This window comes from Thamnophis sirtalis, unplaced genomic scaffold, assembly GCF_051295495.1.
Source record: "Thamnophis sirtalis isolate CommonGarterSnake01/CBP01778 unplaced genomic scaffold, rThaSir2_p1.2 scaffold_5, whole genome shotgun sequence".
NCBI lineage: Eukaryota > Metazoa > Chordata > Lepidosauria > Squamata > Natricidae > Thamnophis > Thamnophis sirtalis.
The window spans coordinates 50,612,543-50,720,438 of record NW_028261385.1 but is presented as its reverse complement, the minus strand read 5'-3'; the positions used below and the strand labels follow the sequence as shown (position 1 = coordinate 50,720,438).

General features: G+C 38.6%; 2 protein-coding genes across 7 annotated transcripts; both read right to left on the bottom strand.

Annotated features, from left to right (window-relative positions):
• Window positions 1-1,094: 1,094 nt before the first annotated feature.
• On the bottom strand, window positions 1,095-8,249 carry SRP19 (signal recognition particle 19). The gene is made up of 5 exons (XM_014055974.2): window positions 8,096-8,249; window positions 5,810-5,885; window positions 4,970-5,041; window positions 1,757-1,868; window positions 1,095-1,600 (listed from the first exon to the last, which is right to left on the bottom strand). Exons 1-5 carry the CDS (start codon window positions 8,134-8,136, stop codon window positions 1,467-1,469), a joined length of 435 nt encoding a protein of 144 aa, XP_013911449.2. The 5' UTR covers window positions 8,137-8,249; the 3' UTR covers window positions 1,095-1,466.
• An 11,479-nt stretch (window positions 8,250-19,728) lies between these two features.
• APC (APC regulator of Wnt signaling pathway) lies at window positions 19,729-105,050 on the bottom strand. Of its 6 annotated transcripts, none has more exons than XM_087715806.1 (17): window positions 104,643-105,050; window positions 102,902-102,948; window positions 67,074-67,226; window positions 61,803-61,887; window positions 58,612-58,813; window positions 57,117-57,225; window positions 56,686-56,799; window positions 54,526-54,609; window positions 49,394-49,498; window positions 43,044-43,142; window positions 36,978-37,356; window positions 34,872-34,967; window positions 33,401-33,540; window positions 32,718-32,795; window positions 31,548-31,664; window positions 30,055-30,269; window positions 19,729-29,359 (listed from the first exon to the last, which is right to left on the bottom strand). In XM_087715806.1, the coding sequence occupies exons 3-17, from the start codon at window positions 67,206-67,208 to the stop codon at window positions 22,828-22,830; spliced, it is 8,490 nt and encodes a 2,829-aa protein (XP_087571932.1). In that variant the 5' UTR covers window positions 67,209-67,226; window positions 102,902-102,948; window positions 104,643-105,050; the 3' UTR covers window positions 19,729-22,827. The 6 variants fall into 6 exon arrangements, with proteins under 6 accessions (XP_087571932.1, XP_087571935.1, XP_087571934.1 ...); XM_087715809.1 differs by having other exon boundaries at window positions 56,686-56,787; XM_087715808.1 differs by having other exon boundaries at window positions 104,651-105,050.
• Window positions 105,051-107,896: the final 2,846 nt, after the last annotated feature.

Sequence of the window (107,896 nt, the reverse complement as noted above, 5' to 3'; positions counted from 1 at the left end):
AAACTATTTGTGCTACATATATTTCTTTATTAAGTTCCTTCTGGAAAAATCCACATCATGCTTGCAATCATCTGGAAAGTAAAGATAGTAGATAAAAGTGTGCAAGTCAAACCAGGCCAGGTGGGAAGTTTCCCATTTGGAACTGCACTAATTAATTTGCATGGGAGTAAGAAAACATCAACATATTATCTAGGGAAGAGGTTTATACACTTGGCCTTTTATTGCTTTTGTAATTTTATGCCCTTGGGATAACTTCAGTGTAAGGGAATATTATTGAATAGCTAAAGTTGATACAGAAAGATTTAGAGAATGATGTAAATTAAAATTGAAGTCAGCATCATAAGAGTAAGTCTCCTTCGTTCATTAATTGCTGATGCAAATATCTTCAATTTTAAGCCACAGAAATAAGTCTTAACTGTCATCCCACTAAACTAAACTGAGGAAGTGCTGAAGCCAAAAATATATGATTTTACAGTTTTGAGTTTGGTGAAAGATAAATCACTACTGTACTTTTCACATGAAGAAAGCAATAATCCTGTCAAATTCTATAAATTTCCACCATATATTGTCATTATAGATAGAATGTCATAGATTCCTGTATTTTCCCATATATTATCTATATTAACTACATAAAATATTGATGGTACAATAATTATTTAGAAATGCTGATCATCTTGACTAATGTAATGCTATGATAATTTTTTAAAAAGTGTAAATAACAGTAAAAACTAAACAGAATCCAATTTTTTAAAAACATATTATAATTATTATACATACAGTGCTGAACCAAACCTGGGTCTATGGACTTTCAACTATTGTTATCAATGTTTTCTTTTTAAAATATTTTAGACATTCTTAGATATTTTGGCACTTAAAAAGAAAAAAAAAGTTCAACTATGTTAATTTAAATAAAAATTATTCCATTGGACATCTATAGAAAATATATTGATATAAACAGTAGTTTATAAGTACTTTCTCTGCAATTCCCCATGAAATACAGATGTTGTAATTCTCCCAGGCGTGGCAGTTTATTGACCTCCATCAAAAAAATGATATAACTGGAAACAGTTTAGCAATTAAAACAGTTTAAACAGTTTAATTCAAACATGTTTATTGTAATAAAGAAATTGTTCCAGAAGCCCAAGATCACAGTGATAATGTATTTTCATTGTACAATTATCAAATGAAAATGTGTCCAAGGCAAAAACAAACAGCTTTGCACTCATTTGTACATATAGTTCAATACATTAAAACATTCTTTTCTCATATGTTTTAGATACTAGAAAAGGATTTTCTGTTCCCAAATGGTTCAACCATAATTTTATGTAAAATGAAACTCATTCTAATTCAAAAACTATCACAAAATAGCTTTGCATGTTTTCATTGGTCTGTCCAACTGTCATTTGAAGTCATTATTCTTCTGTAACCATATTCAACTGAACATATAGTATTAGTCCATGTCATATTCATTTCTTCTTTTTTCCTTTATTTTTTTTGCCACCTTCTCCTTGCTGTAGACTTGGGTCACTGCCTCCCATTTTCTGTGTTCTTGTTTTCAGTTTGGGAATTGTTTCTGCTGCATATAACATCACTGCCTTACCTAAATAAACAGAGAGAAAAGAACAAGAAAATAATTTATTAAGAAGAGGGTAACCAAGAATTATCCATCATTTGCACTTCATAATGAGCAGTTTAGCTTCCATCTATAAATGAATAAAAGGAACAAATCAAACTTGTGCATATTTATAAAACTCACGTGTTGGAAACTGAGGCTGACATAGATTACCATCATCCTGCTTCAGCTGAATGCGAACTCTACCCCTATATTGTGCATCACGGTTCCATTCCCTGGAATACATTTTGTTTTTCTAGTACATGGAGAAAAAGTTCAGAACATTACAAGCAAGCATAAATAAAATTGACACTTATAATTATAAATCTACTTTGGGAGCAAGAATCATCCAACAGTCCTAATAGTTACACAGGAATAACTAATATAGGGCTGAACTGTTTAATAGTCAAAGGTATTACCTTAGTAATTCAAAGGAAAGCTGTGTAAGAAAGATTACTTGACCCCATGAAACAATTGTAAAGTTACAGCTGCGTGAAAAAGTCCTGCATGCTTTACGGTTTATGACATTTTTTTGGATAGGCCATTGATTTTATGATATTTTATGCTAACTGCTATGCAAATATCATTATATTTAAATAAATACTGGTGGTTTTTAAGTGAAAAGCATAAGCTTTTTGCAATTTGGTGCTGTTTGGATGGGGATTATGAATTTTCTTGCATGCTTACAATGATTATGAAAACAGATTAACTGATGCATACCCAGTGGCATACATGTTGCAATTACTAAGGCCAATGCTAGTGTTTTGTTAACATTTTTATTGTTCGTGGCCCTGAAAAGGACCATTTAGGTTACCAAACATGGTTACTAATATGAAATTGGCCAGCCCTTATTGCTTATCACCAGGCGGCATCGCTTCGGCATAGACTGTATAAGTCTTTGCACGTGATCTTTGGTGACAATGTGGTGCCAGGCTGCAATAATGAATGCAAAGAGCTCCTGCTTGGTCTTCAGATGCTTCTTGCTTATTTTATAACCAGTCTTGGCCCACAAGTTCTCAATTGGGTTCAAATCCGGGCTCTGAGCTGGCTAATCCAGGAGTAGAACACCATGCTTCTTCATCCACTGCTGGACGGACTTGGCTCAATGACAAGGAGCAGTCATCCTGGAAGTAAAAGTCCTTCTCTACAAGTTGCTGAGCTGAAGGAAGCATGGTCTTTTCCAGAACTTCAACATACTGCTTGGAATTCATGATTCCCTGTACGATTTGTATCCGACCAATACCAGAAGCAGCGACACAGCCCCAGATCATCACATGAAATGGATGCTTCAGAGATAGATTTCAGCTGGAAACCTTCCGACATACTTATTGCACTGATTCCCAGTCAAGTAGAAATTGCTCTCGTCACTGAAGATGACCTTGGGCCACTGTTCTTTGGTCCACTTGGCATACTTCTTGGCCCACACACATCGCCGAGAGCGGTGAGCATCTGTGAGCAATGGTTTACTTTGAGCCCTGCAGCCTTTGAGTCCTCTGGCAAGCAATCTGCGACGCACTGTCCTTGTGCACACTTTTACATCACGTTTACCCCAAATTCTTGTAATCTGAGGTGAGATGAGCTTCCTGTCAGCCATCAAAATGTGTTGCAGAGGCCGATCTTTCCATTTTGTCCACTGTCTTGGTCTTCCAGAGCAGAACCTGTCATCAACTGAACCAGTTATTTGGTATTTTTCAACCACTCTGCTCACTGTGGTGCAATGGCATTTCGCTCTCTTGGCTATTTCTGTACAGGAGTAACCCTCTTCATGAAGCACAATGATGCGATGTTGCTGCTCAGTACTGGTGAAAGCAAAGGCCTTCATCCTTGCCCACAACCAGAGCTAAATTAAATTTCTCAATGCTTTTCATGCCTATTTATAGTCAGAGAGTATGACAACATTGATTGGCTCATAGATTTAGTATCTGTGCATTTTGATTGGTCAACCAAAGCTCGCTGCTGATTGGCTACTTTCGATTCTAACATTCTCAAAAATTCAAGTTGTGTTTGTTTTTGCACACAAACTCACTCAAAACCTTAAAAAGACTTTGGTTATATTAATAAAAATTATGCATCTCAATACGACTACAGAAATTTTCATCAAAGTACTAATACTATATTATACTAATATTGGCTTAAAATGCATTTCTTTTTAGAGGGGCTGTCCCCACTAGTGTTGACTGACAATTTCCCTTCCCCCTGGAAACAAGCAATTGATCACAAGCTAAGCTCTTATGAGCTTTCACCATTATTCTTAATGTTCCTAGGCTTTGAGCAAGCAAAGCAAGTAGTAATCAATAGAATGAGGGACATGGAGTTCCAAGAAGAATTAAATAGGTTGCCTCTCCACAGTAGGGACAGAATCAAACAGGGTGTGTGGGAATCGGCAAGATATCTAAATGATCTGATCTCTCCAAAACAAAGAATAGCTTTCTTCAGAGCCAGATTTAACATTCTTCCTTCAGCACTCCTCCAGGGCAGGTATAAGAGAACACCTATAGCCGAACGCGTTTGTATATGTGGTAAAGGAGAAGTGGAAGATAATTCACATGTACTATTACACTGCGAGCTATACAGAGCTTGTAGGTCTGCATATATTCTCCCCTTATTAGAGAGATTGCCAGGGAGGGCAGACAATTTTTATCTAGGCTTTCTCCTCCAGGATACTAACCCGGTTACCACGTATGCAGTGGCAAAGTTCTGTGCTGCTGCAATGTCCATAAGAAAAAAATTGGCTACAGTATAGCACCATCTTGTACCAATTATCTGGACATACCTTTAACAATCTTTGGACCATAATGTTATTATCCACTTTTAATGTAAATACTTTTAATTATATTTTAATGTTAGTATTTTTAATATAGTGTAAAGACAAATGTATATTGCTGGTCTTTGACCGTAATAAAGATCTTTCTTACTTACTTACTTACTTACTTACTTACTTACTTACTTACATGGTTTCTATGAGTGAAAAGTTGATTAAACATGTAAATACAGGGTAAAACTGTAAGTGTGCAGGACTTTTTCACACAGCTGTATACTATTAGTTTTTTTTAAATGTATGCCAAGGATTACACTTTAAAGAGGGATTTCCTAGCTTAATTATTATAGTATGCCAGCATAAACATTTTAGATTTATATCTCTCTCATGTTGTTAATGCTCTATTGGAAGAATGTGTTCTGTAATCCTCAACCTCTTTCCATTTATTATGGTGTCCTCTGCTTCTCTACTCTAAGGAAGGGAGGTTGTCACAATATTGCTTCCGTGAGTTTGACTCTTCTTACTCCTTCCCCCTTTATCACCAAATATGGAATTATAGTTTTACATAAGTGTACAGTAGGAAATAACAAAAAAATTACCTCCAAAAGCACATTAAGACCAACTGCTGCACAAACATCTTGAATTTCTGTAGATGTAGGATTTTCAATAGCCTGCCCAAAAAAAAAACCCGAGATTTTTTAGCATCTATGATTTCTTGTCACCAATTAAGCTGTTATATATGAATCAATTATCAGCTAATAGTATAATAATTTGGAGCCTTCCCCATTTTATTGCAATAGCATTAAAATGATTGTGTGCATCTTACATATTTATAGGAAAAAGAAAAAAAAAACCTAAAATATATTGAGGAACAATTGATTGAAACAACAAAAATTAATAAGAATTAATGGAAATATTTGGAGACATATGATATAGCTCATATAATGTATAGATATAAATTAATGTGAGTGTGCACAGCTTTAAATTTTGCAAGCCATATGCCAACTTTAAAAATTGGCACTGACTGCCCTTGCCAATTTGTTACCTGATACCAAAACAAAACAAAAAAAGAAAAATGTTTATGTAACAAAAATGTTACAGTTAAACCATGAAGTAATTATAGCTTGGAACTGAACTTTTTAATGTTCCTATAAAAATAAATTATGTAAGTCCTTTAATAATTACATTAAAACAACCAAGTCTTTTTATACATGCAAGACATAAATATGTGGTGGCCAAACTAACATTGTGGGTTAATGAATATATACAATAAGAAAGCTTCATTTAAAGGAAATACAAATACTACATCTTAATTTCTGATTAAGACTCCATCCATGAAATAGCCCAATATGTAAATCACACAAATATTTTATTTTACAAAGTTTTCAAATTATATTTTTGATGCACAGATTTTCCTTCCTCCCATCATCCACAATTACTTTGTCAAGAGGTATTCTTCTTCCTTCTGCTATTGTCTTCTTGTTATTTATGTAGGCTGGATATATACAGATAAACCTAAGGCAAGAAATAAGAATTGAAAGCTTGATAGGATACATAAAATAATATTTATTTATTCACATTCAAATATTCTTCCAAATATGGCATATGCAGAAATCCGCTATGGCTAAGAACTGTATGAGTGAAAGGGCTTATTTTTATATTTTTAAAGTTTACTAGGCAACCTACAATGGGTCATTTCAAAGACACTGCCTAACCTAAACAGAAAACTAGGGGCAAAAAAGCAATGGGAGTAGAGGCAACTTCTGATTTCTAGCCGGCCTGATAGTAGAACAAGTCGGCCTGGGTATCAAATGACTAAGATGGGATCAGCCTTAAGAATAGGTCAAGAAAATCCTGCTAGTGTTGTTACCTAGTCTGGTAAGGAAACATTCAGAAACTAAATTGAAAGAAACTTGGAGAGCAAATATAAAACCTGAACTACAAGTATTTTCTATTATTTCAAAATAAAAACATTTATTGATTTATATCCTATCTTTATTTTTTTTTAATAAACAACTCAAGGCAAGAAGTATATCTAATACTCTGTCCTACCCTACTTCTTTTAAGGTAAGAAATTAAGCTGAATTCTATGCATGAGCAATACCGCACTGAATGTTTGAGAAAAGAACAACTAAAACATTGATAGGAAGATTATGAAATTGAATGGCTAATTTGCTATCTTGTCTCCAACATTTTAACTAGATTTAATACAGTTGCTTATCACAACTGCAGATGTAACCCAGTTTTTTGTAGGGATAATTTCTCTTCCCTCATACACCAGCCTTCAACTGGTGGGCTAGAACCACAGTTAGACACCGCATGGGTTACAAGAGCAGCATTACCACCAACCAAGGATATGACTAAAGAGAAGAGGCTCCCAAAATATGTGGCCATCTGCAGGGAGGGCATGAATGGGCACCTCCAGGAAAAGCACCTACAAAGGGGACATGGATATCCCACCATCATGGCAGTGTCATACAAATTATGTAAACCCATAACTAACGCAATTTATATAATCAGACATTTATATGACACACAATGAGACAAGTGACCTCAGGCGTCTTATGAATTGTGCGCTGCATTGTGCGCTGTCAAAAAAAAATGGATCCCAGAAACTTAGATAATGGATTGTCTGTTAACTCACATAATTCATTATTCAAGCAAAGTAGGATGTTTGCTTTATAAACACTTAATCAGTTAGAAGGCTTAAGATTTTGGACCAGGAGCTGAGCAACAAGGGTGTAGTCCACCCCTCGGGCAAGAAATTCAGCGGGTGACTATGGGCCAGTTGGGTTGTTGTTGGGAGGAAAAAAGCAGAAAAGAGTTCTTTGTGCTCTTTATACTCTTGAAGAAAAAGGGGAATGAATGAATGCCTGGAAAAACTCTATTGTAGCCATTATTTCTCCACCCTTCCTGCTACAGTTATGAAAAACAGTGAGGGGAAATACAGGTAGTCCTCAACTTACAACTGTCCATTTAGTAACCATTCAAAGTTACAATGGTACTGAAAAAAAGTGACTCATGACAGCTTTTCACACTTATGACCATTGCAACATCTTCACGGTCACGTGATCAAAAGTCAGATGCTTGGCAACCGATTCGTATTTATGACAGCTGCAGTGTCCTCTCTCTCTCTCTCTCTCTGTGTGTGTTTGTGTGTGTGTGTGTGTGTGTGTGTGTGTGTTTGTTTGTTTGTTTGTCAGGGGATCAGCTTTTGCGATCTTTTGATAAGCAAAGTCAAGGAGAAGCCAAACTCACATTGTAAAATGGGGCAAACTCACTTAACAAGCGTCTCACTTAGCAACATATATTTTGGGCTCAAGTGTGGTCATAACTCGAGGACTATCTGTCAGAGCAGGGACCACGAAACGAAGCCCCTCCGCGCGCAAAGCCAACGGGCTCCTTTATGGAAGCCACCGGATCGCCCCCGTCGAGTTGCGCAGAGCCGACCCCAAGGGAAACGGGGCAGCCACCACGGTCGCCGCCGCCCTGCAGCAGAGGTCCCTCTCCCCCTCCCCCGCCCTCTCTCTCTGAGGTTCGGCCACTCTCTCGGCCGCCGCGCCCGACCTCTCCCCAAAGCCGCCCGAGCCGAGGGGAAACCTGCGCACTCCCGGTTTAAATTAAAGCCCAGTCCGTACAACGCGCGAATCGAGAGCAATTTGCCGACTCGCGGCTCCCGCGCACCCTGGTAGAGAGCCCCGGCGCGGTTTCCCTTCCCACGTTACCGAGATTTATCGGAGGGTAAAGAGGGGGCAGCCCAAGCCATGGCCTCCGCATCGGCAGGCGGCAGCGGCTTTTTGTGACTCAGCCATTCACCGATCACGGCGAATCGAGGACCGGAAGCGGAGAAAGCCAAACCAGCTGCCCCGCCTTTGCGTAGCGATATCGTTCGATCTCACTGGCTAGTGGAAGTGTCGCTCATGGATAAACCGGACTCTAAAACAGCCAGGGACTCTCTTCGCTATCGCGAGAGTTCCTGTCAGGTTGGGTGACGCATGTACGATAGAGATGGGAAATCGAACTGCGGGCGGAAGTCCCTGATTTTACCTCCTGGCCGGGCGGGTGACGTAGAAAACCACAAAGATGTTTCAAGATTATATAGAGTGGGAGGCATGAAAAGCTTCGGGGTAGTGATGCAGTTTCCATGCTGGCGTTGTTGCACGTAACGGATTCTTCCTTCCTTCCTTCCTTCCTTCCTTCCTTCCTTCCTTCCTTCCTTCCTTCCTTCCTTCCTTCCTTCCTTCCTTTCTTTCTTTCTTTCTTTCTTTCCTCCCTCCCTCCCTCCCTCCCTCCCTCCCTTCCTTCCTTCTCAGGATTCTATCTCTTCTACAGACCCAAAGGATGATGAAAGAACTTGATAAATGTCTGAATCTAGACATGAAAAGCAATGACAGCCATGGGAGAAAATTCAGAATCCATGCTTGTATAAGAGTAAAAAAACATAAATTAGTAATTTAAACAGAGAAGAAAACTTACTGAAATCACACTGGCTGTAGAGTTCTCCTCTGTGCTGAGCATGTAACATTGATGACTTTGACCCCCCTGACATGAAAGGTTGCTCATCTTTCCCAGTTTGGTGCTCTCCAGTTACATATCAGAGACTGTGGGAACTGGAGTTGAGATTGGAGAAATGTTTCCTAGTGTTGAAAGTTAAAACCCACCCCTTTCCTAGAGAAATGAAATATTTTAGGAAATATTAAAAAGGCAGAATATTTCTTCTAAAAAGAAAAGTAGAAACTCAAGAGAGGCAGAAACTCAGCGACCCCCACCTTTGTCAATTGGCCATTAAAGCCCTGACCAAGTCTATTCTACATAACAAAGGTAGGATTATCCCTCTAAGGATCTCACCACATGGCACTTGGGAAGAAGCAATGCTGAACCAAACTTGGACTCAAAACACAGCCTACAGAGTTGCTCCTGCATGGCACCATGGCTGACAGACAATCAGAATACATGCTCAAGTTCAAAGCTCAAAGAAGGCATAAAACCATGGACTTTCAATATCGCTGCCTTTTTTTTCTTTGTCACCCGAACATCTTGAGGCATGTGATCACCTTTTTCCCCCAGGACCTCAAACCAAGTGGTCCTGTCCACCATTAAAATCATCTTTCCAAGTGGCCTCTATGTTTCCAGTGTCTTTCTCCCACTTGGAAATGAATCCAGAAGGACATTTCTTCCAACACTAGCTATGAAGGTTTCAGCAGCAGTAGGAAGTGAGGAAGATTGTATAGGATTGCTTAATTCAAAACGACACAATCTTTGGAAGCTCAATTGTTCATTCCTGAGTTGGTCCTGCTTTTCTATTCCAAAACCTTATTACATAAAATGGATAAAATTGAAAAGATTTTCAGGTGGCTTGAGGAGTTGGTGGATGTTCCCATACCTCCTGCTTTATTACACAAGGTAAGCATGAGGTGAGGTACAAATTCGCCATTCCCCTCTCTACACATTTCTGTCATAATTGGTGGATAGTTTTCGGACAGCTGGTAACATACTGAAACTGGGAGGATAGCAAAGCCAGAAGAGGGTTTAAACATTGCCACTGTTAGCTGTTTAACACTGGCAACATTGGCAAATAGGTCCCTTCAGCAAGAAAAAATAGTTACTGGATTATTTACACATCTATCCAAGTTCTACTGTCTGTATTCTGGGTTTATTTTTCCTCTCATATTATATGTTGGTGTGTTGATCTACTTCAGATGGTGGAGATATACACTATAGAAAGATCTTTTTATACAAATATGTAAATGATATATGCAAAATTACTGCAAAATTCAAAGTTCCCCTCAAATGCCTTATTAATCAATTTGGCTTCTGGTAGGTGCTTGGGAATTTCACTGACAATCTGGGCAAGATTTGCTTGAGAGCAGGGTCCCCCCACTGGTAGGAGAAAGTATCTCAGATCCTTGACAAAATCCAGTCTGAGCAAGTTCTGTCTGCCAGCCAGTCCCAGTTAGCTCCTTAGTTCTTGAGGACCTCCAGGGGATAGAGGCAAACTTGAACACTTTAGACGACAATTAAGATAACAGAGGTACATGCATAAGTTTAGGCCTATTCAGTGGTAATGAGTAGCAAAATGTGCTTCTGTCTTACTGCATCAGGTAGTTGTCCAATGAACCTGTTCCAGGTTGCCAACTGCCTTTTGAGTATGATTTCTGTTCTGACCCCCCATGTTCCACACCAAAGCACACTCGTTCCACACCAAAGCACACTCCGAGCCAGAGATAAATTACAGCATTTAATTAACAGACAAACATGTCCTTGACAGCAACCCAACACAGACAAGCTTGGGCAGCAATAAACACAGATAAGGCTTGGCAGCAATCCAGCCTGCCAAGCTCCTACAAAGTTCTCCAACATTCAATTCTGTGTTGACTTCTGCATAGAGGGGCATGTGCACAAGTAGCTTTTTATAGTCTGGAGAGGAGCCTAATGACCACCAGCTGAGCACAATTACCTCCTGTAATTGTGTAATTGTTCCTGACGCCTAGTAGCACTTCAATGGCGTGCATCCAGGAACAACTCACTACTGGCCTCTGGCTCACTCTCCCTTGTCTCCTCCCCGCTGGTCCAAGGCTCAGGTGCCTCCTGGTGGCCAACCAGCCTCTCTGCGCCCTGCTTGGAGTCGGAACCCTGTCCAGGGTTCTCCACATCCTCCAGAGCTGACTCATAGAGCCCCTCGCTGTCGGAGTCTGCTGGCAGCTCCAACGGCTCCTGCTGGGCCACAACAGATTTCTTTGTTCAACACTTTGCTGGCAAAGTCGGTTAAACCTAGTCTAATCTGGACTGTAATCAGGGTGAGGCTTTGCAGTGTGATTTAGAGCACCATCTTGCGAAGGACCGGGAGGCCCTTCGGATAGTCACTCACGCCCTCGTCACCTCCAGACTGGATTACTGTAACACGCTCTACATGGGGCTGCCCTTGAAGAGTGTTCAAAGACTTCAGTTAGTCCAGAATGCAGCCACGCGAGCGATTGTGGGTGCACCTAGGTACACCCACGTTACACCTATCCTCCGCGAGCTGCACTGGCTTCCCATTGGTCTCCGAACACGCTTCAAAGTGCTAGTTGTTACTTTTAAAGCCCTACATGGCATCGGACCTGGCTACCTGAGAGACCACCTCCTGCCAAGTACCTCCCTAAGACCGATTAGATCGCACAGACTAGGCCTTCTCCGGATCCCATCTGCCAGCCAATGTCGGCTGGTGACACCCCGGGGGAGGTCCTTCTCTGTTGCAGCTCCGGCCCTCTGGAACGAGTTCCCCATTGAGATCCGGACCCTTACTACCCTTTCGGCCTTCCGCAAAGCGACTAAGACCTGGCTGTTCCGGCAGGCCTGGGGCTGTTGAGTTGTCCAGTCCCACTTCAGGTTTGTGACTGTTGTGCAATTTTAAACTGTTGTTTTATTTATTTTTTATATCCCCCTCCCCCCTTTTACTGTAAGCCGCCCTGAGTCTCTTTGAGAGTGGGCGGCATACAAAATTTAATAAATAAATAAATCTGACTTGTAATTTCATTTGGCATTTTACCTTTTGACAGGGGTCTCTCAGGGACATCTTTATCTGTGACTAGATTTTTGTCCTTCCTGGCTTCTTTGGTCAGCTGGGGAAATATTAATTCCCTCCATTGAAGTGGTGGCTGTAGGGAAGAGATCAGTGTAGTAGCTTTGGTCCTGCAAGCGTTGACATCAACATGAGTCAGTTTGATCTTGATACTATCAATATGCTGATTAACTCCTAGTCCACATTGGGCCTCTAAGCCATGCTAGAGATGCTTTTGAAGTCGTCTCCTGATGCCTTGAGACTATATGGGTCTTGCTGGGAAAGGAATGAACCCTAGCAAGAAAGAGCTTTGGTTTGTACATCCCTTTATACCCCCTGCTTTCTCAGTTTGGCATGCTTATCAGTGATGACATATCACACCTGTCATATGCACTGGCTTCCTATTATATTGGATCCTACAATATAGTGTCATTTTCGGTAGCTTCTAATGAAGTTTTTCTTAATTAAGTTTGAATGATGATTTTTAAAAAATTATTTAAAGATATAAGACATGGGATTTTTTTATCTCTGTCTTAAGACAAAATACTGTATAAAGAAAGATTTTTTACTTGGTTTAAAGTGCGTGTGTGTGTCTGTCTATATGTATACTTCATAATATTTCATATTTGAAATATTAGAGAAGCTGTTACTGAAAAGGTTTGTACTTGTCTTGATGATGGGTAAAAGTCGTTTCTTTATTTTTTCCTTATTCTTTATTTTTTATATTTTTCTCCCTTTGTCTTTCTCTTTATGCACTTTTCACTTTTTTTATGTTTCTCCTAATTTGTATTCATGTTTTAACTTTGTATGTTTAAACTTCAATAAAAATTATCTTAGTAACAGATTTTTATTTTTTTACAATTCAAAGCCGTAGTCCTATAGAAAAAGGTGGAAATATGAATAACAATGCTGCCAACAATAAAACAACAATTAAGAAGAAGAAAAAAGCAAATCTGAGAAACATTGGAGGGAGGGTTCTGGGTCATAGAGGATCTTGGAGACCTTTAAAATAGAGAATGTCTTACAGCCAAAGATTTGATAATTGAGTCATCATTTTCTGTAAATCCTCTGTGCAATAACTATGTCATGCCAGATGTGGAAAATAGGCCTGTGTTGGACTAAAAAAGAGGAACTTTCTTTATTTAAGAAGGGATTAAAAATAGAGAAAGAAGAGGTTGAAGATGTCATTTTGTCTCTCTCAGGCATGAATATGGTGGCTAAAAACTGTTTATTTTATATATTTGTTTGATTTATTTAAGGTGGCTGTTTATTGATAGTGCATATGATTATTTCAATTTATAATCAAATAATGGCTGCTAATAACAGAATTGAGGAGCTGAAGAATTGCCTCAGTATTTCTATCACAAGATCATCTGGGGAAAAAATTAATTCGGTATATTACAACTGCATTGAATTACGGTACGGATTGCAACACCTGCTTCAAATAAGGAAAAATGGCATAATGCACAAGCTATCACATATTCGCTTTCAGCTCTTGCATTGTCAAGTTCATATAATGATTTGGTGGATATTGTGTAGCTTCCTAATTAATGTGGAATTTGATGATTAGAATGAAAGCTATTCTTAAGGGCTTTCATGTCATTCCTATCTAGGCCTTTGAAGATGAATGCATCTGCTCCTTACTAAAGATCAGGAAACTGTAAGACAAACATGTGGGAGAAACTTGTGAGCAGGAAGAGATTAATGCCTGCCAAGTTAAATCTAATCCAAAGACAAATGATAAAAAAAATACACATGAGCAGGTGGCAGGAAAAAACAAACCAGAATTATTTGATTTATTCATTTCATCTTCTCTGAAACATACTCAAATGGCTTAGTTGCAAGCATTAACAGCAGAATTCCCTCTCGAGTAGGAACAGCCCTCAGTATCTGTATTTTAACAAACACAATTAGCTTCTTGGTTCTGGTTAACAGAGTAAGGAAGTAGGACATCAAATACTAAGAAATGGGTGTACAGTATTTCCATCAGAAGATTTTATTCTGTATAATCTTAATATTATCTTATAATGTATAAAACTACTTCAAGTTAAAAAAAATGAGGCAGTGTGTCAGAGACTCATGGTACCATCTAATTAAAGCATCATAATCAAAGGAGCTCTACTCACTCAGTTTCTGCCCCTGGTTTTATATACTACTACCAGGAGTGTGGGTAAAAAACGTCTTCGGAGAGCTGTCCTCAATCTTTTGGACACCCGGGACCAGTTCCATGAAGAAAGATTTTTCTGTGAACTGGAGGGGGCGTGGTTTTGCATGCTGCCTGAATCCCAGGAATGGGGCTTTGCATGTTTGCGTGGACTGGTTGCTGGCAAGCTGTGGACCATTGCTGGTCCACGGACCGGGAATTGGCGACCCCTGCTTTAGGACAATGTAGATACCAGAAAACTTACATGAGTTTGTTGAACTTTGCAAGACTGGGCCAGTTGCAAGCTGAGAAATAGTAGGACTAATTTAAAAACCTAAGCCTAGCAATGCTCGAGGCAATTATATTATCACTGCTGAAGTTATTAATAATAATCTGGAATGGTGGACTCCTTTTTTAGCATTTCTGTTTACTTTTATAAACAAAGCGTATATTCTATGTGAATGGGACTTGGCCATTATAGGGTCCATTTATTATTATTTTTTAAAGGTAATTAAATACAATTTAATTTTAAATACAAGCTGTACATTTTATATTCAATCTCTTTGTAATAAATTTACAGACTAGGTCAATTCAGTATGTATATATATATATATATATATATATATATATATATATATATATATATATATATATATATATATACACACACACACACACACACACACATACATACACACACACACACACACACACACACACATATATATATGCTGAGGAACAGGGAAGGCTTTAGAGCTGGCCATTTGATTATAGAATAATTTTCATTTTCATTTTGTTCTAACTTTATCACTACTAGCTGAAAACTATATTGTGAAGTCTGGATCTGCATCATATGACATATGATTTTAGGTTTACATTTGATTTTATTTCTAAATCTAGGTTGTGGTGCAAACCTTAACTGTCTCCTGTTGATAGATGGATGCTTCTGTTAGTGAGCAATCTTTATGAGAATTCAAGATAAAAAGTTCAATGCAAGTTTGATGTAGTGGTTAAGGCACTAGGCTAGAAAGCAAGAGAGTTCAAGTCCTGCCTTAGTCAAGAAAGCCAGCTGGGTGATCTTGGATCAGTCATCATCTCTCAGCTCAATTCACTTCACAGGGTTGTTGTAGGAAAAATAGGAGGAAGATGTATTGGATATGTTCACTACCTTGAGTTATTTGTAAAAATTAAGGCTAGATATAAACAAACATCACATCAGTGGTGTGTTCCACTGGTTTGGCCCGGTTCGGCCGAACCAGTAGTGGTTTGGCGACCTAGGTCACTGGAACCGGCAGCGATCCAGGCCTGCCACACCCCCAAACCAGTTCCCCAGTCGGCACCATTGGTGCCACCATCTTGTTTTTCATTTCTGCGCATGCACAGAACAATTTAAATTGCACTGCACATGTGCGCATAGTGCGCATCAAGCACAAGCATGCACATGAAGTGCACACACAAAGCACACACACGAGCGCACCGGCAGTAGTGCCAGCCGGAAGCCACCCCTGCACCAGATCTATTCTTAACGACAGGACTGTATCCTGTCACCTTTGTTACTTAACTTACATATCAATTTTGTAGTGACCAAGTTAAATATCTTTGCATACTATCTTCTGAAAGTGGTTGACAAACACAATGTGATAAATTTGTATATGGATGATGCAGTATCATAATCATATAAAATTGGTTTGGGATGAATGTGTTTGCTCTGCCATGAATTATAAGGAAAAAACTGCTGAACAGAAGTTCTAAAATTAAGATCTTGGTATTTGTCAAACATCACAGAGTCTATGCCTGACAGTTGAATGAGCACCTGATTGAACAAGTTAAAATCTTAATATATTTGTGAATAGTTTTCAGTTCTTTGGTAACGATAGGGCACACTGGGATTATATTGTTCAAAATGCCTCAAAATTGGCATTAGTCTGCCATCTTTTTATTACTCTAGAACATTATTTATATTAGCTCCCTTAAAGCATTTTTCAGCAAAAGATCATGTGTACCCTTTATTTGGTTTCCATATAGGCTGATAAAGCTATTTAGCCCCATTAAAGAGAGTACGATTTCCATTTCTAAGGACTATTTTTTCAAGTGGTACAAAGTATGCTATGTGGTCTTTCATAAAACTGATGTGATTAGAGTGGCTATTAGTAAATGGTTGTGCAGGATTTTTTGTGGTTGAAATCAGTTTTTCCCAGCATACACAGGTATTCTGATACTCATTATAATTTTTGAATCAATTTAGGAGACTAATTCGTTGGACGTTGCAGTTACAGCTTTTCATAAAATACATTACTGATGATGGATTATAAACAAGCTGTGTCAGGCCTTTAAGCAACACATTACACATATATAAGTCAATTATCTTTATCAGCTATCCCTAGAGGGTTTTTTAAAGGAATATTTTTTAAACTAACAAAATATCTAAATCATATTTCCATCCCTAAATTTAGGATAGCACTAAACCCCAGTATGTTACAATATACTTTACACAGCTATCCTTGAAGGTGGTTTAGGAAAATCCCTTTAAGATTCTGTTCTTGTAGGAAGTAAGATTGAAAATACAGTCCATGTGTTGTGTCATTGCCCATTTTATAGATACACAAGGTTGCATTTTATCATTTTCTTATTAAACTTCTGAGACATTTAGATCTATTTTACATATCGCTGACAGTTGCTATTTGTCAGCCAATATGATTGTTTCTTTGAATGTTGCCAAATTTTGCTTTGTGTGTAAAACTTTTTATTGACAAATAAGAAATTCATTTTGCAAATTTCATTTTTATTTTAAGATAATTTTTTGTAACTGACCATAAAGGATGAACACTGAAAATAACTTTGAGCATTTTTGCGGTCTGACAGCATGTAATACTCTGGGGAGTTAATTGTATAATAGGATGTTTTTGTGTACTGTTATTTTGTTATGGTTATGACATATTTATCTTTGTTTGCTGCCAAGAGTCTTCTGTGGTTGAGATGTATATTTGATTAATAAGTAAATCAGTGGCCCACTGGAATCAATCAATCCAGTTAAGCAGTAGATATGCTTTCTGACATGCATCAGACCTATTTCAATTATCCCTAATCCAGTTAATTATCTGACAAATTTTAGCTGATCCAGATAAAACCCTTCACTGATCCTAGTCAGCTTTAGTTGAAAATATTAACTTTTTCATTAGTATATGCTTATGTACACTATATTTTTCAAAATGTATCCATTACAATTACATACACACACATATGTATATATGTATACATATACATAAACCTACTGTATGTACACACACACATTGTGCGCATGACTTACAGGTGAAACTCGAAAAATTAGAATATCGTGCAAAAGTTCGTTTATTTCAGTAATGCAACTTAAAAAGGTGAAACTAATATATGAGATAAGACTCATTAGATGCAAAGCAAGATAGTTCAAGCCGTGATTTGTCATAATTGTGATGATTATGGCATACAGCTCATGAAAACCCCAAATCCACTATCTCAGAAAATTAGAATATTAGATGCAATCAATAAAACAAGGATTGTACATAGAACAATATCGGACCTCTGAAAAGTATAAGCATGCATATGTACTCAGTACCTGGTTTGGGCTCCTTTTGCAGCAATTACTGCATCTCATTTGGAAACCAACGTCCCAGAGTATGGAGGAAGAATGGAGAGGCCAATCAAGCACAGTAATCCGTCATTGAACCACTTTTTGGTGCTTTTGGCAAAAGTTGCTCTCATCAGAAAAGAGGACTTTGGACTAAGGAGCAACAGGACTTTGGACCACTGTGCTTCATTAAGACCAGGGTCAACGCAGCCGTCTACCAGGAGATTTTGGAGCACGTCATGCTTCCTTCCGCAGACGAGCTTTATGGGGATGCTGACTTCATTTTCCAGCTGCCCACACTGCTAAAAGCACCAAAACCTGGTTCAATGATTGTGGGATTACTGTGCTTGATTGGCCAGCAAACTCGCCTGACCTGAACCCCGTAGAAAATCTATAGGGCATTGCCAAGAGAAAGATGAGAGACATGAGACTGAACAATGCAGAAGAGCTGAAGGCCGCTATTGAAGCATCCTGGTCTTCCATAACACCTCAGTAGTGCGCCAGGCTGATAGCTTCCATGCCACACCGTATTGAGGCAGTTAATTGCTGCAAAAGGAGCCCAAACCAGGTACTGAGTACATATGCATGCTTATACTTTTCAGAGGTCCGATATTGTTCTATGTACAATCCTTGTTTTATTGATTGCATCTAATATTCTAATTTTCTGAGATAGTGGATTTGGGGTTTTCATGAGCTGTATGCCATAATCATCACAATTATGACAAATCACGGCTTGAACTATCTTGCTTTGCATGTACTGAGTCTTATCTCATATATTAGTTTCACCTTTTAAGTTGCATTACTGAAATAAATGAACTTTTGCACGATATTCTAATTTTTCGAGTTTCACCTGTATATCTGAGACCAACTTTTAGCAAAGCTCTTATATTGCTATATGAGTAAAATAAATTGGATCACTTTTTTAATTACATCTATTGCAATAATTCCATGGGCATCTTTATATTGCTTATCTTCTGAGAAAATATCTGTGAGAAATTGGTCCTTAGAAACAGAAAGCAGCTGACTACATAGGCAAATACTCATAGTTTAACACTGTTTCCAAAACAAACTGTTAAGAAAAGGACAGGAGGTGCTTAATAGTAAACCATTGTTCCCTTGCGTTTCCCAACACATTTGAATGTTGCCATATAATCTAACAGTTGATCAGTACTGAAAAATACACAAGCACCTGGTGCTAGCATAGTCAGTAAAGCTGATCTACATATACAATACCTTTAAGACATACGTTAATATTTTAATGAAGCACAAAAAGTCCCATTTAAATTAAATCATGCTTTAGTCTCACTGAAATAAGTGGGCAAGTTAATCATAGTTCTATCCTAGCCATTTCATAGAAACATAGAAAACTGAGAACAGAAAAAGGCCTAGTGGTTCTGCCCTTTGTTTTTTTAATTTTTAAAATTTTTGTCAGGTGATGGACATGTTCATCCCAAGGATGTTTAAACTCAGTTACTGATGACTGATCCACTACCTCTGCTGGAAATTGGTTCCAAGCTTCTATGCAGCAGGGGTGGGATTCAGCCGGTTTGGACTGGTTCGGGCAAACTGATAGTTCCAGCAATCAGTTGGCCCCGCCCAACTGCCCCTGCGTTAGTCTGTCCTATATTTCCTTTGTTTGAAGCCCAGCTGATAGGCATGGCAGAGCAGATTGCTGTGCCTCAGCTGTTTTATTCACTGGGGCTGCAGTAGAAGGTAAGTTTTACAGCTGTTTTCAAACAGTGCACACGTGTGAAGCATGTGCCTGGTGTGTGCGCATGCAAAGCGCACACTCAGTGAGCCAGTTGTTACACCAGTTGAATCCCACCACTAATGTGAATTAATGCTTTCTAACATTGCTTTTGAATTTCCCTTCTGTCAGTTTGAGGTTACACCCCCATGTTCTTTATTTTAGATTAATATTGAAAATATTGCCTTCTAGAATTTCCATGTAATGCATGGTGAATTCATTCATATTTTCTTCTGTATGTTTATATATTTAATATATTGGAAATGAAAGTGCTTCATGTCAATAAAAAACAGACACAATAATACATGCACGTTTTCTGGAACATTTTGTTAAAAAGATGCACTTGGTTTGTCAAATAATTTGTTTATTTCAGTGTGAGAATTAAATTACAAAAGAAAAGCTCTTGTCTTATACATCAACTCACAATTAAGGAAGTGGAGAAAATTAGTACAATTCTCATTAGCAAAACTGCAGAAAGAAGCCAAAAAGCTTTAAATGAATCTGTCAACTTTTTAAAAAAACGTTGTCTTAATTTCTTGACTTGGTTCTATCCATACTGCACGGCGCATCACTTTTACAAGTTAGTGATTAATTTCAGTAGAAGCAAAATAGCAGTAATCAGCAAGTACAAATATGACAACATTAGTGACCTCCAGATGCTAAATTAAAATTTAATAGTCAGCAAAGACAGGGGTACATGATGGGCTTTTCCTGTTATGTTTTCCTATTGTCTTTATACAACAAGTGATTTAAAGATAAATTGAGATGAACCATACTGCGTACTGATCCTGTTTATTGATCCACATAAGATGCCTCACAAAAAGTACATTGAAACATATACATTAATCCATCACAAAGATTATATATATGATAAGCAGGCCTTGTGTTCACATAAGATATTCTACCAATATGGTATGCCAATAAATATGCCCTGTTAAAAGGCAAAAAGTACAAGAAATAAATATGTATAATCTTTTTGACGGAGAATCAGTAATGGGGAATTACGGTACATCTATTCTTTTATCATACTTGAATTTAAATTAGTTATTTTTGTGGTCTTAGTAATGTTAGGATTAGTATTATTGGGCTAAATGCCAACCTATGTGTGTGCATTTTTTAAAAAACAAGTGGAATAGAGGCTGCATCATAAGATACAATTATGTAATGCTAAACCAACTTACTGTTACAAGGCCTAGATTGCTGTCTCCTCTTCCAGTATAACCATGACTTTAGAAGCTCTTATTTCTGTTTTAGGCTAAGCCACCGTACATAACCTGATACTCGTTAGGTACTTTGGACTTCATCAATCCTTGTTACTATGATCAATGGCAAATGGCTGCAGGAGCTGTAGTTCCAAATGCCCAAGAAAAATCCCTAGAATTCCTACCATGGCTAGTGTATCATTATGTCAAGGCCTAGACAAGTTGCAATTAATCTCAACTATCCTTAATATAAAAATACTTTAAATCATTAGTTTGCAACATTGGTTTTTTTTTTTTTTTTGCTAACCTTAATAACAGCAATAACAATTTAAGGCTTTATGCAGTGATTTAAAGTTGGGCACTGTAAAACCTTAAATTGTTTAACTTTTCTTTTCCCCCACATTTTTATCATGTGTAAGAAGAGAAAATAGAGAGAAATAAGTAGAAGGGATATTTGTGACCATTTCTCAGATCTAGTTTCCCGTTTTGTGTGAATTTGGCCATCAATCACTTGAAAATGTTGCTGTCAATCTAGCTTAATACAGAGGTTATTATCTGGTCTGAAAAAGTAAAACTGGTACTAGAATAGTTGTTGTAGCATCCATACATTTTAAGCATTGATTTCATTTGCAGATTAAACTGGATTATCTGAGAACATCGGTAAACAGATATTGAACTTGTCAAATAATCATGAACAGGATTGTAATGACGAAAATCTGCTTGAGATACACATTTGACTTGCTTACTACTGTTTTAATTAACAATGTGCACACACATGTTGCTATTTCTGCATAGAGGCACTTAGTAGAGTACTTCTGTTGTAAACAGTCCACGGAAGGTCTCTAAAGTAAAATATATGTAAATACCAAGTTGGTTTGTCCAGAGCAGTTTAATATACAAATCTTATTTTCTACAAGACACTAAAATTTAGTACATTAGTTTCTAGTGCATTAACCAAATGAAAAAAAAATTTTTAAACAATTTTCATTCTCAATACTTACCATGTTGTATTTGTATATTGAAAGCACTGTAGGCTGTGCAATAGGAAATTTATGCCTTCGGGCATACGTATGGAAGTACTTTTTTTAGCCTCTTTTCTTAACTGGAGGAACCAACAAACATTTCAGCTGAAAACACTAATGCTATATCCTAAAGCTGCAGCTGATACATAAAAACAGCTATTAGAAATTGGAAGAAAACCAGTGTGCGACTGTATTAGGCAGTGGATATAACACAGACCCATTCAAATTTGTAAGAATGTTTCCACTGACTTCAGTAGAATAATTATTGTTCCCAACACGCTTTTTGAGGAAATGCATAATACAAAAAGGATTTCTTAAACATATTAAAATTAAACATTGATTGTTATGTACTGCAAAAGTAACACACAACAAAATGTACATACAGCAATAATTTATTCTGTCATTTAATTTTGTTGAGACTTCACCTGTGCCTCATTAATAAAAGAGCAGCCATCTTACCTCAAATACCAGAATATACAACAAGTTACAGCATAGCAAAAATCCTATCTACTGTCAGTTAAAATCTAGTTCTGGTAAAATAATTTTGTTCAAGGTTTACACATACACATATGTCCTTTTTTCTTTTTTGCAGAGCACAAAAACCAAAATGTATTCATCTCACTATAACTATGCACATTATGTGACCACAGAAATGTTAATTATCATTTCAGAAAATGAACCATCAGTTCTATCCATGCAGGAATAAAAGGCTTGTTCAGCAGAAACCATATTACTGTGAATTTCACAGCCACATGATTAATTAAAAGGTTAGTGGCTTCACAAATACTAAGGTGGAGGGTTTTTCTTTTTTGGCATAAATACCAATTTTTCCCTGAAGTTATTTAGCCATTTTGCAACTCTAGAAGTGAGTGATATATTAATAGAATTATTTATTTTAATCTGTTTTTCATCTTTCTAAATTCCCCCAACCCATCAAAACAATTATAAAGGTATGGGATGTTAATTAAATATATGTAAAATATACTGTACAAATATAATTATTTTAGCAATTTTATTGCTAAATTATCAATTGGGAATCCCTCAAATATTAGTGAAGACAAAGAATATTATATATGGCTTCCAGAACAAGAACCCTCTACAAGAATCAAACCTATTTACAAAAAAAAGAGGGGCTAACCACAATTTTGCTGCTTTATTTTTTAAAAATCCACATAAATCAATACATTGTTAATTTTCCATTAAACAGAAGTCACCAGATAAGACCCTGAATGGCGTTTAGGGCTTTGTGCACCATTCGAATCTGTACTTTCAGTCTTTGAGTCTCGTTTTTTTGTACTGTTAGTTGCTGGTGTTGGTATCTGCGATGGTCGAACAGAACTGTTATCTATACTACTTTTTCTGGGGCTTGGATTATAGTTAAAAGGCGTCACACGTGCTGCAACAGCACCACTTGGTGAGCTGTGTTTACTTGAGCTGCTAGAACTAAATGGTGTGCGCTCAGTCAGAGTGTTTTCACTAGTCTCTGGGGCAGCTGTAGAGCTGCTTAGAACAATTTTAGTTTCAGTTCCTTTCTTGTCTGGACCATCAGATTGGGTAAATGAATTCAATCGCGTTTCTAAACCCATGGTGCGAATAGGAACATTTCCATGAAGATCTTTTGAATCTTTATTATTTATGCTACTTTTCTCTGAACCACTGTCAATAATGGGGGGACTATTTCCTGTTGGAGATTTTCCAGACCTTGGATTATTAATAGGACAGTCCTCAATCCTCACCCATACATCCTCTGTTTTAGAGACCGCAGGGGCCATCTGATAAATTAGAGTTTTTGAATCAGCACCATTGGTGGGACTGGGTGACATATTCTGAGGAGGACTTGTCATTATTTGAGGAATTTCATTTTCCTTTATTTTTCTCCAAGTCCCTTTGGTTGGTGCTTGATTTTCTTTACCTTGTTTGAGTCCAGAAAAAGAAGTTACATGTTGCTTTTCATCCTCACTTTTTGCCTTTTCACTGGATTCTGAAGAAGCTGAAAGAATTGAGGAAGAACTTCCTGTCCTTCGCCAAGTACTTACACGAGGAAGTGATGAAGAATGTTTACTGTGTTCACGCTTCCATGTTCCTGATCTGTTAATTGGCAATCTGGATGGACTCTCAGAATGAGATCGAGTTATGTCATGCCGTTTTGTTGGCCTCCCATCACTGTATTCTAAAGATGGACTCAGGTTAGGAGGTAATTTTCTCCAGCCACTGGCTTGGATGGCTGAGTGAGCAGATAAAGACATGTCAGGAAGCGATGGACTTAAAACTGGAGTCTGTGTTTGGGACTGGGTTGGAGAGTCTGGTCTAGAAGGTGACAAAGATTCAAAGGAGACAGACTCTTCTAATTTCCTTCTTAAAGTAGGACTTGGGGTTTCTTTAATAAAAGTTGACTGACGTACTAAAACAGGTCTCTCTGATCGGTCAGATTCACTCCCACTTGATTTGGTTGATGACATTCTAGATAACTCAGTCTTTTTATTTGATCCACTGATATTAGAATTTTGATTTAATCCTTTTGAGGCAGATTCACTTCTAGGAATTCCACTGGTACTTTTAGGCAATCCTGTTTGTTTCGCTACAGTTTGCTGGTTCATTTGTCTGCCTGGTGATGTGTATGCCATTCTTCCTGAACCTGATGACTTATTGGAAGCTGTACTTGGCGATGCTGTTCTTGGCAGCTGGGAAAGCTTATTGGGAGGACTTATGCCATTTCTACCTGGTGAAATTGAGTTTCTGCCAGGAGACTGCAGTGGCCTGCTTAATGGTTGCTGTTGTGGTCTAGAGGGTGTAGAGTCTCTAGATCCTGATCTAGAAGGCCCTTTACTTGAAATAACCTGTTGAGATGGCTGTCTAGATATAGGGCTTGGGTCAGATTTCATAGACGGTTTGACAACTCTTGGAGAGCTAGTAGAACTTTGGCTTTCATTAGGACTTTTGGATGCTGCATTCTTAAGTTGTGGTCCTTTTTTAGAAACTGGACTTGTACTTGAAGAACTATTTCGAACTCCAGGAATATGAATCATTGTTCTTCCTCGGGAAATAGAGGGCATATTTGTTTGCAAGGGCTGTTTTAAATGACTTGTAAGTTCAGAATTAGAACGAGCTTTACCTGTAATCATGCTTTTATAAACTTTCTTTCCTCCTTTAATTCCTTTACTTTCACACTCATTTTTCTTATTTTCCAGTGTACTCTTATCTCCTGGTTTAATAATTCTTGGACCCTTATTACAAGTAAAAGGTTTTTCTTCTTGATCTGGTGTAAGATGAAATGGTGATCCTAAGGAAATTCCTGATTTTAATGAAAGGATTGAATCTGAATCTGAGGAAGCTTGTCTAGATAGTGATGCTGCTGCAGCAGCTTGATGTAAACAGCTAACTATAGAATTTGCACCTTCTTGAATAGCTTTCCAATCAAAGTTCTCTGAATCGGGTGAGAAACCGTTCTCTGAATCAGGCCTTTGTATATCTTTCAAATCTAATGTGAGATTTTCTGCTAAAATGCCTCCAGTGTTTCTAGAACTAAATTTTTCATTATCCCCCTTTGACCTTGATGGCTTTTTCTTTTTAGGCATGGCTGAACTAATACATTCCTGCAAAAGATCATCTTCTGAATCAATACTAAGAGAACTAAGGGAGCTGTTCCTTGAAAAGCATACAGGTGTATCTTCCACATGAAATGATTTAGGAGCATATCCAGAAACTGGTGCTCTAGTTGGCTCTATGTGTTTCTCAGGTGGTTCTATCTGTTCTACAGGTTCACTTTCTTTGCTATTGTTGTTTTCCTGATCAATATCACTGAGAGAACTGAGAGAGGAATTACGAGAGAAACAAACAGGTGTATTTTCTATTGCAAAATTCTGCGTTTTTTCATCTGTAGATGTAATGTCTTTGGCTGATGGACAAAAAGAGGTCTGATTTTGCCCCAAAGGTTTGGGGTGATTTCTTCCAGTTGAAGAGTGCTTTTGGCCAGCTTGTGGTATAGTGACTGATTGCTGATTTGAACTATATTCTGTATTGGAGTTGGCTTCAATTTCATTGTTTTTCCCCTTTCTCAGTTCTGCCTTTTCTTTTGAAAGATCTACATCATCATCAAATTCCAAGGAACTCAAAGAGTCATTTCGAGAAAAACAATATGGGGTTCCTTCAATTGGAGTGTAGTGGTGGGGAGAATCAAATGCAAAGTTTCCTCTTGTACGCTCTTCATTATTTGGAAGTTTATCATTACAATCTTTTGAATTATTTTCAAGAGTCTGCTTCTTTGTCTCTTTATTCTCATTATTTCTTTCACTGCTAAAATTATTTTTTGATTCTACATTTTTTCTTAAGCGTGCTCTGTACTCATTGCTTTGTGGCATAGGCTTTACTGGTGACGTTGGTTTCTTTTTCTCTATTTCTAGTTGATTTTTAGTATTTGAGGATGGTGTAGACACTAGCTGGATCTGATCCATTATCTTTTTCACTCTGAAAGGTTTGTGACTTTTCCCTTTTGGCATAGCAGAATTAATACATTCTGCAAGAATATCATCACCTTCCTCTGTTTTGTCATCATTCAACCCAACAGTTGAGCTGCTTTTTCCCCTTTGAGCATCTTCCGTATTTCTTCCTTCTGTGGGAATTGTATCCCTCTTTTCAATTTCAGCTGATTCAATTCCTGAAACAGCAATCCCTGTACTGGCCAGTTCATTTGGAGGTGATTCTATTGTTAGATCACTCAGAGATGTAGCTGTTGAAAAATTTATTGGTGTTCCCTCAACACAATAAACACGTGGCATGTCATCACCAGGGGTAAATGTAACATGCTTTTGGGAATGTAATCTGCTCTGAGAAGGAAGAAGTTTATATACAGGCAAATGGCTTGGCTTTCTGGCTACAGGTGGAGGTATTTTAGAAGCAGTTACCTGCGAAGGCTTTTTGGCTTTACGTGAAGACTTAGTTGGCATAGCAGAAATAATACACTCCTCCAATATTTCAATATCATCTTCATCTGAATCATCTAGAATATCTTTCTCTATTTCAGTGGATTCTTTTGTATCTTTTTCTATATTATCCTTTGTATCATTTGATTGTTCAAGTTCTGCTTCATTTACATGATCATTTTCATGCACAGGAGGCATTATTCTCAATTCCACATCTTTCTGTATAAACGGTTCATCAAGACTTAAAGCACTCAGACTTGATGAACAAGAAAATCCATCTGGTGTACTTTCTGTTGCAAAGTGTAACAAAGTGTCAGCATCTTGCATTACCTGCACCCTTTGAACAGCTGTATTTACAGCTGTTTGTTTTGGTCCAGATTCTCTCTTTTCAGTGTTGGATACTTTTGCTTTGGCTGCTTCTCTCTTTACTTGGGGCACTTGGGTAGGTGGTGGAGTTTTACTCCTGCTGGGTGGCATTGTCTGCCCAGGACTATCTGGAAGATCACTTGGGCTTATTATACCACTTATCATCCCACTACATGGCTCACTTTGAACAGAGCTAGCAATTGAACGGCTCTCAAAACTATCCAAGGAACTCACAGAGGTACATCTGCTAAACATGAGCGGAGTCTCCTGTAAATAATGTTCTGGTGGGCTCTTGGGAGTTTGGGCACCACTTTTTGAAGGAGACTTGGCACCCGAAGAAAACTCAACAGCTTTATGTCTTGCTGAATCAGAGGAAGAAACAGTGGAAGTCTGAAGTCTATTTGATTTTGTTCTAAGATGCTGGGAAGCTAATGAGGTTTCATTAGTTGTTACTGCTGTTGACAGATTCCCACTGTTTTCTTTCATTCCAACTATCTTCAGAAAGTTATCAGTATCAGCTACCCGTGTGGAATGATCACGTCCTGTTTCATCTTCAGCTGATGATAAAGATGACAGAGAGCTACATCTTGAAAAACATATTGGTGTATCTTCTACACAGTAAGTTTGTATTGTTTCCTGGTTAATGGAGGATGCTTTGCAGGATGTAGGCTTCTGAGTATGATTTGCCCTATTCTGAGCAGAATTTGGATGAAGTTGGTTATGTTTTTTGGATGCAGCAGATGATGATGTATTTCCACTGCTTGACGAAATATGATCTGTTTTAGTACTCTGTACCGATGGAGTTTTTGAAAATGAAAAAGATGGTTTCTGTGCAGGAGGAACCTCTGTTGAATATCGAAGACTGTAATCAATTGGCTGATCCACATGGTGCGCCTCTTCATTGTATTTTATGCTGTAATTAGTTGGATGATCTTCTTCCTCATGCTGTTCCTCTTCAGAATAATGCTCACTATAATTTGTAGGCTTATCAGTCTCATAATCATCCACCTGACACAAGGACTGATTGACTTTGGGATTTATTCCATGATTACATCCTACTTTGTTTTGTTCTGAATTACTGGATTCTCTTGATCTGAAAGGAGAGACACATTCTGGCTGTCCAAAAGCTGATTGATAACTTAGGTGTTTATTATCACCACTCTCAGGATATACAGGATATGCTCCACTTTGACTTCTGGACTGCCTTTGCTCATTCTGCTTTATTTCTTCTTCTATTTCATGCTTAGGTCTTGCCCATCTTTCATTCTGAGATGGGCTCTGCCTTCCAGAATTCAATTGTTCATCAGAATATTTCAAACTATAGTTTATTGGAGTATCCAGTTCCCCATCATTATCGTCCATGTGATTAGCACTGTGTATTTTATGAGCTAAATCAGCAGGATACTGTCCATAACTGCAAAATTTACTTTCTTCGTCTTCAGAATAAGATTCTATAGGCTTCATTTGTCCTCTTTTACCATACCCATCACTGCTACTGACACTGTTTAAACTATCATTAGAAGCTCTTTTATACTCTACTTTTGAATATGGTACAGAACATGCCCTGTTCTCAGATTTTGGAAAGTTATAACTACTTGTGTGTGAGTGAGCAGTAGAAGTTCTTCTTAAAGCATTTCTGTCTTCCGACAAACTGTGAATTTCTGTTATAGATCCACTGCTTCTTTCATCTTGTGATATGTGCATATTTGCTGTTTCCTCCATTGCTTTTGAAATCTGGGTAGCAGCAGTAGAAATTTGTATTCCTATTCGTTTAGAAGAGTTGCCAGAATTTTCTGCTGTGTTATGGTAGCTGTTCAATCCCACTGCACGGTCCCTATCTAAACTCCGTTCTTTTTCAGAACGAGAATTCTCTGTATTTCCTCTGCTTGATGAGGAGGAGCCAGGCAATACTGTAGTATTTAAATATGGTGAAAGTACAGTCACATTTCCACTGTTAAAGTTTTCTGATCTGCACACTCCATCTTCATGGCGATTACCATCCAAAACATACTCACTGTAAAGATTCTGTTTATGTCTTTGTTTATTGCGGTGAGATGTTTTGGGACTTAAATTATCAATGTTGTCAAAAGTCTCAGATAATTGTTGAGCATCTAATTCTGCTTCCAGTGCTTTTTGCTTTCTGACATGAAGAGATGGCAAGCTTGAACCTGGAGACATAATATTAGCATCTTTGTATTTTGCAGGTCTGTTTGCCATTAAATTTCTTAGAGCTGCAGCACTCCCCATGGCTATCATTTTGTGCTTCGAATGTATGAGATTTTTGAGCATACTGACTGCTCCCAAGTCCCATAACGCTTCCTGGTCCTTTGCATTCCGTGCAGACAGGTTCCACAAAGTTCCACATGCATTACTGACTATTGTCAAACTGTGAGACTTCAAATGATGTAAGAGGGTTTGCAAGCAGTTATTCTCTCTCAGTATTTGCCTGGAATTGAGATGTAAGCATAAAAATTATCACCTTGACAACATGAAAAAGCTCAAATATAGCAACTTGTTATTTTTCCTAAATAATATGGCTTGTAAACTCTGAGTAAGAAATCCTCTTAAAGAATGAATCAAAAATGTCAAACCAGTTCTATGGGAATAATAGTTTCCAAAAGATCACTTATTATGGCAGATATTGTCTATGACAGTGGTTCTCAACCTTTCCAATACCACGACCCTTTAATACAGTTCCACATGTTGTGGTGACCCCCAACCATAAAATTGGTATCTTGGTTCCTAAGACCATAGAAAATATGTGTTTTCCGATGGTCTTAGATGACCCCTGTGAAAGGGTTGTTCCAGACCCATAGGTTGAGAACCACTGCTCTATGACAAGGAGATAGCCATGTGGATATCCCTAATTATTACATGCAGATATTATGCTGATAGTGCTATTTTACTTAAATATTCAGCACATGCAATAATTTTATTCTGGAAATATGAATCTAATACAGAAGGATGAAAAGGAAACAGGCCTACTCAGCGGGCTCTGCTGAAACAGTGGCTCCTCCACTCCTTATAAAAGATTCATTATGTTAAGATCTGATTCCAGAATTTGCCCTCAACCTCAAATCATTAATAGAATATCTGTGATTGAATGGATCACTAAATAATTCAATAAAACAGTATTCTCACCTATGGTCCTCATTTGTAGCAATCAAACTAGACACATTACGAAGAATTCCCCCTCCACTTTCAATGATGGCTAAAGTATTTGTTTGGCTTCGGTATGTCAGTGTGCCAACCAAAAAGGCAAGAGCACCATCCACTGCACATATATCAGCTTTATTCTCAGTGCAATGCGCTGATAGATTCCATAAGGCACTCAATACACTTTTCAGCGTAGATTCCTGCAGAGAATAAAACATTACCTTAGATTTCTTAGTTATATAAAAAACATTAACTTTATTTCAGTAGGAAATACCTTAAGATAGTGGTCCTCAACCTTTGTAGCCTGGCAACCTGGCGGGGATGGGACAGGACTGGGGCGCATGTGTGTGCAGCTCAACTCGTGCAAGAGGTGGGCCAGGGGGCATGTGCATACACATGCTCTCAACTGCAAGTTGAGCTGTGCACGTGTGTGTGCTGCCCCGCTGCCTGGTTGCGAATAGGTCATGGGCCAGTAGTGGGCCATGGCCCAGGGCTTGGAAACCCCATCTTAAGATATCAGTGGATAAGTGGATTAGTAGATAAGTTGGCCCTGCAGGATCAATAATTTTCTATGCCCCTCACAAATGCTTGGCAGGCCTTCTCTTCCGCCTTCCCTTTTTGTTTAAAACCACTGCCCTATCCATGGCAGCAACCATGTAGCAACTTTATCAGTGTATGAGTCTATGTCTATATGTGAAACAGAATATGTGTCTTTATTTAAATATGCAATGAATTTGTATATGTGTAAATGTACATAACATTTACTGTTATGTCATTGGAAATATACCATAGGCATTTTATTATTTGATAGTAATGCAGTGATAGCTTCTTCACTGTGGCACGGGAAAAAACAAATAAATACATTTATGCATACATGTACATTATCAGATGTAGACATATTATAGCACTAATAAAAATTTCAAATTGTTACCCTTATAAGGTTTATGGGAGAGCACCTGTCCCCCCAAAATCAAGGTACTTATTTTGGTAGTTACTTCCTATCAGCTTTTGTAACAATTTAAATTTAAGCATATTTATCAATATCATTTACTAGGTGGAAATTACTTTATAAATTCAAATAGACTTTAATCTATGGTAACTAACTAATTTTACCCAACATATTCAGTTATTTCACTGTGATTCAAAAGTAATTAATTTAATCCACACCCAACTAAATTTGTTCCAAACTATTACTGTAAAGTAATATACAAATAAAAACAACAATTAGGAAAAAAAGGCTAGTGTGTAGTTTATTTAGAAGAGTACCATCAGTGGAAAAGACTTTTTAAAACCAATTGCTCCTGCTAGCTTCCTTCCCAGAGGAGCTTCCACTTTCAAGGAACTATTACTGATAAAAGATTGTCTTCTTTGCCAAAAGTAACTATTTGAACTCTCTCTTTTATGTATTATTCTTAAACGAGGAAATAGAATTTTTTAATATATTTAAATACTAAAGAAACACTCATTTGCTACAGTACCTTTTTAACTTCCAAAGCACATTCCATCAGTGCTTTCACACTCCCAACCTCTCGTAGTGTCTTCTTACTATTCACATCTGCCCGCCAAGACAAATTTCTTAAAACACTTGCAATAACCTATAATATTGTCAGTGAAATAATAGAAAAAGGTAATGTGCTTTAATTACCATGCATTTAATAGACTCTTATTTGGTATTCTGAGGAATAGTTTATTATTCATTTTAATATGCTAGTTTATACAGTAGTACCTTGATACTCAACTGGTTTGAAACTCTTGGTACTCAATGCAATTTGACATGAACATTTCCCCCTGGTATTCATCATTTGTTTGGTACTCAATGTACCAGCTAGAACTTGCCAGTGTTGGATGTCTTGTGACTCGTTACACTATTTTTTTATAGGAAAAATTGTTTGGTATTTTTTGTTTTTGGTATTCATTGTACCTCCCAGAACCAATTAATGATGAGTACTGAGGTATCACTGTATATTGATTTTAAATAATTCTGTGCTTGAGACTTTGAGTCAGAAATGTAGAACATCATCTTTTTTAAATTTATCATAAAAATTCTTGACAATAATAGACATTTACCATGAGATAAAATGGTATCTATAAATCTCTATCTCTATTTTTCTATGTTTTTTACACTATTCATCTGTAAATGAAAGTGTTCTAATACATTATTATGAAATATGAAAACTTTTTCAATGTAATTATTTTAGCATAAAGTATTCAATATAAAAGAAAATATTTCTCAGAATACGAAAATAAATTGCACCTAATAAAATCCTTAATATAGTTTGTTAATAGCATATTATCTTATTTGATTGACTTTCAGACATGAATTAGTTCAACTCAACATTCATTTAGAATTCCTTAAAAAATCAAAAGGAAAATAACATTTAATGCTTGGCAATTTAGTGACTTTAGTGTAGCTCCTCAAAGTTGTCCCTGGTCATATCAATTGTTTTTTTCTTCAAAAACAAATTAAAAAAATTAAGTCACTCAATATACTAATTGAAAGATTACAAAATAAGAAAATAAAAAGGGAAAACTTTTGAAAAACCAGAAGATCCAGATAGTAAATTACAGTATACAAAAGAAGGAAAAAAGAAACATTGCATGAAAGTTATAAATATATAGAAACAGACTACCCGAGCAATGAAGTTTACCTGCTGCAAATCTTCACTTTCAGATTTTAACTGGGCTACTAAAGCTCTCATGCATCCCTTCATAGAACACAAAGTAGCCTATTTGAAAGAGAGAGAGATTTTATGAAGCACGTAATTAGATGTATGTTGGCAGTTGATGATACATTATCTAATGGATATTCAAGATAGAATTCTTTTCTCTGTTTTTGCATTTAGTCCACTAATGGCTTCTCATAAAACTAAAGTAATAATTAAATGAGAATGACAAACATAATAAGTTAAAAGCAAGTTTTTTTTCTAGGAGAGGTTTAAGAGAACATCTTAGTTGAGAACTCCAAACCTAATTGAATACCAAAAGGGGGAAGATTCCTCCCCAAATCAATTGGGGGAGGGGGTTGAAATAAACATCTCAAAAAATCACAGTAAAGCAAGCACACTTCCAAATATAAATTAAAATGGTTCATGGATAAGCAGAAATAACATATAATTATAGATCAACATTCATTGCATAAGATGAAACAAAAAGAGCTGGATGTTAGCTCATTATAATTAGTTCACACAAGAAGAAAACTGCTAATGATAGATTCAGATGGCACCTAGATTCAGAGTTTACAACAAGACTTAAAATAGCAAGAATCAATCTGTGAAGTACAACAGCATCTATTAGAATAAACAGAAATAAATCCAAAGAGATTCAAACCTACCTTGTTGGCTACATCTCCAAAAGTTAAATTTGTTAGAGCCATTCCAGCGTATCGTCTTAATGTGACACTATAATGGTCATTAGTAAGCCCATACATTTCACAATCTACCTGTAGCAATTCTGCAATGGCTTGTAAACCCCCTATTAAAATGATTGAAAGATTTGTTAGAAATATTTTGGTAAATTGGTATATTTATTCTCAAAAATTCCTTCCTTAAAAATGTTAATACAGAAAAAGAAAGAAAAAACAAAAATAATTATTATGGCTTTATTGTATACAAGAGAAACAAAACTGATCACTCTTCTTAGGTTTATAATCCTGGATTACAGATATATGGTCAGTTTCTATTTATTGATTTAATGGAAACTCTAATGAATATTATTTTGTGAGGTTTAATAATTTCTTTAAAATTTAGAATAAATTAGTGTCTTGTGTGCTCTAAATTTCAAATTTTATTGAATGCTCCAAATTTTCCTGTATGCTCCAAACTCCAAATTTTATCTTTGTAAGCCACCAGGAGTCACTAGTGTGGGTTGGATGACTATATAATTTTTCATTCATTCCAACATATATAAAATGTAAATATGAAGCAAGGGAATTACGCTGTGAATAAATTCAGTGGCTGCTCTGAAAACTCCTGCTGGTTATTGATGCATGTACAACCTTTGGGCTGAAACTGCCAGTGAAGCAAGATAATATAAGAATTAAATAAGTAATTATATATAAATAAAATAATAGCTAATATAACAGTTGAATTAAATTGGTGGAAGAGCCCCTATGTATGTTGGTGTCAATTTTTGCATGTGTAGGTATATGTGTATGACCTATATGTTGGCATAACAGACCTACTATGCTAATATGGATTTTGGAATCTTTCTCTTGGCTAGCTTCCTTCATTTTATGTATAATATGAAAAACACCAGATGGAGCTATTCAAAATTGGATCCTAAAAATCTCTGAGAATTCAGTTATTTTTCCTTCTAATACTAACTAAAGTGATCAAGTTACATTTCTTGCTTTTTAAAAAATAAAATCTTAGTTTAGCTTCATTTTGAATCTTTTTCTAATACCATAGTAAGCTAGCTTAAATAACTCCTGCATTTTGTATTTTTAAACATGAAACTCAAAACAATTGCATTTTTTCTTTCTTTTTAGTGTATGTCTCAGAGCAAACTGAAACTGCCAGAGCACCAACAAACCCTGATATATATTTCTCCCCTTATGAGTGCATCTTACTGTACTGTCAGTATTTCCCCATTTTCATTAGTATATTTTCAGATAATAAGGAATTTTAAAAAGTGTATTCCGTTCTCAATACTCTGAATAAACCTAATAAAAACATTGATTTAATGTGGATTTAGAAACATTCTATTAGGTGAAATCAATTAAGTTATATATCTGCTCCCTTCTTCTAACAACTGTATATTAAGGAAAAATATTTCCCTTTTCTGCAATGTTGTTTTTTTCTTACCAAGTTCATTCATTGCATGCCTATGCTCTTCATCAAATGAAAGCTTCATTAAAACACATACCGCAGGACAGATCTGATGGTCAACTGGAGCTGGCACTATGTCAGAGCAAAAAAACTATGTTAATTTAATGTAACAGTTGAAGAATTAAACAAAACCTTTAAAGTTACACTGTCAAACAATTTATTAAACAAATGCAGTTTAACAGATATACTTCTCTAAGCTTTTGCAATGGAAAAAAAATTGAAGTCTGCCAGTTTTGCATCAGGAAGAATAACCAATCAGTTATAGCACTTCCATACTTGCTGTCAATGAGAATGTGATATCTATTGCCCAAGGTCAACAGGGCCTGTCACACCTAATCACTTCCATGTAACTTCAATTTAAGGTAGTCCCTCAACTTACAACTACTCAATTGATGACTGTTAGATATTACAATGGCACTGAAAAAAGGAATTTAGGACAGTTTTTCAAACTTATGACCCTTGCAGCATCTGTTACATGATAAAAAACAGACACCTGGCAACTGGCTCATATTTATGACGGTTGCAGTATCCCAAGATCATGTGATCACCTTTTGTGAACTTTTGACAAGGAAAGTCAATGGGAAAGCCAGATTCACTTAACAACCATGTTACTAAGTTGGCAACTCAGTGATTCACCTAACAACTATGTTAAGCAAGTTTATAAAATGTGGTAAAACTAACTTAACAACAAAAATTTAGGGCTCCATTGTGATCGTAAGTCAAGGATACCTGTAGTGTAAAACTACACTGCTGACAGTAGTATGAAAACTGAGAACCAGTTAAGCTATTGAAAGAGGGATAGAAAAGATACTAATGAACAGACGATAAGGTTTGCTCAACACAAAATATTTGGATATTATCATAATTACAAAGTAACTTTCTTAAATTCCTGGAATGCTCTATGCAAATCATGAAACTGGCAGCTTTCCATGTGTTTCCAAGATAAGCTGTTATGCAATCCTAGGAACTCTCCATTTTTAGTGGTATATAGGAATATGTTACCATTTTTCATTTCACAGTTTTCACTTCACATTTAAGTGCTTCAAAATTAGCAAACTCTTATCAATTTTTATAGGTAACACAAAGCTAATTCTTCCTTTCCGCAATGAATGTTTGCATTCAGGAAGATATTCAATGGATTCTAGAAGTTAAATAATAGTGTGGAAATCATTTTGAAATTCAGAATACTTCATTTCAAGTTCAAAACAGTTGTTTCATGTTCAGAATTGGTGTTTCAACAGAACATAAGTATTCTGAAATCCAGAAAGACTGAAACAGATTGCTTCAGACTTGAAAGGCCTATATTAAAATTGAAACATGGTGTTTCAAATTTGGAAAGCTTTGAGTTCCAAATATTTGAGGCATCATTGGAAACCACAAAGTCCTGAGATATGAAGAGCTGCAATTGGTGTAATAATTGATTTTAATTATTACATCTTTGTTTTCATATCATATATGGAATTTCAGAGGCTAGTATATCAGGAGGAGTTTGGCAGCACCTTTTCCATCTAATGTATGTTATTAGAAGGCATATACTTTCACAAACTGCAATACCACACACTAACACAACTCTCTTCTACAAATACTAGTTCAAAAAAGTAACAAGAAATCACTAAAAAGTATAGTTATATACATCTTTTGGATTATATCCAAATATTGCTAATGTTGATTTTTAAAAATATTATCTGCTGCTCTGTGCAAACGAATGTTTGAAGTAGTCAATCACTGCAAACAGATATGTTGCAAGTTTCTATTATCAATTACCTAATCGATGCATTCCCAATTACCATACAGCTAAAAATTTAATTATTACAAGCGATTTCATATTTAACTTTATGCTGAAGTATTAGAAATTTAATCATATCAAAATAAATTTTAGAAGTTAAAATTCCCAATCAACACAGAAAGATACTTTATAACAAAGATGATGCAATCTAAAATAGATAAATTTTCCTATTCCCATTTCTTGTATTTCTAACAGCCTGCTTGGGAAAAAAATTCCACAAATAGCTAGAGTTCAAAGCTGTTAACACCAAAGAATACTTCACAAATGTTTTGAAACCTGAATTGCAACCAACATACTTGGATTTTTATCTTGGTCCATGCCCTGATCATGTGCTTCCTGCCATTCCCAACAAGTTTCACAGTAAGCTCGGATTTGTTCTAGAAGATGGAGAACACGTATTTCTCGTCTGCCTCGTTTATCATCAGGCTGGGAATGAATGATATTATGTAGTGCTGCACTGGCTCTGGCACGAGCTTCTTTACTTCCACGAGAGTTGCCCAACAACACAGAGTCTTTATCATTGCCATGCAAAAGTTGAATGAGAAGAGGAAGACATCCAGACTGGCGCATAGCTATGCAGCTATCCTGGGAGCTAGACATGGCTAGCAATGTTCGTGACATATCATCTTTATCATGAGTGCCCAACATTGACAGCAGTGAATACACCATTTCAACCTGCAAAGCAAATAGTTTTTGTACAATTAATGTGGATTACATATACTAAAATGAATATTCTAGGGTGACTCCACTTATATGTGGTATATGAGTAATTTACATATAAATATTGTTTATACACACAAAGAGGCAGAGATGGATGTAGTGTAAGGTAACATAAGGTAACATAACTTAACATAACATGTTTATGTGCCAAATTAAAACTTACTTAAAAAGCTAAAGGCAGAGGACAGTCCTTTTTGGGTAGTAATAACGTATCTGGGTAAACAAAGCACTCCAAAATAATTATGCATTAGCATTCAATTAAAACTATTAATTTGGCAATAATCAGATACCATTTAAAAATATTAACAGCATCATGACAGGCTTATTAACTACGTTTCATAAAATTGAAATAAGTATTAAAAAGTTGGTTAGTTGTTAAAACTTAGCAGTTTTTACTTATTACAAATAAGACAGCCAGGCTGGTCTAATGCTTGTGTCTATCAGTCATCCAGGTCATGATTGTCCTAAAGGGGCTTTTTTCAAGAAGCAACTAGATTTTCTTTGTTTGTCTGTGAAGACATTTTGCTTTTCATCCAAGAAGCTTCTTCAGTTCATGGATGAGAAGCCCAGTTGCCTTTTGAACGAAGTACCTTTGGGTCTGGTGCTTCTAGTCCCATTTTAGACATAAAAAGATGGGCTTTGACTTTGGCCTAATCACTCTCTCTCAGCCCAATCACCTCACAGGATTGTTGTAGTGGGGAAAATAGGAGGAGGAAGGAATAATAGGGATGTTAGCTGTCTTGAGTTATTCATAAACAATAATAAAGGTGGGATAAAAAATTCAAATAAATATATAAAAAGTAATTTGGTTTGAAGTGTATTAATAAAAACTAGTTGGCCTGGTCAGGTTTGTTAATATTACATTTATATATAAATATATTGGTTGTAATGACAGTTTCTATAGACCAGTGATGGCTAACCTTTTTTGGCTCCCGTGCCAAAAATGGGGGAAGTGCAGGGGGGTCATGCATGACCATGCCACATCCATAATGCTATGCGCGCAACCCTGCATGCATGCCGCATGACACCTTCCCTCGCTTTTGGCACGTTTTTTTCGCCCTCCCCAGACTCCAGGGGCTTTCTAGGAGCCTGAGGAGGGTGATAACAGCTCCCTCCAGAGGCCCTCCAGAGGCTTCAGGAGCTTCCCTGAAGGCTCCGGAGGGCGAAAAATGGCCCTATGGACAAATTGGAAGGGACTTCCGTTCCTAAACTTTTGGTTTGCCCATAGGGCCGGTTTTTTGCACTCCGGAGGCTTTAAGGAAGCCTCCGAAGGGCGAAAAACATCCTCAAAAGAAGGCCTCGCGTGCCCTAATGAATGGCTCCGCATGCCACATTTCGCCAACACGGCTATAGACTAAGAGGATTATCTTTGTGTGCCTGTGTGAGACAAATATGTCCCATTATCCATTTTTAGAAGAACTATCCTCACTACACAGCCTTTCTTTTATACCAATCCTAAAATGAACATAGAGCTATATTTTTAAAGTAGCATTTTGTATAATCTCTCAACACAAATCTAGGTGAATAAAAGAAATCATCTAGCATTTCTGGAAGTCTTATTGGCTGTTTGAGGCTTCTGAAAATATTTTCCCACTCCTGTCCGGTCACTGGGTACTGCCTTCCACAGTCATTACTACTTGGGCTGCAGGAGAAACCCCTCCTGTGTTATACAAGTGCAGAAAGTTAGACTTTGAGCTCTTTATGGCAACTATATATTTCACTATAGTGCAGGAATAAAAGCAGTCAAGAAAACTGAACAAGCTTTACTAAGTTTCATGCAGGCAAATCTTAAGATCCAGGAGTCAGAGTTCATTCTATAGTCTTGCACCAGTCGTCATCTCTGAGACCAGAAAGATTTTTGCTAACAGTAGTCTGATGCCAAAGCTCTTTTATAGCTCTGCTCTGAGTCAGATACATCTATCTTCCTGAGTCTTGCCTTTCTTTTAAGGAACCTCGCTGAACATTTCTGTTCTACTCACTTGATATTTGTGTGAAGGCTTAGGATCTTTTCCTGCTCGGATTCTAGGTCAGGTGATTCAGCCTGCTGTCACGGTTCTGTACAGGTAACTGATTACCTGACCTTATCCCTATCCCTGGATTAAATATTAAGCAAAATAAGCATGTGATTAATGCACCACAGAGGGGGCACTAGAGTTTTTTCCTCCTAGCTACCATGACCTAAATTCTTTCACTGTCACACTCAATTTTAGTTTTCAGCACTTATGGAATCTTAATGTCTTGTCAGTGAACCAATGAAAGGGCCGAGAGGTACTACTGTTAGGCTTTGCTTAAGGCATCAATTTGCCTTAATCTGGGCCTGCTTGTCTACTCCTTTGAACACATGTGAAGATATCCAAAAGACTGCTGGTTCCAAATTGCAGAAATCAGTATCAGTCATGCCCTGCTCTTTCAATTTAGAGTTTGAATCTATTAGTCCAGGATCTTAATGGGAGATTAAGCATGAAACATTTCTACTGTTTTCACTAATTTTCTTGTGCTAATGTCATTTTGCAACTATCGAGGCAATAATTTTGGTTGTCAATTAATCACTCACTGCAGAATGCCACTCCCTGGCAGCACCTATTGTTTTGTTATATTTATGAGCTGGGTGAGATCAAAAGCATTCTGCTGCTTTCCCCTTTTAGCCCTAGTGCCAGGAAGATCAGAGAACCTATTTATCAATCTTTTGGAAGACTGCTAAAACTCTGTCCAAAAATACCCAGCTGACAGGTTGGGAGGGCAGCATGTGGGCCAGGATGCAGCCGGAAAGTTATTCCTTCCTGTTTCACCCTGCAACTCCTCTTCTTTATTACTGAAGCCAATAACTCTGCCATGAGGAAAAACCCTAGGACTAGTCAGTGGTACAAATTTGTTGTAAAACGAATTTGACAAATTTGCCACAGTCATTGTAACTACACACTTTCTCATTATGTGGTAGAAATAAGACCCCTAAGACTTTTGATTCCAAAGAATCAAAAGTGCATTATTGCCCACTATTCTTTTTCATACACATGTGAATGCTCCCAAAATAGACAAATCAGCTTGTACAAAGTTGGCCAGTCAAATTTCTCTCACTGAAGCCTGGCCATATATTTGCAAAAGTGGTTCTGGCTGAAGGATTCAGGATTCAGGAGTTTATTTGTATGCCGCCCTTTTCCCTGGGGGGACTCAGGGCGGCTCACATCCAGAAGGGAAAGGGGAAACAGACTTTTACATGTACGACAACACATAATTAAAAGAGAACACAACATTCATACCATTCGGGAGGGTACAATCTTAGCCCCAGGCCTGGTGGGATAGCCAGGTTCTAATGGCTGTGCGGAAGGTCTGGAGAGTGGTGAGGGTACAAATCTCCACGGGGAGATCGTTCCATAGGGTCAGAGCTGCCACCGAGAAGGCCCTCCTCCGCGTGGTCGCCAGACGGCATTGACCCGCAGATGGAACCCGGAGGAGGCCCAATCGGTGAGATCTAATAGGTCGTGTGAAGTTTTATACCATAATTAGTTTTGAAAAACCCTGAAGACACGGTAAAGTGGCAAAGGTTTGGAGGTGGGCAAATCTGTCTTTATCTGGAGAACACATATCATATTGTCTGATATTAATATCTGGAAAATTCTAGAGCAGATGATAAAGAGACTGATTTATAAATGGTTCTTGGTGCTCTCTGAGCTTGGTTGTTTTTTGGTAGATGTTTCATTACCCAAACTAGGTAGCACCATCAATGCTAGTAAGGAGTGAGATTTGCTCTCAGTTTATATTCTAGTGGCTTGTCCTGGGGTGGTCTTAGAGATTCTTTGTTTGGGCTGTTTACTGTTGACCCTGGCATCAGGTCTCCCAAGGTCTTTCCACATATCATTACATCAATTCAGTAGAAGACAGAACCAAATTTTTGTCTTAACAGATCAATTAAATGGGCTGGTAATAACAATGCAACTGAACATGATCAAATGCAAAACATTTCACTTAGGAAACAAAATTCAAATGGACAGATATAGGATAGAGAATATATTCTCAGACTTGATAATATTGTAAAAAAGATTTTGAAAACTGAATATAAATTAGCTGTGTAATGTGGTTATCAAAAATGCAAATACAAATGATAAGAAAAACATTTCATCTTTTTTCTATAAGTCAGCTCCCTCCTTGAATGTGTGTTCAATCCTGGCTATCACACTTTGAAGACGCAAATAAATAACACTCAAATTTAACACACAAGTTTAGAGAAAAGCAATGAGGGCAATCAGACATTTTAGAAACTTAGCACAATGAAGAAATATGGAAGGAACCAAGAATAATGCAAGATAGCCTTCTCCAAATTTCTCAAAGAACACTATACAGAAGATGAAGATTTCATCCAAAAATGTTTTTTTGGCAACAAAAAAGCATTGAATTCCAAGCAGTAAAAATAACCCAATAGTAGCATCACATCAGAGAAATGGTGGGTTGTCTTTTATTGCATATATTCAAGCAGATGAAATAGCCATCTGTTGGAGAGACTATTAATTCCTGCACCAAGCCTAGAATCATGGATCCCGTTCCGGGATGCATGCGACTCTACAGAGAAGGGATTGGCAATGCCGTACCGACGCTAAAGACTTAAGTCAAGTAAGTCAAAGACCAAGCAGGAAACTGGAGTCAATGGGCTAAAAACTCTTTTAACTTTATCATTTTAAAATGAAACTCTATCAAGGGACTTTCCCCCCTGCCCCCCCTTACAATAAGGGATGGCAACTGAGTAACTTTAGGATGAGAATATATTAGTAAGCACAGTACACGTAACAGATTTAAATCTTACAGCTGTGTAGAACTGCAAATCTCATTATACTGACTATAGCAGAATATGCAAATTTTACATAGCAAACACTTAAGCAAATTGAAATCTAAAACATCTGGATGGTATCAGCTTGCCCTTGATGGTACCAGCATTAACAGAGCATCTGCATATCTGATGACTCACTCAACTTCTTTCAGGATGTATATTAAAATGTTACAGATACTGTTAGACCTGAAAATCACTATTAAAAATAATATTGACCACTAACTTATATACTAGGTGTCCATTTCTGGAGTTATATATTAATTATGGACATTTTCAGGTTGCTTCATTATAATAAAAGTTGATCTTTATACCTCTATCTATACATTTCACCCTGAATTTCAGTCTAAAGTAGAAGTGAAAATCAGCTGGCCAGCAGGAGGCGCACGCATGCCTGGTGGAATTGAGCTGAGCGACGGCTACAGAGAGCTCCACGTGCCACTTGTGCAGAGGTTGGTTGCTGCCGATTCAGTCGAACTGGTAGTGGCCCGGAGCAGCTGATAGCAAACCGGTACGGTGGCTCTTTTGGCCCGTCCACCCTCAATACCTGTTTTTACGGTAAAAGGCAAATTGCGCACATGCCCATACCGTGCGGTGCCTGTGCAAGCTGGTTGTTGCAGGGGTGGTGGATTGCGCACACTGCGTGATAGCAAACAGTAGTGATAGTAAGTGCAACCCACCTGTGGCATACATGCCATAGGTTCGCCATCACGGGACTGGAGCGTCCATTGCTGATTATAAATTCAGATAGGTCAGTGCAGATGTAAATATATATATTTTAATTATAAAATGGAGAATTAGCAAATCTACAGAAAAAGTTGATTACCTTGGTACCCAAGTGACTTGTCAGTCTTCGAGGAACAGAGTAATTACTATTAGAACTCATAACACTGGATGTTTCATGGTCCATCCGAGCAGTTGAACTCTGTAAGTTTAAGAAATAGGGTTATAAGTGGGTTAAAATATTAGCACAATGCAAATGTGGAACTTACTGTTACAGTAAATAAGAAGTCAATTCAGTAAATATTTCTTTATTTTTGTATATATATTTTACTGAACTATGATTAACAAGCATTATCAAGTAACAAAATAACATAAATCCAAGATGCATAGAGAAAAGATACATAGAAAATATTTTTAAAATCTATTTAAAAAATAAGTAAAGAAATATGTACTGTAGATGTACAATTTATCATAAACGTTATCACATTATAGACTGCCCTATTGCTTTTGAAATAAACTATAAAACCCATCCAAACCTGATTAGAAGCGGGTCCTGCTTTGAATGTTTTATTATTTTAATAATGCCTATGATTTTTTTTTGTAAATTAGCAATTGAACTGGATTTGTTAATCCATATCTTAATTGTTTAAGAGATTTTCAATGTTGGGCAATTATTATTTTATCTGCTTATATTAAATAGATAAATAAGCGTCTCATTTTTTTAGTGTGAGACGTAAATAAATGCAGTAAATCTACATCTGGGAATCATTTGATTGTTTATTTAATAGCAGTACTTAATTCTAAAGAAATGTTATGCCGTAAGGGCATACCTTTATCGAATGACTATCACAATTGAAATTGAGCCCACTTTTTGGACAACCTCACCAACAATTGAAAAAAAAAGTCTGATCTATGTGTGCCAATCTAAATGGAATCAAATGCCGGCAATGCATAATCTTATACTGCAGTTCTTTCACTGAAGCTCCTATCTTATTGTTTAGATTTTTATTTGATATGTTATAACAAGCCAGTATAGTATACAGGGGAGGGGAATTTCCCACTTATGCAAAAACAGGTTCTTTTGTAGGATTTCATTTTCAATTGACCGATTGATTAAATGCTGTCAGTTCAGTGTTGACTCTTAGCAACCAGATAGATTTTCTCCATCATTATCTGCCCCTAACTTGGTCTTTCAGATCTTCTAGCACTACACCTATCACCTTTATAAATGAATCCATCCCACCTTTTTATTGAATGAGTGGGAATAACATAGCTTCCAGATTGGCAAATATTCTGCAGTATAAGGTAGAACTAATGATTTCAAAGCTTTTCAGGAGTCACATGGATAGATGGAACCGGATATACGTGGAACAACAAGACCTAAATCCAAGACACACCATTATACAAGCTTACAGCAGGGAAATAGTAATCTTGATTTCTAAAAATAATTTATTAGCAGAGTAAAGGGGATGGCAGAGTTCTAAAATAGGGCTGATATTTTAAACAGAGTCTTCCAGAGGGGAGGGGGGAGCAGTATAAATGAAATAAAACCAAACAAAGAAATATTAAGGTGAAAATGCATCAATATCAGTAAATATCAGTTGCATAAATAAAAAGAAAAGAATCCATTAAATAGTAGGAGATATAGATTATAACGGCATCAAGCAAAGTAGTATGTGAGCTTTGCAACGGCACAGACAGGGGTGAAATTCAGCAGGTTCTGACAAGTTCTGGAGAACCGCTAGCGGAAATTTGGAGTAGTTTGGCGAACCAATAAATACCACCTTTGAGCTGGCCCCAGAGAGGGGTGGGAATGGGGATTTTGCAGTATCCTTCCCCTGCCACGCCCACCAAGCCACGCCCACAGAACCGGTAGTAAAAAAAATTGAATTTCACCACTGGGCACAGCTATTTTACATCACAAAAATAACTACAGATTTTGATGTCAAAAATATTTATTTATTTCCCAACTTTGTCATTTTTCTAAATAACTTAAGGCAGTGAACACACACAATACTTCTACCTTCTCCCTTTTTCCCTACAACAATAAACCTCTGAAGTGAGTTGGACTCAGAGAAAGTGACTCACACTCACAAACTCAACTCAGTGTCTCTTGGTTTCTAGCCTGGTGCCTTAACCACTAGACCAAACTGATTCTTATGATCAAATTTGCTTTGCAAATATGTTTTACATAACTTGGATTGACATGAAAAGGAATTGTACAATAGGCATCATACGTATATTGGAGTAGAATCTGTCAAAAGGCTCAATTCCAGCTGAATTGTCTGTAATCAATTCAATGGTGGGTTCTGGATCCCGTTCCAACTGGTACGGATGGAACAGGCCCGGTGTTGTCCACATGGACATGCACCGTGTGTGCACACACATGCGCAGTGCGCACATGCGTCTTACCATCCAGCGACACCTCTGCGAGCCTCCGCAGTGCTCCAGCTGCTCAGCAGAGTGTCATGCAGGCGCTGTACGCACTGTGCGCATAAATATCGAAGACTTTAAAGATAGGTAAGGAGCGCGGGCGGGCACTACGGAGCAGTGTACCGGAAAGGTATCCGGTGCTCCGGGCAGGCTCCGGTACGCCTGTACTGGGGCATACCTCCTGGAACCCACCACTGAATCAATTGTACTAGGACCAGGAAATCCCAAAGGTAGCAATCTGAAAAACATTTTGGAAGATGCAAGATATTGTTGTACTTTGCCAAGAAATTTATATGAATTTATCCATGAAATCACCAGTTGAACTTGAAGATGGCCTTACATACAATTTTACTATGAAACACACCAGTGGAAGATAATTAAAGGTATCCTCTTCCCCTTAAGAAGGACCCCATATTACTCTAGGGGTCCTCTTGAACTAGCGTAGTTTGCCATAGATAACTTAAAAAAGGAATAATTGTTCAAAGATTCCTTGAATAGAAGCTTTGATTTCTGACGGTCTAGGAAACTAAACACCTACCACTAGAAGAAGGGAGAAAACTACTATCTATTTCTATAATTCTCTGGATCTGAGTCGCTGAAGGCAGAACTAGTATTAATACCAAATATATAATAAAATTGAAGCAATCAAAGCTCAATTACAGAACATTAATATTCAGGAAAGAGTTAAAACACTATTTTTCCACAGAGCCTTCCAGGAATCGTTTTATTATGCTGTGGTTGAATTAGCTGATGATTATCTGGGAAATGATCATTGCATATGATGTTACAACAGATTATTTTGTTTTTATTGTGAGATTTTGTATGGTTTTGAATTATTGTATAGGATAAACAACCCAAAAGCTATGGATTTCTTTATTTTCAATAATCATAGACTATCCCCATTCCAAGACTCTGGGCAGAGTACAAAAAAGATGTATAAGAACAGAAGATATTAAAAGTTAAAGACAAAATATGCAAAGATGGAATGGCTATATTAAATCAACTATGACCAAATATGATTTCATTGATTTTTATGATTTCCAAATTTTTCATTGACTTGAGAAATATTAAGGAAGAAAGAGTGTTGCATATTTCTCCAGGAAAGCAGATTCTAGTTTAAGTGGTCACTACACAGAAGGCTTGTCATTTAACCGTGGTCTGTGGCCCGATCCTAGCCCACAGCTCATTCAGTACTGGGCTGCAGAAGTGGTGGGTAAGTGCATGTGTGCGCACAAAGCTGCATTTATGAAAATGGCGCACCCACACAAAACCATTCCTTTCCCTGAGCTGCCTTTGCCTGTCTGTCAAGCCAGAAAGATTGGCGACCACTGATCTAACTCAAGTTCTAAGCACTTCCTGCAAGGAGGATTCTCGACAGACCTTCTTCAGGTGACTGGACTGAATAATTTTGGGAAGGCAGTATCCCAGTATAACAGCATATATACTATATTGCCAAAAGTATTCGCTCACCTGCCTTTACTCGCATATGACCTTACTGTACGTGACATCCCATTCCTAATCCATAGGGTTCAATATGACGTTGGTCCACCCTTTGCAGTTATAACAGAAGAATACTTCTTCTGGGAAGGCTGTCCACAAGGTTTAGGAGTGTGTTTATGGGAATTTTTGACCATTCTTCCAGAAGCGCATTTGTGAGGTCACACACTGATGTTGGACGAGAAGGCCTGGCTCTCAGTCTCCATTCTAATTCATCCCAAAAGTGTTCTATTGGGTTGAGGTCAGGACTCTGTGCAGACCAATCAAGTTCATCCACACCAGATTCTGTTATCCATGTCTTTATGGACCTTGCTTTGTGCACTGGTGCACAATCATGTTGGAAGAGGAAGGGGCCAGCTCCAAACTGTTCCCACAAAGATGGGAGCATGGAATTGTCCAAAATGTCTTGGGATGCTGAAGCATTCAGAATTCCTTTCACTGAAACTAAGGGGCCAAGCCCAGCTCCTGAAAAACAACCCCACACCATAATCCCCCCTCCACCAAACTTTACACTTGGCACAATGCAGTCAGACAAGTACCGTTCTCCTGGCACCCACCAAACCCAGGCTCGTCCATCAGATTGCCAGATGGAGAAGCGCGATTCGTCACTCCACAGAATGCATCTCTACTGCTCTTGAGTCCAGGGGCAGCGTGCTTTACACCACTGCATCTGACGCTTTGCATTGCACATAGTGATGTATGGCTTGGATGCAGCTGCTCGGCCATGGAAAACCATTCCATCAAGCTCTCTGCGCACTATTCTTGAGCTAATCTGAAGGCCACATGACGTTTGAAGGTCTGTAGCGATTGACTCTGCAGAAAGTTGGCGACCTCTTTGACTATGCGCCTCAGCATCCACTGACCCCACTCCGTCGGTTTACGTGGCCTACCACTTCGTGGCTGAGTTGCTGTCATTCCCAAACACTTCCACGTTCTTATAATACAGCTGATAGTTGACTGGAACATTTAGGAGCGAGGAAATTTCACGATTGGATTTGTTGCACAGGTGGCATTCTATCATAGTTCCACGCTGGAATTCACTGAGCTCCTGAGAGCAACCCATTTTTTCACAAATGTTTGTAAAAACAGTCTGCATGTCTAAGTACTTGATTTTATCAATTCCTGTGGCCATGGAAGTGATTGGAATACCTGATTCTGATTATTTGGATGGGTGAGCGAATACTTTTGGCAATATAGTGTATTTCTCTGTTGATGATAACCAGCACTTTGAATAAAACTGAGAAACCTATGTTTAACCATTAGAGAGGCCACAAAATTGAGGCAGCATATTAGCTGTACAAATACTGAATTACTTTGTAGTGATATCACTTTTTCAGTAACTTTATTTTTGCTATCTGAACATTACTACTGCTCTGACTTACTTTTACATTTTTTAATTCAGTGGTTTTATCGCATCTCATTTTAAGCCACCTCATTTTTAATGTTATTTTCTATAAAAACGAACAAATAAAAAATAAAAATTCACACATTGAAATCTTGTTACTTAAAACATATTATGATGGTACTTTTCTTATTAAAAAGGAAATCTGTTTAATATTTTTTGCTGATTTGAGATACATTTAGGTTTCAGTACACAAATAATTTAAAAAAATGTAATAAAGCAACAACAACAACAAAGACCAATAGTGAGGTTATGTTATTTATAATATGTCCTCCTCACTTTTTTTTAAACTTTTAAATTAACTTTGCATTAGAATTTAGCAATGGATCTTTGTTGTTCCAAAAGAGCAGAGAGAAAAAAAATTAAAAATGCATTTTAGCTATATCTGGTAAATAATACTATTACATGTAATGTAATACATACATTATGTAGCATTACATAAAATCACCTCTCTCTATATACACAGAGAGTTTTATACAATTTTATAGATTTCTAAAAATTGATTTATGAAAATCAATTATAATAATTACAGTATATATATACTGTAATATATATTAATGTAGACGTTCCAAAGCATATTATACTCTTAAAAGCAAGATGCAGATATTAAATTAGATAATCCCTGCCATGTATATTGGTAGGGCTGGACTATATCCAAATTAATACTGTATAACACAGAACACATTTTTAAAAAATATATCCCCTTTCAACAATCCCCCAGAATGATATAATTATTTGGTTTACAAAATTCCACTTTTTGAGAAAAACAAATCTATTTCAAAATCATTCCACAATCGAAAATAATATTCCTTTGACTCACATATTCATATTACAAATGATGAGCCAAATTGAAAGATACATTTATTCCTTTTCCTTCCAATGTATGCATAACATCTCTTTGAACAAGAATTATACTATCACAATGTGAAATGTTAAAATATTTCAGTTTAGAAAAAAAAATCTTCTGTAGCAGATTAATGAGAGCTCATCTCTTCCAGTGGCACGCTAGCTTTCTGGTTTAACAAAAATGAAATAATTCATGCAGGTACAGTTGCTATTACAGAATTACTACCTCTAACCTACAAGACCACCACATTTTTAAGCACGATGTATAGCCTTACCTGGCTACTGCCAGCAGTTGCCACAATGATTTCAGCTGCTCCTTGACATTCATTTTGCCTTTCAGATTCATGCGAACTTGCACCATGCTTGCTTGGAGCTGTTCTCTGTTAATGCAAGAATTTCTGGCATTATGCATAGAGATCAAATATACTTCATCATGCAAAATCTTCTAAAAACTGAACAAATCAATGCAGTAGTTTTACATGCCACCAAAGTGCACTTTGCATTTTATAATCCCCAGTCTCAATAATTAGCACTCGAGACTGGCTGCCTAAGCAAAACTGCAGAATGAAAGTGAAGCATGTCCTCTGAGGATTATAGCTCTAGAAGACAAAGGATCTGCTGTGAGACACAAGACACCATCTTCCACCAGCTGTGCTCACATCACTTTCAGAAATGTAACAGAATTAGAACAAGCTGCTTTGTCACATGATCTACGCATTTACTGGAGGCTACAACTAAAGCAATAAATATAATACAAATAAATATTGTCATGAAAATGTACACAGAACTTCAGTTTAAAAAGCATTTTTTAATGCTTCAGTTATAGGATGACCTATATTGAAGCATCCATTTTAACAGCAAAGAATAAATTGTCCCTAGCTTAACTTCCAATTAGACATGCAAAACTATCAATTTTCCCCTGGAAAAAAACCTCACTAAATTTATAAATAAAGAGTTTATAGCTTCTTTATTTATAAAAGCAACATTATTTTTAAAAAAACCTGACTGAAATGTAGAATAGCATATAGAACCTATTACTGCTCAGAGCTATTTATGCATATTTTATGGGGACATCTCTATAATACAGGATTTTAAAAGCTCTCCAGCCCCAAGCATGCTAAGCAAATGATGCATGGACAATTCTTTCGATGTGTATGCCACATTGTCTTCCTGCTTACTCTCTTGTAATCCCATTCCCTCCAATGAAAATAAACACAACATTAATTCCCTTCTTGTTAATTGTCCCAGGGCTGGGGTGAGCATTCCAAGGAGTTTGGGAAAAAGGAAAAGCTGAAGTAAAATCCTAAGTGCAGTCATGGTCATGCGATATCTCACTCAATGATCAAATTGCTGATCCTGGTTGTGGTTGCTATGAAGGATCTTCTATCACAAATGATTCTCTCATGTTATGACCCTATTTCTAAAAGATTTTAGTAATCATTCCATCTCCTTTTAAACCTTATTTGCATCTATAAGATCACTTTTATGTTTATTCTTGAGTATTCCTGCAGGTTTTCCTGTAATTTCATCTATCTTCCTTTAAAGGTCTCTACTTTCCTTCCCCAACTCCCTTTTTTGTTATTATTGCCATTTTCTTGTCTTATCTTGTTTCAAGTCTGTACTCATATATTCTGTAGGGAAAATGGTAGACCGACCACAGGTAAGTGAATTTTATCTTCTTTTGATGCAGGGATTTATTGGGGGTGGGGGGGTGGGGAAGAGAGAGAGAATGTATGCTTACTCCAATAGTTACACCTTATTTCCATGTCTTTGAATTGCCAATACTTTCTTAGATTTTAGTTAACCTTCTGTCCTTGGTTGCTGTTCCTGCCATGGAATGCAACTGTTCTCTTCACCTCATCCTAACTCCTAGTCATCTCAGATTTGGGTGACCTGGTTGCTGGTTGGCATTTTCCAAATTTTTTAGCCAAGTCTCTGGCTGAAGTTGCCATTGTGGAGTGTGTTTTGTGTGTGTGTGTGTGTGTGTGTGTGTGTGTGTGTGTGTGTGTGTTTGCAGTGTCTTGCTGGGAGGAAGGAAAGCTGCTGAGCTTGATAGTTGTTTCTAGCTCTTATTCTATTACTGGATTCTAACTTTTGCAGTTGTGTTGTTCTTCAGTGCCAGCAATCATCAACCAAATGCTGTATCCTTTCTCTGGCCCATTAAGTATAACCACCAGAGGTGGTATTTCACCCAAACTGGTAGTGGAAATCGCGGTGGGCCCATGCACTGGCACCGGCTCTATGCTGCCCTATTCGGGCACATTTTCAAGCCAAAACGCATGGGTGTAAGGCTGAGTACATGTGCGGACGGGGCGAGTGCATGGACAGGGCGCGTGCAAGTGAAGCATTTGCGAACCAGAAGGGAAAGTAAATGAATACCATCCCAGATCACCACAGTAGTATTTTGTTCAGTCCAGTTTTAGTATTCCTGCCTTTTTCATAATTTCCCTTTCTTCCTCCCTGGTGAACAATAACCAGAATCTCCTCCCAAAACATCTGCTTCAAAAAAAAAAAAAAAAAAGTTTATCCTTGGATAAACCTGGAGCAGAAATGCAGTCCTGCTAATTTGGTTGCACCAAAATCTCACGAAAAAGTAAAAAGGAAGGAAAGGCTCACACTGACTGTTATGAGGTCCTTTGTCCACATACTTATCCATCCATCTTTTCTTATTTTGATAGATGCAGAAAGGTATTTAAATCTTTTCCTCTTTAAAATTTTGTGAATAATTCGTTTAGTTTTCATAATGTCTGTTCCTACAAACACCCAGGTTCTCCTCTTAAACTACTTATATTCTTATATAGGTCTTTTATTTTTACTGCATGTTACATAGGGTGAAAGCAAATATGCTCAGTTAATATTTCAACCTGTAGGGCAGTTCTGTTCACTTCTCCAACAACTCTGCAGCATACAGGGACTGCAAAAACAGGAATCACTGGATGATAGCAAAGAAGTTCTATTATCTATTAGATGCTTCCATCCAGTGACTACTAAAAAGTTTATACTTCATATAGTTGTTGTTGTGGCCCAGCAGGAGCCATTGGAGCTGCCGATAGACTCCGATAGCGAGGGACCCTATGAGTTGGCTCTGGAAGATGTGGAGGACCCTGGGCAGGGTTCAGACTCTGAGCAGGGATCAGAGAGGCTGGTTGGCCACCAGGAGGCGCCTGAGGCATGGAGCAGTGGTGAAGATCAAAGGGAGTTTGTCCAGGCAGAGAAGGGAGGAGAAACAGAGGCAGCAATTATGGAGACAGACTCATAAGAGATAAGCAAGCCCAGGTGGTTGTGGTTTGGCTCCTCCCAAGAGAATATATAAGAAGAGACTTTGGGAGGAGACCTTTTGCAGGACACAATCGTTTATACCAAGCTGGAGAAGCTCTTGTGTGTATTGTATCTCTTATCTGTGGGAGTCTAGGTTGCTGCCAACATCTTGTCTGTGAGTAATTACTGTGAATAAAGTGTGGCTAACAGTAAGCTTGTGTCGGCGTTACTCACCGGACGGAGGGGGGGCAGAACAGGTTGCCTTACTATTGTGTGGTTGGCAGCATGTTACAGCTCCTTTCTGAGGAACTCCAAGAACTGAACATGAAGAGTACAAAAACAAACATAGGCCTGATTGCTTTAAGGTAATTCAAGTGTAATTGGCTTTGAGGGCTTCCACATGCTGATACCTGAGTATTGTAGACATCTGATCTTCTTATGGGGATCTGCTTTTCTCTCTTCCTTCCCGCTCCTTTTCCTCCCTTCCCTTTTGTTCTTACTTTCTACTTCTTTTTTCCCTCCCTTTGGCTCTATTCTGGTGTATAAATTAGGTTAGGAATTACCACATACACAGCTTTAAGTCAAGCTGTTATCTACTCTTGAAGCGTATACACATTTGGACTTACATTTGAAGTGTATACACATTTGAACAGAAGATGGTACACGAGTCAACTGTGATTTAGTGTTGAATTTATCAAAGATAGTTACAGCTATCCTGGTGCTTTTAAAAACATCTCATTGCTGTTCTGCTTGGTTCATCATAAAAGAATATTCCTTACTGTTTAATAACATTGGTTTCTTCCAATACTAATATTTATTTTTTCTCTACTAAAATCAGACATTATCACTTATTATATTCTGCAGATAAAAGTTTTAAGAACCCAGGATTTCCCTGAATTTTAAACTGTAGTCAATAATGGATTCAGTAATTGTATGGAATTACAACTCCTATCCTTGGTAAAATCAGATTTATTGGGCCAAAAATAGTATACTTCCTTTTAAAATTATTTTTCTAATAAATATCTTACTACTATCATCCCAAAATGATAAACCTAACACCACTCATATAATGCTGTTATTCCTTCTCATTTTTGTTCTTTTCCTAGGTAGAATCTAGAACTACTAAAACAAAATGGGTCCTTCATTTTTAAAGCAGACAATACCTGGTTTCAAAGAAATGAAATGCCATGAAAGTTTTACTGTTGTCTATTAATTTTAATCTATGGAGCCCAAAAATATAACTTTAAAAGGAATGACTTCTACATAGAAGTACAATTCTTTGTGCAAAATTTTACAATGAAATCTCAACAATTATAAACTTGTGTACTTCCTGCCCGTAATATATTGTAAGTATTTATTTATTACATTTATTACTCGACAAATAACTCTCCGCAGTGGGAGTTCACTAGCAGGTTCTACCGGAAAATCCACAACCCTGAGGAATAATTCAGAGCCAAGCCATGTATGGCCTTAAAAATAAAATCAGGATTTTAAACTGTTGTTAATACAGGGCATGGAGCATTAGCTGGAAGCTACATATATCTGCTGTACTAGTCATCAACTAAGTGTTGATATTGGTGATTTTTAAAAATATCCAGAATGAGATATGCATTCTGGCCTAATTACTACAACTGGGACGTCTGTATGTTGTTTTAAGTCAGAGGCAACTTTTTAATATTGATGCTATTGATGCTTTATGTGATTGATCATGCTATTAGTTGCACTTTATATAACATATTAAAGAAAAAATAGGACACACACATTTTAAATAAATATCTTGTATGATTGAAACAATATAATACTGGTATGCAAAACATTTCAAACCCAAAACAGATTTCAATTGTTTATCTTTTGAGCTCAAAACAAATGTTTAAAAAGTCTGATATGGGGCAGTTTTGCACTTAGAACATTTTTAAGATAGACAAAACAATATCAGTTCAAATTCAAAACTGGATTATTTTGAGCTCAAGATGAGGCATTTTGACACCATCATAATTCAATATGACTCAGCTGCAGTTTAGCCAGAGCTAAAAGACCAGCATAGGTTACTAATTATTTCTATTGAACATGCTCAAAATTCTGTTAATTCTGATTATTTGTTTTAATTCCATTGATGTCTGAATAAACAGCAAAAAAAACTAACACTAACCTCTGGCTCAGCAACCTGGGATTGCAATAGCTGTCTTATACGCAGAATATCTTTCTCAATTTGTTGAATTCTAGCTACTCGCACCTGAAACAATATGAAGTTTAAGAACTATTACTTATTATTTCCACTTTAAAAATTAGATATGAAACTGACAATGTAAAAGTTTCCTACGGTGTAAAGCTTGACTCAGAATATTTATTAATTAAATTTGTTTGCTACCTATCTTGCTTTGAAGTGAATATATTACTATATATAGAAAGGAAGATAATTCTGAATTAAGACAATCTTCCAGACAACCAGGAGGGCAAGAGAGGAGGAAAAACACCTCCATTAGGAAAACACCTTTTAAAAATTAGATCAATGTTCAAATGTTCTCTTCCTACGATATAACTTAAGGTCTCTTATTACCAGCTAAAACTAATCCTACAAATGTTTTTCCCCAAAAAGGACAGAAATATGACAAGAATTAAATAACATGTCATTGAATTGTAACTGCTGATTAAAACTGTCCATAAAATTAATTGATATAACATAAATCATTCTCTACCATAAGGTCCTTCTAGCAGAAACAGGAATGAGGAAAATGTGTTGAAGATAAACAAGCAGTGCTTGATCTGTAATGGAGCCTGCCCATTATGGAGGCAAGTGATGACAACTGTTAAGTGAGACAGCTTTGCTTAATGACCCCTTTTTTTCCAAAAGTTTCCAAGATTTTTGCTGCCTGTCTGATTCCCTTGAAAACTCAGCCTCTGCTGTCCTTTGGTGCCCACATTTGTGCTTTAGATTTTTTTTTTAAGAGATGAACTTTTTCTCCAGCACCTCAAGGCAAACAAAGTGCAGGAAGCTTTTCTTTGCTTCCTTGCTTCCTTTCCTCTACTTTTCAGCTTGGCAGTGACTCATCAAGGTACGTAACGTACAGATTTTGTCACCTTCTTTCCAGGTATGCAGTAAATTTAGCAAATTAAATGATTAATGGATCAGGATTGGAGGACAAAGATGAAGAGTTCAGTTTCAGCACCTAGCTGGAGGTGTGTGTGTGTGTGTGTGTGTGTGTGTGTGTGTGTGTGTGTGTAAAGATCAGAAAATCTGTCCCTTCATTTCTTGATAAAAACAACCATTTGCTGAAGGACTACAGGGGCATATTGCGAAATAAAGATATATTAGATTATAGAACAGCCATAACATCCTTAATCTTTATTAGGTCTTCTTGGAGTTTTTCTTGTTAGCTAAATAATAACAATATGTACTACATATTAGATTAGTTCAGATCTTAAGTTCATCTGCAGTCCTTTTATTGTCCAATGTTCTTTTACAATCCATGTGAAGCAAACTACTGGTGATTCAAAAATATCCTTAAAATGACCTGTTTCAAATTGTCTAAGATTAAGTCATTCATTTTTTTCCCTGAGCATAGGAATCTGCTTAGAATCATTTGGCAGATGAGTCTAATAATATCCTCCTTTATTTTTTATTGCTGAAAGATTTCTGATACTACATTGTGTAGTATCTATACTATTTTATATTTGAGTCTATAATGCCTTTTCATTAGTTAAAAACAACTGACCTCAACTCTTATCACACCTTTTAGATACAGGATAATAAAATTCAGGATCCTTTTTGAGACTTCACCTTTCCCCAAAAGAGAAGGACTCATGTTCACTCTGACTATAGATTCCATAGACTCATTTTTGGGTCAATCCTGTCATTCTTCCGTATGAAAAAAATTAAGCAAGTAAACTAAGAAATCCAGTGGCTCCTTGATCTCTCTTACTGTACATATGTCTCCTGGTTTATCCCTCTTTGGTAAGAAGAGTGAGAAAAGGAATTGAAAGGAACAGACAGACAAAAGCACTAAGCAGAGAAAGATGGTGAAACTTTGGAAGCAGATGCATAAAGAAAAATAAGCAATGTATTTTACTTTTCTTTGAGTGAAACTGTGCAGTCAGTTCATACTATGTCAATATTGTGTTACATTATATTCAATACCACTGTTTCTATTCTCAGTTGTTTTAAGGATAATTGTTAGGTTTACTGCATAATTATTAAACATATCATTTGAAAACAAAGGCACTTTCTCAAGCAGCTTTAAATACACAAAAAACAGGTACATCTTTGAATTGTTGCTAAATTGTTAGTGAATTGATGTGGAGAAGAGATTACCTGTGCTCTCTTCTCCATGTCCTGACATGTACCAAGTTGTTCTTCCATGGCAGCTCTGATCTGTCTTGCCTCATATTCCAATTGCCTTCTATTCATGTCAGTCTGCAATGAAAACTAAAAACATAGGAAATACAATAATCCCAATTAAGAATAATGCTAATCTGAAGATAAACTGAAGAAATTTAATGTGAGTCTAATGTTTATAAAAGTTAAAGTTAATTAATGTCATTTTTCCAATATGACACACAGATACAGAGAAAGACTGAGAAAAATCTATAAACATATGAAGAGTTTTTTTTTAAAAAAGTATTCCCAATATATTTCTGTAGACTTTAGTCTTGTGCTAAAAAAATCTGAAACAATGACATATTTCAACTGGTATATTTTGATTTAAATAATACTTTTATGTGTGTATAGCTATTACCACTTACATTTTCAGTAAGAGGAAGACTATCTATCCTTTTAGTCAAATTCTGAAGCTGAGCATAATACCAGTCTTTTTCTTTTTCTTCCTTTTCAAGCTCAGCAAGCAAAAGAGACCTAGAGATGAAGAAACAAGTATTTATCATTTATTATTCTACATTAGCTAATATATAGCAGGTAATACTTATACAAGTGAATCATTTTTCATTTTCATAAGCATCCATGAGCTTCTCTAAGATGAGCCAGTGAGGTTCATAGTGCAGAATACAGATTTAAATGTAGCCTCACTTCAATCCAGATCCAATATTCTATCACTTTTCCTTACCCCATTCTCAACTGAATCTTGCCTCATCTTGTACTACCTTGATTTGAGGTTCTCTTGATAGTGCTGTAGATTTATTTGGATTGATACATTCTGATTTGTTACCTTAACAATATCAAATATGTAGTTAGGGAATACAAATTTGAAAATTAGAAAAGGCTACCTTAAATTTTACATTTTCATACTGTCTTTTTATCTACAGCAGGGGTGTCAAACTCGATTTCATTGATGGCCGCATCAGGGTTGTGTCTAACCATGAGGGGCAGGGGTGAGTGTGGCCAGGGTGGCCGTGGCCAGCTTGATGTCACTCGTGTTGAGGGGCCCTGTGGTGGCCCAAGCACTCTGTCAGCAAAAATGGGCTCTTGAACTCCATTTCAGCTGCAATGGCTGCAGGCAACCCTCTGCCAGTGAAAATGGAGTTCGGGAGGGCCACACGTGGTCTTCCAAGCTCCTTTTTCTCTGGCAGAGGCTCTGTGGGCTGGTCCTTTGCTCTTTCCAGGGCAGCCCTGTGGGCCAGATCTAAGCACCCCAGGCCTTGAGTTTGACACCCCCGATCTACAGTTTAATAACTTGTTATCTTTCAAGTGGAAGATAAAAGATGTTTCACAGCTGCTCAGAATTTCAACAGTACATAATATTCATACTTATTCAGCATGTGAAAAATCCAGAAAATGCCTACATTGACTCTGCTGGTGTGTCATTTCCCACCCCACCCCACCCCGGACAAAAGCCCTCTGGATTTCCTCTCTTCCAACCTCTCCTTTTCTCCAGAACCTCTGGAAATCACCCCAAAGCCTTAATCTTGCAGGCTTCTGGAGCCTCAGAAAATTGTGTAAGAATGCTTCCTCAATTTTCAGACACCAAAGGACTGTCATAGATTTGCTATTACTGGCACAGAAGCACAATTAGCTCCGCATCAAATTCACAGCATCCAACTTAGATGAACTCTATTTATACGAGAAGCTTCATTAACATAACTTGAAACATACATTTTCAAACTTGGGAAAATTATAAATAAGATTTCTTCAACATGCCAGACAAATATAAATATTTTTGTGTGGTCTACCCATTCCGGAGGAAGGAAGGAAGGAAGGGAGGGAGGGAGGGAGGGAGGGAGGGGGGGTACAACTAATTTAAAGTTTCAGATTGATATAAAACATATATCTGAAATTTAAAATTACCTTTCTTTCTCTAGTTCTTCTAGATAACCAGTGCTTTCTCTACTTCCATTCATAAAACCTCTTCTGGGAAATGATCCCATGGGAACAGGGCTGCATTCACCTGATCGACTGGAAACTGATCCTTCTCTGCTTCCGTATGAACGCATGGATATCTTTGGCCTTAGCTTCACTCCAGGGAAGTTATTGCTATCCAAATTCAGTTCTGAGCAGAAACAAAGAAAACTATTGAGTTAACAAGAAAAAAGTCTTATATGATTTTTTAAAATTATGCCATTCCCTGTTCAGGTAAGCAATGTTACTCAAAAGGCAGAAAAAGAATATAGGTAGTTCTTGACTCACAAACATAATTGAGCATGCCCATTATGGTAGGAAATTGTGACAGCCATTAGGTTAAGAGCCCACATGATCTTGTCACTCACAAGCCCTCATTCCTGCTTTCCTAATGTGATTGTTAAACAAATGCATGGGTTATTAATCGGAGGTGCCTCATGAACCTCAGAAGGAGATCCTAGAAAGCGCATAGGCCCTGCCCAAGATCACTCAAGGCCTCCACCAACCCCTGGGGCATCCTGTGCTCTGCTACTTGCTCAATGGGGTCCCCACAGGCCTTGGGCCTGCTTTCCATCCACTGGGCCCCACTCTCTTCCTCATCCCGCATGAACCAATGAGCATTTACCTTTCAATGATCTCTGGAGCTTGGGTTAGAAAAGGAGGACAGGCCACTCCACTGCTGGGCTGTGTGGCACAATGAAATGGCAACATTATTTTACTGCCCACAATTCAATGCAGAATGCAGCTGCAAAATGCTGTGGAAAACTATTCCATTGTTGAACTACACAACATGATCCTGAAACACCCGCCAGTTTCCGGGTGGCCACAATTCAATGCAACTACTCGGAAAATGGCAGTCTCCACAAGGATTTTACCAAGCAACAAATCAATGGAGTGGTCTGTTCTCCTTTCTTAACCGCTCTTCAGATCTTTGAAAGATAAATAAGAAGGGGGTGGGGGCCCAAGGTCTGCAAAGATGCGGGAGATAGGCAAGGGAACACTGCAGTGTGCATGAGGTTGGCTGTAAGGGTGAACAACTATGGGGGAGGGCTGGCATCTATAACTTTGGGACTGATTTGTAAAGTAGTTTTTGGGGATCTGCTATTAACAGTCGCTAAGCAACCGGTCATACTTTGAGGATTACCTGTAAGAAATAAACAACAACAAACCCTCAAGGAATGCAGTAAGAGAAAATAAAAGGAATACTGCTAAATCTAGTTTGCCCCAGCATTATCTTTCTATGCCTTCCTGTCTTTGAAAACAATCCTACCATTTCCAGGCACTGGCGAAGTTATACACTGCTTTTTTTCTTTAAACACTTCAATATTCATCTTTCTCTCAACCATTCTGTAATTTGAACACACATTTTTTCATTCAGCACCATTCTTGCCCCTCTTTTTTATTCTTTTATTATTTCTTTCTAGGTACCCATTTGTATTGCAAATATTCTTAACAAGAATTCATTCCCCACACAGACACCTTTCTTCACACTACCACTACCCTTCTTTGCAATTCTTTTTATTCTTTTTTATAAGCTTTGACAGATTATTGAAACAGAAATCACATAAGAACACTGTAAAGATAATATTACCACTACCTTTTTTACTAGTATTTTTATCTCTTAAAATTTCTCCAACCATTTCTCCGTCTTTAGTAAATATTCTATCAAAATATATCAATTTATCTATTTGTTCCAGTTTGTTAGTAGTTTGGTGAATTTTTCCTCCAAATATAAAGATAAAAGTAGGCAATAAATCTTATACCTGAAAATAAGACCCACCCTGAAAACAAACCCTAACCTGATTTTTTGGGGGTAGGCTTAATATAAGTCCTACCCCGAAAATAAGCCCAGGGGAAAGGGCATGGCCAGCACAAGTGGCAGCAATTGAGGGGGCCCCCATTGATGTCAGGCAGCAGCCAAAGCCTGCTGGCCCTTGGCACAGTGCAAATACCAATAAGTCTGAGCCTGGTGGCAGAGGCGGGGAGAGAAGACAGGTGATCCAGACGTGCTGTGTGGCTGCCTGACTCAGAGGAGGCTCATGATAGCAGGTAGAGGCAGAGGAATGGGGTAGGCAGGTGATACTGATGCCCCATGCAGATGTTTGCTCAGCACAGCCATAGGCAAGCCAAGAGATGGTGGGACAGAGTGAGCAGTGTGTTGGGATTGCCTTTGCCTGGCTCTGCTGTGCACTTTTCACCCAGAGGGAGATGAAGCTTTGTCTGCTTGCAAAGGGGATGCTTTGAAACGGAGCTAATCGTTCTGTTTCAAAGCATCCCCTTTGCAAGCAGACAAAGCTTTATTTCCCTCTGGGTGAAAAGTGTTTGGGCAGCTACCACCAGCCCTGGTCTCTCCATCCCACTGTCTGCTTGCCCTCGACCTCAATTGAGGCCAAGATCTCAGCATGCCCTGGCCTCCCCTGCCCTGCCAGGAGAGTGAAGAGTCCCTGTGAGGCTAGCAGCAGCATGGGCAGCCATTTGGTAGCCAGCACGGCACCTGCCACAGCTGAAAAGTATCCCAGCAGCACCTGGGCCAACAGGAAGGGTGGATGCCGGCCAGGGGTTGCCAAGAGCTTGGCCCATTGCAGCTGCAGGCAAGCAGACAGTGGGACGGAGAGGGCAGGGCCCGCAGTAGCTGTGCTCCCACTCCCTTCGCCCCCCCTGCACTCACTGCCTCCTGTCCTTAAAAAAAAAGAGACCTCCCTGAAAATAAACCTGCGTGCTTATTTTCAAGCCCCAAAGAAAATAAGACTGGGTCTTATTTTTGGGAAATATGGCAATACTTCCTAAAGACATAATATTTTCCTACTAAATTAAAATTAGTGTCAATTAGAATTAGAATTATTCAGCTCTTTTCCCTTCTACTAAATAGTATTTTATTAGGAATCTCACAAAAGATTGTGAAAAATGTTTTCAAGTTGCAAGAATGGGAATCTATTCAGTATTAAATATTACTATGTCTAAACACATAAACTTTGTAAGTATGAAAGTGAAATTGGCAGTGTTTTCATATTTGAGTGATAATTTGAGAAACTTTTTTTTGGGGGGGGGGAATATATCTCTGGCTCACAATGTTCACCCTGGCAGAAAGAATTCATGGAAAATATTTGCTTTGCTAACTGGTGTAGCCTTCTTCCATTTACCTTTAAGACGTTCCAGCAAATCAATCTGACCAGATGAAGCCATTGCTTCATCTTCAATACTTCCTTGCAATTGCTTCAATACCTCCTGGAATATAAGGAATGGTATTATTTTAAAAAATTAAGCAAGAATGAAATATAAAGGTTACTATTTTGTAGTGTACCCACTTTCAAATACATCTTTTGAATTAGGTAAGAGCATGTACAGAATTATTTTATTTAGAATGCGGAATTAGATAATTGAAAATGCTGCACATCTTTAATTCCCAATAGCTATTATTTATTTTTAAGAACAGATTGATATTTTTTTCAAGAAATGTATATATGATATCTTAATACTTTTACAACTTGTAGTGTGTACATTAGAATAAGCATTATGCTTTTAGAATGAAAACAGATGAATTTGTGTGCATTTCAATAAAAAATATTATGAAATTCTATTGATGTGTTAAAATTAAAATCATTGTACTCAATTGCTAATTAAAATATAATAGAAAAAGCAGACAGTAATGGGAGCGCTTAGATTTGGAATTAGATTTGGATTTTAACTTGATGTTTTAATTTATGACATGAACACATGTCTCCTTCAAGTCTATGTTAACATATGATAACAGGACTTCAAGATGGCCAGCTATTCGACTCCCCTCACCAAACTTTGCTTTTAGTTAACATTTTGATTATGTTGTAGGATGTTGAAGGCACTGAGCATAACCTTTTTTGGTGCTTTTAAAAATATTTAAAAATATGAATTCATAAAATTCTTCATTCTGTTTTGTCCACATAAGATGCAGCTATCAATCAACAGTCCATGTATCACAGACCATTCAATTCCTATGGGTACCTTGATTTCAGAAAAGATGTTTCAAAAAAGCACAGCTGCTTTGTGATCAAAAGCTATTTTGGCACCTTTATGAAGAGGCAGCCCTACACACATCCCTAAATGATGCACTATTAGTAAGTAAAAGTAAGCTGTGATAATATACTGCGTATTGACATACATTTTAATTTCTTTATATAAGCACTGTGTTCTCTTCCGGTTATGCATATGATTAGCAGATTTAAAGTCCAAAGCACATATTTCAAATCTGATGTCTCATTCCTGATGCTGAACACCTGGTCATTTAAGTAGGGAAACAATGGGATCATTTCAAAAAATTAATTACATCCATGCAATAATTTTTATATAAAGTTTGCTTGGCTATTAATATTTATCTCATGTGGATACCCAGTATTATCTTCTATTGAAACAGCGTTTTGCTGCCAATATTTCAAATCTGGAAATTTGGGGTGAAATTGCTTAATAAATGGTTCAAGTAAGACAAGAGTATATCCTGTTAACTCTTGCAGACCAGAAATAAAAATTCAGAAAATCACCACAGAACTAAGCAGTGATTTTAAAAAACCCTAATTTTTTCTTGTTACAGAGCAAAGCTTATGGTTCAATACTACATGACTAAGAAATGTGGGATATGTTTGTCTTTCAGTTACCAAACCACCTTCTGCCTTCTTTTCAACTTCAGAATAAAGAAAGGTGAGATGGAGATTATAGTGTAGTTATAATAGGTCCTTATATCGATTGCTCAGTCCTTATTTCTGTGTTTTTAAAATTAGAAGGGTTATGTTAAATGAGTACTTGAAACTCTAAGGAAGCAAGGAATGGCAGGCAAAATCAAGAATGACAGATGCCCCTGATAAAGAGAAGGGCAGAAAAATTGACTCTGAGTAGTTTCTGTCACTTCCGCTGGCTGAATTCCTCCTCCCCATCACCTCGCCATCCATATGGATACAAATGGTGTGTCTGTGACAACCAAAACCAAAGTTAGGCAATCTATTGTCAATTGGAGGAGGATACTTAGAAAAATTGGGGAAGGGCAAGGTCTAGTTTTATTGGAACAGTAAGATTTGACAGTTATATCATGAAATTAAGTGGGTCTGGGATTTTCTAGACTAAGTTTTGGATGTCTCTTTTCTATGCTTGTTGTGCCTAATTTAGGGCCTTATAATTTGATTTATATGTGCTTCCTATCTTAATTTCAGCAACGGAAACAGGAAGGGATGATTAACCATAAAGGCACAAAGGATGCATTAAGTCCTGAACCCAGTGGTTGCTCACTCCGTATATGCACCCAGATCATTCTATATTTTCTGGAAGAGTTGTCAGGACTATTAAACAGCCCTTAACACTTTTGATAAACTCAGATTTCTATGTAGATAGGGCAATAAATTGTTCTGCTAAAGATTCATCCTCTTAGTCTGAAAATGAGGGCAAGTTTGAAGGTGAGAAAGTTTGAAAGTTCACTACAATCTTTATATGAAGTGCATCAGTCAAGAGTTTCTTTACACTTTTCTGTATGCAGAATATAACTTCATTATGAGCAGTTATTTGCCTTTCACATCACTGTGAATGCAATCACTGAGGTCTCTTGGAAATTATAGTTATATTCAGCTAATGTCATCATGCAGTATGCGTGACAAAATATTACTACAGTGAGCCAAAAAGCAGGCCAGCCCATGAGTTTAATCAAAATGCTTTCTATTATATTTTTGCATTATGGTGCCTTATATTTGAAAACTTACTACAGTTCAGCATCCAATAGAAAAACAAAGCAATATTTGTCTATTGTAAAAGATATTAAAAGGTAGAATTGAAGTGTAACTTTACAAAGTCAGTACCTCCAACTCAGTGGCTTCTGAATACCAAGAGAGAGAAAATCCTCAGTGCCCAGAAATATTTTTGCCATGGAACTTTCTTAGTGCATTGTGCAACTATATGAGAAGGCATACAGACAGACAACTTCCCTTAGACTCTTGCGTTTTTTAAAGCCCTGTTGATAACTTCCTAACTTGAGTACCTAATCCATTTAAGCATCGGCTTCCCAGCACTAACAGCAACTAAGGAGGGAAGTTCGGGGAGAATTTGGCAGGGGCATACCTACATAAAATAACTAAAGAAATATGTTGTCATTCTCTGTTCTCGGTAGTATTTCAAATGGTTAATGCTGAAAGACAGACTGTGAGATACTATGACTTAATCAATTTCTGAGAGTTTGGAGCCTGACCAGAATATAAATTGGCCAGGGAGGTCTTCATTTAAACTATAGAGGTCTTGTTTGTAGCTCACCCAACCACATGGAATCCAGAGGAACCCTTGATATGAGTGAAGGGGGTGGTGACATTTGGGTACTAGGGTACTGATATTGATAGGTCAACATCATTAGCTACCAGGTGATGTTAAAGTTGCTTCAAATTATTGCATGTGTCTGGGGGTATTGTTCTATATAATAGGCAATACATTCATTCCACTCACTTCAAAGTTTTCTAATCTGTTTATGCATATTTAAGTAGGGCATAAATACACTTTTATACATAGTACTGCATGAATAAAAAAACACTCCATGCTAAGTAGTTGCATTTAATTTACCCTAGTGTAAATTAGCAAGACTATCCATAACTTACTGTTCCAGGAATATGATTTTAAAAACCAGCAGAAAAAGCAGACATGCCTTCATAAAAATTAAGGCTCTTGGTGCTCTCTGACCTTGGCTGTTTTCTTGCAGGCGTTTTATTAGCAAACTAGGTAACATCATCAGTGCTAGCAGGAAGTGGGATTTGCTTTCATTTTATATACTAGTAGTTTGCCCTGTCAGTATTGGTGGAAGTGGCCTTGGTGGTTTCTTGGACTATTATTGTTCAGCTAACAATAAACAGCAATCCAAGTAATTGCCAAGATCACTCCACCAATATTGACAGAGCAAACCACAAGTATATAAAATGATGGAACAGGCTACCTGCTTCAGACTACCCAAGGCCTCTGCTGACAGATACCTCATGCAATTGCTTCCTCTCCCCCATTCTACCACACCAGATTTTCACAAGAGGCCTGTGGAGACTCACTTACCTTTCGAGTATTTAGTGAGCTGTCTCCTCTCCAGCCTCTCTGTTTCTTTGCTCGCTACCAGCGAGCAGTGAGAGCAGAGGGAGAGCAGGATGAGCGTGCGGTGCTCGGCTTTATTGACTCACTGAGACTGTCTGCCACTTCTGGAGTGAAAGGTTTTGGGGGCCATGATCTCATGTGATTTCAGGCACCCATCTGCTTTTGCAGAGAATGGGTGCCTGAAGTCCAATGAGATCAAGACACCCAGAGGCTTACAGCAGAAGCCGAATTTGCTGCCCCAAAGCCTTCCATTCGGCGTGCAAACGCTTTACCATGCCGAGCCTGGAAACCTTTGGAGGAGACTCATCGAGGCTGCCTGCCATTCCAGAAGTAGAAGGCAGCCTCAGTAAGTGAGAAAAGCTGAGCAGAAATAGAGAGGCCGGAGAAGAGATGGCTCGCTAGATCCTCAAAAGTTAAGTGAGTCTCCACAGGCGGGATTGTGTCGTAAGTACTTGGGGGGAGGGTTATGTCGCAACTTCAAAAGGTCACAAAGTGAACTGTTGGGGATTACTTGTTCTTACAAAAATGTCATATTGCAAAGAAATTTAATCTTCGACTTCTACACTATTCCCTAGAATCCCTTCATTATTAAATGATAAATTTAAAGTTTTGAGCTTCAAGGTTTGAAAAGTTTTTTTTAAAAAGTCAATGAGGCTTCATACAGTCCTACCAAACTGGGGCTTAAAATAATGTCTGGAATAATTTACAACGAGGAATTCAGGAGCCCGCTAAGGCTGCTTCACTCCTGCCGAATGCTGCGACTGATATACAATGCTAAAAATATAGTCCTCAAAGGGAAATTAGATATAAATTTTAAAACATAGAAGCTGCAACCCGAACAGTACCTATACACAAGTTACTCAATTCCAAATAATTCTGGGTCTTCCCTGGAACACACTTCAATGCCTTTGTCAGTGCAATAATTCACTGAAGATATAATCAGACAACTTTTACACACAGAAGATGCCCTTGATGTCTCTGATGAAATTGAAACCTTAGAACATGTTTTCCTAAGATATAGATTTTACAAGGAATTGATCTCAACCTAAAGATACAAAGCACATGAGCAAACAGCTCTCACCATTAATATGGTACAATTGCCAATTATTTTAAGAAATTGTATTATATGGGTATTAAAAGTTGTGGGAATATGAACACACATACACACACACACACACACACACTCACTCTCACGGTCTGATACAACAGTGTTTTAAAAGGGAAAATCTATTATCTAAAAGAGCAAAGCTCAATATCCATTGCATTATGGGGAAAATCATAGAGCCTTGCAATCCAAACCCCAATCCCAAAATGCTTTTAAAGTAAAATTATTTCCATACCTTCATATTAGATGCTTCAGTTTCAAGTTTTGTAAGATGATTTGAATTATCTTCCAGTTCTTGTCGAAGATTTGAGTTCTCCATTTTTAACACCTCTACTTGTTTTAACAACTGATCATATGACACTGCAGCCATTCTGGGCTACCCCAGGACCTGAAAAAAATAGAGAATAAACATTTGATTTCCTTTGGTCCAAGAAATATATCATGATTTTTTTTTAAAGGACATTACTTCCCATCTAAATAATCTATCATTGCATTTTTCATATATCGTAAGCCAGACTCAATTTCTCACTGTGCAAAAAGGGATGAAAGTGAAATATTAAAGTTCACAGCTGAGTTTGCAAGAGATATCAAAAATAAAAAAGACTACCTTAAAAGTAAAAGTAAAGTCAGAGAGGATGTAGGTTCAGTGTGAGAAAATAGTATGAACTGATAAGGGGTGATGACCAGAAGACAAAATTGCTGAACTCCTATTTTATGCATGTCTTTTTTCAGAACACAAATAGAGCTCTAGTTGGTCATTCTGCCACTGAGAGAACAAAGAAGCTGCAATTTAGGACAGGCAAGAGACAGAACTAGCTAATTTAAAGAAATTCAAGACTTCAGACCAGATGTATTAGCAGTAGCCCTTGGTTTCTGACAGCAATTGGAATAGGAATTGCCATTGCTAAGTAATGCAGCTTTAAAGTACAATGTTATGTGTCTACATTGTTTCGTGATGGCAGTTTCAGCAGTCTCAGTTGCCTTTATTAAGCAGGGATTGTGTCTGTCATTGTGAGGACTTCATGTGATGTTTACTTCCAACTTCTCTCTGGTTTCCCCATTGACTTTGCTTATGGGAAGCCAGCAGGGAACATTATAAATTGTGACTGTTTACATGACTGTAGTAATGCTGCAGGGGCTGGAACTCTGAGAACTGGTTGTAACTAGCACTCATTCAGCACTGTTGTAAGTTTGAACAGTTGCTGAACAAATGTTCAGATAGCAAGGTCTTAACCTCTATACCCTCATGATACAGAAGAAACTAAAAGAAGCAATCATAGGAACATTTTTAGTAATATTTGAGAACTTCTGGGGTACTGATGAGGTCACAGAAATCTGGAGGAGGGCAAATGTAATCCCAATCTTCACAAAAGGGAAGAAAAAAGACACAGGAAACTACAAGTCAGCTTGATATTTATGCTGGACAAGATTTTTTAATTTAAAAGATGACCAAGCAGTATGTTTATAAACAGTTTGATAGATGTGCTACAACTAGCTGCAGTTAGAATGACCGTTGGCTTACCTGAACGGTCATTGCCTGGGCGCTGCGGGGAGTCCAAGCATGGGCTAAATTCAGTTTATTTGCCCAAGGACTGAGTTGAAATTCTTAACCACACCTCCTTTCCTCATTGAGGTTCAGTTCAAAAATGAAGGCATAGTATATGATGGACTTGTTCCTGATGTGTCCTCCGGATGTCTCCACAATCACATACGCCGAGCAGCCTGAGACGCTTGATAGATAAGGAATGAAAAGAGATCCCAGGGCGGGGTTGGACTCTCCCACAGCGCCCAGAGAACGACCGTTCATTTAAGCCAACAGTCATTCTCCTGTGTGCTGCTTGGAGAGTCCAAGCATGGGACATACCCAAGCTATGAAGTCCCAGGGAGGGCAACATGATTGTCCAGGGTGCGCGGAGTCGCAATAACCCTCTGCAACACTCTCCTCCCAAAAAACGCCTCTGCTGCAGCATAGGAGTCAATGCGGTAGTGCTTAATGAACAGAGTCGGAGACGACCAGATAGTCACTCTGCAGATCTCTTCCACAGGAGCTTGTGTTGCCCACGCGGCTGTGGTGGCGGCACTCCGTGTGGAATGAGCTGTGAGTCTAGGTGGTACTGTCTTGCCCTGGTGCTGGTAAGCCAGTTTAATACAAGCCCTCAACCATCGACCGATGGTGGACCTTGCATCCCAGGGAACCTGGTTGAAAAGAGATGAGAAGGGATTCAGAATGGCAGAATTCCTCTGTAGCAGCGAACCATTCTCTGAACGTCCAGCTTATGCCAAGCTTGTTCCTTGGGATGCTGAGGGCAGATGTTAGGAAGTAGCACTTTCTGAGATCTATGGAACAGAGTTAGCTTTTGGCATAAAAGCCGGATCTAGCCAGAGGGCGACCCGGTCGGCATGAAAAACGCAGAAGTCTTCACGGATGGAAAGGGCAGCCAACTCTGATACCCTCCTAGCTGAAGTAATTGCTATAAGAAAGGCCATCTTCAGAGTCAGATGACGAAGACTGATGGAATGTATAGGCTCAAATGGTGTCTTGGTCAGGGCCCTCAGAACAAGTGGGAGGTCCCAGGTGGGGAACCTGTGGACCGTGGGAGGGCATAGATTGGATGCCCCCTTGAGGAAACTTCTCAGCTGAGGGTGCTGCCCCAAGGAAACAGTTTAATGTCTAGCTAGAATGGTAGACAGTGCTGCCACTTGTCGGCGGAGGGTGTTGGGGGATAGGCCTTTATCAACCCCACCTGCAAGAAGTCCAGCAGCTGTGAGATGGATGCAGAAGTGGGCACCATGTCTAGTGTCTTACACCAGGAAGTGAAAGCCGCCCAAGTGGCGTCATAGATCCAAGTTGTAGCAGACGTCGGTTTAGGTTTAGGTTTCGTTTTATTTATATGCCGCCCTATTCCCAGCGGGACTCAGGGCGGCTCACAAACCCAAGAGAGGAAGGGAAACACAAAAACTACAAATACAAACATTTAAAATAACCAACAAACACACAATCGAGAGGGGAAGGGAACTCATCAACCCCAGGCCTGCCGACACAGCCAGGTTTTAACGGCTTTTCAGAAGGCCTGGAGAGAGGTGAGGGTCTGAATCTCTGCGGGGAGTTCGTTCCAAAGGGCCGGCGCTGCCACAGAGAAGGCCCTCCCCCGGGTAGTAGCCAAATGGCATTGGCTGGTAGACGGAACCCAGAGGCCAACCCTGTGTGATTTCATGGGTCTTTGGGAGGTAATGTCGGGATGCCTGGATGGTACAAATGGCCTTGTCAGGAAGATTGTCCTTCCTCAGGAGATCCCCCTCAAGTGCCAGACAGCCCGCTGGAGCCAACTGGGATCCGGATGCATTATGGCCTGCTGGCTGAAGGAGAACAGCTGCTGTGGTATCCTCCATGGTCTGCGAATGGAGAGACTGATAAGGTTTGCGTACCACGATCTCCTGGGTCAGTGAGGTGCTATTAGGAGAATCTCTGCTTTCTCCGATAAGATTTTCCGAACCAGCTGTGGAATGAGAGGCAGCGGCGGGAAGGCGAACAAAAGACCCCTGGGCCAGTGGCATCTCCGAATGTCTGTTTCCTCTGCTTGAGGTTGGCATATCTCGAGAAGACCCTCGGGAGTTGCGAGTTGTCTGGACTGACGAACAGAATGACCACTGGTAGACATAACTTGACAGTCAGTTGATGGAAGGTTGCCAGATGAGGACACCACTCTGCATTGTCGATAGTCGTCCGGCTCAGCCAGTCCTCTCTCACATTGTCCAATCCCGAGATGTGGTCTGCATGCAAGGTGGCCAGATGGCATTCCGCCCACCATCCCAGAGCCTCCGCTTCTGCCATCAGGGCCCTGGACTTGGTGCCTCTCTGGCAGGTGATGTGGACCTTTGTTGCTATATTGTCTGTGAGCAGCAAGACATGGCAACTCACAGTGTCCCTTTGAAAGTGGTATAAGGCCAGCCTGGCTGCACTTAACTCTAACCAAGTTATGTTGTGTGCAGCCTCGTTTGGTGACCACTTGCCTTGTGTCAATTGTTCCTGGAAGTGGGCTCCCCATCCCTGGAGGCTTGCGTCTGTTGTGACCACCAGACGGTTTTGCTCCTGGAAAAGGCAACCTCTAATCACTGTACTGGATTTCCACCACCGGAGGGACTGTCTGACCTTTGGAGACAGTCTGACCCATCTGGGAGAGTTGCTGGCTTTTGCCCGCTGGATGGACAGGAGGAACCATTGCAGTTCCCTCGTGTGAAAACGTGCCCAGGGAACGATGTTTATGCACCAAATCATGAGTCCCAGAAATTGTGATAGGGACATGATGGACGCAAACTGGTTAACTCTCACCTCCGGTGCATGGATGATGAGGTTGCGCCTGCGGGCCTGTGACAGGAACACTTGGCAACGATCGGAGTATATGAGTGCTCCGAGATGTAAGATGCGGAGCGCAGGTATCAGCTGACTCTTTTCTCGGTTCACCGAGAACCTGTGATTCTTGTAAGGTGAGATGGTGACTCGAACGTCTCTGAGCACTTGGTTGGTGGATGCTGATTGAATCAAGATGTCGTGTAGGTAACAAAGAAGACGTATTGGGTTCGAGTGCAGATGGGCCGCTATGACCGCCAATATCTTCGTAAAAGTTCTCGGTGCCGATTAAAGCTTGGTGGATCTTGTGACTGGCAGAGCTCTGTACTGGTAATGCTTGACGTCGTAGTGGAACCTGAGAAGCTTCCTGTGGGACCTGTGTATCGGAATATGCAGGTACGCCACCTTCAGGTTGATGGAGGTCAACCTGTCCCCTTGCCTGATGCAACCTAGGATGGTCTGTAAGGATTGCATCTTGAAACACTTGTAGGCCAGATGCCGATTTAGGTTCTTGAGGTCCAAAATGGCCCTCCACCCCCTGGAGCTTTTGGAAACAAGGAAAAGAATGGAGTAGAACCCCTTCTTTTTCTGGTCTACAGGAAATGGTTCTATGGTGTTTATCTGGAGGAGATGAAAGATCTCCGCCTGCATGCGTTGTCTTTTGGGGAGGGAGGAGGGGACTGGGCAGCGGACGAAGGTCTGCTGGGGGAGGGATAGGAACTCCAACGTCAGGCCCTGCCTGATCATATTGAGAATCCAAGCGTCCGTTGTGATCAACTCCCATTGGGCGGCATAAAGTTGGAGACAGCTGCCTATGGGAGGATCCGGTTGGTGGTCACTTGGACCTATGGTAGGAGCGGTTGTTGGAACCGCCACGAAAGGGGCATCAGAAGGACTGCTGCTGTCGACCCTTATTCTTGAAAGTTGACCTATCCTGGCTATGGTCACTGCCATGGGGGTAAGATCTCTGATAGGAGGGACCAGCACCCGAGGAGTCATTCCCCTGAAAGGATTGCTTCAAAAAAAAAAAAAAAGAATTATTCTTCCTATCAGCCTTCCTGGCAGTAGACAGAAGCACCTTCCATTTACCCTTGGTCTCAATTAAGAATTTGTCTAATGTTTCATCAAACAATTGCCCTCCTTTGAAGAGAGCGGAAGCAAGTTTCCACTTCAACTTCAGGTCCGCCTGCCAGTGACGAAGCCACAACAGGCGGCGTGAAGTCACATTGGAAGCCAGTGCCCAGGAGGCAAACTTGGCAGCATTGAGGGAAGCACCAGCCGAATACTCAACAGCTGCTATAATTTTGTTGTCATGCTTCCATCTGGAACCCTCTGAGGGGGATTCGATCTCAACTGCCTCAGCCAAAGCAGCGAGGCTCAAGTAAAGAACGAAGTTGATGTAGAAGCCTTAATAGACCAGGCGGCTGCTTGGTGGATCTTGTGGCATGCTTTCTTGGCTTTTTTGTCCTCCGCCTTGAGCCCGTCAAGGAGGTAAGTCAGCAGGACGGAATTGGAAGTGAGGAATATCACTGGAGCATCAACCTGTGGAAGCTTCAAAATATCCTCCAAATTATTCTCTACTGAGTAGAGGTGTTTGTCAGCCCCACTAGTGTTGGTCAGTGATCCTGGCTGCACCCACTGGCACTGGACCACATTCACAAACAGCTCAGGCACCGGAATTAAGTCCTGCGTAGGAACGTTTTCTTTGAATAACCCCTCTTTGGGATCTTGGGTCTCAGAAGGGGCTGGAGCACCCTGAGTAGGAGTACCTTCTTGAGTAGAGGCCTTCGCCTTGTGCAAGATTGCCTTAAAGAGGGAAGGCCTGAATAAACCAGTGAAGGCAGGTTTATCTGGAAGGGGGGGTCTCTTCTTCTGAGAGCTTCTGTTCCCCAATGTTGTCCACCTCTAATATAGATTCCTCCGTGGCAATGGAAGTGCCCAGAGGAGGAGGTCCCTGTGCCTGCCCATTCTGGCCAGGTTTGTGACTAGACTTGACAGTGGAACTTTTAATAGCCTGCTTCTTTCTAGAAATTCCAGAAGCAATGCCCCTCTCAATTGCTTGTTCTATAACTCTCTGCATTTCAATGGACAGATTTGGCCCCTGATCTTCAGCAGGCCGGGGTCTACTTGCCCTCCCCCTGTCTGCGCATCCTGAGGGATCAGGATCCTCCTCAACCATGACAGACTCAAAGGAGCAAAACTCCTCTTGCACTGAGGAAGAATCCAGATAACCCAGAGGCTACAGGAGAGGGAGCCTGGGATCACTCATCCATCAATGAAGGGGATATGGCCCTTGGGGGAGAAGGCTGGGGGGGAGGCTTCTGCCCTTGGGGTAAGGGACTTGGATCATGGGAAGGTTGCCCAGAGGATAGGGGTAGCCTTTGGGCCCTTTCAAATGTCTTTTCTAGGGCCTTATGTCTGCGGGCCTCAGCCCTGGATAGGGCTTTGCTGCCTCTGGAATTAGGAATCCCCTTCACCTTGGTGCCCTTACTGCCCTGTTCCACCACAGGTGGGGTCTGGCCTACTGCGTTTTGGCAAGGGAGCTGGATGTTCCTCTGGAGCCCTCTTGTCCGTCAGCCATGGTGCTCTTCAGCCGGATTGAAGACTGACTCTCACGGCCCTTCAGGGAGACTCTGCAAGCAGTAGGTTGGCACCGGCACAAGCTGGAAGCTGCAGTGTGCTCTGCAGATATGTCTGTGGGACAGAAGTATGACCAAGCAGCCAAACCCCTCCTAGGCTGCAATACTGATGTTCTTGAGGGAGGAGGCCTTGCCGGAGCCCCGAACGAAGGCCAGTAACTCCCTAGCGGCAATCTGCAGGCTGGGAGGAAAACCGCAGCAACTCCAAATGACCAGGAGTAAAAAGCACACGAAAATGCTTTTAAAATGGCCGCCTTGCTTCTCAGTCGTTCAGGGAGCTGTCAGGCATAAACCAGAGCCTCCGCCGAGGAGTCCGGCAGCCGCAGTCAGTTGAGAAGACAGCTGGGGGAAAAGGAAGCCTCCTACCTTCCACCACGTTCGCAAGCAGGCACTGGACAAATGCCCCGACGATCGCAGACTCCGCAGTGATGAGGAGCCTCGAAGTCCTCAAACCTCACCAGCGATTTTAAATGGCTCGAACAATTTTTCCTGCCACTAACTCTCAGTTAAAGACAAAAATAAGAAAAGTCCTAAGCTAACTAATGAAATGTCACATTTTATTCGCACAAGAACTGAGGAGCTCCCTAAAATGTGTCCGAACTGGGCTGGACTGAGTTTTTGAATTGGATCTCAATGAGGAGAGGAGGCGTGGTTAAGAATTTCAACTCAGTCCTTGGGCAAATAGATTGAATTTAGCCCATGCTTGGATTCTTCAAGCAGCGCACAAGAGAATGGGTTTGTTATAAAGAAATTTGCCTAACTAATGAAATCTTTATTTTTGACAGTTATAAATTTAATTTCTACCTTTCGGCAGAATACCTCCTTATTAATAAAATTGTATAGCATGGCCTGGATGATACTACTGTTAGACTCAAAATTGATTAAATAACTGTATTCAAAGAGTGTTCATAAATGGTTCTAAGTAACTTCTGCTTGAAAAGAAATATTGAAAAAATTGCCCCAGGCCTCTATGTTTTATGTTTTGGCTAATGTTTAACATAAAAGAGATATTTATAAGATTTGCAGACACAAAACTGGGCAGGGTGGCTAATGTTTACATAAAAGAGAGACTCCAAACAATAAATACAGATTTGAGCAGTAGTCTGAAACAATTTAACTGATAAGTTAAATTCTGCATGCATAGGAAAGTTATATGGCACAATTATAGGACGGATAATAGACATGGCTTAAATGACCAGAAGTCAAACATGAGTTAGCAGTGTAATGCAACTACTATCTTGGGGTGTATCCACAGAAGCACAGAGTCCAGATCATGAAAGGTAAGTATGACTGTGACCAGGCCTCACTTGTGGAGTACTGTCTCCAGCTCTGAGCACCATACTTCATAAATGACAATGACAATTTGAGAAAGTTCAGGTTAAATATCAAGTGGAACAGGCTACCATATGAAATGGTAAGTTATTCCTTGATGAAAATCTTCAAACAGAGGCTGAATGGACATCTGTGGGAGCTGTTTAGTGGATCCTGTATTGACTAGAACAGTGGTCCCCAACCTTTTTATCGCCGCGGACCAGTCAGCCTTTGATAATTTTACCGTGGCCCGCTGAGCGCGCGCAGGGGTGGGGGGCGTTGTTCGCAACGACACATTGATTGTTTATATATCAGATTGTTTTGATTAAACAACTTTTATTTTATTGTATTTAAACATGCCTTACAAAATAAAATACAATTACATAAATATAAAGTGCAAGGCTACGCTACTAGCGCTGTCTACGCTAGCCCTACATAGCTGCGCAGGCGCTCTTAGGTTTTTTTCAGGAATCGGCCAGCGCTGAAGCGCTGAAAAGGAATGAGAAGGGCGGCGCTGGACACAGGGGGGCGGTGGGCCGCTGGTGACGTCAGAGTGCCACCAGCGGTCCAGTAACACCCCTTGTGCCAGTTAGCCCTAATTTGCATACAGAAAGAAACTATGGCCCCCGGCCGCTGCAGCGATCATGGCCCCCGGCCGCTGCGCGGCCCGGTGCCAGGTACTCCACGGCCCGGCACCGGTCCGCGGACCGGGGGTTGGGGATCACTGGACTAGAAGTTAGATTAGATGGTGTCTAAAAGTCCATGTGAATTTTATGAAAAATGGATATAGCTACAGAAAGGATAGTAGGCAGTAGTTTCACCAGTATGTATGATTGCTAGTATTTACACACATGGATTCTATGCGACAAACATTCCATTTGAGAATGATACTTGAATATAATAGACAATCCTATTTTCCTATTTTTTTCTAAAAAGATGAAATAAAAGAGAAAGCAGAGAATGCACCTAAATGAAATATATTAAAAAGTGAGTGAAATCTTACTTCTAAATCAGTAGGTATTCAGCCATGAATGAGCAATAGGGTATTTTGGATAGGAATACAGTTAAGCAATTTCCTTGATTCCAAGGACTGTGTCACTTGCTCCATGACGATCAGGAAGTATGTATGTATATACAAATATTCCATTCATACCAGGGGCATATGAAATGACTGGAGAAAAGTTTAATTCAGATGTGAACTATGAACAGTAAGAAAAAAAATCAAATGAATCTTCCTTGCTAATTACTTTGCTCCCATTCATTCATTTTCCTGGCCTAAATAAGGTACATATAGTATGTGTAAGTGTGCGAATATGTTCATGTGTATATGCAAATAACCTTGACAGAAACATTAAGATATGAAAGAACTTAATAAACACATGCAATTTAATTTAACTTGATACAATTAATACCAATTTATTTATGTTCATATTTTAATAACCCGCATATTCTGGCAACTTTCCCCCCCTTTTGGTTGTGGATTGGATCAGCAAGAAATAACAGAATTGAAAAATAATCTAGGAATTATTTTTTAAAAATCCCCAAGGAAGGAATAGCAAATTATTTGCATAATATTCCCAGGAAAACTACACAAATGTATCCAGGAAGCCAGCAGGAGCTGAACTCAAACTGAAGAAAAATGTACTTTCCATTCTATTTGGAATGTGCTTTGTAATACCCCATTCAAAGATGAAATATGGCCCTCATACAAAGTTACAGAAATCTGCTTTATACCGTATTTATCGGCGTATAACACGCAGTTTTAAAACTAAAATTGGAAGCTTAAACCCTGCCTGCGTGTTATACGCCGATCTCAGCCTGGAGGCAGCGTCACACAGACTGTGGAAGGAGGGGGAGGAGGAGGGAACCAAAGAGAGCTTTTACCGAGTCTGCGCCCCACAGCCAGGACCGTCCTGGCGCCTCCAGCCGCGTTTCTTCCTGCAAAGCCATTCGGGCAACCCGAGAGTTCCGCTTGACGCCAGAAGGGCTTTGCAGGAAGAAACGCCGCGTTTCTTGTGTGTGTGTGTGTGTGTGTGTGTGTGTGTGTCTGTCTGTCTGTCTGTCTCCGCCATCCCCAACCTCTACACCTTGCAGGACTGCTGCGCCTTTGAGAAGCCGGGGTGGGGGGGAGAGGGGGACGGGAACGACGCCTAACCCCCACCCACACAACCCGGTCCCCGGGAATGCCGCTCCCGCCGTTCAGAAACCGAGGGGGAGAAAAGTTCAAAAGCCGCCGGAGCCAGCTGGAAAAGGAGCGACTTTCCCCATTAGCCGGCGCCCTCTGCCAATCCGCAACGGCCTCGCAAATTAAAAACCGAAGGAAGGCGGCGAGCTCAGCCAAGCGCGGCCAGGCAGCCAGCGGCGCGCACCGGCTTCCCCGCGGAGGGAACTTCTCCGGCGGCTGGGGGGAGGCCGTCAAGCGGAACTCTCGGGTTGCCCGAAGGGCTTTGCAGGAAGAAACGCGGCGTTTCTTCCTGCAAAGCCCTTCTGGCGTCAAGCGGAACTCTCGGCAACCCGAGAGTTCCGCTTGACGGCCTCCCCCCAGCCGCCGGAGAAGTTCCCTGCGCGGGGAAGCCGGTGCGCGCCGCTGGCTGCCTGGCCGCGCTTGGCTGAGCTCGCCGCCTTCCTTCGGTTTTTAATTTGCGAGGCCGTTGCGGATTGGCGGAGGGCGCCGGCTAATGGGGAAAGTCGCTCCTTTTCCAGCTGGCTCCGGCGGCTTTTGAACTTTTCTCCCCCTCGGTTTCTGAACGGCGGGAGCGGCATTCCCGGGGACCGGGTTGTGTGGGTGGGGGTTAGGCGTCGTTCCCGTCCCCCTCTCCCCCCCACCCCGGCTTCTCAAAGGCGCAGCAGTCCTGCAAGGTGTAGAGGTTGGGGATGGCGGAGACAGACAGACAGACACACACACACACACACACACACACACACACACAAGAAACGCGGCGTTTCTTCCTGCAAAGCCCTTCTGGCGTCAAGCGGAACTCTCGGGTTGCCCGAAGGGCTTTGCGGGGAAGAAACGCGGCTGGAGGCGCAAGGACGGTCCTGGCTGTGGGGCGCAGACTCGGTAAAAGCCTCTCTTTGGTTCCCTCCTCCTCCTCCTCCTCCTCCTCCTCCTCCTCCTCCTCCTCCTCCTTTCTGGAGCCCCTTCCTCAAAGATTTGGTACCAAAGCAATGGCGGTGAGGAAGTTGTGTCTTTTGGATTTTGCACTGTTGTCTTTTCAATGGTTCTCAGACTGGTTGAACCTTTAGCAGCTGGGGTGATATTCTTTACTGTTAAGGTTACAATTGGATGTGTTGGACAAATCTTAAAAGATGAAACTTTTATTAAAACGTTTGACTTAACTAAAAACGTCTTCCTTTTTCTTCTTCTTCTTAAATATGATTTATTTATTTATTTTTACTTCAGAAGTTTGATGACCGTTGTACAAACTAATCCAACCTAAATGTAGAGGAGGAGAAGAAGGGGGGGGGATTTAAAAAGAGCAGAGGAAAAAGAAAAGAAAGCATGAAGAAAACATAAAGAAAGGGATGGGAGGGAGGGAAGGAAGGAAGGCACTTTATGTTGAAACAGAAAATATTATATAAGGAAGAAAATGGAAATAACTTTTTGCTCAAAGAGGTGTTTTTTCATTTCATATTTGCCTTTTAAGAGGCGTTAATGTTATAATTCATGTTCTAATGTTATAAATTTTAATCCAACATTAAGTTCCGAGCTTCCAAGTCATTTATTTTTAATGAAAAAAATTTTTACTCAAATTTTTGTGTTAAAATGGGGGATGCGTGTTATACGCCGGTGCGTGTTATACGCCGATAAATACGGTATATGAATGCAAAATGCCTAACTCCTGAGATTATTACTTCAAGCATCTTTGACCTCTGGTTATACTAATAGAACCTATGACCGATAGTCCTTGACTTATGACCAGCCACTTAGCCACTGCTTGACCCAGTTTACTTATGACCTAGTTTCAAAATTAAGGCTCCTTCAATGTTCCTGTGATCATTCACCCTTATAACTGACTGCAGAGCTACTGCAGCATGACCTTACCCCAGCCAGATCCTCGTAGACTTTGGGTCTGCTTCCCACTCCACCAGCTTCACACACTCCTCCCCACCCACTCTTATCACTGATTGATCACTTACTTTGTTCCACCTTTGTTTCCCTGCCCCCAGCAGCTTTTAGTCTTCTTTTCTAGCTCAGGCACACTAGAAGCTAGTGGGTGAAATGAAGTTGAGAGATATTTGCTCCCCTCCCCACAAGCTTCTAGTCCACTTGGGCTAGAAAGAAAGGTTCGAAGCCATTGGTAGTGGTGGTGGTAAGGAACAAAGGTGGAATAAAGCTATCCCACCTTAGTTTTCCCTACCATGCCTAACTTAGAAACTGCGGAGTGGGAAACAAAGCTAGGACAAAGCTTTTCCATTTTTGTTTCCCCTCCTGCAGTTTCTAGCATGCCTGAGCTTTAAAGAAAGGTGCTACATCCCTAGATATCCCTAAGCTGCTCCCCAAATGGTGCTTATTTAGGTTTAGGTTTATTAGATTTATATGCAGCCCTTCTCCCAAGGACTCAGGGCGGCGTACAACATTAAAAGAAACACATAATACAAAAATAGAATATCCCAAACCCAATTAAAACTGACAATGATTTTTTTTTTAAAAAAAACAATTCAAATTAAAATTAACAGTGATCAATAATTTGTTTTGTTTTGTTTAGGCCAGGCTGGCTTGCTGGAAAAGCCAACTTTTTAGGGCGCGCCGGAAGGACCGGAGGTCGGGGATTATACGAAGCTCCGGGGGAAGCTCATTCCAGAGGGAAGGCGCTCCCACAGAGAAGGCTCTCCCCCTGGGGGTCACTAGCCGACACAGTCTGGCCGACGGCATCCTGAGGAGGCCAACTCTGGGGGATCGCACTGGACGATGGAAGGCTACCGGTGGCAGTAGGTGGTCTCGCAGGTATTTCTGGGAACAGAGAGAGAAGGAACTGTGTTTTTCTTCTCCAACGTAACCTGTGGCGTTTCCAGAGAGACTTACAGTAAAAGAATAAGTGAGCAATATGTGATGGGGGTGGGGAATAGTGTGTGGGGATCTAGTGGGATGGAAAAGCAGGCCCAAGGCTTGCAAGGGAGGTGGGAAGCGGAACACAGGATGCCTCAGGGAATGGGAAAAGTCCAGGCAGGGCTTGCATTAAACTTCCCAATGACCCTGAGTTAACCCTGCTCCACTTAACAATTGCATTACGGAAAACAGGAATGGGAGTCATTCAATGGAACAATCATGTGGGTGCTTCACTTAATAGCCATCATAACTTGCACTAAAGGGCAGCTCATTATAGTCATAGGTCAAGGACTACCTGTACATTTGATGCCCTGCTTCCATTTCATCAATTCCTATTTTGTACTTGGTGCAGAAATTGCAAATTTAGGCAATTTTGTTATGCACTTTTAAATCCATTTTAAGAATGATGTTCCGGGGGAGGGGGGATCTCTCCCTGGATTTTTAGAAATCAAATTTAGCCCTTTGAAACAATTTATTCTATTCCAAAATAGATCAGGTTTTAATGAATGCTTAGAAGATAGTAATTTTGAAAAAAATATTATTAGGTAACAGACAAAACCTATATCCATGATGGCAAACCTATGGCACACGTGCCACAGGTGGCACATGGAGCCATTTGTTAGGGCACACAAGGTGTTACTCTGTGAGCTCCAGCATACATGCGCGTGCTGGCCAGCTGACTTTGGCCTTCTTTTCAGGCTGTTTTTCAGCCGCAAAAGAAAAATCAGCCCTACGGGCAAATAGGAAGTTCGGGAACAGACTTCCGGTTTGCTCGTAGGGCTGTTTTTCGCCCTCCGGATGGCTTCCCTAAAGGCTCCAGAGGGCAAAAAACAGTCCTATGAGCCAACCAGAAGTCTGTTCCTGAATTTCTGGTTTGCCCGTAGGGCCAGTATTTGCGCTCCAGAGGCTTCAGAGAAGCTCCTGAAGCCTCTGGAGGGCCTTGGGGGGAGGCTATTTTTGTCCTCCCCAGGCTCCTAGAAAGCCTGTGGAGCCTGGAGAGGGCGAAAAAAGCAGGGAGAGTGCGCACATGTGTGGCACCCCCGTGCATAACCGCCCCTGTGCTCCCCCCGCATTTGGCCCGTGAGCCAAAAAAGTTTCACCATTACTGACCTATATTTTTCATTGCAACCATTTTTCAAAGCATTTGCAAGCTGAAATTTTGCATATTAAAAGATGACTACACAACTTGAAACCTACTTAGGAAACATTTGCATCAAAAAATGAGTATAAATATATTGTAAATATGCAGACTGCCTGCAGAGTATCATTGTACCCAGAGAGACTAATTAATGTGTCAAGAAGTCCATCCACACTACTTTTCCAGGTTAAATGCATATTTTTATTTTAGTAAAATGATGGCTAGAGTTGAAAGGAGAGTAAGGATTTATACCCTTATCAAGAGTGGAAAAGGTAAATAATGAAGTGCTAATTGCTAAAGTAACGCCTTGGCAGGACTAGATGAAAGAAAAAGACTAGCTGCAAAAATGTTGTAAAGAGCCTACACAGCATCCTGGCCTTCATTGAAAAATTTCAAGGAATAGCTGGAGGAGTGGAAGACAAAGAAGAGTTAGTACAGAGCTACCATCCACCTCATTTATCTCCTTTAAAGGGCTTCAAGGGCAGCCTTGCATTAACAATACTACTAGAGTCTTTTGGGGGGGGGGGGGTCAGATTAGCATCTTGCCTCTGCCCAAGATTGCATAGACTCTAAATATTACATGCAATTGCTAAAATTAGCTAATCATTAGCTAATTACAATGTTCTGCATCTATTCAAATAGGAAAAATGAAATTCAGTCAATCTAGTTCTTGCAAATGCCTATCAGCATAATTTCAGATTCGTCTGGATTCAGTTTCAGGCTATTTGTCTTATTCGGTAGATATCCATTCAAACAGTAGTTCTGTATTTCAAACGTTCTTTCCTTAATGACCCTATCTGTGGCAGGAATTTCCATCACTAAATGTTGTCTAAACGTCACTTAAGGTTAAGTGAGTTATCATACCACTTAATGGGGCCAATTCCAGCAGTCCCAGTTGCAGTTCTTAGGCCAAGACTGCCCTAATTAGGCAAGAGATTCATGCTTTGTTTGCCGTCTGCTTCATTCTTGCTTCTGCTTCAGCCCCATCCCATCTATTTCCCCCTCCATCTTGCTCTTTTGGTTACCCTGCATTTTGCCACCCCAGCCTCAGCTTCCTCCTACTAACATTCACTATCTCCTTCCTTCTACTTACAAGGTGTATCTGGGTTGGCCCTTTGCAAGGCAGCTACTGGCAGCACAAGTCCTTGGGAATGCCGCATGCACTCAAAAACTGCTTTGGAGAGGGACATGCAGTTGAGCCATTCCAGCAGCAGGAGGAAGATGGTGAAAATCACCTAGAGGTGATGGAGGGTGTAAGGAATATGATCTAACGGTTGGGTTGGCAATATATAAATCATGTAGCAATGCTGTACCTGTTTCTTTAAACCATACTGTAAAATGTAATCGGTTGCTGTTTTCCTCAATCGACCATAAGAGGGAGCCAGAATGACTGTTAGCTCTCTGTTTGTTAGATGCTGGGCTGATCTGATTTGAGTGTTTTGGAAGCTGGCTGTTCGAAAGTGCCATAAGCTATTGTAAGTTTTGCAACTGCTAGCAAACTTTGAGTACCGGGCTATTTGTATGATTATGGACTATGTTATTTGGATTATCCCTTAACTGAAAGACATTGATGACTGACTGTCTTATCCGTGTATGACTTGGACTGTTTGATGGACTCTGATACCTCTATTTCCATGAAAGTAAAAGCCCATTTAAACTGCATTGTCTCTGTATGCTGGCTTGTGTATTCTCCAACACAACTCTCACAACGCTTCTCTGAACGCACTCGCTCTCCCAACGGGGAGCTTACCTAACACTGGTTATGGGCCCAGGTTATACCAGACGTAGCTAAAGGAGAGTTGGTGTTGATATTCAATACCGTATACAGACAGCTGTTTATTGTAGTGATTGTACTATCCTGGAGAAGATGGCGAGCGACCCATCAACAAGTCTATCAATGGTAACCCGGTTGGATAGAACAAACTGTGTTTCCTGGTCTATGAAAGGCAGTCTACTCCTGCGTAGGGAAGGTTTATGGGATGCTGTACAGAATCCACTGGATGTAACTGCTTGGCATCCAGATAATGATGATGATGCCAGGAAGATAGATTTTCAGCGATGCAATGAACGGGCATTGTGTATAATTGGTCTAACACTGAATGACCAACAGTTAGTACATATTCGTGGAGAAAATTCTGCTGCAAGATGTTGGGAAAATTTAAAGAGGATTTATGTACGTGACACTGTAGGTGCACACATACATCTCACATGCAAACTGTTTAGGGCACGTCTTCTGAGAGGTGGAGATATGTTAGCTCATTTAACCTTTATGAAAGGGGTTTTTCAGGAGCTACATGAAAAAAAAACTAATTTTTTCTGAGCTACATCAAGTTTATATCATATTCTCCTCACTGGATGAGAGTTATGATGTTTTTGTATCCTCTCTTGAAGTCTTAACCTGAAATGAACTAACATTGACTGACATTACTGCACGACTGTTGGAAGAGTCAAGAAGAAGGATGGAGAGGGAACAACTGAGAGAGAAACCACCACAACATGAGGAGTCACTTTCTACTGCCTATACTGTTCGAAAATGTTATTCTTGTGGGGCTAAGGAACATATAGCTAGGTTCTGTAAAAAGGCAAAACAACAGAATGCTAGAAGAGCTAGAAAAAAATGCTAATTTCAACTTAGCTATGTCTACTTTGGCTATGTCTAGCAATGCAGCAGTAAACCATGATTTGTGGGCTGTTGATAGTGGAGCATCACAGTGCATTGCTAGAAATAGAAAAAGGTTTGTAAAAATGACCACGAGCAAGGAACATGTATTTTTGGCAAGTGGATGGAAGGTGAAGGTAATGCATGTTGTTCATTTCTAAATGAGCAGTTACCAATGTTATTTGTACCTAACCTGAAATTCAACTTACTATCAATTAGGGCTTTGGTTAATATTGGCTATGTGGTAACCTTTAGGGGAGAAATCTGTATCATTGAAAAGGAGGGTAACAAGGTTACTGCTACTTTAAAAAACGGTTTGTATGTTATACCGGATGGCCAGATGGCTAACACAGCTTATCATAATGTTAAACCCCATGCTGAATGTATACATTTACTACATAGACTCATGGGGCACATTAACTTCAAGATGCTGCAACAAACTGTTAAGTTGGCAGAAGGAGTAAAATTAAAACCATGCAGTAAATATTTAAACTGCAATGTTTGCAATCAGGAGAAAAGCAAAGTTACTCCAGCAAACAGACTGAATGGTTTTAAAACAAAGGAACATCTGGATGTTGTTTTTGCTGATATAATAGGACCTAAGAAACCCAGTTTGGGAGGTGCCTGTTATGTTTTGAGTATCATGGATCATTATTCACGATACGGTTTCTGTTACTTAATGAAAAACAAAACAGAAATGTTTCAGAATTTTTTTAATTGGCTGAGGTTTGCGGAAAGAAAGATGAAAGCCAAGGTTATTACTGTAGTTACTGATAATGTGACGGAGTTTACCAATTATAAATTCCAAACAATGTTCAAAACAGCTGGAATTGAGCACAAACGTTCTGCTCCTTATAGGCCACAACATAACTCGTTTGTAGAACGAAGGGGGCAAACATTACAGGCCATGGCTCGAACTACGATAGATGATTCAGGTTTGCCGGAAACACTGTGGGTTGAAGCTATGATGTGTAGTAACCATGTTTTAAACAATGTGGTGAATAAACAACCGGTGAATTGCCATTCACTAGGTGGCATGGCAGAAAACCAGATCTGAGTTACCTACCTACATTCGGAGCCACAGCATGGGTGCATATTCCATCACAAGTAAGACTGAAAGGGCAGAAAAGAGCTTGACAGTTATTTTTTGTAGGATATGAGGCTAACCATAGATCATTTAGGTTTTGGGAGAAGGGCACAGCTAAGATTTACTGTAGCGCTAGTGCTAAGTTTATAGACACGTGGGGTGGAATAAATTAGAAACAAATGATAATGTAATTATCGACACCCAAGTAGTCCCTAATGATGAGGTAGGAAAATCAGTAATTAAAGAAATTAAGGAAGAAGTACATGACGAACCAGAAGAACAAGAGCAAGTTATACAGGAGAGTCCACTGAGTCCTGAAATACCTAGACGTTCAACTTGTGTACTAGAACACCTGACAGGTATCAGGCGTCTATAGCATGTCAGGCAAATAAGGTTCCTGCTAATTACCAAGAATTAACTCTATATCCAACTGAGAAACAGAAAGCTTGGAAAGATGCAATGGAAAAGGAATTAAAATCATTGCAAAGGTTAGAAGTGTATGAAAATGTAAAGTTACCACCAGGTAAACATGCCATTGGTTGTAAATGGATTTTCAAACTTAAAAATAGTGTAGATGGGACTGTAATCCATAAAGCCAGGTTAGTTGCACAAGGGTTTGCTTAGTCAGCAAATGACTATGATGAGGTCTTTGCGCCTAGTTTAAAGGCTACAACGTTATGTGCAGCATTAATGTGGGCAGCTAAGAATGAATATATAGTTAATCATTTAGATGTAGACAGCATATCTTCATGCACCGTTGCAACATACTATATATTTATAGAAGCCTGCAGGATTTAAAACTGATAGTAAAACTGAATCCCGCGGAGATTCGGACCCTCACCCCTCTCCAGGCCTTCCGAAAAGCCACCAAAACCTGGCTGTGCCGGCAGGCCTGGGGTTGATGAGTTCCCCTCCCCTCTCGACTTGTATGGCTGTATGACTCTTGTGTATTTTAATTACGTGTATTGTGTTTGTATCCCCTTTCCCCTTTTGAGTTGTTCGCCGCCCTGAGTCCCTCCCGGAGAAGGGCGGCATACAAATAAATTAAATAAATTAAATCTTAAATCTTAAATCTTAAATCTTGATTGCTGGAGGTTGAAAAAGAGTCTGTATGACTTGAAGCAATCAGGATATGAATGGAATCAATGTATAGTTAAAGAATTAACTAAGATAGTTTTTAAAGCTGGCATGGCTGATCCATGTTTGTTTAAAAAGTAATGGTGTGATTTCATTGTTGCTATTGTTCACTGATGACATAGCACTAAAACTGAGCAAGGAGCTATGAGTATTATAACACTGTTAAGGACTAAGTTCAGTATAAAACATCTTGGTGAGATTAGGCAATACCTTGGGTTAAAGATAGATAAAACTAGGGGAGGATACAATCTTGCTGTAAAAACTAGGTCAAAACACACTGATATAAGATATCTGAATGTAAGGCAAAGTGTGAATAGTAAATTAGTTTCACTGGAGTATTGTATGTCTGAAGATAACGTCGCAAATCATTTTACTAAGGCCCAAGGTAATATAAAGCATAAACGTTGCTGCGAGGAATACGGATTAAGATTGTAAGATTTATTTATTGTCCTACCCAAAGGGGAGAATGTTAGGAATATAATCTAATGGTTGGGTTGGCAATATATAAATCATGTAACAATGCTGTACCTGTTTCTTTAAATCATACTGTAAAATATGATATGGTTGCTGTTTTCCTCAATTGACCAGAAGAGGGAGCCAGAATGACTGTTAGCTCTCTGTTTGTTAGATGCTGGGCTGATCTGATCTAAGTGTTTTGGAAGCTGGCTGTTAGAAAGTGCTGTGAGCTATTGTAAGTTTTGCAAACTTTGAGTACCAGACTGTTTGTATGATTATGGACTATGTTATTTGGATTATCCCTTAACTGAAAGACATTGATGACTGACTGTCTTATCCATGTATGACTTGGACTGTTTGATGGACTCTGATACCTCTATTTCCACGAAAGTAAAAGCCTATTTAAACTGCAATGTCTCTGTATGCTGGTTTGTGTGTTCTCCAACACAACTCTCACAACGCTTCTCTGAACGCACTCGCTCTCCCAATGGGGAGCTTACCTAACAGAGGGCAAGATGGCAGAGGCAGGATGGCTAAAAGGGTAGAGGAGGGAGTCAGAAAGGCAGGAGGGAGAGCTGAAGTGCACTCAGCAGTTTTGAATGCTGAGTACTCACATTTTGATCACCTGGCCATGGGGTCGCTGCAACAGAGGTATCTCCAAGGATAAACTAGTATCATTCATTCAGCACCATTGTAACTTTGAATAGTTACTGAACAAATGTCAAAACAAGGACTAGCTGTATGATGCAGTTACAATCATCACCAGAAACTAATACCCAGTTACAGAGCAACACGGAATCTTCCAAATAATTTAAATATTAAGTAGTGTTCTATTTAAATATTATTATTAAATATTGAAGAGCATTTACTACTAATAAACAGTGCTAATATTGAATATTGTGGAGCACTCTTTAAAAATGTATATATCTTTTCTGTTTAGACAAAAAACAAAGAGACACTTTAAAAGATGAATCATATAAGCAAGGCTTTCGGCATTCACAGTTCAGGCCATCAACTAGAAGTGTCAGTTGGCTTTACCATCCAGGAAGGATTAGAAGTCATATTCTATGTAGCAACTTTCAAAAATAAAAAAATCTTAAAGGTAACTCACTATGGGTTTCAGTAGGACAATGTATATGTGACAAAAACAAAATATGTATTTACCTTCAATTAAAAGTATGTTAATCTCAAGTAGCAATGCACCCAATTTCCTTGCTGAATTACAAGATTTTCATTAAAATATTAGCTAACAGACTATAGAAATGTATGTCAGATATACATATGGACCAAACTGGTTTTTTCTTAAAGAGAAATATAAAATCAATACAACAATATGTATGTATGTATGTATGTATGTATGTATGCATGCATGCATGCATGCATGCATGCATGTATGTAGAAAGCTGCACTAATTTGTTTGGATGGAGAAAAAGCCTTTGACAACTTGCAATGGTACTAAATAAAATGAATCCTGCAGAAGAGTTGCAAGCCTGGGTTAAAGGTGGCAAATGGCAAAAGTAAGTGGCAAAAAGCAATAATGTCTTGCCAGAGTTCCAAATCAGTAAAGGGACAAGGCAAGAATGAAGTCTTTCCTTTACTATTTATCATTGCAAGAGAAATATTAGCAAAAAATAGTCCAAGGTGATAAACAAGTAATAGGCCGTAACATTTGTGAAGAAGAATATAAGCTTAAAATGTTATGCAAATGATGCAGTATTAATTGTGATAATTAGTTCATTTCAGTTAATGAAAACAATTTACAATTACGGAGAATTATGGAGAACACTTTATGTAAAATCAATGTTAAGAAAACAAAAATAGTTACAGCAATTTTCTGCCAAAAGAATTTGGTTGTTACCCTATTTAGCAAAATATTAGTTTGGAATTGACAGGATACAATCAAGAAATATATAAATATAATGTCAAATTATGGCCCCAAATTAAAAGAGATCTTGTATGATGGAAGAGCTAAAGCAATCTTGATTATAGGACCTTTTACAATTTTCAAAATCAATGTATTACCCAAAATAAACTATTTATTTCAAATGGTACCAATTGGAATATCAGAGCGAATGTTACCTAAATGGCTATAAACTGTCACAAAATTTATATAGAAAGGGAAAAAACCCAGAGTCGAGCAAAAAATTCTGTGAGACTCCAAAGAGAAAAGTGGTCTCAGTCTCCAAAATTGCATCATTAAGCAAGCCTGTCATGAATATTACAATGAATAAAATTCCCAAATACAGAATAGCAATTCTGGAAATATTTGGCTTGCCTAATAGATTTCATAGATATTTATGGTATAGAGATATGAAGGAAGATAAATATGTTAAAGAAAACATTATTAAACAAAATTTGATAAATGCATGGAATTCTACAAAGGGAATAATAGGCCCAACAGTTTCATTTCTGGCTTCTCCTTTAAATATTTTTCATGTTGCAGATAATTACAGCAAGAAAAATGTAATGTATATGTAGATATGGTTAATTCAAATTCTGCAAATTTACTGAAAAGGACTACCTAATAAAGGCTGGAATAAATCATGGGTGATGTATTTACAAACTGCAGGAAGGATAAAATCAGATGGCAAGAAAGAAAGAAGGATATTAAGAAAAAGAATTTGAAATGATCACACAAAACCAACACTATGTATTAGGGTACATATATAAACTTTATATATGATGCAAGACAAAACAAATAAATTATATGATAAAATGGATGAAAAATATCAAAGAAATAGTTGTAACACAAAAATGGGAAGAATTATGGACTAAATCTAAAAAAAATTATACCAATTAATAACTTAAAGGAAAATTGGCACAAAATGTTGTACAAATGATAACTGATTGGTCCTTAGAGAATACACAGTGATGGTAAAACTAATACAGATACACAAGAAGTTTAACCAAATTTAAACAAGAATGGTTTCCATACATGCAAACATTACATAGCATAGCAAGTATATTAACTTACTGTTTGGTTTCTAAGAGGCCTAAATGTCTACATGCATAAAGTGGGAGATTATAAAAAAGAAGAAATTAGAAACCTAAATAATTCTTTTTTAATTTCCTTTTTATTTTTCAACATACTTTTTGGTATTTTAAATCTTTTTAAATTTCCTTCATCTATTTTCCCCTTTTATTAATAAGTTTTAGACAGACAGACAGACACGCACACATACAAAAGAGAATCGGAGGTGGCAGAAAGCAATGGATTAAAAATAAGAAAAAAGTGCAGCAACTAAGGAGGAAATGCACTGCCACAAATGGAAGAGCATTCAGTCAACAAGTAAACTGAGCAGGCCCTAGAAGACAGAAGTGGAGGAAGCAGCGATATCAGGAAATTAAAGAAATGATAGAAGGGACTCCAAGTAGGAAGAGGGGGAGAGTGATGGAAGAGTAATGGAAAGAGTATTACAAAGGGCAGAATATTGAGGACAGGAGGTTGAATGCACTTTAACTTGAAGCAGCAAACATGCCTGGGGAATAGAGGCAATGACTGCATCAGATAGCACTTTACTAGAATTTCAGCACTCCCCACTCTAGGGCTATTTAACATGTTGTCAATCATTCTGCTGTTCTGCACGTGTATTCCATGTCAGCACTTCATGTGCTTCCAAAGTTTAGGATTAGGAAGCATTATTTGTCATTTGCATTGTATGGCTTAGGTTTTGTCTTCTTCACTGCAATTTGGTGATTATATATTATTGATTATAGTTTTCACAACATATAATACAGTATGAATTCAGTCCAACTAAGAGGTCAATAGAGTTGCATTTTCCCCATTCTTCAAGCATAAAGGTTTTCATAAAAGTCAGTGAGATTGGGGCTTAAAATGTCAGTCCAAATTAAGTAATAGTAGTTTCTCTGTGACAGATCAATGCCATTATTATTAGAAGCACTTTATAAAGCCTTAGTAAGACCACACCTGGAATACTGCAACCTGTTTTGGTCACATTATTACAAAAAAGATATTAAGACTTTGGGGGAAAAGTGCAAAGAAGAGCAACTAAAATGATTAAAGGCCTGGAGACTAAAACATATGAAGAACAGTTGCAGGATTTGGGTTTGGCTAGTCTAGAGAAAAGAAGGACTAGGGGGACATGATAGTAGTCTTCCAGTATTTGAGAGGCTGCCACAAAGAGGAGGAGGTCAATTTATTTTCCAAAGCACCAGAGGGCAGGACAAGAAACAATGGATGAAAACTAATCAAAGAAAGAAGCAACCTGGAATTGTGGAGAAACTTCCTAACAGTGAGGACAATTAACCAGTGGAACAACTTGCCTTCAAAGGTTGTGGCTGCTTCATCATGGGATGTTTTAAGAAGAGACTGGACAGTCACTTATCTGAAATGGCATAGGATCTCCTGCTTGAGCAGTGAGCTGGACTAGAAGACCTCCAAAGTACCTTCCAGCTCTATTCTGATTCTGACTCCTGAGATTCCCATTTTTCTGCATTTTCCTTGCACATAGAGGATTAGCAGCAAGAACACCCAACTAGTTTTGCACTATGGTATATATCATGCTAATAGGATGTATCTTTCTGTTCACTCTCACAAAACCAAATAGATTATTTCCTAAATTATTCACTTGACTGATGTTACCTATTTTGGATAATGAAACATCTGCAAGAAAACAACCAAGATCAGAGAGCACCAAGAACCACCCATTTCAACCCTAAGCTACAAATATTCTCCTTTATGAGTAATTATTTTCCCTTCATCTACCACTACTAAGTGCCGTATTTATTATTTGCTAGCCTTTTGGAACTGCTACCAATTTATATAGTAATACTATCTTTAATTCTGAATGGTTAAAATTACATATAGCAAAATACATTTCATACAAAAGTATTCATACAACACTTTTCATATAGATACCAAGTGCAAACGTCTATATGTTAAACAAGAAAAAAATAATATTGAGTTCAATGGAATTTCAGTACCAGATAATATACATAGCACTGTTATTTAGTCTTGTTCCTTTAAATTTATTTAAATAGCGAGTTATATTTTATACCCTTTACTATAATTATTAAAATCATAACTAATTATCTTGAAAGAATGTCTTAATTTGCATATTTTTTGGAAGGTGAGATTCAAGATTAAAGACCAGTTGAAGTCAATTGGATTCCATTTATTCAGTTCATGACTGAAGCCTCATGGATTTCAACTGGGTTGCCCTAACTATAGTTAAGACTTCCTCCCCATTCTTTTAAAATAAGGAATATTGGTTGACAAAATTAAAATTAGACAATCCTCATGAATGCAATTAATGCTGTAACAAAAACAGGAAAATAAAAACATACATGTGTAGAAAAAAATTAGCATTTCTAAATTTAGGGTAGATAACGGATTTTAAAGAATAATCTGGATTACCCACCTCTTCCCACAAAAGCAGCAAATTTCCTCTAAAATGCTACCTACTGCTTATGTTACCAAATATTATTTTCAATTTATCCATTTACTTTAAAACATTGCATTGCTTTACGATTTATAATTCTGCTGATACTGAAAAATTCTTCATTTTTCATCCATACCGAAATATCTAAGGTGACCTAATTATTACATTAAAAAACCATATGACAAGAAAAAAAGAAGAAAACATCTCATTTCCTATTTATTATTAATATTATCTAAGACTGAATAACTCTCAGAATCTTTTTGATGATGAATATAAGTCAGATAGCTTCAGTTGATGAAAGAAAATGAAGAGACCAATATTCATCTTTATTTTCTATTTCAGCAATTGCTTTTTTTCGGGTGGCAGCTGCTTTATTACATTCCTGATTGCAGCAATGCAGGAAACATTCTTGTCTCTAGGTAGCTTTTTCTTTTTAGCAAGAAAGCAAAAGCTGCTGCAGCAAACCGCTGAAGTGCCACTAACACATCATGTCAGTAACAAAGGCATATGATTTTGCACCATTTTCATTACAGAATCTTCCTGGCTTCCCAATGTCAAATCAAATATTTCAAAGCTAGAATAATTTGCTTTCTATAATACTTGCCTCATCTTCCCCTACAGCCTCTATTTTGCGGGGCTGTTAGATTCACATCAAGGCATCTCCTGTGTGGCTTTGTGTCTTTTTCTCTGGCTGCTGCTTCTGTGACAGGAGGGAGGAGGAGGAGGAGGAGGAGAAGGAGAACCAGAGGATTTCAATGGGCTCAGTTCTCGTTCCTCTAAGCAATGAATCCGTTTCATTCTTTGTTGCCCTTTATCCGTTTCCTAAGATACCATTTTCCCGTTTTCTATGTCAAACCTTTAAAACAATCTTTTGTTCTCGATAAAGACATCTTTTTTTTCAACTGCCTTCTAAGTGCACCATTACCACCTTCTTCTAGCTTGTCAAAAACATGGATTATAATGCTAAGAATCTGTCTCTCGTACATTTCTGTAAAAGTCAAAATGAGGAGACGGGTAAAAACCACCAGGCTGCCCTCTCTAATATTTGCCAATACAAATACATAGATCAGCCCATTGCCAGAGATACAAATGCTAGTTTCTATTAGGAGCACAATGCCAATGTACACCTACCCCATTTCCGATGCGGACTGCACCTCCATTCAGTCTATAATATCCAGTAGCCTCCTGAATTCAATGACTGCACTACAGTTAGAGCCAATACAGCCACATTCCAATCACGTGGGTGCCCAGCCCAATTCAGCCAATGGCCTGCTTGTTTCGGAGAATGTAAAGACTATGGTTCATACCCAACGCTTCCTTTTTCCAACTCACCCTGACTCTTGTCAGTTTGCTGCTTGGACAATCTACACAGAGAGGGGAGGGGTAACTTGTCAACTGAGAACAGGAAAGGACACAACCTTTCCAGAGCAAAGAGAAAAACAAAATAAAATGGAGTCAGGGGAAATGTAATAGCTGGACTTGGGAAAAGAAACATCTAAATCAGAATTCTTTTATCCTATTTAGCTGGAGGATTTATCTCTGCATTAAGATGGGATTTTTCAGAGCAATATTTCTATATTAATGGCAATTGATAATGAACTCAAATTGTTACTATGGAAAAGAATTAGTTCCTTTGATTATAGTGAGAGCCACGTCAGGTCTGTTTTCTATTACTAATCCTGACAGTAATTTAATCCATTTAAATTTAAATTACAGGATCCTGATTTAGGATAGCTTGCTAACAAAAATTGCTTTCATTTCCTATTTATAAAATCAAGTTTCTGTAATAATGGTAAATTAATTTAAAATAGCTTAAAACGTTAAACACAAAAACAGTTTTTAAAGCAACATTGTCTATATTTTACAAAATTATTTTTAGTTTGCTATAATTTATAAGAAAGTCTTCCTTAAGTAGACTATGGAGACATCCATCTAATTTTTTTGGCAACAATGTGGAAATTGTTTATCACTGCTCTTTGTGGTATGTTTTTATTATAATGGTTGGTTGTACAATCAGCCAGATGTTTAGATTTCCTAATGACTCAGGGTACATAGATTAATAATATTAAAGGTATCACTGTAGGATGTAAGCTGTTATAAGTAAAGCTACCTTTTGCAATTGACTGGTGGTGATTTTGTTAATGCCGATGTGTTCAAGTGGTGCTCCAGCTGTTTAGAGTATCACCCAAGGCACCTATTACTATTGGTACTATCCTTTTTTGCCACATTCTACTTCTATTTGCAGGTCTTTTCATACTTTTCTACAGTTATTTCTCTTCTCTTCTGCTGTCTCGAGATATTGCCACACCCATTATCCAGAGTTTCTTTTCCTTTCTTATCAACAGTTTTTATGTCAAGAGTGTTGTGTAGCAGATGCTTATCTGTTTGGATGTTAAAGTCCAGACCGTTTCTTATTTTTCATTTTCTATTACTCTATTTGTGACTCCACCATTTCATGCTTGCAGATATTCCAATAAACCATTGTTGATATTTTCTTATGCTATTGTTTATAATCAATCTGTGCAATCTTATTGCAGCAGCGAACTACATGGCCCATTGTTTCTTCAGCTTCTTTGCTATCTGTTGTTGTCTTCTCAATTGTGGCTTTATATGCATTTATTCTTAAGGCTTGTTTTTGTGACACCATAATCAGCCCCTTTCTTCAATTTCCCTGCTCTTAGCCATTGCCAGATCTTGTCCTTATCGACTTTGCCTGCTATTGTTTTTAGGTAATGGGCAATTTAATTTTTCTGGTATTCAGTAAGCTCTCATTGTATACTAGTTTCAAATGAATCTTTTTCACTGACCTCCAAATATTCTTCCTCCATGCCCACCTATGTATCTTGGTAAATTGAGTCTTGTCAAAATCATTGCATGGACGAAGGACATAAATTATTATTATTGTTGTTGTTTTCTTATCCAGTGCTTCTAAGTCTGCTTGAGTCCAGTTCGGTATTTCATCTATATCTAATGACTGGGATTACCTGGGTGCTAAGCACTTTGATGGCATTTGTGCCAATGAGTTTGGATTTTAAGATCTCCACTCTCATGATGTATTTATTACTAACCTTCTTCTTGACTTTAGTGTGCTTGATATTGTTAGCTTGAAGGATGCTCAGATATTCCTAATGGTCATCTTCATCCAGATTCTTGATGTTATTTTAATATGTCATCTTGATTCTTTCAGTTTTCACTGTTTTTCTCCTGCTGATGTTAAAAGTGGTATATTTGTCCAGGCCAAACTCCACTGTAATATTTTGTCTGAATATAGGGGCAGTATTGAGCAACAATTCTATTTCAGATGGTTTTTTTCCATACAGATTCTCCATCTAAAGAAGATAGCCTTGCAGATGATTTTGATGTTTGATAGCCATGGACTAACTTGTTCAGTACTGTTGATAGAGAAATAAATGCAATGACAAACAGTAGTAATCATAGTGAATCTATTTGAAAGATTCTACTCTCAATGTTAACCTCTATTGTTTTTTCACCATTGACTAACAACCGTATCTTGCATTGTACCATTGATCTTTGTAAAAAACTTCTTATATTTCTACTGATTCTTATTATTTTCACGCATTTAATTATTCAGTCATGTGAAAAAAGAGCCAAAGGGACGCAGGGGAGCCTTCTTGTAATCACAATTGAAGCTACATTAAAATGGATATTTTTCTTACAGTTTTCCAAAATCATTAGGAACTGATCTTTTGTCTCACTACTGTTTGCATAATTTCTTTACTGGTCAGTTGGAAAAGGTTTATTTGCAATTAGATGCATCAGCTATTAAACCAGTTAATAATCTGAAAGTTACAGATAACCATGTAATTGGCCTACAGTTGCCTAGTGGTGCATCTTTTGTTGGATCTTTCATTATCAGGAAGGTTTTGCCAGATATTAACCAATCTTCAATTTCACCACTTTGCAATATTTGTTAAACTGCTTGGCAATGAGTGGGTGAAGATCAGTTACTGTACATAAATGCAATTCATCTTCAACTGGTGCTGAACAGTCCTTGATTTTCCTTGCCCTTTTCTTCACCATTTCTGCTGTTATTACAAGTTCTGTCATTTCAGCTTCACCCCTCCCTCCCTCTTCACCTCCTTTATCCAATCTGCATTCATGTTGTATTACTTTGGGTTGTTCCAAAACTGTGCCCAGATCTGCATATGCATTCTTTGTAAGGTGTTAGCTGGTTCATTATAGTCTCTCCATTGATGGATTGGTAGAAATATTTTTGTTTTAACTGAAATTGGAAATACTGCCTGTAGCGTGCAATTCGAGCTTCATTCCTGTTGATTTTCTTGGCTATGGCTATTATCTGTTACTTTATTATTTCCAGCTCTTCCTTGCTCTTGTCTCTAGAAGGTATTTCTTGATCAGGTGTTACTTGGTCTTGTTCTTCAGCTTTTCTTCTTTCACTTCTGTTTTAGCTTGCTTGCAATCTGATGTTGCTTCATGATCTTACTTTCCAACCTGATCATCCATTTTGATATTGACCTTTTTTCTTCCTTGCACATTTTGCATCCAAGATATTCAGTTATAATGGCAGTTAAGCTGCCCATCAGTTAATCTGTTTCTTGCAACTTGGTGATGCTTATATAGTATTGGCATTTTTTAATACTTAAGCTGTGTTTGTAACAAATTTCAATGCAGGCAACATTATTCTGTTATTTTTTTCTGCTGTTCTAGATGCTCAGTTATTCTTCATTTCTTTCTTTTCCAGTTAGATGACTTTGTTCTTTCTGAGGACAAGGTGGAGGAAAGGATGCCTGGTTTCAAAATGAAAATATAGTTCAATAGTGATGCTGGCTTTACTATCAACTCCCCCCTGGCTTGTCTCTACTGTCTAAACTACTTTTGGCAAACATTTGATTTCTTTGCCCTAGGTAGACATTTGCAGCTCTCTCAATTCTACTCCTCTGAATACTTTATTTCATATTATAAATCAGGGTTGACCTACTAAGCTCTGTTTTATTATTTCTGTTACTGGATGTTTTTCTTTCCAGAACTGGTGCATTCTTTTCAGATATCCTCTTCTCTTTGTTGTGATTTGCAATAACAAATCATTATTTGTTTGTTTTTGGTCTTTGAATATTTGCCATGGGCAAGCAACTTTTCTTCCAGTAATTCTGCAACTGCTGCTCTGGTTGCTCAGCCAACAGTCCCAAGTCTTGTTAGCCCAGTTGTCACCAAAAGTCCAGGAACTCATGCACCTAGCATGGTCCTTATTGACCTGGGCAAAAACTGGTCCAATATAGGTTCCTGTAAATTACATTTTACCATATTGTTTATGGCACAGGCACTTCTTTGACTCTTCTGATGAGACCGTTTAGTATGCTTGAACCTCTGGCATATTTATCATCTTCCTAAGAGGACACAAGCTCCACTACCATATCAAGGTAGTCCCTCACATTGGAGGATTATTATATGTGGGTAGTCTACAGCTAGATTCATTGTCCGAGACTGAAACCTAATCATTCAAATCCTAATCAAGAACCTAAAAATTATAAAGGTAGCATTTAAGTATATAGACAGTTCCAAATAAGGTGGGTTTTTTGCTTAGTAGGGTGTCTAGATCTGAAAAATTAAGTATTTCCAGAAATCAAGGAAGTCTTTTAGATATAACTCTGAGGGCTCAAAGCACGATTGGTATAACAACAGATTTCTTTTTTCATAAGTGTTTAACATTGGTCTGCAAGTTCAAGTATTTTTGTATTATTACTTTCATGGCTTAGTCCTCGAGTGTCAAACTCGCCACATCACATTGCTGTCAGGTGACATTTTGCAACATTTTCCCCATTCACAGAACTGGGGCATGTGGCCTGTGCATGACGCATCTGGCCATCAGTTTGACACCCCTGTTCTAGTCTGTAGCTCTGGTATATTCCCAATGACCTCTCAAAACACATTATTTATACTACCTCTCCATCAAAACAACATTTTATTGAACAGGTATTACTTATATAAACTGGATTCCATAAACCTCAACAATTTGTTGGTGAACACTCTGGTTTTTGTTTTTTGACATATAATGTGTGGTTAATTGTAAAGATAATACTTCTCTTAAAATGAGCTAGTGACTGCATAAACATGTCTAAGTTTTTGCAAAAATACATACATGGATTGCTGTTATATCCTTCTGAGCTAGGTTTTTTTTCCCCCCAAAATTTCCAGTTTTGCCTGTATCACTGGGCTTTGGGTTTTTTTTGTGTTAGCCAGGGATACTGATGTGGCTGGCTGCCTCTGTGAAAGGATATTTTTTGGGGTGATGTTATCACGTGGGCGCCCGTGGGACGCCTGAATGCCAGTAGGCAATCAGGGAGGCACCTTTCCTGTCCCTACATTGTTTATTCGCGCACAGGAATCAAGCCACTGAGCTGATGTCCTCAGTGGAGCGCAGGTTCAGCATCATATCACATGAGCCACCATGACCCCATATCACTGATAATCTCAAATCATCAATCTAAGAACTAGTGAAGTTCAACCTGATATAGCTTTTCAAGATCATTCTGAATCAATTGGTGGGGGGAGGCAAACTAACTACATGCAGGGTATAATTCTTGCAGTTATCAAAAAGCTCCATGCAGCACAATAAAACTGATTAACAAGTAATCACACAGAGATCATCTTTCCAAATGGAAATCCATGATTCACTCTGAATAAACCATAATTAGATAGATTCACAGAATTGTTGGCTTCACACAACCCTATTAAATCAAAGACATATATTTGGGTTTTGAACATGAAAACTGTGTTGTACTGCGGTTATCTCCAGTTCCAGTTCTAAAGTTCCCAATGGCCCAAGAGTGTATTACCAAAATTCCAAAGGAGAAAGACTGGGGAACAAAACCTCAAGTACCAGTAAAAAAATATATTATCTGAAATCCCAACTTATTTGGAAAATTATTTTATCAAATACACTACAAAATAAAAAGCATATTCCTAATTAGCTTCAAGAATTTTATAAATGAAATAAAACTGTGTATACATAATAGGAAAGTTTATGTTTGACACATCCATGAACCAGCAAAATGGGGTTACAGGATTGCAAAGTACTAGCTCAAGGCAGTTTACAATTTTGACCTAGGCCAGTGATGGCTGACATTTTTGCCATCACGGGCCAAAAGTGGGGAACGCACAGGGGGGGTCCTGCTCGGATGTGTCCACACCCATAATTCTATGCGTGACACCCCCCACATGCATATATGCGACTCCCCCCCCCACTTTTGGCACATGATAGACCTGGTTTTTGCCCTCCCCAGGCTCCAGAGGCTTTCTAGGAGCCTGGGGAAAGCAAATATGGCCTCCCCAGCACCCCAGAGGGGGAAAAACGGCCTGATGGGCAACCCCTCCTCAGGCCAGGCGGAGCACCACTCACCGACCTAGCGGTATCCCAAAGGTGCCAAGCCAGGGGGGGGGCAAAGGTGCTGAATCTGAATCCAACTGTTTATATTTAATTGCACTAATCAAACATCTAGGTATGATATTTATTTTAATAATAAATAAATAAATAAGTAAGTAAATAAATAAATCTAGGTATGATAATCCACCTGATAGGAATGAAAAACAGGGAATTTTTCAAATGGCAAGAATTGTCATCAAATGGTTACTATTTCAAGAATTCTATTTTAAAAGTGTAATAATATATTTTAAAACAAGATGTGATATCACTGAGTTTTCCACAGAAAAGAAAAGGAAACAAAATATATGAAAAAGTTTTCTTGCATTTGTCAGTTATTTACAAAAATAATTTTATATTATCTAATATGGCTTGAAAACAAATTAGATAAAATATATTGATTTGTATTTGTGGTAATAATTCAGATTTGTGCTTATTTGCAATCACAGTCAAATTACAAGAGAACCCTGTCTTGCCTATATAACTAATTATGCTCCATTCTAAATTCTGAAATATTTTGAATTCTAACTTCATACAAGAAATTAATTTATGAATAGAAAACATGAAAAAGCTTCTTATCAGAAAAATTTAATTAAAGGCAGAAACAGTGATGTTTTCAAACTTGCCAAAAGAACATAATTAGCCATTTCATTTTATAACACAAATGGAATGCAAATATTATTGCCAGGTCCAGTGGGTTCAGTCTGCAATAATGTGAAAACAACCACTAGCATAAAATATACATATATTACATCTACATCAAGTATGTGGCAACTGCAGTGATAGAAGCTGGGAATGTAAACAAGATAAAATTAATTTTATGCACAAATAGTAGAAATAACTGGGACCAGCTGTAGCGCTACACTAATAATTACATACTTTTTTATATGACAGTCTTACTTTAAAATGAAGATAAAGTGATTCAATACATAAATAATTGAGAAAATACCAGTTATTATCATTGGGGGGAAAAACTTAACTGAGTAGACTTAACTCAGTCTTCAACCTAATATTTTCTGCCATTTAGTTAACTATTTCAGGGCCAGTTTTGATATATAGGTAGATGTATTTATAAAACATAAAATTAAAATTTATATTTAAAGCAATATTATACATTAATGCTATAAAATACACCCAATTTTAATCTTTATACAATTACTAATTTAATGTAATACAACCAAAGACTTTTCTGAAGCAAGTATTTCAATAGCTGAAGTTAAGACATTTTGTTCCTCAGTAGAAATAATAGCATAAAGACCTACTTTTTCATGCTAACAGAGAGATACACAAACTCACTGCTTAAAGAGGACAAGAACTTTTTCCCCCATTCAATTTACTCTTTTAAATGCATTTACACTTGAAACATTTTTGGAAAAAACTTCATGAACCAACTCCAGTTCTCAAGGTCTAACAATGACATCTAATTAGTGAGCTGCCACTTGAGCTGGCAACAAAAAGTTAGTGAAATACAGAGTTCCACATTAATTCAATATCACACAGGCTATAACATAAGTAATAAAAAGTCAATTCTTACATATGAAATAAAACCAAAAAAATACTGTTAGTATAAAGAATTTCTTTTATAATTTTAAAATCTTAATTTGCTAACCTTACTCATTGAAGAAAATTCCCATACTTGTGCCTTGGTTGTTATTGTGCAAAAAGCTTTCACAAAGTTCAAAGGCAGCATAAGAAAATTCCTAATTTTCATACTCCCCCTACTCCAAAAGTATTATGAATTGAAGAAAAATCCAAGTGCTCTCAAAATTCTTCCACAAATTGACTGATATACTGGCTCAATATGGCAAAGTATCTTTCACCATAGCTGAGTATCTATCCAAAATGCTACATCAGAACATCAATGGTCATAATGATTATCTCACATTACATGTTATGCAGTTGAAGTAATACTGGAAGTAATTCACATATCACTTTCAGTCACCATAAAGCCAGTCACAGTTGTACAATTCTATACATTCCTTCTACTATAGTTTTAGCTTGTTGTAAAAGGATTACGACTACCAACAAAAAGTGAAAATCTGAAATACAAAATTGCCAAATATACAGGCAGCAAGTCTTAAGAAGACTCCATATTGTCTCTGTTAATGTAAACCCTGTTTTATTAACCATTTAGAAATACATTTAAAATAATGAACAAGGATGATTTGGAATGTTTTTGTACTGTTTCAAGTTCTTCAGCAATGATGGTTAATATAAAGTAAGGAAAGCATTTATAATATAGGCTGGTACTGATTGAAGAATTGATATAAATGGAAGGTTCTCTGAGAATATGTACTGAAACCATGCTTTTTAATATGTTTCTAAGTGATCTAATCGGGGTGAGAAATGAAGTGATTGCAGATTCAGACAGCATCATTAAAATAAATTAGGTCTAAAAGGAACATTCAAAATGGAGGACTGGCTTCAAAAGGAACAAAAATTAAATGTACACAAATAATACACAGTGGGTCAGCACCTTCAAAAAAAAACCAAATAACACATATACAAGTAGTCCTTGGTGTATAACAGCTTTTGATTGTAAGTTATTGTGCCATAGGTTGAATCACCTATTGACTTGACACAATTTTTGGACCATTTTTATGGTGGTTGTTAAGCAAAGCAAATGGTTGTAAATCCAAATTGTGTGATCATTAAGCAAATCGATTCAATAGGCATTTTGGGAAAGTGCACCTTGTGCTCTTTTCATCTAGGGCTCTCTCCTGCTCCACTGTACTTTTCCTACCGTCCAGGCCATTCAAAGGCAGACATGTTGTTTCTCGGGGGTGGGGTTAGGGTTATGGTCTAATGTAGATTGGATATAAGCAATTTATTTTCAGTTATCCCAGTTACATTTTCAGAAAACTCCTTATATACAGTCAATAAACTGCTGTTGATGGGAAAGCCCCTTTTCACAGCTGGAAAGATCTAGATAGAAATTGATCTATGATGTTAGACATGCAAAGCTGCCACAAACTTGGAGACAAAAAATGGAAAAGATCATGTGGAAATAATTTTTCTCTGTCTCATGTTATTCAAAAGTGTATGGCATAGCACTACAGCAAAGAAACACCATTAAATGTTTATCATTCACCCTACATCTATCAATAGATCAATCTTCCAGAAACAAAATACTCACTGTATCAGATAAATCTTGTCATAGTCAAACTGATTTTTAACTTTGGTTCAGTACTGAGAAACTATGTTAGTTGTGCATCCAAGCAACATAGTGATTAATTAGAAGTAACGTAGGGTTATAAGTTTCCAACAACTTTCATATTAATGGTAACTCTATACGTAACAGCAACATATTATTCGCACATTCAATAGTGCTTACTATTAATCGCATCAAAGCAAGTTAATGTAAGAATAAAAGTAGTCCAACAACAGATGTCACCATTGAATAACCTTCACCAAATATATCACAATATTACACTTACCTGAAGAACGAAAGTTAGATTCCCTCTGCCTCCATACAATATGATATCTAAGTAGACAAAATATGTAATGGAAGGATTAGCACAAACAAGCCCTGATTCAATAAAATCATGAAAACTTGAAAAATCTGAATAATTCTAACACTGACACTCAGTGAACCAATATATTGATTTAATAAAATGCAACTTATCTCATTCCCTTCCCATCAGCTGAATAAGCTCAGTTCCTTTACAATACTAATAATTCTATAAAGATTAAAATTCAAGGTTAAAGATATTAGAAACTTATTTGTTCATTAATCACAACTCCTGACATTGCATTAAAATGAATTACTTTCTTTGCCATTAGATTATTTCAAAATGCATTTTTATTGGCCATGTGAGTTTTATAAAACTTCTTTATAAAAGAGATCTATGATACTACTGTATACCGGCCAAATACAGTTCATTCTATTTGGTAATAATTCTCTAAGTTTCAAACATAAGATATTCCTCATGTTTGATTGAAGATGCTAAAAACAGAACCTAGGACCTAAAGAGTATGCATGTGCTACTATTGAATTATAGAAATCTCACAATCATTTCAACTAAGTGCATTGTACCCATCAGGACTAGAAAGTACTAAGAATATAATAGTTTGGTGTACATCCTCTTGGAATTTAGTAATCTTCATATTAGGCAAACACTGTAGGTGTCAAAGAAGTTATTTTATCTAGGATGTACAATGTTTGAAATAGCTCTGACCCAGATAAAAATTGCTACTTTATTAAACTTATATATGAACTGTAAGAGGAAAGGGAATCACCACTCTCAAGTTGAGAATAGCAATAGCACTTAGACTTATATACTGCTTCACAGTGCTTTATAGTCCTCTCTAAGTTTAAGAGCATCAGCATATTGCTCCCAACAATCTGGGTCCTCATAATAGTAAGGATAAAGTTTTAAGAGTCAAGTGAATGTTACTGAGATTAAAAATCCTCACTTCCGTAAATAATAGAGGTATTACTGACTATAGCAAATCAAGACAAACTGTGCCCACATTAAGCCTATTCTACAGCTCAAAATGTACCCAACAAGATTTTTTGACAAGATTCTTAAACAAGTGTTTCTTTGTATACACCTGTAATTCACCTGTTAGTTACCCTTCACAGTACGCAACTCACCCCATACTATCTAACTTACTACGGGGCCCTTCTTCCTAAAAATCCCTACCCAGGTTCTCCCGTATAAGAAAACCTTAAGATTCCTGGAAGGGAACAAAAGCCTATTATCCGATCCAGCATCCTGTTTCCCTTCGAGGGCTAAGTTAAACGCTTAGGGGGAAGTCGCCCAAACAGGAAACGAGCTTCTTACGAGACGACACCGGACCCCAACCCTCCGTATCATTATTATTTTTAGCCCACAGGTACATCGTATTTATTTACCAAGAACGTCAAGCCCCGTCTCCGAATCGCGCAGAATTGCCATGCTTAGATTTTTCAGAACCCAGCCAGACAATGGGGCGATAATGTCTGCGATCCCCGTAAAAGTGGGAGGATCTGAAAAGGCGCAACGCCCCTTAAAAGGCAGGATCGCTTTGGTTGGCAAGTCTATACCTCAAGACTGCCAAAGCCAAGGCTAAGAGACGACAAAAAGGTGGAGAAAAAAAAGGAAAGGAAGGCAGCCGTGTTCTTCGCAGCCGCCGTGACCGGGGAGAAGGCACATGTCCGCCCAGAGACGGAGGCCGCCGACGGCACACACTCACCTGCCCACCTCGTCGCACTCCACACCCAAAGGCGCCGCAGCCTCCGCAGCTCCCCGAACTCTGCCGCCGCCTCCGTCGCGGCCGGTGCTCGGGGGACTCGGCCCCACCAAGGAACCAGAAGATGACCGCCCACACATCCGGGGCGCCGGGCAGGCCCTACGGGACACTGCTTACAAGCGGCGGGGACAGCGGGCAGAAGGGGCAATAGTATCCCTTGTCCCGCCACCTTGACCCCGCATTTCCGAAGAGCACAGTGAGCGAGAAATCCACCCCGCTCGGCACGATTCTTGCTCCAATCGCTATCAGACTTTCGCCGACCTTTTTTGCCTTCCCCGTAGTCCTACCTGCGGCCGTCACCGCCCCCTTTCTTCCCCCACTGCAACTCCCTCAGCAGCTCTCCGCCGCCATCTTGCTTAGGGAGCCTAGTTCGGACGCATGCGCGATACTTTGAAATCCCAGCTCCGAAAAGGCTTTGGCTTGCTTCTGGGTAGGGTTAACCGGGATGAGCAAGAAAGAGCCGAGTGCGCCTGCGCTGACTCACACCTGCTGTGTGACAGAAAAGAGACCCGCGGCTAGTAAGGGCGCGGGCGGGGGCGGAGCTTCGTTTTATTCGTGGCTTGTCTTGAAGCTGCAGAAAAGGAGGTGTGGAGCGGTGTTTGAGGTCAGCACGCCGGCTGCCCTTTTAGGTTTACGAGCTTGAAAGTTTGAGAAAGTATATGAGAAGAACAGGGTTGAAATGAGTTTGGGTTCTTATAAAGATAAAGCAGTTGGTCTGTGATGCAGATAACTAATTCTACAGAATGTCCCAAAGGTGCTTTTCAAGAGGCAACTGGACTTTCTGTTTTTCTCTGAAGACGTTTCGCTTTTCATCTAAGAAGCTTCTTCAGTTCTTTCTACAAAAAAGAATCTTGAAGGGTCAGTGAACATCTGGAACATTCCAGATATGTTGGGTTCTAATTCCCATTATTCAAATAAAGAATCTAAACTTCCTATTATCTTATCCAACTGTTTAGTATTTTGCCTTTATTTAAAAACGTATGTGTTGTTTTCTTACAGGTATGTCATGGTAAATAAAATAGAAGGATGTGCATATATCATGATCTGATTCATATATTGTACTGAGTTATTGTTTGCTGAATAAGTCAAAATAACTGGATTGTGTTTTGTACAGAATCAGAAATCAAACTGCAATGCTAGGCTTATATTTTCTAGGCAAAAATGAACAAATTATATTAGGGTGTAATACAGTATAATGTACAAACCTGGCAGTTGGATATCTGAGTCTGAGCAAAAAACAACAACAACTAAATATGTCACCTTCCTCTTTTTATTTATCTTTGTGCCATCAAGCTACCCTAGCTTGATGGCACATAATCATTATTCTGTTCAGGAAGTAAACCTATTTTTGTGTGAAATATCTAGAAATCTGGACAGTAAAATGTGTTGAAAATTCAGTAATTAGGAAAGACAACATTGAAGCAATTTTGAAGTTGCTAAAATCATTGCATAGTTAAAACAGACAACTTGTATTTAATTGTATGTCTTCAATATATATATGAATAAGAACCCCAGTTCCGTGAAGGGAAAAAAACATCACTAAACATCATGTGATGGCAACGTGATGCCGTGAGTTTGACACCCGTGATGTATGTCCTCGCCACATAAGCTATGTTGTAATGAGGTTGATGGGTAAGTGAAGGTTGTAGATGGCTGCAGACAGACCAAGGTGCACACCTCTCAAATCCCAACCCAACTATGTGTTGTAAGGAGATGCACATCTTGCATTCTAATTGGTTGATCTGACTTCCTGTTCTGTGCTTTGCTATTTGAGTGCCTTTTAGCCAAAGTATTACATTTGCAGAAACATAAATTGAACAGCTATGCAACCATCCCCGAATGCTAAATACATTTGTTCTCTGATGTGCACTAGCAGAGAACTCTGTTCAACCCTTAAAGAGTTAGAATGGAATTCTTGCAGGATATATTGTACAGATATAACAAAATAACAGAGTTGGAAGGATCCTTGGAGGTCTTCTAATGCAACCCTCTGTTCAGGCAAAAAACCCTATGCTATTTTAGACAAATTGTTGTCCAATCCTTTTTAAAATATCCAATGTTGGAGAATTCACAACTTCTAAAGAGCCAAGGTGGCTCAGTGGTTAAATGCAGCACTGCAGGCTACTGCTAGATCAGCAGGTCAGCGGTTCAAATCTCACTGGCTCAGGGTTGACTCAGCCTTCCATCCTTCCGAGGTGGGTAAAATGAGGACCCAGATTGTTGGGGGCAATATGCTGACTCTCTGTAAACCGCTTAGAGAGGCCTGAAAGGCCTATGAAGCGGTATATAAGTCTACTGCTATTGCTATTGCTATAGAGGCAATTGTTCTACTCATTAATTGTTCTAACTGTCAGGAAATTTCTCTTAGTCCTAGGTTTCTTCTCTCCTAGAATATATATATTCTGGTCCTTCAGTAAAGCTGCAATCCCCTTTAAATTAACTTGGCAATATAGTATTTATGCTTTACCTAAATGTATGCCTAAGTGAACATGTATAGAATTGTTTGTCAATATTATTGTATCTTCTAACAGCATGTCATTGTCCGTAATAAAAAAATGACGCCCTGATCACTTTCACAATATAAAATTACTCATACTTTTTATGTTGATTGTTCAACACCATCAATAATTTTTAACTGAGTCACAGACATTTGTGCTTTAATAATAACTGGCAGTCTGATTGCCCTGCCTAATTTTTATGAGTGTGCTTTCTTTGTAATGCCACTAGAAACTGGCATTATAACAAAGACTTTCTTTTAAAGTTTCCAAATATAGATTAAGTGCTCCCCCAACCTTAGTTAGATTTGTCTCATTTGGTGTAATAAAGAAGTTACTGTTCTTGGTTCATAGCTAAGATTCTTTTCACTGAGTAATAGTATAAAAAGTATTGCCTCTATCAGAATAAGAGTGCATTCAAAATCTAATCTATATTTGAAATTTACCAGTGGAAAAGCAAGCCAGAAGTTAAATATTCTGTTTATCCCTAAATTCTCCTGTTTAGGGAGTTTGCTTTTCTTTTAAATACAAGTTCACATTCAATGGATGTTACATGCAGTTTAACTTGTAAAATAAAGCCATCACATACCGTATATACCATTCTTGTGCTTCCAACAATCATGCATTATTATGTGACCAAGTTTCTATAACTTCTAGCTCTCTGTATCTGTTTAGTATTCGGAACTTTATTTTTGTCATGTG

Bases quoted from the DNA above. Each gene is read 5' to 3' on its own strand.
- SRP19 (XM_014055974.2), bottom strand. From the start codon at position 8,136: ATGGCTTGGGCTGCCCCCTCTTTACCCTCCGATAAATCTCG. The intron at 5,042-5,809 runs GTAATTGTGGAT...TTTTTTGGGCAG, and splicing joins GAAGAATACCTCTTGACAAA to GCTATTGAAAATCCTACATC. The intron at 1,869-4,969 runs GTAATTTTTTTG...TCCATGTACTAG, and splicing joins GTCTTAATGTGCTTTTGGAG to AAAAACAAAATGTATTCCAG.
- APC (XM_087715806.1), bottom strand. From the start codon at position 67,208: ATGGCTGCAGTGTCATATGATCAGTTGTTAAAACAAGTAGAGGTGTTA. The intron at 32,796-33,400 runs GTAGGTTTGAAT...TCTTTCAAATAG, and splicing joins TTGGAGATGTAGCCAACAAG to GCTACTTTGTGTTCTATGAA. The intron at 31,665-32,717 runs GTAAACTTCATT...ACAATATTATAG, and splicing joins AAAGTGAAGATTTGCAGCAG to GTTATTGCAAGTGTTTTAAG.